General features: G+C 43.6%; 1 protein-coding gene and 1 pseudogene across 1 annotated transcript; both read left to right on the forward strand.

The window, feature by feature from the left end:
• The first annotated feature begins 54937 nt into the window (after positions 1 to 54937).
• LOC149976503 (uncharacterized) lies at positions 54938 to 61517 on the forward strand (annotated as a pseudogene).
• Positions 61518 to 71481: 9964 nt separating this feature from the next.
• On the forward strand, positions 71482 to 107557 carry LOC110493305 (amphoterin-induced protein 3). Its single transcript, XM_036950953.2, has 2 exons — positions 71482 to 75048; positions 106531 to 107557. Exons 1-2 carry the CDS (start codon positions 73096 to 73098, stop codon positions 106606 to 106608), a joined length of 2031 nt encoding a protein of 676 aa, XP_036806848.2. The 5' UTR covers positions 71482 to 73095; the 3' UTR covers positions 106609 to 107557.
• Positions 107558 to 144179: the final 36622 nt, after the last annotated feature.

Below are 144179 nucleotides of genomic sequence, written 5' to 3' on the forward strand. Positions count from 1 at the left end.
TAGCTACTTTTACACAAATGATTGTTTTCCTATGGTTGAGAAGCATATTTTGAAAATCTGAGATGACAGTGTTGTTTACAAAAGGCTAAGCTTGAGAGATGGCATATTTATTTCATTTCATTTGCGATTTTCATGAATAGTTAACGTTGCGTTATGGTAATGAGCTTGAGTCTGTATTCACGATACCGGATCCGGGATGGGGAGATCAGAGAGGTTAAAAACATCCAAATATTGATTCTATACTTAGTTTGACGAGTTTCTGTAACGGAACTTTTTGAACTTTTCGTCCGATGTTCGGCTGGTACTGAACGCGCATTTAGATTTGTTTACCAAACGCCCTAACAAAATAAGCTATTTTGACATAAATGATGGACATTATCGAACAAATCAAACATTTATTGTGGACCTTGGATTCCTGGGAGTGCATTCTGATGAAGATCATCAAAGGTAAGTGAATATTTATAATGCTATTTCTGACTAATGTTGACTCCACAATATGGCGGATATCGTTTTGGTTTCTTTGTTGTCTGAACGCTGTACTCAGATTATTGCATAGTTTTCTTTTTCCGTAAAGTTTTTTTGAAATCTGACACAGCAGTTGCATTAAAGAGACCATTAAAGTTCCATGTACAGTGCCTTGCGAAAGTATTCGGCCCCCTTAAACTTTGCGACCTTTTGCCACATTTCAGGCTTCAAACATAAAGATATAAAACTGTATTTCTTTGTGAAGAATCAACAACAAGTGGGACACAATCATGAAGTGGAACGACATTTATTGGATATTTCAAACTTTTTTAACAAATCAAAAACAGAAAAATTGGGCGTGCAAAATTATTCAGCCCCTTTACTTTCAGTGCAGCAAACTCTCTCCAGAAGTTCAGTGAGGATCTCTGAATGACCTACATGACTAATGACTAATGATGATAAATACAATCCACCTGTGTGTAATCAAGTCTCCGTATAAATGCACCTGCACTGTGATAGTCTCAGAGGTCCGTTAAAAGCGCAGAGAGCATCATGAAGAACAAGGAACACACCAGGCAGGTCCGAGATACTGTTGTGAAGAAGTTTAAAGCCGGATTTGGATACAAAAAGATTTCCCAAGCTTTAAACATCCCAAGGAGCACTGTGCAAGCGATAATATTGAAATGGAAGGAGCATCAGACCACTGCAAATCTACCAAGACCTGGCCATCCCTCTAAACTTTCAGCTCATACAAGGAGAAGACTGATCAGAGATGCAGCCAAGAGGCCCATGATCATAGGACAACAATCAGTCGTATATTGCACAAATCTGGCCTTGATGGAAGAGTGGCAAGAAGAAAGCCATTTCTTAAAGATATCCATAAAAAGTGTTGTTTAAAGTTTGCCACAAGCCACCAGGGAGACACACCAAACATGTGGAAAAAGGTGCTCTGGTCAGATGAAACCAAAATTGAACTTTTTGGCAACAATGCAAAACGTTATGTTTGGCGTAAAAGCAACACAGCTGAACACACCATCCCCACTGTCAAACATGGTGGTGGCAGCATCATGGTTTGGGCCTGCTTTTCTTCAGCAGGGACAGGGAAGATGGTTAAAATTGATGGGAAGATGGATGGAGCCAAATACAGGACCATTCTGGAAGAAAACCTGATGGAGTCTGCAAAAGACCTGAGACTGGGACGGAGATTTGTCTTCCAACAAGACAATGATCCAAAACATAAAGCAAAATCTACAATGGAATGGTTCAAAAATAAACATATCCACGTGTTAGAATGGCCAAGTCAAAGTCCAGACCTGAATCCAATCAAGAATCTGTGGAAAGAACTGAAAACTGCTGTTCACAAATGCTCTCCATCCAACCTCACTGAGCTCGAGCTGTTTTGCAAGGAGGAATGGGAAAAAATGTCAGTCTCTCGATGTGCAAAACTGATAGAGACATACCCCAAGCGACTTACAGCTTTAATCGCAGCAAAAGGTGGCGCTACAAAGTATTAACTTAAGGAGGCTGAATAATTTTGCACGCCCAATTTTTCAGTTTTTGATTTGTTAAGAAAGTTTGAAATATCCAATAAATGTCGTTCCACTTTATGATTGTGTCCCACTTGTTGTTGATTCTTCACAAAAAAATACAGTTTTATATCTTTATGTTTGAAGCCTGAAATGTGGCAAAAGGTCGCAAAGTTCAAGGGGGCCGAATACTTTCGCAAGGCACTGTATAATAGTCGTATCTTTATCAATGTTTATTATGAGTATTTCTGTAATTTGATGTGGCTCTAAGCTAAATCACCTCATGTTGTAGATCTACTGAACGTAACATCTGATGAAGATCATAAAAGGTTTAGTTAGGCAGAATACTGCCCCCTTTGGAGGAATTGCGTGCCCATAGTAAACTGAAAAAAAATATCTCCAAAATTGCTAATGTATGCATATAATAATTATTATTGGATAGAAAACACTCTACAGCTTCTAAAACCGTTGGAATTATGTCTGTAAGTATAGCAGAACTCACAGGGCAATCATTCTTCCAAACTAGTTTTGGGACCATGAAAGTTGGGGCAACTTTGATGTGACCGCCCCACCCTTCCCAACCAGCTATGGATCTGGGGACACTTTCTATGTCTTCCACTAGATGTCCTCATTCAGTAGAGCGTTTAATCGTTCAAATCCCGCGAGTTTTGGCCCTATGGGAGTGAATAGAGTGCGTGTCGCGAGAAAATACCTGTGCGTTAGGGCGCGAATTGGTTACATTCATTCCTTTGTTCCAGCACTCCGGAGGAGAACTAACAATGACCGGTTGAATTGAAATTTGTTTTGTACGTTTGGAACATCCTAAAGCTTGATTCTACACTTAGTTTGACCTGTTTAGTCGAGATATAATATTATAATTTTGAAGTTTTGATGCGCAACTTTTCGGGACCAGAGGACATTTTGGGTGCATTTCAGCTGATATTGTTAGCAGATGCTAATACAAAGACACAAGACTTGAAACCAAACAATGTTTTGGGTAAGTATGAACCCTTCCAGTAAATTCTGAACGAAGACCATCAAAGGTAAGGGAATATTTATGCTGAAATTGTGTGTTTCTGTTGACTCCAAAATAGCGGAGAAATATTGCTTATGTCTGAGCGCCGTCTCAGAATATTGAATAGTGACCGATTTCTGTAACGTTAAAAAGAAATGTAACAAAGCGATTGTATTAAGAAGCAGTGTATCTTTCTAACTATATGTAGAACATGTATATTTAGACAAAGTTTATGATCAAATAAAATCACATTTTATTTGTCACATTCACATGGTTAGCAGATGTTAATGCGAGTGTAGCGAAATGCTTGTGCTTCTAGTTCCGACAATGCAGTAATAACAAGTAATCTAACTAACAATTCCAAAACTACTGTCTTGTACACAGTGTAAGGGGATAAAGAATATGTACATAAGGATATATGAATGAGTGATGGTACAGAGCAGCATAGGCAAGATACAGTAGATGGTATCGAGTACAGTATGTACAAATGAGATGAGTATGTAAACAAAGTGGCATAGTTTAAAGTGGCTAGTGATACATGTATTACATAAGGATACAGTCGATGATATAGAGTACAGTATATACGTATGCATATGAGATTAACTTCTTGAATCTACTTGAGACGCATATGTCTCAAGTAGGCACCTGGAAATGCAAATGCGCTACGCTAAATGCTAAATGTACTCGTTAAAACTCAAACCTTGATCAAAATTCACAAGCAGGGTATTGAATTAAAGCTACACTCGTTGTGAACCTAGCCAGCAAGTCAGATTTTTAAAATGCTTTTCGGCGAAAGCATCAGAAGCTATTATCTGATAGCATGCACCCCCCAAAATGCCAGCTCGACACGTAAACAACAGATTTTGCGATAGCCGGCGCTACCCAAAACGCAGAAATAAAATATAAAACATTCATTACCTTAGACGAGCTTCTTTCTTGGCACTCCTATATGCCCCATAAACATCACTATTGGGTCTTTTTTTCGTTTAAATCGGTCCATATATACCCAAAATAGCTTTGTATAGAAGTTGTGTCATTCAGAAAAAATCATCGTTTTTAAACGCTGCGTAATTTTTTAAAATTAAAAAAGTCGACGATAAACTTTCACAAAACACTTCGAAATCCTTTTGTAATCCAACTTTAGGTATTAGTAAACGTTTATAATCTATCAAAATGATTACAGGGCGATGTCTCTTCAATAGGTCCTCACTTCAAAAACAATGCAATCTGATCTCTCCCTAAACTGCATCCGGGTGAAGACTGGAAAACTGGAGGTCAGACAGATGTATTTTCCAACAATTAATTCGATTGAAAATTAGTACAATGGCGCCATCATGCGGAATTTGTATGAGGTGCAGGCAAATTCCCATTAAATTCTGTTTTCTTTTAACAACTGGTGGAAGTGACTTATGGAAATTATTTTTTGCTTTCAGAGAGCAGTTTTTCTTGCGTTTTTCAATGAAACACACGCTCTGTTATAGTCACAGCCGTGATTTAACCAGTTTTATAAACTTCAGAGTGTTTTCTATCCACACATACTAATCATATGCATATACTATATTCCTGGCATGAGTAGCAGGACGCTGAAAAGTTGCGCGATTTTTAACAGAATTTTCAAAAAAGGTGGGGGTAGAAGTATTAATAATGTAGGGTAAGTAACATTATATAAGGTAGCATTGTTTAAAGTGGCTAGTGATATATTTAGATCATTTCCCATCAATTCCCATTATTAAAGTGGCTGGAGTTGAGTCAGTGTCAGTGTGTTGGCAGCAGCCACTCAGTGTTAGTGGTGGCTGTTTAACAGTCTGATGGCCTTGAGATAGAAGCTGTTTTTCAGTCTCTCGGTCCCAGCTTTGATGCACCTGTACTGACCTCGCCTTCTGGATGATAGCGGGGTGAACAGGCCTTGATGATCTTTATGGCCTTCCTGTGACATCGGGTGGTGTAGGTGTCCTGGAGGGCAGGTAGTTTGCCCCCGGTGATGCGTTGTGCAGACCTCACTACCCTCTGGAGAGCCTTACGGTTGAGGGCGGTGCAGTTGCCATACCAGGCGGTGATACAGCCCGCCAGGATGCTCTCGATTGTGCATCTGTAGAAGTTTGTGAGTGCTTTTGGTGACAAGCCGAATTTCTTCAGCCTCCTGAGGTTGAAGAGGCGCTGCTGCGCCTTCTTCACGATGCTGTCTTTGTGAGTGGACCAATTCAGTTTGTCTGTGATGTGTATGCCGAGGAACTTAAAACTTGCTACCCTCTCCACTACTGTTCCATCGATGTGGATAGGGGGGTGTTCCCTCTGCTGTTTCCCTCTGCTGTCCACAATCATCTCCTTAGTTTTGTTGACGTTGAGTGTGAGGTTATTTTCCTGACACCACACTCCGAGGGCCCTCACCTCCTCCCTGTAGGCCGTCTCGTCGTTGTTGGTAATCATGCCTACCACTGTTGTGTCGTCCGCAAACTTGATGATTGAGTTGGAGGCGTGCGTGGCCACGCAGTCGTGGGTGAACAGGGAGTACAGGAGAGGGCTCAGAACGCACCCTTGTTGGGCCCCAGTGTTGAGGATCAGCGGGGAGGAGATGTTGTTGCCTACCCTCACCACCTGGGGGCGGCCCGTCAGGAAGTCCAGTACCCAGTTGCACAGGGCGGGGCGGTGTTGAATGCCTAGCTGTAGTCGATGAACAGCATTCTCACATAGGTATTCCTCTTGTCCAGATGGGTTAGGGCAGTGTGCAGTGTGGTTGAGATTGCATCGTCTGTGGACCTATTTGGGCGGTAAGCAAATTGGAGTGGGTCTAGGGTGTCAGGTAGGGTGGAGGTGATATGGTCCTTGACTAGTCTCTCAAAGCACTTCATGATGACGGAAGTGAGTGCTACGGGGCGGTAGTCGTTTAGCTCAGTTACCTTAGCTTTCTTGGGAACAGGAACAATGGTGGCCCTCTTGAAGCATGTGGGAACAGCAGACTGGTATAGGGATTGATTGAATATGTCCGTAAACACACCGGCCAGCTGGTCTGCGCATGCTCTGAGGGCGCGGCTGGGGATGCCGTCTGGGCCTGCAGCCTTGCGAGGGTTAACACGTTTAAATGTCTTACTCACCTCGGCTGCAGTGAAGGAGAGACCGCATGTTTTCGTTGCAGGCCGTGTCAGTGGCACTGTATTGTCCTCAAAGCAGGCAAAAAAGTTATTTAGTCTGCCTGGGAGCAAGACATCCTGGTCCGTGACTGGGCTGGATTTCTTCCTGTAGTCCGTGATTGACTGTAGACCCTGCCACATGCCTCTTGTGTCTGAGCCGTTGAATTGAGATTCTACTTTGTCTCTGTACTGGCGCTTAGCTTGTTTGATAGCCTTGCGGAGGGAATAGCTGCACTGTTTGTACTCGGTCATGTTACCAGACACCTTGCCCTGATTAAAAGCAGTGGTTCGCGCTTTCAGTTTCACACGAATGCTGCCATCAATCCACGGTTTCTGGTTAGGGAATGTTTTAATCGTTGCTATGGGAACGACATCTTCAACGCACGTTCTAATGAACTCGCACACCGAATCAGCGTATTCGTCAATGTCGTTATCTGACGCAATACGAAACATCTCCCAGTCCAGGTGATGGAAGCAGTCTTGGAGTGTGGAGTCAGCTTGGTCGGACCAGCGTTGGACAGACCTCAGCGTGGGAGCCTCTTGTTTTAGTTTCTTTCTGTAGGCAGGGATCAACAAAATGGAGTCGTGGTCAGCTTTTCCGAAAAGGGGGCGGGGCAGGGCCTTATATGCGTCGCGGAAGTTAGAGTAACAATGATCCAAGGTCTTTCCACCCCTGGTTGCGCAATCGATATGCTGATACAATTTAGGGAGTCTTGTTTTCAGATTAGCCTTGTTAAAATCCCCAGCTACAATGAATGCAGCCTCCGGATGAATCGTTTCCAGTTTGCAGAGAGTTAAATAAAGTTTGTTCAGAGCCATCGATGTGTCTGCTTGGGGGGGGATATATACGGCTGTGATTATAATCGAAGAGAATTCTCTTGGTAGATAATGCGTTCTACATTTGATTGTGAGGAATTCTAAATCAGGTGAACAGAAGGATTTGAGTTCCTGTATGTTTCTTTCATCACACCATGTCACGTTGGCCATGAGGCATACGCTCCGCCCCTCTTCTTACCAGAAAGATGTTTGTTTCTGTCAGCGCGATGCGTGGAGAAACCCGTTGGCTGCACCGCTTCGGATAGAGTCTCTCCAGTGAGCCATGTTTCAGTGAAGCAAAGGACGTTACAGTCTCTGATGTCCCTCTGGAATGCTACCCTTGCTCGGATTTCATCAACCTTGTTGTCAAGAGACTGGACATTGGCAAGAAGAATGCTAGGGAGTGGTGCACGGTGTGCCCGTCTCCGGAGTCTGACCAGAAGACCGCCTCGTTTCCCTCTCTTTCGGAGTCGTTTTTTTGGGTCGCTGCATGGAATCCACTCCGTTGTCCTGTTTGTAAGGCAGAACACAGGATCCGCGTCGCGAAAAACATATTCTTGGTCGTACTGATGGTGAGTTGACGCTGATCTTATATTCAGTAGTTCTTCTCGACTGTATGTAATGAAACCTAAGATGACCTGGGGTACTAATGTAAGAAATAACACGTAAAAAAACAAAAAACTGCATAGTTTCCTAGGAACGCGAAGCGAGGCGGCCATCTCTGTATTTACGTTATCTTGCGGCGCTATCTATATTTTCTGCAGACATTTTTCAGTATTTTCTGAACATGAATTCAATGTAAATGGACATTTATGGATATAAATGGCATATTATTGAAAAAAAAAATGTACTGTGTAACATGTCCTATTACTGTCATCTGATGAAGATTTTCAAAAGGTTAGTGAATGATTTATTATTTAATCCTGCTTTTATAATTTTATATTTTCTGGGACAAAATGGCTGCCTCTTGTCTTCGTTTCGGTGGTGGTCTAATATAAATATGTGGTGTGTTTTCGCCGTAAAACATTTACAAAATCTGACATGCTGGGTAGATGAACAAGGTGTTTATCTTTCATTTGAGGTATTGGACTTGTTAATGTGTGGAGGTTAAATATTTCTAAGAATATTTTTGCGTTCCATGCGCCACGTTCCAGCTGAACGTGGGAGGGGTCGTTCCCAAAAGGGAACCCTCACCCGTCATCAGTTTTTAATTATATCTCTATTTGTGTTTTTTGTGACTCCTCTCTTTGGCTCGAAAAATGGCTGTGTTTTTTCTGTGGCTTGGTGGTGACCTAACATAATCGTTTGTGGAGCTTTCGCTGTAAAGCATTTTTGAAATCAGACACTGTGGCTGGATTAACGAGAATTTTATCTTTAAAATTGTGTAAGATACTTGTATGCTTGAGGAATTTTAATTATGAGATTTTTGTTATTTTGAATTTGGCACCATGCACTTTCACTGGCTGTTGGCGAGGTGGCAAGGCTAGCGTCCCACATATCTCAGAGAGGTTATAGAGAGAATTAGAGAGTTAGAGGGAATTCAAAATTTAGAAAGAGAGAATTAGAGAGTTAGAAAGTTAGAGTGAGGAGCCTTCCTTTCTTTCTGACCTCGAACAACTCTGCAGAACAACTCTGAAGAACCATCTGTTTGAGCAGTCAGCAGTTAGTTCATACACCAAGTAGGCTTCTAGGAAGACAGGCAGCACTTAAAGTAGAAGGCCTTAGCCAGCAAAAAGTAGTACTAGACAACAGAGTATCACTCCTGGAGCAATCAGGAGTCCTCTCCTTCATGGAGCAATCAGGAGTCCTCCCCCTCCTGGAGCGATCTGGAGTCCCCTACCTGCTGGAGAGATCAGGAGTCCTCTCCTTCCTGGAGCGATCAGGAGTCCTCTACCTGCTGGACAGATCAGGAGTCCTCTCCTTCCTGGAGCAATCAGGAGTCCTCTCCTTCCAGGAGCAATCAGGAGTCCTCTCCTTCCTGGAGCGATCAGGAGTCCTCCCCCTCCTGGAGCGATCAGGAGTGCTCTACCTGCTGGAGCGATCATGTGTCCTCTCTCTCCTGGAGCGATCAGGAGTCCTCTACCTGCTGGAGCGATCAGGAGTCCTTCCCCTCCTGGAGCGATCAGGAGTCCTCACCCTCCCTCCGATCAGGAGTCCTCTACCTGCTGGAGCGATCAGGAGTCCTCTTCCTCCTGGAGAAATCAGGAGTCCTCTACCTGCTGGAGCGATCAGGAGTCCTCCCCCTCCTGGAGCGATCAGGAGTCCTCTCTCTCCTTGAGCGATCAGGAGTCCTCTAGCTATAGAAGGAAGCTATGTGCAGACTAAAGAACAACATTCCTATTGGTTTGAGTCATATTGACATAGGGTAACTGTAATTGTAACTGCAACGACTGGAGGCCTGCGATAATAAAACAAGATGAAAGTCTCAACATAACAGACACCTCTCTCTCTCCCCCTCATACACGCACACACACACACACACACACACACACACACACACACACACACACACACACACACACACACACACACACACACACACACAAACCATAACAGAGACCTCTCTCTCACAACACACTCTCTCTCCCCCTCTTTTCGAAATATTTCCTATATATAGTATACTTACTTTATTTTGTATATTTCCTATATATAGTATACTTTGTTGTGTATTTCATATTTCTCATTCTTATTTCTCATGTTTTTTTTTTTAGTACTACATTTGTTTTTGATTATTGCTTTGTTGGGTGTTCAGTTTGCAAGACAGGCATTTCACTGTACTTGTGTACGTGACATAAAAACTTCCAACTTCACACAAACACACTGCCAATAAGCTTGGGAAGCCCTCGCCCTCCTCCACCCCTCAGTAAAAACCACCATGTCACATAGCGACAGGTAGCTGACCTTTTCTGAGGCGGCAGCAAATTGACAGTGGCATGGTGGTATTTGACCCACAAGAGTAATCCCTGTCTAAACCGGTTTAGGGGGAAGCTATATGGAATTGTTTTAAGAATGTCATACCAATGATAATTTTGCCATTTGATTTTAAATGTTAAAACCGTTTGAAGTGTCCCCAATCAGCCCATACAAACACATGGAATAACAGATTTACTACATGGAACAACAGTCCCAAAATAAAATCTTAAATGAAGTGTCTGTCCTATATCTGAGAAATATAAGAGAGATCAAGAAACATATATATCTATTTTTGTTTTTTACATGTATTTAACCCTTTATTTTTTGGCACTAAACAGTCTACATACCATGATGTTTTTCAACTGATTTTTTCTTCAAACTCCAGACGAGTCTTGTGAGGCCTGAGGGTGTCCTAGAGCCAAACAACCGACATGTTCCTGAGTGTCTCACCTTTACACATATTAGTGTGTAGCCCAAACTATTCGGACGCTACAGACAGAAGTTGGCAGATGGGAGGTACCGACTTCAGAGGAGTCTCCAGACACTTGTGGAGGTGGGCGGTACCGACTTCAGACGAGTCTCCAGACACTTGTGGAGGTGGGCGGTACCGACTTCAGACGAGTCTCCAGACACTTGTGGAGGTCGTGGAACAAAACAACAGAGAACACCATCATGTTTGTGACAGTCTCATCTTACCATAGAGAGGGTTTTAGACGCTACAGACAATTTTATGACGATTTTTCTGTCTCATTTTTCTGACAAACCTGTCACCGCAGACGTGGAAGTTTTACGAAGTCGGATGTGGTGAAGTGGCATCCAATGTAAAAAAAAGAAATAAAAAAAAAACGATATCTCTAGCTTAATTATGATGCGGGGGAGTGGACATTGACCTTAGAGGGGTCCTTTTTGGAATCCGAGACCTGATCGAAAGTGGCATGGTGGTATTTAACAGAACAGGGGGAGGTGTCAGGGACGACCTTCTAGATATCATACACAGACAGACACACAAACACACACACTTACAAACACAAGCGCACACACACACAAACACACACACACGTTATATAACATGTTATAAGCCTAATATCACTGTGTTTGTGGGGAATTTGCTTTTCCTAATTACAACATATTTCAACTTTAATCCATTTTAAGCAGGATTAAGTTGGTAATGAAGTTAATGATTGCTAAAGGTTTTAATTAAAAGGTTTTAATTAAAGGTTTAATTAAAGATATCCACCTAATGATCGTAGATCTACATGCGTGTGTGCTCTTAGGTTGTAGTCTGATTGATTTGAGCAACGTGCAGCTTTTGTAGCATGACTCCCTCGCCGGGAAAGAGTAGGTGTCCTTAATGTTTTGTGCACTCATTGTACAGGGCCAGGCTAGGCTAGTTAATATAACAGTATATATGGTCTAGGACCAGGCTAGCTAGTATAACAGTATATATAGTCTAGGACCAGGCTATGTAATATAACAGTATATATGGTCTAAGACCAGGCTAGGTAGTATAAAGATCTTTGTGGGCTATACTCGGCCTTGTCTCAGGATGGTAAGTTGGTGGTTGAAGATATCCCTCTAGTGGTGTGGGGGCTGTGCTTTGGCAAAGTGGGTGGGGTTATATCCTTCCGGTTTGGCCCTGTCCGGACCGGTCCTCGGATGGGGCCACAGTGTCTCCTGACCCCTCCTGTCTCAGCCACCATGTATTTATGCTGCAGTAGTTTATGTGTCGGGGGGCTAGGGTCAGTTTGTTATATCTGGAGTACTTCTCCTGTCCTATTCGGTGTTCTGAGTGAATTTAAGTGTGCTCTCTCTAATTCTCTCTTTCTCTCTTTCTTTCTCTCTCTCGAAGGACCTGAGCCCTAGGACCATGCCTCAGGACTACCTGACATGATGACTCCTTGCTGTCCCCAGTCCACCTTTTTCCTAGCCACCGTGCTTCTACACCTGCAATGCTTGCTGTTTGGGGTTTTAGGCTGGGTTTCTGTACAGCACTTTGAGATATCAGCTGATGTACGAAGGGCTATATAAATACATTTGATTTGATTTATAACAGTATATATGGCCTAGGACCAGGTTAGATGATATAACAGTATATATAGTCTAGGACCAGGCTAGGTAATATAACAGTATATGGTCTAGGACCAGGCTAGGTAATATAACAGTATATATAGTCTAGGACCAGGCTAGGTAATATAACAGTATATATAGTCTAGGACCAGGCTAGGTAATATAACAGTATATGGTCTAGGACCAGGCTAGGCTAGGTAATATAACAGTATATATAGTCTAGGACCAGGCTAGGTAATATAACAGTATATATAGTCTAGGACCAGGCTAGGTAATATAACAGTATATATAGTCTAGGACCAGGCTAGGCTAGGTAATATAACAGTATATATAGTCTAGGACCAGGCTAGGTAGTATAACAGTATATATAGTCTAGGACCAGGCTAGGCTAGGTAATATAACAGTATATATAGTCTAGGACCAGGCTAGGTAATATAACAGTATATATAGTCTAGGACCAGGCTAGGCTAGGTAATATAACAGTAAATATAGTCTAGGACCAGGCTAGGTAATATAACAGTATATATAGTCTAGGACCAGGCTAGGTAATATAACAGTATATGGTCTAGGACCAGGCTAGGCTAGGTAATATAACAGTATATATAGTCTAGGACCAGGCTAGGTAATATAACAGTATATATAGTCTAGGACCAGGCTAGGTAATATAACAGTACATATAGTCTAGGACCAGGCTAGGTAATATAACAGTATATATAGTCTAGGACCAGGCTAGGTAATATAACAGTATATATAGTCTAGGACCAGGCTAGGTAATATAACAGTATATATAGTCTAGGACCAGGCTAGGTAATATAACAGTATATGGTCTAGGACCAGGCTAGGCTAGGTAATATAACAGTATATATAGTCTAGGACCAGGCTAGGTAATATAACAGTATATATAGTCTAGGACCAGGCTAGGCTAGGTAATATAACAGTAAATATAGTCTAGGACCAGGCTAGGTAATATAACAGTATATATAGTCTAGGACCAGGCTAGGCTAGGTAATATAACAGTATATATAGTCTAGGACCAGGCTAGGTAATATAACAGTATATATAGTCTAGGACCAGGCTAGGTAATATAACATTATACATAGTCTAGGACCAGGCTAGGTAATATAACAGTATATATAGTCTAGGACCAGGCTAGGTAATATAACAGTATATATAGTCTAGGACCAGGCTAGGCTAGGTAATATAACAGTATATATAGTCTAGGACCAGGCTAGGTAATATAACAGTATATATAGTCTAGGACCAGGCTAGGTAATATAACAGTATATATAGTCTAGGACCAGGCTAGGCTAGGTAATATAACAGTATATATAGTCTAGGACCAGGCTAGGTAATATAACAGTATATATAGTCTAGGACCAGGCTAGGCTAGGTAATATAACAGTATATATAGTCTAGGACCAGGCTAGGTAATATAACAGTATATATAGTCTAGGACCAGGCTAGGCTAGGTAATATAACAGTATATATAGTCTAGGACCAGGCTAGGTAATATAACATTATATATAGTCTAGGACCAGGCTAGGTAATATAACAGTATATATAGTCTAGGACCAGGCTAGGTAATATAACAGTATATATAGTCTAGGACCAGGTTAGGTAATATAACAGTATATATAGTCTAGGACCAGGTTAGGTAATATAACAGTATATATAGTCTAGGACCAGGCTAGGTAATATAACAGTATATATAGTCTAGGACCAGGCTAGGTAATATAACAGTATATATAGTCTAGGACCAGGCTAGGTAATATAACAGTATATATAGTCTAGGACCAGGCTTGGTAATATAACAGTATATATAGTCTAGGACCAGGCTAGGCTAGGTAATATAACAGTATATATAGTCTAGGACCAGGCTAGGTAATATAACAGTATATATAGTCTAGGACCAGGCTAGGTAATATAACAGTATATATAGTCTAGGACCAGGCTAGGTAATATAACAGTATATATAGTCTAGGACCAGGCTAGGCTAGGTAATATAACAGTATATATAGTCTAGGACCAGGTTAGGTAATATAACAGTATATATAGTCTAGGACCAGGCTAGGTAATATAACAGTATATATAGTCTAGGACCAGGCTAGGTAATATAACAGTATATATAGTCTAGGACCAGGCTAGGTAATATAACAGTATATATAGTCTAGGACCAGGCTAGGTAATATAACATTATATATAGTCTAGGACCAGGCTAGGCTAGGTAATATAACAGTATATATAGTCTAGGACCAGGCTAGGCTAGGTAATATAACAGCATATATAGTCTAGGACCAGGCTAGGTAATATAACAGTATATATAGTCTAGGACCAGGCTAGGTAATATAACAGTATATATAGTCTAGGACCAGGCTAGTCTAGGTAATATAACAGTATATATAGTCTAGGACCAGGCTAGGTAATATAACATTATATATAGTCTAGGACCAGGCTAGGTAATATAACAGTATATATAGTCTAGGACCAGGCTAGGTAATATAACAGTATATATAGTCTAGGACCAGGCTAGGTAATATAACAGTATATATAGTCTAGGACCAGGCTAGGCTAGGTAATATAACAGTATATATAGTCTAGGACAAGGCTAGGTAATATAACAGTATATATAGTCTAGGACCAGGCTAGGTAATATAACAGTATATAGTCTAGGACCAGGCTAGGCTAGGTAATATAACAGTATATATAGTCTAGGACCAGGCTAGGTAATATAACAGTATATATAGTCTAGGACCAGGCTAGGTAATATAACAGTATATATAGTCTAGGACAAGGCTAGGTAATATAACAGTATATAGTCTAGGACCAGGCTAGGCTAGGTAATATAACAGTATATATAGTCTAGGACCAGGCTAGGTAATATAACAGTATATAGTCTAGGACCAGGCTAGGCTAGGTAATATAACAGTATATATGGTCTAGGACCAGGCTAGGTAATATAACAGTATATATAGTCTAGGACCAGGCTAGGTAATATAACAGTATATATAGTCTAGGACCAGGCTAGGTAATATAACAGTATATATAGTCTAGGACCAGGCTAGGTAATATAACAGTATATATAGTCTAGGACCAGGCTAGGTAATATAACAGTGTATATGGTCTAGGACCAGGCTAGGCTAGGTAATATAACAGTATATATAGTCTAGGACCAGGCTAGGTAATATAACAGTATATATAGTCTAGGACCAGGCTAGGTAATATAACAGTATATATAGTCTAGGACCAGGCTAGGTAATATAACAGTATATATAGTCTAGGACCAGGCTAGGTAATATAACAGTATATATAGTCTAGGACCAGGCTAGGTAATATAACAGTATATATAGTCTAGGACCAGGCTAGATAATAGAACAGTATATATAGTCTAGGACCAGGCTAGGTAATATAACAGTATATATAGTCTAGGACAAGGCTAGGCTAGGTAATATAACATTATATATAGTCTAGGACCAGGCTAGGTAATATAACAGTATATAGTCTAGGACCAGGCTAGGTAATATAACAGTATATGGTCTAGGACCAGGCTAGGTAATATAACAGTATATATAGTCTAGCAACAGGCTAGGTAATATAACAGTATATGGTCTAGGACCAGGCTAGGCTAGGTAATATAACAGTATATATAGTCTAGGACCAGGCTAGGTAATATAACAGTATATATAGTCTAGGACCAGGCTAGGCTAGGTAATATAACAGTATATATAGTCTAGGACCAGGCTAGGTAATATAACAGTATATATAGTCTAGGACCAGGCTAGGCTAGGTAATATAACAGTATATATAGTCTAGGACCAGGCTAGGTAATATAACAGTATATATAGTCTAGGACCAGGCTAGGCTAGGTAATATAACAGTATATATAGTCTAGGACCAGGCTAGGTAATATAACAGTATATATAGTCTAGGACCAGGCTAGGTAATATAACATTATATATAGTCTAGGACCAGGCTAGGTAATATAACAGTATATATAGTCTAGGACCAGGCTAGGTAATATAACAGTATATATAGTCTAGGACCAGGCTAGGCTAGGTAATATAACAGTATATATAGTCTAGGACCAGGCTAGGTAATATAACAGTATATATAGTCTAGGACCAGGCTAGGTAATATAACAGTATATATAGTCTAGGACCAGGCTAGGCTAGGTAATATAACAGTATATATAGTCTAGGACCAGGCTAGGTAATATAACAGTATATATAGTCTAGGACCAGGCTAGGTAATATAACAGTATATATAGTCTAGGACCAGGCTAGGTAATATAACAGTATATATAGTCTAGGACCAGGCTAGGTAATATAACAGTATATATAGTCTAGGACCAGGCAGGGCTAGATAACAGAACAGTGTATTTTGTTCTCTAACAGAATGGTTATCCTCAGTATAACAGTTACTGGTAATCTTACACCTTAAAGCCTCTCTCTGTCTCTGTATCTCTCTGTCTCTCTGTCTTTCTCTCCCTGTCTGTCTGTCTTTCTCTCTCTGTCTCTCTCTCTGTCTGTCTGTGTCTCTCTCTCTGTCTCTCTGTCAATTCAATTCAATTCAAGGGCTTTATTGGCATGGGAAACATGTGTTAACATTGCCAAAGCAAGTGAGGTAGATAATATATAAAGTGAGTATATCAAGTGAAATAAACAATAAAAATGAACAGTAAACATTACACATAGAGAAGTTTCAAAACAATAAAGACATTACAAATGTCATATTATATATATACAGTGTTTTAACAATGTACAACTGGTTAAAGGACACAAGATAAAATAAATAAGCATAAATATGGGTTGTATTTACAATGGTGTGTTTTCTTCACTGGTTGCTCTCTGTCTCTTTCTGTCTGTCTGTCTCTCCCTGTCTTTCTGTCTTTCTGTCTGTCTGTCTTTCTCTCTCTGTCTCTCTCTCTCTCTCTCTGTCTCTCTCTGTCTGTCTCTCTCTGTCTCTGTCTTTCTCTGTCTGTCTCTCTATGTCTCTGTTTTTCTCTGCCTGTCTCTGTCTTTCTCTGTCTGTCTGCCTCTCTCTCTGTCTCTGTCTGTCTCTCTCTGTCTCTGTCTCTCTGTCTGTCTGTCTTTCTCTCTCTGTCTCTCTCTCTTTCTGTCTGTCTCTCTCTCTCTCTCTGTCTCTCTCTGTCTCTGTCTCTCTCTGTCTCTGTCTGCCTCTGCCTGTCTCTGTATGTCTCTCTGTCTGTCTCTCTCTCTCTCTGTCTCTGTATATCTCTCTCTCTCTCTCTGTCTCTCTCTGTCTCTCTCTGTCTCTATCTGTCTCTCTGTCTGTCTCTCTCTCCATCCACTTTTCTCTCTATCTCTCCTCAGTCCCTCCTCCCCTCTCTCGTATGTCCACACAGTATTCCCCCTCTCCCATTTAGAATACATTATCATGCAGAAAGCAGTGCTCTTGGTTGCCTTGACACCAAAAGCTGTTGTTTTTGGCAAACTCAGATCAACACATGAAGAATAGTGTGGAAAGAAAGAGATCAAGAGAGAATGTAGAGAGCGAGAGAGATGGAGAGTGAGAGAGCGAGAGAGAGATGAAGCTAACATGCTGTTCTTGGCAAACACAAATGTTAAACAAACGGAGAGGAGTGTTGGAAAAAAAACACAGAGTGCAAGAGAGGCAAGATCTTACAGGGATGGATGGCTGGAGCTTTACAAAGACACTAATGATTTAATAAACTGGTTAGCGCGTCGTTGGGCAATCTGACAGCTTTTCAAACACACTAATGATTTAATAAACTGGTTAGAGAGTCGTTGGGCGGCCATGTACCATCTCACATTATACACTCTCTAAGTCCCAAATGTCACCCTATTAAATTGATAGTGCACTACTTTTGACCAGAGTAGTGCACTATATAGGGAATAGGGTGCCAGCTGGGATAGATCCTCAGTAGATACTTTGGCTGCTCTCCTAGCCTGGGAAACAGCATGGCCATTAGCTACAATACCTCTGTTCTCCTAGCCTGGAAACAGCAGGGCCATTAGCTACAATACCTCTGGTCTCCTAGCCTGGAAACAGCATGGCCATTAGCTACAATACCTCTGGTCTCCTAGCCTGGAAACAGCATGGCCATTAGCTTCAATACCTTCTCCCCAGCCTGGAAACAGCAGGGCCATTAGCTACAATACCTCTGGTCTCCTAGCCTGGAAACAGCATGGCCATTAGCTACAATACCTGCTCTCCTAGCCTGGAAACAGCATGGCCATTAGCTTCAATACCTTCTCCCCTAGCCTGGAAACAGCAGGGCCATTAGCTACAATACCTGCTCTCCTAGGCTGGGAAAAAGCAGGACCATTAGCTACAATACCTCTGGTCTCCTAGCCTGGGAAACAACATGGCCATTAGCTACAATACCTGCTCTCCTAGCCTGGAAACAGCAGGACTATTAGCTATAATACCTGCTCTCCTAGCCTGGAAACAGCAGGGCCCTTAGCTACAATACCTGCTCTCCTAGTCTGGAAACAGCATGGCCATTAGCTACAATACCTGCTCTCCTAGCCTGGAAACAGCATGGCCATTAGCTACAATACCTGCTCTCCTAGCCTGGAAACAGCATGGCCATTAGCTATAATACCTTCTCTCCTAGCCTGGAAACAGTAGGGCCATTAGCTACAATACATGGTCTCCTAGCCTGGAAACAGCATGGCCATTAGCTACAATACCTGCTCTCCTAGCCTGGAAACAGCAGGGCCATTAGCTACAATACCTTCTCTCCTAGCCTGGAAACCTAAGGGCCGTTAGCTACAATACCTCTAGTCTAGTCTGAGAGGCTCGACAGAGGACTGTCTCTCAGTTGTGACTTGTATTTCTATGTACTTGATTTCAACAAGTATCTATAGAAACAGGTTATTATATAGATATAACAAGTACATAGCTTAACAATAGGAATATATAGATACCTCTGTCTGGTCTTTATCTGAGAAGTTTGAACAGTTGTGACTGATATTTGATGTTGTTACCTCATCTGAATAAGCACCATACATAAGCTTTCGGTCTACTCTGGTCTGAAAGGCTGAAAGAGGACTGTGTCTCACAGTTAGGATCAGTATTTTATCTGTTATTCATCTATTAGAACAATAAACGCAAAAGTGACACTTGATGCTATATACAGTGGGGCAAAAAAGTATTTAGTCAGCCACCAATTGTGCAAGTTCTCCCACTTAAAAAGATAAGAGAGGCCTGTAATTTTCATCATAGGTACACTTCAACAATGGCAGACAAAATGAGAAAAAAAATCCAGAAAATCACGTTGTAGGATTTTTTTATGAATTTATTTGCAAATTATGGTGGTAAATAAGTATTTGGTTACCTACAAACAAGCAAGCTAAACATTATAGCTATAGCTAAAATAATTCTATACTTTAGAGCAGGTAATCCCAAACTGGGGTTCGCGTACACCCATGGGGGGGGGGGGGGGGTACGCCAAGTAAAAATGTGATTGACATTTAAATAATTATTATAATTTTTCACATTTTCTAACAGTCCATTTATGTTGACCAACAGGGCTATACTTTTTGGGTGAGGGTTTTTTCCTCTCCTGAGTAGCCTCGTTTCATTATTATAATGGAACACGGTCAGTTTAATAATGGAACACTGGTCAGTTTAATAATGGAACACTGGTCAGTTTAATAATGGAGCAATGGTCAGGTTAATAATGGAACACTGGTCACTATAATAATGGAACACTGGTCACTTTAATAATGGAACACTGGTCATTTTAATAAAGGAACACTGGTCAGTTTAATAATGGAACACTGGACAGTTTAATAATGGAACACTGGTCACTTTAATAATGGAACACTGGTCAGTATAATAATGGAACACTGGTCAGTATAAAAATGGAACACTGGTCACTATAATAATGTAACACTGGTCACTATAATAATGGAACACTGGTCACTATAATAATGGAACACTGGTCACTATAATAATGTAACACTGGTCACTATAATAATGGAACACTGGTCACTATAATAATGGAACACTGGTCACTATAATAACGGAACACTGGTCAGATTAATAATGGAACACTGGTCACTATAATAATGGAACACTGGTCACTATAATAATGGAACACTGGTCAGTTTAATAATGGAACACTGGTCAGATTAATAATGGAACACTGGTCAGTATAATAATGGAACACTGGTCAGTATAATAATGGAACACTGGTCAGTTTAATAATGGAACACTGGTCAGGTTAGTAAAATGTTCACATACTGTTTTCCCCATTTCATATCTATATACTGTATTCTGGTCTAAACCTGTCCTATTCATCTAATGCTCTATTTACACCATGTAAATGTAGGCCAGTCTGTAGTTTAATCTCTAAACAGATCATCAGACTTCATCAGCAGGAACACTGAGCCAGGAAATATCTACAACTGATTACAATTAAAGAATTATCAGCTTCCTTCAGAGACATCACAAGGTTGAGAAATAACATTACAAGAGATATAATCACACATTTATTAAAAGTAAGATTGCATGGCTTTAGGCTACTGTCTCTTGTGACAAAGTGTTAACGCAGAGATTTTGCATCCGAGTCCCGAGATTACTCAGGCTGTGATCTAACCACATGTTCAAATTGCGTTGTGTGATTGACTCACAGCGAGTTCAACTGTCAGACAGTTCTACGATTGAGTTTGATTCGATGAGATGATTCAAGTGTCAAAAACACTAAACTAATCGCAGTTTAATTAAATGCTACGATGCATTTACTCCAATTAAATCATCACTTAATCTGATTGGCTGTGTCAAATGGGATGCGACAACACAAAAGCTAATCAAGGTTTCCTTTCCTCTCCTAATCGGGAGTAAAGTGGGACTGACAACATACATTTGATTTCAAAAAGAGAAAGATGTTAGAGAATTCATGCCTTTCAACCAAAACTCATTAGAATTGCACTTCTATAGTGTCCTACATCAGTGCCACTTTACATGATATTGGAGAATGAATCGTGTGAATATGACTTTGGACTTAAAACTAAGCTATAACGGAATTATCCCTCAAACCGACTGAGTCAAAGCTATAAAGAAATTCTCCCTCAAACCGACTGAGTCTAAGCTATAAAGAAATTCTCCCTCAAACCGACTGAGTCAAAGCTATAAAGAAATTCTCCCTCAAACCGACTGAGTCAAAGCTATGAAGAACCTCTCCCTCAAACCAACTGAGTCAAAGCTATGAAGAACCTCTCCCTCAAACCGACTGAGTCAAAGCTACGAAGAACCTCTCCCTCAAACAGGCCCAAGCTCCCAACCTCTAGTCCACCAACCATCCAAGACCCCCCACGGTTCCCGAGAGCTGACCCTCAACCATCCAAAACCTCTCCCTCCATAAGCCCCCCCATCCCCCAACGCACCAACAACCAACAAAATGAACAAAAGAGAAAAACAAAGTAAAACAGAAAGCAACAAACAACAACACAAAAGAAACAAAAGACATCAAGGAAAACTGAATACTTTTCAGTGTGTATGTGAATGTCCTTGTACGTCCACTAGTGCGTTTGAATGTGAGTGTGTGTTTATATATGTGTACATGAGTACAAACACCTGTGCGGCATCATTCTCAGGCAAACAGGCATTGGATGTAACAGAGTTGCCCCTTAGTGTCTTTCAAACATATTTTGGGGTGGGTTTATTTTTGACTTTTATCTTTGACTTTCACCCAGAAACTCCACTTCCACTTGTCTCCGGTTCCACATCCCCGGTTGGTTAACTCTTGAGGTTCCTTGGGCCTCCACCGCACTAGGTAAATCGTCTTTTAGTTTTAAATTCTTGTTAATCTAACTGTACTGTCTAATTTACAGTAGCTATTACAGTGAAATAATGCCACGCTATTGTTTGAGGAGAGTGCACAGTTCTGAACTTGAAAATGTATTAATAAACCAATTAGGCACATTTGGGCAGTCTTGATACAACATTATGAAGAGAAATGCAGTGATTCATTGGATCAGTCTAAAACTTTGCACATACACATTTTAATTGCACCTAACCTGGATTAGTACATTATGGCCTTTCGATTGCATTCCAAAGATGATGGTACAAAACAAATGCATGTTTTTTCTTTGTATTATCTTTTACCAGATCTAATGTGTTATATTCTCCTACATTCCTTTCACATTTCCATCAACTTCAAAGTGTTTCCTAATAAATGGTTCCAATAATATGCATATCCTGGCTTCAGGTCCTGAGCTACAGACAGTTAGATTCGGGTATATCCTTTTAAGCGAAAATTGGAGGAAAAAAAAGTGACTGATCCTTAAGAGGTTTTAAAGCACCTCGTTGCTGGAACCAACTACACAATACATTACAACTGGATGTTCTGGTGCTACTCCATAAAAAATGTTTGTTGGGGACATTTTTATTGAGGAATGTAATTGTTTTTCATTAATATTTGTGTTGTGCTAGTATTTTACTGGTTTTTACATATCGTATTTGATTAGCAATTTCGCTAGTTTTGTCTCATGAAATTGTGTCTGAACGACTCCCCCTTATGAAAAAGAATCCTGGTCTCAGTTGATTGGTGATGATGACATGAACATGTGTTGAGGTTGACATCCATACAAACATTACACTCAGATTTTTTTTTACCTCAACATAAGTGTGAAATAAACATACAAACAATAGCCTAAATATAGGCACGTTTTGCCTGGGGGGCCAATGGGGAGATTCAGGATCTTTCCCCACGGGATCTTTCCCCCGACACGTTTGCATGGCATTTTCCTTGTTTTGGTTGAGTTCGATTGACCTCTATAACACATGTATAGAATTGCACTTCTATGTCATCCTACATCAGACTTTAGTCCCACTTTACATCTGTTCTATATCTGTTCTCTCTCTCTCTTCTCTCTCTCTCTCTCTGTTCTAAATCTGTTCTCTCTCTGTTCTCTCTCTATGTTCTATATCTGTTCTCTATCTGTTCTCTCTCTATGTTCTATATCTGTTCTCTCGCTCTGTTCTCTCTCTCTCTGTTCTAAATCTGTTCTCTCTCTGTTCTCTCTCTATGTTCTATATCTGTTCTCTCTGTTCTCTCTCTCTATGTTCTATATCTGTTCTCTCTCTGTTCTCTCTCTCTATGTTCTCTCTCTGTTCTCTCTCTCTATGTTCTATATCCGTTCTCTCTCTGTTCTCTCTCTCTATGTTCTATATCTGCTCTCTCTCTCTGTTCTCGCTCTCTGTTCTAAATCTGTTCTCTCTCTGTTCTCTCTCTCTATGTTCTCTCTCTGTTCTCTCTCTCTATGTTATATATCTGTTCTCTCTCTGTTCTCTCTCTATGTTCTATATCTGTTCTCTATCTGTTCTCTCTCTATGTTCTATATCTGTTCTCTCTCTCTGTTCTCTCTCTCTATGTTCTATATCTGTTCTCTCTCTGTTCTCTCTCTATGTTCTCTCTCTGTTCTCTCTCTCTATGTTCTATATCTGTTCTCTCTATGTTCTCTCTCTCTATGTTCTATATCTGTTCTCTCTCTGTTCTCTCTCTCTATGTTCTATATCTGTTCTCGCTCTCTGTTCTCTCTCTTTATGTTCTAAATCTGTTCTCTCTCTCTGTTCTCTCTCTCTTTATGTTCTATATCTGTTATCTCTCTCTGTTCTCTCTCTCTCTGTTCTAAATCTGTTCTCTCTCTGTTCTCTCTCTCTATGTTCTCTCTCTGTTCTCTCTCTCTATGTTATATATCTGTTCTCTCTCTGTTCTCTCTCTCTATGTTCTATATCTGTTCTCTCTCTCTGTTCTCTCTCTTTATGTTCTAAATCTGTTCTCTCTCTCTGTTCTCTCTCTATGTTCTATATATTTTCTCTCTATGTTCTATATCTGTTCTCTCTCTATGTTCTCTCTCTCTCTGTTCTAAATCTGTTCTCTCTCTCTGTTCTCTCTCTGTTCTAAATCTGTTCTCTCTCTGTTCTCTCTCTGTTCTCTCTCTCTGTTCTCTCTCTCTCTGTTCTCTCTCTGTTCTCTCTCTCTGTTATCTCTCTCTCTGTTCTATATCTGTTCTATCTCTCTGTTCTCTCTCTCTGTATGTTCTATATCTGTTCTCTCTCTCTGTTCTCTCTCTCTCTGTTCTAAATATGCTCTCTCTCTGTTGTCTCTCTCTCTATGTTCTATATCTGTTCTCTCTCTCTGTTCTCTCTCTCTGTTCTCTCTATCTGTTCTCCCTCTCTTTATGTTCTATATCTGTTCTCTCTCTCTGCTCTCTCTCTCTCTCTGTTCTAAATCTGTTCTCTCTCTCTGTTCTCTCTCTCTATGTTCTATATCTGTTCTCTCTCTGTTCTCTCTCTCTCTCTGTTCTCTCTCTCTGTTCTCTCTCTCTATGTTCTATATCTGTTCTCTCTCTGTTCTCTCTCTCTATGTTTTATATCTGTTCTCTCTCTGTTCTCTCTCTCTCTATGTTCTATATCTGTTCTCTCTCTGTTCTCTCTCTCTATGTTCTATATATGTTCTCTCTCTCTGTTCTCTCTCTTTATGTTCTAAATCTGTTCTCTCTCTCTGTTCTCTCTCTCTATGTTCTATATCTGTTCTCTCTCTCTGTTCTCTCTCTTTATGTTATATATCTGTTATCTCTCTCTGTTCTCTCTCTTTGTGTTCTATATCTGTTCTCTCTCTCTGTTCTCTCTCTTTATGTTCTAAATCTGTTCTCTCTCTCTGTTCTCTCTCTCTGTTCTCTCTCTGTTCTCTCTCTCTCTATGTTCTATATCTGTTCTCTCTCTCTGTTCTCTCTCTCTGTTCTCTCTCCCTTCGAAACATAATGTCACACAGAGATTCAGAGGAAGGGAAACATGCCCATGCCTTCTCCTGAGATGTCAAACTGTGTACTGTCCTGGTGTAAATGCATCCTAATGTCAGCCTGCTATTCTACACTATCCTATAGTAATATACTATACTACACTGTACCACCCTATACTATGGTACACTATACTGTAGTACCATACTATACTATAATATAGTACTATACTATACCACACTATACTATAATACACTATAATATAGCACTATAGTACTATTCCGCACTATACTACACTATACTATGCTACACAAAATCATTGTACTATACTATACACCACTACCATATGCTATGATACACTATACTACAATGCACTATACTATAGTACTATGTATCCTAATGGCAGCCTACTATACTACACTATACTGTAGTACTATACTACACTGCACTGCACTACCGTATACAACAGTGCTATGATACACCATACTCCGCCACACTATACTGTAGTACTATACTACACTGTACTACACTACTATAGTACTATGATACCCTATGCTATACCACACTTTACTGTAGTACTATACTACACTACTATATACTGCAGTACTATGATACCCTATACTATACCACACTTTACTGTAGTACTATGATACACTACTATACACTAGAGTGCTATGATACACCATACTACGCTACACTATACTATAGTACTATACTACACTATACTACACTGCTATATACAACAGTGCTATGATACACTATGCTACAGTGTATCCTAATAGCAACCTACTATGCTACACTATACTGTAGTAGTATACTACACTATAAAATAGTAGTATACTACACTATACCATACAGCGCTATACTACACTATACTACACTATACTATGCTACACTATTCTATAGTACTATGCTACATTGTACTACACTACTATGTACTACAGTGCTATGATACACTATACTATGCTACATTATACTATAGTACTATGTGCCCTGATGTCAGCCTACTATGCCACACTATACTATAGTATTATACTATACTAAGCTACACTATACTATAGTATTATACTATACTAAGCTACACTATACTACAGTACTATGTATCCTAATGTGGTAGATAGGTCAAAAACAAGGCAGATATTGAATACCCCTTTGAGCACGGTGAAGTTATTAATTACACTTTGGATGGTGTATCAATACACCCAGTCACAACAAAAATGCAGGTGTCCTTCCTAACTCAGTTGCTGGAGAGGAAGGCAACCACTCAGGGATTTCACCAGGAGGCCATGTCAAAACTATTAACGAAAGAATGGTCAAAATAGCATAATTGAATCATGTGACTAATCAAGTTACCAAGCATTTCATGTTCTGTTTATACCTCTTACTGTATACACCTCTTACTGTAAACACATCTTACTGTTGACACCTCTTACTGTTGACACCTCTTACTGTAAACACCTCTTACTGTATACACCTCTTACTGTATACACCTCTTACTGTAAACACCTCTTACTGTATACACCTCTTACTGTAAACACCTCTTACTGTATACACCTCTTACTGTAAACACCTCTTACTGTTGACACCTCTTACTGTTGACACCTCTTACTGTAAACACCTCTTACTGTATACACCTCTTACTGTATACACCTCTTACTGTAAACACCTCTTACTGTATACACCTCTTACTGTAAACACCTCTTACTGTTGACACCTCTTACTGTTGACACCTCTTACTGTAAACACCTCTTACTGTTGACACCTCTTACTGTATACACCTCTTACTGTAAACACCTCTTACTGTTGACACCTCTTACTGTTGACACCTCTTACTGTTGACACCTCTTACTGTTGATACCTCTTACTGTAAACACCTCTTACTGTAAACACCTCTTACTGTTGACACCTCTTACTGTAAACACCTCTTACTGTATACACCTCTTACTGTTGATACATATTGCACAAATAAGAGAGAGAGAGAGAGAGAGAGACTATGACATCACCCTCTCTCATTCCCAGCAGTTTCTAGTCTGAGAACTAATAAATTAGTCCTGACATTGGCAGTCACTGCTATATCAGTTAGTGTCAGGTAGGTCATCACAGAAACATCAGGCAGAGTGTCAGGTGGGTCATCACAGCCACATCAGGCAGAGTGTCAGGTAGGTCATCACAGCCACATCAGGCAGAGTGTCAGGTAGGTCATCACAGCCACATCAGGTAGAGTGTCAGGTAGGTCATCACAGCCACATCAGGCAGAGTGTAAGGCAGGTCATCACAGCCACTTCAGGCAGAGTGTCAGGTAGGTAATCACTGCTACATCAGGCAGAGTGTGAGGCAGGTCATCACCATTTATCTGACAAGACCAATAACACACACAGTAAATGACTATTCATGGTGATGTGTCACCGGCCTCTCAAGTGGAGTTCCTAACATACACACACATAATACACACACCAGGGTTTACAATATTTGCCGGCTTTTAGGCCGATAAAATAAACGAAAAGCCAATAAACAAAATTGTAGGGCTGCCAAATTGTCAAGGGGCTGCCCTGCTGCTGAGGAGAGAGTAGACTATAAGAAAAGCCTGCAAGGCAGGCCAGACTGGCACCATTGGAGTCACATTTTCAGACCCTTTGACTTGGCTGTGAGAGTAAAAACATTAATTGGTCACATCTGTGCGAGCTGAACATTCCTTCGCCTCACCCAAAATGTCCTATTTTTTTAGAAGGCTAAAACTATGATTGGTCAAACAGTACATTATCCTCATGATTCCTGTAATTAAAGTGTCTGCCTGACTGCTCTGTTTCTCTAGGGTCTGCTTCTGGGGCTTGCCCCTGCTATTGTACCTGTTTCTCTAGGGTCTGCTGCTGGGGCCTGCCTCTGCTCCTGTACCTGTTTCTCTAGGGTCTGCTTCTGTGTCCAGTCACTCTCTCTTTCCTTTCATGGGGGAACAAATTCTCCGGGAGAAAGAAAGGTGTACTGATTGTGCAAAATTTTGAAATCCAATTGCTGGGAAAACAAAGCAATCCTGCTGTTGCAGATGGATGTTCTCAGTTTTCTGTAGGGATACTTTCATTTTTAAATGTTATCAATTATGAGCTTAATAGCAACTATTTAGGAAAGATATTTGATGTGGCATTGAGAAACGGAGCACGAATTGGCCATTGAGATACGGAGCACGAATTGAGAGAGCAATAGCCTCATTTTAATTTGTTTTCTATTTATCCTTTATTTTACCAGGTAAATTGACTGAGAAGACGTTCTCATTTACAGCAACGTCCTGGGGAATAGTTACAGGGGAGAGGAGGGGGATGAATGAGCCAATTGTAAATTGGGGATTATTAGGTGACCGTGATGGTTTGAGGGCCAGATTGGGAATTTACCCAGGACACCGGGGTTAATACCCCTACTCTTACGTTAAGTGTCATGGGATCTTAAATTAACTCAGGGAGTCAGGACACCCGTTTAACGTCCCATCCGAAAGACAGCACCCTACACAGGGCAGTGTCCCCAATCGCTGCCCTGGGGCATTGGGATATTTTTTTAGACCCGAGGAAATAGTGCCTCCTACTGGCCCTCCAACACCACTTCCAACACAATCTGGTGTCCCATCCACGGACTGACCAGGATCAACCCTACTTAGCTTCAGAAGCAAGCCAGCAGTGGGATGCAGGGTGGTATGCCGCTGGCAACTCATTCATGTCATTGGCTACAATATTAAATGTACTGTTAGATTAGTATATGGCTACTATGAGTGGGTACTTTAGAGTTAGTGATCTAGCTAATAGGTTTTGAGTTTCCACTTCCTCAGGTGGTGAATTATCCTGAATATAGGGTATTCAGAAAGTATTCAGACACCTTGACTTTGACACAGTGTCCTCCATCATTCTTAAAGGGATTTAGTTTGGAACCACCAAGAGTGTTCCTAGAGCTGGCCGCCCGGCCAACCTGAGCAATCAGGGCAGAAGGGCCTCGGTCAGGGAGGTGACCAAGAACCTGATGGTAACTCTGACAAAGCTCCAGAGATCCTATGTGGAGATGGGAGAACCTTCCAGCATTACACCAATCAGGCCTTATGGTGGAGTGGCCAGACGGAAGCCACTCCCCAGTAAAAAGGCACATGACAGACCACTTGGAGTTCGCCAAAAGGCACCTAAAAGACTCAGACCATGAGAAACAAGATTCTCTGGTCTGATGAAACCAAGATTGAACTCTTTGGCCTAAATGCCACGCATTACGTCTGGAGGAAACCTGGCACAATAACTGCGGTGAAGCATGGTGGTGGCAGCACCATGCTGTGGAATGTTTTTCAGCAGCAGGGACTGGGAGACTATTCAGGATTGAGTGAAAGATGAACTGAGCAATGAACAGAGAGATCCTTGATGAAAAGCTGCCCCAGAGTGCTCAGGACCTCAGATTGGGGCAAAGGTTCACCTTCCAACAGGACAACAACCCTAACCACACAGCCAAGACAACGCAGGAGTGGCTTCAGGACAAGTCTGTGAATATCCCCGAGTGGCCCAGCCAGAGCCTGGACTTCATCCCGATTTAGCATCTCTGGAGAGACCTGAAAAAGCTGTGCAGTGAAGCTCCCCATCCAACCTGACAGAGCTTGAGGATCTGCAGAGAAGAATGGGAGTAACTCCCCGAATACAGGTATGCCAAGCTTGTAGAGTCATACCTACGAAGACTCGAGGCTGTAATCTCTGAGTAAAAGGCTGTAAAGTACTGAGTAAAATTCTTGCTTCGTCATAATGGTGTATTGTGTGTAGATTGATTTAAAAAAGTAATAATACATTTTAGAATAAGGCTGTAAAGTACTGAGTAAAATTCTTGCTTCGTCATAATGGTGTATTGTGTGTAGATTGATTTAAAAAAGTAATAATACATTTTAGAATAAGGCTGTTTATTTTATTTATTTTATTTTACCTTTATTTAACCAGGTAGGCAAGTTGAGAACAAGTTCTCATTTACAATTGCGACCTGGCCAAGATAAAGCAAAGCAGTTCGACAGATACAACAACACAGAGTTACACATGGAGTAAAACAAACATACAGTCAATAATAAAGTATAAACAAGTCTATATACAATGTGAGCAAATGAGGTGAGAAGGGAGGTAAAGGCAAAAAAAGGCCTTGGTGTCAAGGTAAATACAATATAGCAAGTAAAACACTGGAATGGTAGTTTTGCAATGGAAGAATGTGCAAAGTAGAAATAAAAATAATGGGGTGCAAAGGAGCAAAATAAATAAATAAATTAAATACAGTTGGGAAAGAGGTAGTTGATAGGGCTAAATTATAGGTGGGCTATGTACAGGTGCAGTAATCTGTGAGCTGCTCTGACAGTTGGTGCTTAAAGCTAGTGAGGGAGATAAGTGTTTCCAGTTTCAGAGATTTTTGTAGTTCGTTCCAGTCATTGGCAGCAGAGAACTGGAAAGAGAGACGGCCAAAGAAAGAATTGGTTTTGGGGGTGACCAGAGAGATATACCTGCTGGAGCGTGTGCTACAGGTGGGAGATGCTATGGTGACCAGCGAGCTGAGATAAGGGGGGACTTTACCTAGCAGGGTCTTGTAGATGACATGGAGCCAGTGGGTTTGGCGACGAGTATGAAGCGAGGGCCAGCCAACGAGAGCGTACAGGTCGCAATGGTGGGTAGTATATGGGGCTTTGGTGACAAAACGGATTGCACTGTGATAGACTGCATCCAATTTGTTGAGTAGGGTATTGGCTGTAAAGTAACCACATTTGTAAAAAGTCAAGGGATCTGAATAATTTCAGAATGCACTGTAAATCAGCCAATGAAATTAGAGCACATCAAAATGGAGGCAAAAAGCAGAATATTCTCGACAACAGTAGCGTAATATTCTACCCAGAGTGCATGACAATCGCTGGGTTATGTTGCACATTTAAAAATATTAAAAATAACGGCATCACAACACGATGAAACAAATTATTTCTTCAATACTATCTCAGTCATGGACTGGAGTCACCGACTGAATAACTTAGTGGCACCAGTTCTACCAGCGAAAAGACTGGAGGCCTTGCTACAATGTAAATATATGACTGGGGCCCTGCTACAATGTAAATATATGACTGGGGCCCTGCTACAATGTAAATGTATGACTGGAGGCCTGCTACAATGTAAATGTATGACTGGAGGCCTGCTACAATGTAAATGTATGACTGGGGCCCTGCTACAATGTAAATGTATGACTGGAGGCCTGCTACAATGTAAATGTATGACTGGGGCCCTGCTACAATGTAAATGTATGACTGGAGGCCTGCTACAATGTAAATGTATGACTGGGGCCCTGCTACAATGTAAATGTATGACTGGGGCCCTGCTACAATGCAAATATATGACTGGAGGCCCTGCTACAATGTAAATGTATGACTGGAGGCCTGCTACAACGTAAATATATGACTGGAGGCCCTGCTACAACGTAAATATATGACTGGAGGCCCTGCTACAATTTAAATGTATGACTTGGGCCCTGCTACAATGTAAATGTATGACTGGGGCCCTGCTACAATGTAAATGTATGACTGGAGGCCCTGCTACAATGTAAATATATGACTGGGGCCCTGCTACAATGTAAATGTATGACTGGAGGCCTGCTACAATGTAAATGTATGACTGGAGGCCTGCTACAATGTAAATGTATGACTGGAGGCCCTGCTACAATGTAAATGTATGACTGGAGGCCTGCTACTATGTAAATGTATGACTGGATGCCTTGCTACAATGTAAATATATGACTGGGGCCCTGCTACAATGTAGATGTATGACTGGGGCCCTGCTACAATGTAAATATATGACTGGAGGCCCTGCTACAATGTAAATATATGACTGGGGCCCTGCTACAATGTAGATGTATGACTGGGGCCCTGCTACAATGTAAATGTATGACTGGGGCCCTGCTACAATGCAAATATATGACTGGAGGCCCTGCTACAATGTAAATGTATGACTGGAGGCCTGCTACAACGTAAATATATGACTGGAGGCCCTGCTACAACGTAAATATATGACTGGAGGCCCTGCTACAATTTAAATGTATGACTTGGGCCCTGCTACAATGTAAATATATGACTGGGGCCCTGCTACAATGTAAATGTATGACTGGAGGCCCTGCTACAATGTAAATATATGACTGGGGCCCTGCTACAATGTAGATGTATGACTGGGGCCCTGCTACAATGTAAATGTATGACTGGGGCCCTGCTACAATGCAAATATATGACTGGAGGCCCTGCTACAATGTAAATGTATGACTGGAGGCCTGCTACAACGTAAATATATGACTGGAGGCCCTGCTACAACGTAAATATATGACTGGAGGCCCTGCTACAATGTAAATGTATGACTTGGGCCCTGCTACAATGTAAATATATGACTGGGGCCCTGCTACAATGTAAATGTATGACTGGAGGCCCTGCTACAATGTAAATGTATGACTGGGGGCCCTGCTACAATGTAAATATATGACTGGAGACCTGCTACTATGTAAATATATGACTGGAGGCCCTGCTACAATGTAAATGTATGACTGGAGGCCTGCTACAATGTAAATATATGACTGGAGGCCCTGCTACAATGTAAATATATGACTGGAGGCCCTGCTACAATGTAAATGTATGACAGGAGGCCCTGCTACAATGTAAATGTATGACTGGAAGCCCTGCTACAATGTAAATGTATGACTGGAGGCCCTGCTACAATGTAAATGTATGACTGGAGGCCCTGCTACAATGTAAATGTATGACTGGAGGCCTTGCTACAATGTAAATATATGACTGGGGCCCTGCTACAATGTAGATGTATGACTGGGGCCCTGCTACAATGTAAATATATGACTGGAGGCCCTGCTACAATGTAAATATATGACTGGAGGCCCTGCTACAATGTAAATGTATGACTGGAAGCCCTGCTACAATGTAAATGTATGACTGGAGGCCCTGCTACAATGTAAATGTATGACTGGAGGCCTGCTACAATGTAAATATATGACTGGAGGCCCTGCTACAATGTAAATGTATGACTGGGGCCCTGCTACAATGTAAATATATGACTGGAAGCCCTGCTACAATGTAAATATATGACTGGAGGCCCTGCTACAATGTAAATGTATGACTGGGGCCCTGCTACTATGTAAATGTATGACTGGATGCCCTGCTACAATGTAAATATATGACTGGGGCCCTGCTACAATGTAAATGTATGACTGGAGGCCCTGCTACAATGTAAATATATGACTGGGGCCCTGCTACTATGTAAATATATGACTGGAGGCACAGCTACAATGTAAATATATGACTGGGGCCCTGCTACTATGTAAATATATGACTGGAGGCCCTGCTACAATGTAAATATATGACTGGATGCCCTGCTACAATGTAAATATATGACTGGGGCCCTGCTACTATGTAAATATATGACTGGAGGCCCTGCTACAATGTAAATGTATGACTGGAGGCCTGCTACAATGTAAATATATGACTGGGGCCCTGCTACAATGTAAATGTATGACTGGAGGCCTGCTACAACGTAAATATATGACTGGAGGCCCTGCTACAATTTAAATGTATGACTTGGGCCCTGCTACAATGTAAATATATGACTGGAAGCCCTGCTACAATGTAAATGTATGACTGGAGGCCCTGCTACAATGTAAATGTATGACTGGAGGCCTGCTACAACGTAAATATATGACTGGAGGCCCTGCTACAATGTAAATATATGACTGGAGGCCCTGCTACAATGTAAATGTATGACTGGAGGCCCTGCTACAATGTAAATGTATGACTGGGGCCCTGCTACAATGTAAATGTATGACTGGAGGCCCTGCTACAATGTAAATGTATGACTGGAGGCCCTGCTACAATGTAAATATATGACTGGAGGCCCTGCTACAATGTAAATGTGTGACTTGGGCCCTGCTACAATGTAAATATCCTCCTAATGGACATATTTATACACTGCTCAAAAAAATAAAGGGAACACATAAACAACACTGTCATGTATTGTCATGTTGTGTCTTTCTGTCCTTTCCTTTCACCCTGTCTCCCTCTGCTGGTCGTATTAGGTTACCTTTTCTCCCCCGCTTTCCCCCAGCTGTTCCTTGTCTCCTCCTAACTACCTCGTCACCCCTTTTCCCACCTGTTCCCTTTTTCCCTCTGATTAGTCCTCTATATCTCTCTCTGTTTTTGTTCCTGTCCTTGTCGGATTCTTGTTTGTGTGTCTCATGCCTGAACCAGACTATCATCGTGTTTGCTGCAACCTTGTCCTGTCCTGTCGGAATCTACCTGTCCATCTGAGCCCACGTGTGTTTATCATTAAAGAAACTCTGTTTGTTAATTCGCTTTTGGGTCCTCATTCACGCACCTGACAGAAGAATCCGACCACGAATGGACCCAGCGACTTCGGATCCTCTCCACTCAGCCGTCGAGATCCAGGGAGCGATGCTAGGCAGACACGAGCAGGAATTGTCTGCTGCTCGACATGCCGTTGAGACCCTGGCCACCCAAGTCTCCAACCTCACAGAACAGGTTCACCATCTCCGCCTCGATCCACCGGCCACTTCCAGGGCTTTCGAATCTCCGGAGCCCAGAATCAATAACCCGCCGTGTTACTCTGGGGAGCCCACTGAATGCCGCTCGTTCCTCACCCAGTGTGATATTGTGTTTTCTCTCCAGCCCAACACTTACGCCAGGAGCACTGCTCGTGTCGCCTACGTCATATCTCTCCTTACTGGACGGGCTCGTGAGTGGGGCACGGCAATCTGGGAGGCAAGGGCTGAGTGTACTAACCAGTATCAGGACTTTAAGGAGGAGATGATACGGGTTTTTGATCGATCTGTTTTTGGGGAGGAGGCTTCCAGGGCCCTGTCTTCCCTATGTCAAGGCAATCGATCCATAACAGACTACTCTATTGAGTTTCGCACTCTTGCTGCCTCCAGTGGCTGGAACGAGCCGGCTTTGCTCGCTCGTCTTCTGGAGGGTCTCCGCGCAGAGGTAAAGGATGAGATTCTCTCCCGGGAGGTTCCTTCCAGCGTGGATTCCTTGATTGAACTCGCTATTCGCATTGAGCGACGGGTTGATCTTCGTCACCGAGCTCGTGGAAAGGAGCTCGCGCTCTCCGTTGCCCCCCTCTCCGCATCACTACCATCTTCCTCTGCCGGCTCGGGAGCTGAGCCTATGCAGCTGGGAGGTATCCGCATCTCGACTAAGGAGAGGGAACGGAGAATCACCAACCGCCTCTGTCTCTATTGCGGTTCTGCTGGTCATTTTGTCACTTCATGTCCAGTAAAAGCCAGAGCTCATCAGTAAGCGGAGGGCTACTGGTGAGCGCTACTACTCCTGTCTCTCCTTCAAGATCCTGCACTACCTTGTCGGTCCATCTACGCTGGACCGGTTCGTCAGCTTCCTGCAGTGCCTTAATAGACTCTGGGGCGGAGGGCTGTTTTATGGACGAGACCTGGGCTCGGGAACATGACATTCCTCTCAGACAGTTAAGGGAGTCCACGGCCTTGTTCGCCCTGGATGGTAGTCCTCCCCCCAGGATTCAGCGTGAGACGCTACCTTTAACCCTCACTGTTTCTGGTAATCATAGCGAAACCATTTCTTTTTAAATTTTTCGTTGACCTTTTACACCTGTTGTTTTGGGCCATCCCTGGCTAGTTTGTCATAATCCTTCCATTAATTGGTCTAGTAATTCTATCCTCTCCTGGAACGTCTCTTGTCATGTGAAATGTTTAATGTCTGCTATCCCTCCTGTTTCCTCTGTCTCTTCTTCACAGGAGGAGCCTGGTGATTTGACAGGGGTGCCGGAGGAATATCACGATCTGCGCACGGTGTTCAGTCGGTCCAGGGCCACCTCTCTTCCTCCACACCGGTCGTATGATTGTAGTATTGATCTCCTTCCGGGAACCACTCCCCCCCGGGGTAGACTATACTCTCTGTCGGCTCCCGAACGTAAGGCTCTCGAGGATTATTTGTCTGTAGCTCTTGACGCCGGTACCATAGTCCCCTCCTCCTCTCCCGCCGGAGCGGGGTTTTTTTTTGTCAAGAAGAAGGACGGGTCTCTGCGCCCCTGCATAGATTATCGAGGGCTGAATGACATAACAGTGAAGAATCGTTATCCGCTTCCTCTTATGTCTTCAGCCTTCGAGATCCTGCAGGGAGCCAGGTTTTTCACTAAGTTGGACCTTCGTAACGCTTACCATCTCGTGCGCATCAGGGAGGGGGACGAGTGGAAGACGGCGTTTAACACTCCGTTAGGGCACTTTGAATACCGGGTTCTTCCTTTCGGCCTCGCTAACGCTCCAGCTGTCTTTCAGGCATTAGTCAATGATGTCCTGAGAGACATGCTGAACATCTTTGTTTTCGTTTACCTTGACGATATCCTGATTTTTTCACCGTCACTCCAGATTCATGTTCAGCACGTTCGACGTGTCCTCCAGCGCCTTTTAGAGAATTGTCTTTTTGTGAAGGCTGAGAAGTGCACTTTTCATGCCTCCTCCGTCACATTTCTCGGTTCTGTTATTTCCGCTGAAGGCATTAAGATGGATCCCGCTAAGGTCCAAGCTGTCATTGATTGGCCCGCCCCTAAGTCACGCATCGAGCTGCAGCGCTTTCTCGGCTTCGCGAACTTCTATCGTCGTTTCATTCGTAATTTCGGTCAGGTGGCAGCTCCTCTCACAGCCCTTACTTCTGTCAAGACGTGCTTTAAGTGGTCCGTTTCCGCCCAGGGAGCTTTTGATCTCCTCAAGAATCGTTTTACATCCGCTCCTATCCTTGTTACACCTGACGTCTCTAGACAGTTCGTTGTCGAGGTTGACGCGTCAGAGGTGGGCGTGGGAGCCATTCTTTCTCAGCGCTTCCTCTCTGACGACAAGGTCCACCCATGCGCGTATTTTTCTCATCGCCTGTCGCCGTCGGAACGTAACTATGATGTGGGAAACTGCGAACTGCTCGCCATCCGGTTAGCCCTAGGCGAATGGCGACAGTGGTTGGAGGGGGCGACCGTTCCTTTTGTCGTTTGGACTGACCATAGGAACCTTGAGTACATCCGTTCTGCCAAACGACTTAATGCGCGTCAGGCGCGTTGGGCGCTGTTTTTCGCTCGTTTCGAGTTTGTGATTTCTTATCGTCCGGGCTCTAAGAACACCAAGCCTGATGCTTTATCTCGTCTCTTCAGTTCTTCAGTAGCCTCCACTGACCCCGAGGGGATTCTCCCTGAGGGGCGTGTTGTCGGGTTGACTGTCTGGGGAATTGAGAGGCAGGTAAAGCAAGCGCTCACTCACACTCCGTCGCCGCGCGCTTGTCCTAGGAACCTTCTTTTCGTTCCCGTTCCTACTCGTCTGGCCGTTCTTCAGTGGGCTCACTCTGCCAAGTTAGCCGGCCACCCTGGCGTTCGGGGTACGCTTGCTTCCATTCGCCAGCGTTTTTGGTGGCCCACCCGGGAGCATGACACGCGTCGTTTCGTGGCTGCTTGTTCGGTCTGCGCGCAGACTAAGTCCGGTAACTCTCCTCCTGCCGGCCGTCTCAGGCCGCTTCCCATTCCCTCTCGACCGTGGTCTCACATCGCCTTAGATTTTGTCACCGGACTGCCTTCGTCAGCGGGGAAGACTGTTATTCTTACGGTTGTCGATAGGTTCTCTAAGGCGGCTCATTTCATTACCCTTGCTAAGCTTCCTTCTGCTAAAGAGACGGCACAAATCATCATCGAGAATGTTTTCAGAATTCATGGCCTTCCGTCAGACGTCGTTTCGGACAGAGGTCCGCAATTCACGTCTCAATTTTGGAGGGAGTTTTGCCGTTTGATTGGGGCTTCCGTCAGTCTCTCTTCCGGCTTTCACCCCCAGTCTAACGGTCAAGCAGAACGGGCCAATCAGACTATTGGTCGCATCTTACGCAGTCTTTCTTTTCGCAACCCTGCGTCTTGGTCAGAACAGCTCCCCTGGGCAGAATACGCCCACAACTCGCTTCCTTCGTCTGCGACTGGGCTATCTCCTTTTCAGAGTAGCCTCGGGTACCAGCCTCCGCTGTTCTCATCTCAGTTCGCCGAGTCCAGCGTCCCCTCCGCTCAGGCTTTTGTCCAACGTTGCGAGCGCACCTGGAAGAGGGTCAGGTCTGCACTTTGCCGTTATAGGACGCAGACTGTGAGGGCTGCTAATAAGCGTAGAACTAAGAGTCCTAGATATTGTCGCGGTCAGAGAGTTTGGCTCTCCACTCAGAACCTTCCCCTTAAGACGGCTTCTCGCAAGTTGACCCCGCGGTTCATTGGTCCGTTCCGTATTTCTCGGGTCATTAATCCTGTCGCAGTTCGACTTCTTCTTCCGCGATACCTTCGTCGCGTCCACCCGGTCTTCCATGTCTCCTGTATCAAGCCCGTTCTTCGCACCCCCGCTCGTCTTCCCCCCCCCCCCCCCCCCATCCTTGTCGAGGGCGCACCCATCTACAGGGTCCGCAGGATTTTGGACATGCGTCCTCGGGGCCGTGGTCACCAGTACCTCGTAGATTGGGAGGGGTACGGTCCTGAGGAGAGGAGTTGGGTTCCCTCTCGGGACGTGCTGGACCGTGCGCTGATCGAGGATTTCCTCCGTTGCCGCCAGGTTTCCTCCTCGAGTGCGCCAGGAGGCGCTCGGTGAGTGGGGGGGTACTGTCATGTATTGTCATGTTGTGTCTTTCTGTCCTTTCCTTTCACCCTGTCTCCCTCTGCTGGTCGTATTAGGTTACCTTTTCTCCCCCGCTTTCCCCCAGCTGTTCCTTGTCTCCTCCTAACTACCTCGTCACCCCTTTTCCCACCTGTTCCCTTTTTCCCTCTGATTAGTCCTCTATATCTCTCTCTGTTTTTGTTCCTGTCCTTGTCGGATTCTTGTTTGTGTGTCTCATGCCTGAACCAGACTATCATCGTGTTTGCTGCAACCTGTCGGAATCTACCTGTCCATCTGAGCCCACGTGTGTTTATCATTAAAGAAACTCTGTTTGTTAATTCGCTTTTGGGTCCTCATTCACGCACCTGACAAACACAATGTAACTCCAATCAATCACACTTCTGTGAAATCAAACTGTCCACTTAGGAGGCAACACTGATTGACAATAAAGGACCGCTATCTCCGCATTTGTGCAAGGAGGAGCAGGAGGAGCACTGCCAGAGCCCTGCAAAATGACCTCCAGCAGGCCACAAATGTGCATGTGTCTGATCAAATGGTCAGAAACAGACTCCATGAGGGATGTATGAGGGCACGGCGTCCACAGGTGGGGGTTATGCTTACAGCCCAACACAGTGCAGGACGTTTGGCATTTGCCAGAGAACACCAAGATTGGCAAATTCGCCACTGGCGCCCTGTGCTCTTCACAGATGAAAGCAGGTTCACACTGAGCACATGTGACAGACGTGACAGTCTGGAGACACCGTGGAGAACGTTCTGCTGCCTGCAACATCCTCCAGCATGAACGGTTTGGCGGTGGGTCAGTCATGGTGTGGGGTGGCATTTCTTTGGGGGGCCGTACAGCCCTCCAATTTTTGAGTGTCACTCCAAATCCAGACCTCCATGGGTTGATAAATTTGATTTCCATTGATAATTTGTGTGTGATTTTGTTGTCAGCACATTCAACTATGTAAAGAAAAAAGTATTTCATAAGAATATTTCCTTCATTCAGATCTAGGATGTGTTATTTTAGTGTTCCCTTTATTTTTTTGAGCAGTGTATATTGTAGTGGACAAACATGGAATGAATGTTGGACCAATTGCAGGCTAGAATGCAAATCACTATTCAGGTAGAATGCACTTTTGAAACTTCTATCTATTTATTTATTTATTTTGTATTTATAATCATTTGTTTTATCATTATTGTTATTGTAAAAAAAAAATATATTTTTTTATTTATGAATCCAAACCAGTTCTTTAAATATGCTAAACGTGTTTTCTTTCAATCTTTTGGGACATTTTTGTTGGCTAAATTAAGTTTGTTCTCTCTTTTTAATTGCTCCATATTTAGTTTAATCCTCATGTGTGGTCCGGTCGAATTGGACCGATTTTAACTTTTCTCTCTGAAAAATATAGTTACTTTAATCTGATTGGCTTAAGGTTCCATGACTTTGTCCACACAGGGCACCGTAACACACAACATACATTTAGATGATTTTCATTACATTTTGGGTGTTTTATTTCACTTTTGTACACATGTGGTGTTCTCGGTCAAAAATAACCGGTCATTAGAAAGTAATGGATGAGACTACAATCAGTGTATAAAATTGAATTCAGGCACATGCCCATTCATCAGGTGGACACACTACCTCTCCCAGACCCCCACATGCATGTGTGTTTGACCACACACACACCTCACTCGCCTTTTTTGGCTTCCATGGAAACCCCCGCGGGAACCTGTCCCCAATAGAATTTTTCCCCCACAGGAACCCCACCTGTTGGCATTCTCACAAACAATCTAAAAAAAATTGCAACATTGTTTCAATAATATCTAGAACTTTTCTCACAGCTCTGGTATATAAAGCTTCTTTGAGGCCTTGCTCACAATTTGTTCTGTGGCAGCACAAATTATGTATTTTTTATTTCACCTTTATTTAACCAGGTAGGCCAGTTGAGAACACCTTTATTTAACCAGGTAGGCTAGTTGAGAACACCTTTATTTAACCAGGTAGGCTAGTTGAGAACACCTTTATTTAACCAGGTAGGCTAGTTGAGAACACCTTTATTTAACCAGGTAGGCCAGTTGAGAACACCTTTATTTAACCAGGTAGGCCAGTTGAGAACACCTTTATTTAACCAGGTAGGCCAGTTGAGAACAAGTTCTCATTTACAACTGCGACCTGCCCAAGATAAAGCATAGCAATTCGACACACACAACAGCACAGAGTCACACATGGAATAAACAAAACATACAGTCAATAATACAGTAGAAAAAAATAAGGTAGATAGATGGGCTATTTACAGATGGGCTATGTACAGGTGCAGTGATCTGTGAGCTGCTCTGACAGCTGGTGCTTAAAGCTAGGGAGGGAGATATGAGTCTCCAGCCTCAGTGTTTCTTTGCAGTTTGTTCTAGTCATTGCTAGCAGAGAACTGGAAGCAAAGGCGACCAAAGGACGAATTGGCTTTGGGGGTGACCAGTGAGATATACCTGCTTGAGCGCGTGCTACGGGTGGGTGTTGCTATGGTGACCAGTGAGCTGAAATAAGGCGGGGCTTTACCTAGCAGAGACTTGTAGATAACCTGTAGCCAGTGGGTTTGGCGACGAGTATGTGGGCGTACAGGTCTCCAACAAGAGCATACAGGTCTCAGTGGTGTGTTGTGTATGGGGCTTTTGTGACAAAACGAATGGCACTGTGATAGACTGCATGCAATTTGTTGGGTAGAGTGTTAGAGGCAATTTTATAGATGACATCGCCAAAGTTGAGGATCGGTAGGATGGTCAGTTTTAAGAGGGTATGTTTGGCAGCATGAGTGAAGGATGCTTTGTTGCGATATAGGAAGCCGATTCTAGATTTAATTTGGATTGGAGATGCTTAATGTGAGTCTGGAAGGAGAGTTTACAATCTAACCAGACACCTAGGTATTTGTAGTTGTCCCCGTATTCTAAGTCAGAGCCGTCCAGAGTAGTGATGCTGGACGGGCAGGCAGGTGTGGGCAGTGATCGATCGAATAGCATGCATTTAGTTTTACTTGCATTTAAGAACAGTTGGAGGCCACGGAAGGAGAGTTGTATGGCATTGAAGCTCGCCTAGAGGTTATTTAGAGGGGCTAGAGGGGCCAGAAGTATACAGAATGGCGTCGTCTGTGTAGAGGTGGATCAGAGAATCACCAGCAGCAAGAGCGACCTCATTGATGTATCCAGAGAAAAGAGTCGGCCCGAGAATTGAACCCTGTGGCACCCCCATAGAGACTGCCAGAGGTCCGGATAACAGGCCCTCCGATTTGACACACTGAACTCTGTATGTGAGGCCCTTGATCATATCTTTGATCATGACACTTGTGAGGAGGAGAGAGTCCTTGTTAAACTTTGACACAAAGTAGCCTGTGATAAATAGCACAATATGTTTCATATGAGTATATGTTATAGTCAAAATAATCCCTACGTTATGCTTTTTTTACTCAAAAACGAAGTTGTATGAGCTTAGGTCAATGAGGCCTACAGGTCATAAATAGCAAATAGAAGTTCAAAACGTGTAATGTTCACAAGAACTTAAGTTGATAAAAAGATCTAACACAACATTAGGTGATAATATATTTATTACTATGGATATATAATCGGGAGGTCATTTCTGACCGGGAACATAGAATTAATTAACATGTTACGAACACAACAGCAGTGTTAAGATTATAAGTAGGCCGGTTGTAAAGTAAATATCATTAGCATATTTGTCACGCCCTGGCCATAGAGAGGCTTTTATTCTATACTTAGTTTAGGCCAGGGTGTGACTAGGGTGGGCATTCTATGTTCCCTTTTCTATGTTTTTGTATTTCTTTGTTTTTGGCCGGGTATGGTTCTCAATCAGGGACAGCTGTCTATTGTTGTCTCGGATTGAGAACAATACTTAGGTAGCTCTTGCCCACATGGGTTTTGTGGGTAGTTGCTTTCTGTTTTGTGTTTTGTACCTGACGGAGCTGTTTCCGTTGTTCTTTTTTGATATTTTGTATTTAGTGTTCAGTTCTATTTAATAAATGATGCTGCACTTTGGTCCTCACCTTCTTCCACCGTGACAATATTGCTGTTATTTCTTGGGAACGGGAGGCACTAACCTTTCTTGGTAATTGCTGCAATACAGGCTGTTCAAAACTTTTGTGAAAAACTTTCTTTTTGTAAAAAAACAGTTCTCAAGTGTTTTGTTTAATGCTTTTGTGCCATTTTGTTCAGCCAAATGAAGTTACAACTGTAATGTTGTGTTTGCAGCAATATATTATCCTGCTCGTTAGGCTTGGGCGATTTACCGTATACTCGGGTATTTGTAAATAGCCAAAGGATGATTTTTCAAGAGCGTCTGTAGACATTTTAATAGTTGTAGTTATTTTTGTAAGTAAATCAGATCACGTTATTTATTTTATCATTATTTTACATTATGAAGCTTACCGTAGTTCCCCAGAACAGTTGAGAACAGTCACGTATTTGTAAAGAGCACAATGGGAGAAAGCAGGACCAGGTGAGTCCCGCTGTGTATTGACAAGTGTCACGTTTTTATATTGAAAGTCAAGTGTTTTATTGCTACAATAGATTGATCAGGGACTTGCAAATATAGTTTTCATTCATAGAAAATACATTAGTGCAACACATTCCGCAAGAAAACAGCTTAATTTTCATGAACATAAGTGGAATGCTATTTGGCTGGCAGCCACACGACTTAATGAGCTTACAATGAAAAAGCAAGGTCCTTTTCTTTTGTTCATATCTCTAATGTTTATCATAGGAAGAATGTTGCCGGCTACATTTATTCACATTTTGCTTAAAGTTAATATGTGTGTGAGTTTAATAAAAGTGCTACTAAAGTACAAAACGTGGCATGTATCAAATCAATTCACATTACATTGGTCACGTACACATGGTTAGCAGATGTTAATGCGAGACGCTTGTGCCTCTAATTCCGACCGTGCATTAATATCTAACAAGTAATCTCACAATTTCACAACTACCTTGTACACACACAAGTGTAAAGGGATGAATTAGAATATGTACATATAAATATATGGATGAGCAATGGCGTGCGGCATAGGCAAGATGCAGTAGATGGTATAGAGTACAGTATATACATATGAGATGAGTAATGCAGGGTATGCAAACATTATTCATGTGGTGATATTTAAAGTGACTAGTGATACGTTTATTACTGGTACTGTACTGTTCAACAGTAGATATACTAAGAATGGTACAGTACTGTTCAGCAGTAGATATACTAAGAATGGTACTGTACTGTTCAACAGTAGATATACTAAGAATGGTACAGTACTGTTCAACAGTAGATATACTAAGAATGGTACAGTACTGTTCAACAGTAGATATACTAAGAATGGTACAGTACTGTTCAACAGTAGATATACTAAGACTGGTACAGTACTGTTCAACAGTAGATATACTAAGACTGGTACAGTACTGTTCAGCAGTAGATATACTAAGAATGGTACAGTACTGTTCAACAGTAGATATACTAAGACTGGTACAGTACTGTTCAACAGTAGATATACTAAGAATGGTACTGTACTGTTCAGCAGTAGATATACTAAGAATGGTACTGTACTGTTCAGCAGTAGATATACTAAGAATGGTACTGTACTGTTCAGCAGTAGATATACTAAGAATGGTACAGTACTGTTCAGCAGTAGATATACTAAGAATGGTACTGTACTGTTCAGCAGTAGATATACTAAGAATGGTACTGTACTGTTCAGCAGTAGATATACTAAGAATGGTACTGTACTGTTCAGCAGTAGATATACTAAGAATGGTACTGTACTGTTCAGCAGTAGATATACTAAGAATGGTACAGTACTGTTCAGCAGTAGATATACTAAGAATGGTACTGTACTGTTCAGCAGTAGATATACTAAGAATGGTACTGTACTGTTCAGCAGTAGATATACTAAGAATGGTACAGTACTGTTCAGCAGTAGATATACTAAGAATGGTACAGTACTGTTCAGCAGTAGATATACTAAGAATGGTACAGTACTGTTCAGCAGTAGATATACTAAGAATGGTACTGTACTGTTCAGCAGTAGATATACTAAGAATGGTACTGTACTGTTCAGCAGTAGATATACTAAGAATGGTACTGTACTGTTCAGCAGTAGATATACTAAGAATGGCACTGTACTGTTCAGCAGTAGATATACTAAGAATGGTACTGTACTGTTCAGCAGTAGATATACTAAGAATGGTACTGTACTGTTCAGCAGTAGATATACTAAGAATGGTACAGTACTGTTCAGCAGTAGATATACTAAGAATGGCACTGTACACCAGGAGATATATCACTGAGCTATGTCAAGAATCCAGTATATAAATAAATACTGTATATGGTGTGTATAAACAGAGCAACTAAATACAATGTACATCAGTAGAAATGTTAGAATGGAAGAAATTACAACAAGAAGCATTATAGATCTCCGTTTTACAAAACACAGCAAGATATTTATTTAGATATTTAGATATTTATTTATGCATTTCATAATTTTTTTCTGCGTGAGAGAGATTAGTTATTTGTACAGCTGCCACGGTTATCTTGATTTTCTCCCCCTCCCCCTCTCCGTTCTCGGCTGGTCTTCTCCTCCCCCCTCTTCTCTGAGCAGAGCAGCCAGGCCCGTTGCCCTAGCGACTTCAGACTCCACACAGAAGCAGCATGTAGACAGCATGCTGCTAGTGAGCCAGTATTGTTCTTCCTTCAGACAAGCATCAAAACTGTGTTCATTTTCACTATGTTTCTTGGCTTGTAAATGTCCAAACTCCCCAGAACAGCAATCCGGTAGCTCCTTCTATTATATGCATGCTTTTATGACCTGGATTGTCTTTGCAATTCGTTTATTTTCGTTTCCGCTCGTTAGCGTATTTAGCTAGCAGCCTCCATTGAAATTTGCTAATTGTGCTATTGTGCTAATGTTGTTAGCATTCTGGTAATAGGGCTTTTGGTTGGGGGTGTGTGTGGGGGAGGGTGCCCCCTTGTGTACTAAACCAGTAATACTGTAAATCCTGGGGTGTGGAAGGGAAAGGTAGACCGTATGAACGTCTGGATACAGTCGAACCATGTTGCTCATATTTTCCCTAGAAGCAATGGCTTGACTTACTTCTGATATTACCCTAAATAAGGTTTGGTGTGGTATGGCTATTAGCCTGTTATACTGCAGGCCTATGGTATGAAGACAGCATGCACCGGTGCTCCAAACGGACTATTACAACACACTACACACACTACACACACTATACACGCTATACACGCTATACACGCTATACACACAGCATCCCTCAGCCTCTCTTTCTCTCCCTAAGTCTCTGAAGCAAAGGGGACAGTCAGGCGTAGACGGATCCGCTTTCATTGCAGGGTGTTGCCTTTGCTCGGGGTAGGGCTGCTGCGTTGGCTCATAGCCACGAGACTCCAGAGCTGAACGATTACATAGATAGATCTAAGCGGACGCCAGCCAGGCTAAGCACCAGACTGGGTGGGATAATACACTGATTCCTTTTGGTATGTGTCCTAAATGGCACCCTATTCCTTTTATAGTGCACTACTTTTGACCAGAGCCCTATGGGGGTGCACTATAAAGTAGGGCACTAGGAAGGGAATAGGGTGTCATTAAGGAAAACAGCCCTTACCGAGAAGCACTGAGTACTCTCCTGTCCATATTCTACATACATTACAAGTCATTTACAGCCAATCCCCAGATGTAATATAAAGCACTGATTCGTCAGGCTGGTCTGGTCTGCAGGTAAAGGTTATCCGGTGCCCGAGGCTCAGATCCACTAAGGGTGTGTGTGTGTGTGTGTGTGTGTGTGTGTGTGTGCGCGCGTGTGTGTGTGTGTGTGTGTGTGTGTGTGTGTGTGTGTGTGTGTGTGTGTGTGTGTGTGTGTGTGTGTGTGTGTGTGTGTGTGTGTGTGTGTGTGTGAACCATTCACCTTCTCCACCGCTGTTTGTGCTGAGGTCCGACAACAAGGATAACACATCTGCTGGTATTACCCTAACCAGATGTTGTTTGTGCTGAGGTCCGACAACAAGGACAACACATCTGCTGGTATTACCCTAACCAGATGTTGTTTGTGCTGAGGTACAACAACAAGGAGAACACATCTGCTGGCATTACCCTAACCAGATGTTGTTTCTGCTGAGGTCCCGACAACAAGGAGAACACATCTGCTGGTATTACCCTAACCAGATGTTGTTTCTGCTGAGGTCCCGACAACAAGGAGAACACATCTGCTGGTATTACCCTAACCAGATGTTGTTTCTGCTGAGGTCCCGACAACAAGGAGAACACATCTGCTGGTATTACCCTAACCAGATGTTGTTTCTGCTGAGGTCCCGACAACAAGGAGAACACATCTGCTGGTATTACCCTAACCAGATGTTGTTTCTGCTGAGGTCCCGACAACAAGGAGAACACATCTGCTGGTATTACCCTAACCAGATGTTGTTTCTGCTGAGGTCCCGACAACAAGGAGAACACATCTGCTGGTATCACCCTAACCAGATGTTGTTTCTGCTGAGGTCCCGACAACAAGGAGAACACATCTGCTGGTATCACCCTAACCAGATGTTGTTTCTGCTGAGGTCCCGACAACAAGGAGAACACATCTGCTGGTATTACCCTAACCAGATGTTGTTTCTGCTGAGGTCCCGACAACAAGGAGAACACATCTGCTGGTATCACCCTAACCAGATGTTGTTTCTGCTGAGGTCCCGACAACAAGGAGAACACATCTGCTGGTATTACCCTAACCAGATGTTGTTTGTGCTGAGGTCCCGACAACAAGGAGAACACATCTGCTGGTATTACCCTAACCAGATGTTGTTTGTGCTGAGGTCCCGACAACAAGGAGAACACATCTGCTGGTATTACCCTAACCAGATGTTGTTTGTGCTGACGTCCGACAACAAGGAGAACACATCTGCTGGTATTACCCTAACCAGATGTTGTTTCTGCTGAGGTACAACAACAAGGAGAACACATCTGCTGGTATTACCCTAACCAGATGTTGTTTGTGCTGAGGTCCCGACAACAAGGAGAACACATCTGCTGGTATCACCCTAACCAGATGTTGTTTCTGCTGAGGTCCCGACAACAAGGAGAACACATCTGCTGGTATTACCCTAACCAGATGTTGTTTCTGCTGAGGTCCCGACAACAAGGAGAACACATCTGCTGGTATTACCCTAACCAGATGTTGTTTCTGCTGAGGTCCCGACAACAAGGAGAACACATCTGCTGGTATCACCCTAACCAGATGTTGTTTCTGCTGAGGTCCCGACAACAAGGAGAAGACATCTGCTGGTATTACCCTAACCAGATGTTGTTTCTGCTGAGGTCCCGACAACAAGGAGAACACATCTGCTGGTATTACCCTAACCAGATGTTGTTTCTGCTGAGGTCCCGACAACAAGGAGAACACATCTGCTGGTATTACCCTAACCAGATGTTGTTTCTGCTGAGGTCCCGACAACAAGGAGAACACATCTGCTGGTATCACCCTAACCAGATGTTGTTTCTGCTGAGGTCCCGACAACAAGGAGAACACATCTGCTGGTATCACCCTAACCAGATGGACTGGCTTCTCACCTCAACACTTTAGTATGCATCGATATTTCTAATGCATATTCATGGTCACTGACTCAAAAGGTCGCAAGAAGAAATGTGTTATCGGCTGTGCACTAAATGCTACCCTCTTCCCACTACCTTTTTTTTAAGTCTCTGGTCAAAAGTAGTGTACTATATAGGGAATAGGGTGTCGGTTCGGGACGCAGGAGTCATTTTTCTGGCAGTGAATTAGTCATAAAAATACAATTTGGAGACAAATGCTTCAAGTACATAGAGTAGCTTTCAGAGTGTGATGTTCTGAACAACACATTGTTATTGGAACAGAAAGGTTTACAGATGGTTTACAGATGGAGAGTTAGGGGGTTCCTACAGCAAGGCTTACAAATGGATTAGTTAGGGGGTTCCTACGGGAAAGATTTACAGATGGAGAGTTAGGGGGTTCCTACGGAAAGGTTTACAGATGGACAGTTAGGGGGTTCCTACAGAAAGGTTTACAAATGGATTAGTTAGGGGGTTCCTACAGAAAGGTTTACAAATGGATTAGTTAGGGGGTTCCTACAGAAAGGTTTACAAATGGATTAGTTAGGGGGTTCCTACAGAAAGGTTTACAGATGGATTAGTTAGGGGGTTCCTACAGAAATGTTTACAGATGGTTTAGTTAGGGGGTTCCTACGGAGAGGTTTACAGATGGTTTAGTTAGGGGGTTCCTACGGAGAGGTTTACAAATGGATTAGTTAGGGGGTTCCTATGGAAATGTTTACAGATGGATTAGTTAAGGGGTTCCTACAGAAAGGTTTACAGATGAAGGGTTATGGGGTTCCTACGGAAAGGTTTACAGATGGTTTACAGATGGTTTAGTTAGGGGGTTCCTACAGAAAGGTTTACAGATGGAGAGTCAGGGGGTTCCTACAGAAAGGATTACAGATGGAGAGTTAGGGGGTTCCTACGGAAAGGTTTACAGATGGTTTAGTTAGGGGGTTCCTATAGTGCCCTACTTTTTTACAGATGGAGAGTTAGGGGGTTCCTACAGCAAGGTTTACAGATGGATTAGTTAGGGGGTTCCTACAGAAAGGTTTACAGATGGATTAGTTAGGGGGTTCCTACAGAAAGGTTTACAGATGGTACCAGAATGCTTTACCGTAGGGATGGTGCCAGGTTTCCTCCAAACATGACGCTTGACATTCAGGCCAAAGAGTTCATTCAGAATCTTGTTTAGGTGCCTTTTGGAGAACTCCAAGCGGGCTGTCATGTGCCTTTTACTTTCGGAGTGGCTTCCATCTGGTCACTCTACCAGAAAGTGCTGCAGAGATGGTTGTCTTTCTGGAAGGTTCTCCCATCTCCACAGACGTCTTGACTGTGTGCTTAGAGTTGTTGTCCTGTTGGAAGGTGAACCTTTGCCCCAGTCTTAGGTCCTGAGCACTCTGGAGCAGCTTTTCATCAATGATCTCTCTGTTTTTTGCTCAGTTCATCTTTCACTCGATCCTGACTAGTCTCCCAGTCCCTGCCACCGAAAAACATCCCCACAGAATGATGCTGCCACCACCACGCTTCACCATAGGTATTGTGCCTGGTTTCCTCTAGACGTAATGCTTGGCATTCAGGCCAAATAATTCAATCTTGGTTTCATCAGACCAGAGAATCTTTTTTCTCATGGTCTGAGTACTTTAGGTGCCTTTTGGAGAACGCCAAGTGGGCTGTCATGTGGCTTCCATCTGGCCACTCTACCATAAGGCCTGATTGGTGGAATGCTGGAAGGTTCTCCCATCTCCACAGAGAATCTCTGGAGGTTTGTCAGAGTTACCATTGGGTTCCTGGTCACCTCCCTGACCCTTCTCCCCCCATTGCTCAATTTAGCCGTGTGGCCAGCTCTAGGAAGAGTCTTGGTGGTTTCAAACTTCTTCCATTTAAGAATGATGGAGGTCACTGTGTTCTTGTCTGCTAGCTAGATACTTTCCGGCTAGCTAGCATTTGCTGTAAAGTCACCGAATTAATGTGATATAAAGTATGTAATACAACTCAACTGTAAACTAATTTAAATGACAATAAAAGGTTAATTAAGTTACTTGTTTTCCGCTGTCCAGTGGAACCACAAGTGGTCAGTTGATTCGCGAACTCATCACATGATCAGCATCTCATCCGCAACACACAAAAAAATGACTTCCGGGTCATAGAATTTCTAAAATTGTCAAAATAAAAGTCCACCCCCACGTAATAGTAGAAAAGCGTCAATAAAATGTTGATTGATGAAATATGAAAAATAGTTGTCTAAACATTATCAAAGATTCACATCTGTGTTAAATGTGAGTTTTAAAACATGTTCCAAGGTCATATTAATGCCCACAATGCAAATCACTGTTTACGGAATTTAAGTTCAAATTGCTCTCCTGTGAAGTAGTGACCAGCGACATACACCTAGTATTCTGAAACAAGTCACATATTTGGTTGTTTTTCTATAAAAAACGGGGAAAACCAGCAACATTTGGAAAATCCAAAACCTGGAAAAACAAAACCAAATTTGTTTGGAAGAAAAAAACATCAGAAAAATGTATTTTAAAAAGGCCGTACCAATGTTTTTTGTTTTGTTTGACCGCACGTTAGAGTGTGTCCTCCTGCAGCACAGCATTGTGGGGGACGGTTGAGGTCAGGTCCAATATTGACTATACACACAGAAGGGAAAGAGTAATATATAATAATATATACCATTTAGACATTTAGACTCCTATCCAAAGCAACTTAGTCATGCGTGAATACATTTTTATTTATGGGTGATCCCGGGAATCAAACCCACTATCCTTGCATTGCAATGCTCTACCAAGATGCATGACAGGGTTGTAAATGGGTTATAAACTCTCAATTTAAAATGATTTACAAGGCCTTTATTAAGCACAGGTTTATGTCACATTTGACATCGATGGTTATGTCACACCGTTACGCCACATTTATGAACCCTTTATAAAGCGTGACATACAGTTATAGATGATTTGTAACACGTTCACGGGGTGTTTACGAAGGCTTTATAAGCTGTACTTAATTTAAAGCAGGACAGAAAGTGAGTCATAGGAAGATACGTAGAGCCGGGTTCCCAGACACAGATTCATCTTAGTGGCTAGACTGTAATGAATGCCTAATGGAGATTCTCAATTGAAATTGCTGGCAACTGCTTAGTGCAGGACTAGGCTAATTCAGAGTCCGAGAAGCAGCCCTAAAAGCATTATTCTAATACATTTACAAACTAAATAAATGAATTAATTTATGTTTCCCTATAACACCAGCGGATCGTTAGGTCCTAGTATAGCATATAGATATAGAATGGTTTATATTTAATGGTTTTCCTCCCCTCCTCACACAGTACATGTATCCCACTACACACCTCCAACCACCTTCTGCTCTCTTCAGTCTTGCTGTCTATAGGGGTCAGAGTGTTTCTCTTCAGTCTTGTTGTCTATAGGGGTCAGAGTGTTTCTCGTTAGTCTTGTTGTCTATAGGGGTCAGAGTGTTTCTCTTCAGTCTTGCTGTCTATAGGGGTCAGAGTGTTTCTCGTTAGTCTTGTTGTCTATAGGGGTCAGAGTGTTTTTCGTTAGTCTTGTTGTCTATAGGGGTCAGAGTGTTTCTCTTCAGTCTTGTTGTCTATAGGGGTCAGAGTGTTTCTCTTAAGTCTCGCTGTCTATAGGGGTCAGAGTTTTTCTCGTTAGTCTTGTTGTCTATAGGGGTCAGACTGTTTCTCTTCAGTCTTGTTGTCTATAGGGGTCAGAGTGTATCTCTTCAGTCTTGTTGTCTATAGGGTTCAGATTGTTTCTCTTCAGTCTTGTTGTCTATAGGGGTCAGAGTGTTTCTCTTCAGTCTTGTTGTCTATAGGGGTCAGAGTGTTTCTCTTCAGTCTTGTTGTCTATAGGGGTCAGTGTTTCTCACCACATAGAGTATACATTACATACATGCATACATTAACAGCAATATCTACTGCCTCTTATACAGGTCTCCCATCCTCTCCTCCACTCCCTTCTCCCCTTCCTCTCCCCTCCTCTCCCTCCTCCTCTCCCCTCCTTCTCTCCCTCTCATTATTCATGTTCTCTGCTCCCTCCCTCCCTCCCTCCCTCCCTCCCTCCCTCTCTCTCTCAGCTTGAGCTCTGGTTGAACGACAAGAGCCTAACGAAATAAGCATCGAATCTCAATTTGAAGGTGACGACCTACACGCCGAAGGATGAATTTTGACTATACCAGCCAGAATATAGCATGAGCTTAAAGTATGGCTACTTGGTATGAACATTGAACTCTTATTCACTAAAGAACTGTTACCCCCTCCACCCGCTAAACGTGGGCTGGGAGAGGACGGACAGAATATCCATTCTACCACGCTCCAGTTCACCACTAGACAGTCTTCAGCAGACCAGAGATCCTTGCTGGACCACTCCGCCTTCTATCTACCACCAACCTATTGAAGCGCAGCTCAGAGTAAGTATTAATTGCATTTTCCTTTTTCAATTGGGCGGTTATTTAGAATGAATAAGATACTGTATTTACGATAGCATAGCTTATCCCTTTGTTCCTCAGTCTTCCCGCTCTTTCACTCAAAACCCAACCCCCTTTCTTTGTGTAACCAGCTGTCATATCTGTTCCGTCCGCTAGGGATGTTTTCCTTTATGACATCATTTGTAATCAATGTATGATCCATTCTGTGTAGATGTAATTCTGTGTGATTATTTAGGTATTTAGTAAATAAATCATTTAACCAAATGTTGTATTGCTGATTCAACTTGTTAGCCAGGGTTCGTGAAGATAAGCAAGAATTTACAACTTTCCGATGAGACTAAACAAGGTGACGATTAAATATTGACTGCTCTTGATGCAAAGGATTACCAGGTCTTTAAGAGTTTTTTCGTAACATAACAGCTCTATAAATATTATTTTGTGGTGCCCCGACTCTCTAGTTAATTACATTTACATGATTAGCTTAATCACGTAACATTATTTACAGGGAAATGATTTTATAGAATAGCATGTAATATGACTTAATCCGGCATAGCCAAAGACACGACACTGTGTTAGACAGGCTACGAGAGGTCTCGTTGTCTGTCACTGTGTTGGACAGGCTACGAGAGGTCTCCCTGTCTGTCACTGTGTTGGACAGGCTACGAGAGGTCTCGCTGTCTGTCACTGTGTTGGACAGGCTACGAGAGGTCTCCCTGTCTGTCACTGTGTTGGACAGGCTACGAAAGGTCTCCCTATCGGTCACTGTGTTGGACAGGCTACGAGAGGTCTCCCTATCGGTCACTGTGTTGGACAGGCTACGAGAGGTCTCCCTGTCGGTCACTGTGTTGGACAGGCTACGAGAGGTCTCCCTGTCGGTCACTGTGTTGGACAGGCTACGAGAGGTCTCCCTATTGGTCACTGTGTTGGACAGGCTACGAGAGGTCTCCCTATCGGTCACTGTGTTGGACAGGCTACGAGAGGTCTCCCTGTCGGTCACTGTGTTGGACAGGCTACGAGAGGTCTCCCTGTCGGTCACTGTGTTGGACAGGCTACGAGAGGTCTCCCTGTCTGTCACTGTGTTAGACAGGCTACGAGAGGTCTCCCTTTCTGTCACTGTGTTGGACAGGCTACGAGAGGTCTCCCTGTCTGTCACTGTGTTGGACAGGCTACGAGAGGTCTCCCTGTCTGTCACTGTGTTGGACAGGCTACGAGAGGTCTCCCTGTCTGTCACAGTGTTGGACAGGCTACGAGAGGTCTCCCTGTCTGTCACTGTGTTGGACAGGCTGCGAGAGGTCTCCCTGTTGGTCACTGTGTTGGACAGGCTACGAGAGGTCTCCCTGTCGGTCACTGTGTTGGACAGGCTACGAGAGGTCTCTCTTACATATTTAAAGAATGACTGTCAGGAATGCATTTGCATATTTCGTGTATATTCTTCTAAATACTGGACGCGACTGTGGATTGTTAACGATATGTACAAGATGGCAGTACTGATATAAAAACAACTAAATAGCAATTAGAATGTGAACAGTCCGTCTGTTGGTTATTCAATATTCAGGACATATGTTATTATCCTGATTCTGTATCTGTCCAGCTGTGATCTGCCAACGATGCCTCTCTACCCGACAAATTAAGTAAATTTTATGCACACTTCGACAATAATAACATCATGCTGTGCGTGAGGGCCACCCCCCCACCGAACCAGTGATCTCGCGCTCCGAGGCTGACATCAGTAAGGTCTTTAATCAGGTCAACACTCACAAGGCCACTCAGAACAGCAGGCAGGGCATATTCACAATCATTTTTTTAACCTCTCCTTATTAATTGGCCCAGTCTGTAATCCCCACGTCTTAAATTGACCACCATTCATTCCTGTTCCCATGAACTCTAAGGCTTAATGCCACAATAATTACCGCCCTGTATCACTCACATCTGTAATCATGAAGTGATTTGAGAGGCTGGTAATGGCACACATCAACTCCATCATCCCAGACACCCTAGACCCACTCCAATTTGCATACCGCACCAACAGATCCACAGATGCCGCAATGTCAATTGCTCTCCACACTGCCCTCATCCAAGAGGAATACCTACAGTAGCTCTGAATCCACGATATGACAGAGGTTGAAAAGCCATAGCACTTAAGTGTTTTTTCCAACAACAGGTTATAGTCAACAATATCAACAATATCAAAGGCTGCACTGAAATCTAGCAGTACATCTCCCAAAATCTTCTTATTATCAATTTCTTTCAACCAATCATCAGTCATTTGTGTCAGTGCAGTACATGTTGAGTGCCCTTCTCTATAAGCATGCTGAAAGTCTACTGTTAATTTGTTTGGTCAAACAGTTTTCTAAGAGCTGGCAGCAAGCTGATTGGTCTGCTGTTAGAACCAGTAAAGGCCGCTTTACCACTCGTGGGTAGCGGAATGACTTTGGCTTCCCTCCAGGCCCGAGGACAATGACTTTCCTCTAGGCTCAGATTAAAATTATGACAGATAGGAGTGGCTATAGAGTCAGTTACCATCCTCAGTAGCTTTCCATCTTGGTTGTCAATGTCAGGAGGTTTGTCATTATTGATCGATAACCATTTTTCCACCTCTCCCACACTAACTTTACAAAATTCAAACTTGCACTGCTTTTATTTCATTTTTTCATTTTTTTTTATGCATGAATACACTCACGCTCACTGTTTTTGTCGTGGGCATTTCCTGCCTACGTTTGCTCACTTTGCCAATGAAACAATCGTTAAAATAATTGACAGCATCAAATGGTTTTGTGATGAATGAGCCATCTGATTCGATGACAGATGGAGTTGAATTTGTCTTTCTGCCCATAATTTCATTTGAAGTACTCCAAAGTGTTTTTCCACCTTGATATCATTGATCTTGGCTTCACAATACAGTTTCTTCTCATAGTTGAGTTTAGTCACATCATTACTCAATTTGCAGTAAGTCAGTCAGTCAGATGTGCAGCCAGACTTATTAGCCACTTCCTGTTGCCCCCATCTCTTTCAACCATACAGTTCTTCAATTCCTCATCAATCCATGGAGCCTTAACAGTTCTAACAGTCAGTTACTTTACAGGTTAATGTTTATCAATAATTGGAAGAAGCAATTTCATAAAGTCATCAAGTGCAGCGTCTGGATGCTCCTCATTAATCACATCAGATCAAACAAATATGTTTAACATCGTCCACATAAGAGTCACAGCAAAATCTTTTGTATGATCTCTTATACACTATTTTAGGCCCTGCTGTTGGGACTTTGGCTTTCCTGGATATAGCCACTATATTGTGATGCATTGCATCCAATGGGTCAGATACAGCTTTAGAACTAAGTTCTACAGTATTAGTAAACATGTGATCGATACATGTGGATGATCTTGTTGCTGTAGTGTTTGTAAACACCCTGGTAGGTTGATTAATAACCTGAACCAGATTGCAGACACTGGTTACAGTGAGAAGTTTCCTCTTGAGCAGTTAGCTTGATGAAAACCAGTCAATTATCAGGTCCACAAGAAAGTAGACCTCTGTTTACATCACACACACTATCAAGCATTTCACACGTATTATTTAGATACAGACGGTTAGCACTTGGTGGTCTATAGCAACACCCCAAAAGAAAAGGCTTTAGATGTGCCAAGGGAACCTGCAACCACAACACTTCAATAACACTTGACATAAGATCTTATCTAAGCATTACAGGGATATGGCTCTGAATATATACAGCAACACCTCCCCCAATAGCATTTCTGTCTCTTCTACACAGTAAAAACTGGAGAGTGTTTTTTCTGGAGTTAAAATTATTTTCCTCTCAAGTAGTGAAATGAAATCAATAACAAGTTATATTTATACTTATAAGTTATAAGTAATAGTAATTACAGTGTCTTGCGAAAGTATTCGGCCCCCTTGAACTTTGCGACCTTTTGCCACATTTCAGGCTTCAAACATAAAGATATAAAACTGTATTTTTTGGTGAAGAATCAACAACAAGTGGGACACAATCATGAAGTGGAACGACATTTATTGGATATTTCAAACTTTTTTAACAAATCAAAAACTGAAAAATTGTGCGTGATTGATTGATCTGGTGTATTGCTATAATACTCAGACTGTTGTTATAATAATTCAGTACGTGGCTGTAGTTGACAGGCTGTAGACTGCCTATAATTGGAATTGACGTGGAAAGGAGCACTAAGTCAGTTTTGGGGTTACGATGTTCACGTAAAGATGACCTCTTGATTTCTGTCTTCTGTTCTGGTTTTTCTCCCCCCAAAAAAATACACAACACATTTAACCAATAAGGTTGTGCAAACTTATTTTGTCTTCACAGTTGCCAACAAATTTGACATTCCAACCTTGGACTTAAAAGTCTATGATGAATCAAAGACTGAAGTTGTTTGAGTTTTTTCTAAAGAAACAATACCTTGGTGTGCTGGAGATTCGTTTTCCCCAAGAACCAAATCCTGATGGTGAGTTGCTTATTAGCTTAGAACGTGACATTCATCCATACAGTCCTGGCTAGCCATGTTGTTCTGAATTTAAGTGAGACAAGCAGATATATCTGCTGATTTCTTTTTCTCGTTTTGATATTTTAAAATGATCTTTGTTTTTGCGCTCACCTCTCTCACCCCTTTTAGAACGGTAGTGGGGTCTAATCAATTCAAAATGTTACATTTTTGCATTCCGCTTGTCATTAACAAAAGTCCTCTAATCATAATAATGGATGTTTACACCTAAATGTGTTATAATTGCAGTGTTAATCACACCAGTTAACATGATTGCTAGATACGTTGAGCTCCTCTGCAAACAGCTCCTTGTCAAAATGCAGTGGAGACAAGGAGGGGGACTTCGATGGCACCATTATCTTGCAGCAGAGTTCTGCTACAAGAAAGACAGCTGAGGATAATTGTCTCTCATGTAAGTACTGCACATTTCCAGTTTAAACAAATGCCAAACTTGAAGATACAGTGATAAATTACATAAATAAATGACATCAACTATTTCATTGCTGTTTTAAAAGTGTTAGTGTGTTCCTTTTTTAAATTACTCCAACTTAGATGATTGAAGACTTTCTGCAGAACAAACCTGGAGGAGAGAGGAGAGAGGATCATCAATGAGTATGTTCGGACAAAAAGCCTAACAGACAGCAGAAGACGCGATATGGTCAAGATATTGGTTGCACAAATGACAAGTGAACATTGGTATATGTCATATACTCATTACATACCTTACCACCTAACACAATTTTTAGCATCAATACTTTTGTTTGGATCTCAGGTGCTTTCCACCTGGCTACTCCGACCACGGTCAACAGCCCTGCACCCCTCACTGCAACTTGCAAAACCCTCCTCCATTTCTCCTTCAGCTAAATCCAAATAGCTGATGTTCTAAAAGAGGTGCAAAATCTGGACTCCTACAAATCAGCAGGGCTATACAATCTGGACCCTCTCTTCCTAAAATGACACGCCAATATTGTTGCAACCCCTAAGACTAGCTTGGTGAACATCGCTTTCGTATCGTCTGAGATCCCCAAAGATTGGAAAGCTGCCACAGTCATCCCCCTCTTCAAAGGGGGAAACACTCTAAGCATCTCCAATCCAAAATTAAATCTAGAACTGGCTTCCTATTTCACAACAAAGCATCCTTCACTCATGCTGCCAAACATACCCTAAAACTGACAATCCTACTGATCCTTGACTTTGGCGACGTCATCTACAAAATAGCCTCCAACACTCTACTCAGCAGATTGCATCCAATCTATCACAGTGCCATTCATTTTGTCATCCAAGCCCCTTATACTACCCAAAACTGCGACCTATATGCTCTCGCTGGCTGGCCCTCGCTTCATACTCGTCGCCAAACCCACTGGCTACAGGTCAACTATAAGTCGTTGCTAGGTAAAGCCCCACCTTATCTCAGCTCACTGGTCACCATAGCACCACCCACTTGCAACACGCGCTCCAGTAGGTATATTTCACTGTTCACCCCCAAAGCCAATTCCTCCTTTGGCCACCTTTCCTTCCAATTCTCTGCTGCCAATGACAGGAATGAACTGCAAAAATCACTGAAGCTGGACACTCCTCTCCATCACTAGCTTTAAGCAGCAGCTGTCAGAGCAGTTCACATATCACAGCAGCTGTACATAGCCCATGTGACTATATGTTTGTTTATTCCATGTGTAACTCTGTGTTGTTGTTTGTGTCACACTGCTTTGCTTTATCTTGGCCAGGTCGCAATTGTAAATGAGAACTTGTTCTCAACTGGCCTACCTGGTTAAATAAAGGTGAAATAAATGAAAACAGTAAAGTATGTGTGTGTTTCAAGGACAAGTCCTTCAAGGCGTGGTAAAGAGGACTATGCCTCATTGCCTTGTTCCCATGCCTGGCCATTCCTAGGAGCAAGTTTGGTTATGTATGTAAGTACATTAAAAACCTTTTTAACTCTCTCTGTGTCACGCCCTGACCTTAGAGAGCTTTTTATGTCTCTATTTTGATTTGGTCAGGATGTGATATGGGTGGGCATTCTATGTTCATTTTTCTATGTTTTTTTTTTTAGGGCCGGGTATAGTTCTCAATCAGGAACAGCTGTCTATTGTTGTCTCTGATTGGGAACCACACTTAGGTAGCCTTTTAAATCACATTTGATTTGTGACATACACATGGTTATCAGATGTTAATGGTCACATACACATGGTTAGCAGATGTTAATGCGAGTGTAGCGAAATGCTTGTGCTTCTAGTTCCGACAATGCAGTAATAACCAACAATTAATCTAGCTAACAATTCCAAAACTACTACCTTATAGACACAAGTGTAAGGGGATAATGAATAAAGAATATGTACATAAAGATATGTGAATGAGTGATGGTACAGAGCGGCATAGGCAAGATGCAGTAGATGGAATTGAGTACAGTATATACATAAGAGATGAGTATGTAAACAAAGTGGCATAGTTAAAGTGGCTAGTGATACATGTATTACATAAAGATGCAGTAGATGATATAGAGTACAGCATATACGTATACATATGAGATGAATAATGTAGGGTATATAAACATTATATTAGGTAGCATTGTTTAAAGTGGCTAGTGATATACTTTACATCATTTCCCATCAATTCCCATTATTAAAGTGGCTGGAGTTGAGTCAGTGTGTTGGCAGAAGCCACTCAATGTTAGTGGTGGCTGTTTAACAGTCTGATGGCCTTGAGATAGAAGCTGTTTTTCAGTCTCTCGGTCCCAGCTTTGATGCACCTGTACTGACCTCGCCTGGATGATAGCGGGGTGAACAGGCAGTGGCTCGGGTGGTTGATGTCCTTGATGATCTTTATGGCCTCCCTGTGACATCGGGTGGTGTAGGTGTCCTGGAGGGCAGGTAGTTTGCCACCGGTGATGCGTTGTGCAGACCTCACTACCCTCTGGAGAGCCTTACGGTTGTGGGCGGAGCAGTTGCCGTACCAGGCGGTGATACAGCCCGACAGGATGCTCTCGATTGTGCATCTGTAGAAGTTTGTGAGTGCTTTTGGTGACAAGCCAAATTTCTTCAGCCTCCTGAGGTTGAAGAGGCGCTGCTGCGCCTTCTTCACGATGCTGTCTGTGTGGGTGGACCAATTCAGTTTGTCTGTGATGTGTACGCCGAGGTGTTCTGCACCTGACAGGACTGTGTCGGTTTCGTTTCTCGCTTTATTATTTTTTGTTCTAGTGTTCAGTTTTAAATAAAATCATCAACACTTACCACGCTGCGCTTTCCTTCTTCATGCAACGATGACACTTGGACTCTTACACCTTACAATTTTTTCCAGAATGTCAATATTTAAATTGTTGTTTTACTGTTGGGTGATGTTTTTATCGTTTGCTTTAGGAGCATTATTACGATACAGAATATGTATATTTAACATGGACACTGAAATGTGTTCAAAGGGAAGCATCGGAGGGACAACATGCGTCAGTCATTGAAGTGTAAGTGATTTTCATTGTGGTTAGTCTTTCATGACACATGACCAGACCAGAGAATAATTGTATGTGAACATCTGTATAAGCAAGTGTTTCTTAGTCTCTTACCCGTTTAGTATTTCTTAGTATTAATTCTGTTTCTGAGTCAAATAAATCCTACTTTTCATCTGACATATCTGCATGCCATCCTTGCAGAGTTTCCGAGTCTTTATTTTTTATATCTTATGACAATATTAATATGCTTGTATAGAGCAGACAAACCCTGTCACGACCGTCGTCATCATGGAAATGACCGGACCAAGGTGCAGCATGGTGAGCGTTCATTTCAACAAAACAAAGCATGAGGAGACGACCGTGACGCTGACTTTCGGCTATACAGGCCACTAACAAAGACAACTACCCACGACTCAGGTGGCAAAACAGGCTAGCTAAGTATGATTCCCAATCAGAGACAACGATACAGCTGTCCCTGATTGAGAACCATACCCGGCCAAAACATAGAAACAGAAAACATAGAATGCCCACCCCACATCACACCCTGACCTAACCAAATAGAGAAATAAAACGGCTCTAAGGCCAGGGCGTGACACACCCAGTAATCTGTAAAAGTTTCACCGTGTTACAGGTGGTCCAAAAGCTGATAGAGAGGAAAACTGTCCAACAACAGAAAGCCTGTGTTGTGAGGCCATTGCCCTGTTGAAGCATACAGCTGATGAAGAAATTGTAAAGGAGAAGATGAAGAAGACATTTCTCCTATCGCCAAAAAAGATGGTTCATGACCGAGTGAAGTCCTCTGACGTATTCACAGCGTTTGCAGGTTTCCTAGACATAGCAGGAATGGTATGTGGATCTATCACTGCCTTGCCTTGAAACTGTAAGGACAATTGTTTTTTTGTTCTACAACAGTCTGATTAGGACTGTGATATACTACATGACCATAATGCCACACCATGTTTACTGTTCTGTCTTGACTTATTCCATCTTGTCTGCAGATTGAGCAAGATTTTAGTGATACAACCTCTGCAAAGCTCCTGGAGAAGTGGCCTACTCTCTACAAGCAGAAAGTCATTGACCAAAGCCTTGGCCTCAAACAGACAGGCGACCTGCAAAACCTGGTTCAAAATGCTGAATCCACAACAGAAGTGGAAAATGGTTATGCTGGAATAAAAGTATTGTACTAAAGGAGCATTGTTTTTTGAAAGCAAAAGTGAAAATGCGTACTTTCAGGATGGGACAGTGACATGTCCTCCATTTTGGTCCTTTTATCAAGGTGAGGTTACAGTTGCCTGTTCTGTTCCTAATCCTAATTTTTTATTTTTTTTACCCCGTTTTCTCCCCAATTTCATGGTATCCAATTGTTTAGTTGCTACTATGTTGTTTCATCGCTACAACTCCCGTACGGGCTGGGGAGAAAGTCCTCCGAAACACAACCCAACCAGGCCGCACTGCTTCTTGACACAGTGCGCATCCAACCCGGTAGCCAGCTGCACCAATGTGTAGCTGGCACCCAGCTCGCGCAACTGGCACCCACCACCGCGCAACTGGCACCCAGCTCGCCACAGGAGTTGCTGGTGCGCAATGAGACAAGGATATCCCTACTAGCCAACCCCTCCCTAACCCGGACAACGCTAGGGCAATTGTGCGTCGCCCCACAGACCTCCTGGTCGCGGCCGGTTACGACAGAGCCTGGGCGCGAACCCAGAGTCTCTGGTGGCACAGCTGGCGCTGCAGTACAGCGCCCTTAACCACTGCACCACCCGGGAGGCATCTAATAACTACTTTTAATAAGTTGGACAAATCATGGAAAGATCACGTGTAGCTGTAATTTACATTTTCACAAACTGTTTATGAACCGTGATTCATTTTAACACTAATTAAGTTTCTGTGTCGGACTGAGACCAGTATCCAGGGGCATCTGGAGAGCGTCACGGAAAGCCTAAAACCCTGTCTGCTTGCTGTGGGGTCCCAGAGAGAGTGGGATTCACAAGTACTTCATTGTGATTGACAAACATGCAATACCTTGTAAGTCACCAGACTCTCTTGCCTGTTTTGATCAGCTTTTCAAAGGTCGAAGGTCTTTGGTACCTCGTACAACCAGGATCTGGTAAGTGTGTCCAACTTCTTGCAAACCACAACTCATGAATGTTGATGTTGATACCACTAAGGTTAATCCTAGGATTGCGAGAAAAAAACATTTTTAAGTTGCAAGGGTTAAAACACTGCATATGACAACTTTTTCATATCATTCATCTATAATGTTGTGTTTTGCTTGCGAAAACACCCAGGGAAATGCTAATTCCTTGACAAAACATTTGACGCTCGTCCACTGATTTTTGTCCAGGAAAGACACTTGGTCTTAATGCGGTCAGGCTGGTTGTTCACAAGTTTGTCACTTTTTCTGGGTTCATCTTTTGCATCTTTATAAAGCACATTAACTGTGTTCTGATCATGGTGAAGGCTCCTCTACAGCTGAATATGTAGCAGGAAGTCATTTTGATGACTTGCCATCAACAAGTACCCCTTCTGACGCAGTCCTTGTCAATAAGATTATTGTAGACCGCTGCGCTGCAACCACAGCTGAACTTAAAGTGGCAGGTGTAGATTAAACCACCATTAACTCTGGTCATTTCCATGGAAGAGATAGTTGATGATATTCATATTCAAGCTAAAGAAGCTGTGAAGAAGTGTCTGTCTATACAGGAGCCTATTAAAAGTGACATTGAGTGTAAAATGTGTTTTGAAAAAAATGTAAAATCCTTTTGGTGTATTAAATTCTGAAAGTAAGTTAATGCACTGTGGTTTTTGAAGTTTCACTGTAATATGTGGAACTCTACTCAAGCTGCGCCTTGGTCCACTTATTTATTCAACGATCGTGACACCCAGTTGAATACGTGTCTTGGAACAAAATTTGATACACAACGCAATCGGACTACTGGAGACTATGATCAAATTGTTGTTACTGATAAATTTGTTTATATCCCAATTTTGAAAACATTAGTTAATTTACAAACACCCTAATATGATTTGGGTGGGCATTCTATGTTCATTTTTCTATGTTTAGGAGGAGATGATGTAGACGGATTCCAGTTGAAGAAAATGTTATGACTGACGTGATGGAGATCTGTTCATGAGCCACGCTCTATTTTCAAAACAGAAGCCGTTCAGATACAGCGTTTCTATGATGATTGGATCAAAACGGGGCGTTTCTATGATGATTTTGAAACTGCAAATTCTCTTGGATCAAAACAGGGACTACATAAATCAGTAGCAATCTATTTCACCTTACGGAATTTCTCAAGTTCAGCTAATTTCTGCTTAATATTCATTTGTTTGCTTTATTTCAAGATGTTAAAACATATGGCTTTCAAACTATTTGAACTATTTTTACAGGATATTAAAGTACTTGAGCGGTATGGAATTATGGTCCCCTTGTATGATCAACCAATGTATGGAACTATTGTCCCAAGTTAGAGGTGACAACCTTGGTCTCCATTGTTTATTTGGTTTTGTTGAACCATTCAGTGCCAGATATTGTTGCTGCTTTTGTCTGAGATTATGGTCCCCTTGTGTGATCAACCAGTGTATGGAACTATTGTGACAACCTTGGTCTCCACTGTTTATTTTGATTTGTTGAACCATTCAGTGCCAGTTATTGTTGTCTTGCTGAGAAAGAGGACTTTCAGACTGAATTTGATGAAGATTCACCCAAGATAGTTATGCACTTCATGCAGAACACCAAAGAAAAGGAGATAAATCCCCGTCTTCCCTATGTGATGACGTTCTAAATTCCTTGCAGTACTTCAATACATGTGAAAACTTCTCTGTCGCCATTATTATCTTGGAGGGAGTGGCACAATATAACATGACACCGCTAATACTGCACTTGATAGACAAGTACACAACATCAACTGAAAAATACAGGAGAATAAAGAACTTTAACTATGAGCAAAACAACAAACCTCCTGCTGTGAAGTTAGGAGAGGGCTCTAATGACTTGGGGTTAAATGCTATCCAGTCCTGGTGTTTACTTCGCAATCTACCACTTATCTTTGGAGACTTAGCTTGTCCAAATAATGATCTACACTGGTATTTACTCTTGCTGTTGCTTCAGATAGTAAACATTGTTTTTTTCTCCAATGATATCAAAGGGTATTACAATTGTTTTTGTTATTCAAGGTTATTCAAGCAATTGTTTCCAAAAAAAAGAGGCTGCTACCGAAGCATCATTTTGTAGTGCATTACCCCATATTAAAATTGGACCAGTTTTACATAGCTGGTGCATGCGCTATGAAGAAAACATAATGTCTTTAATATACAATTTAAACGTTTCAAAAATGTAACTAAAGCTTTGGTAAAAAAAAAAAACACAAGTCAAATAGCAAATAGCATACAGTTGGCAGACATTTGACACCAACAGAGTCATTGATAGTAAAATGTTTTGTTCTTGAAATGTGGTAGACTGGGATGGCTGAGACTCTTCAGGTACCAATTGACACCACGGTTTTAAATGTTAAATACGCCAAACACCATGGAAATATGTATCGTTCAGGTTTCGTTGTTTGTCTTAAAAGTCCGTTGTGAGATGCTAGTTTTTCAGAAAATCCTAAATGTTGTTGTTAAAGATGAGGTTACTGTTGGTTACTTTTGCCCTACAAACAATATGTCTTGACGAGCATTTTAATGCATACAGAGTAGGGTGAACAACAGAGGGACCCTACGTAGTTGATGTTAAAGAGCTTTTCCGTCACATTTGATATATAGATGTCTTACAGTTGTGATGATTCAAGTTTGTTTATTGTCCCATACTGTTTCCTATTTCCTGTTTCCTGCACAGCTCTTTAGAACCAAGATATATTGGGTTTTTGGAGGTGAGTTTTTTAAAACTTTTAATAAAGCGGGTACAGATGCCAAAATGTCATTTTAGAGACCACTGTTTTATCGTCAGTGTTTTTGATATGTGAGATACCAGTTTCACAAAATCCTAAATGTCATTGTTAGATGGATTGAATTGCAATATTGAACTTATTTATGCACATTCGTGGCCAAAAGTTTGAGAATGACACAAATATTATTTCACAGTCTGCTGCTTCAGTGTCTTTAGATATTTTTGTCAGATGTTACTATGGAATACTGAAGTATAATTTCAAGCATTTCATACGTGTCAAAGGATTTTATTGACAAGTACATGAAGTTGATGCAAAGAGACAATATTTGCAGTGTTGACCCTTCTTTTTCAAGACCTCTGCAATCCGCCCTGGCATGCTGTCAATTAACTTCTGGGCCACATCCTGACTGATGGCAGCCCATTCTTGCATAATCAATGCTTGGAGTTTGTCAGAATTTGTGGGTTTTTGTTTGTCCACCCGCCTCTTGAGGATTGACCACAAGTTCTCAATGGGATTAAGGTCTGGGGGGTTTCATGGCCATGGAACCAAAACATCGATATTTTGTTCCTCGAGCCACTTAGTTATCACTTTCGCCTTATGGCAAGGTGCTCCATCATGCTGGAAAAGGCATTGTTCGTCACTAAACTGTTCCTGGATGGTTGGGAGAAGTTGCTCTCAGAGGATGTGCTGGTACCATTCTTTATTCATGGCTGTGTTCTTAGGCAAAATTGTGAGTGAGCCCACTCCCTTGGCTGAGAAGCAACCCCACACATGAATGGTCTCAGGATGCTTTACTGTTGGCATGACACAGGACTGATGATAGCGCTCACCTTGTCTTCTCCTGACAAACTTTTTTCCAGATGCCCCAAACAATCAGAAAGAGGATTCATCAGAGAGAATGACTTAACCCCAGTCCTCAGCAGTCCAATCCCTGTGCCTTTTGCAGAATATCAGTCTGTTCCTGATGTTTTTCCTGGAGAGAAGTGGCTTCTTTGCTGCCCTTCTTGACACCAGGCCATCCTCCAAAAGTCTTCGCCTCGCTGCGTACAGATGCACTCACACCTGCCTGCTGCCATTCCTGAGCAAGCTCTGTACTGGTGGTTCCCTGATCCCGCAGCTAAATCAACTTTAGGAGACAGTCCTGGAGCTTGCTGGACTTTCTTGGGTGCCCTTCTTCACAACAGTTGAACCGCCCTCCTTGAAATTCTTGATATGTGCAATCTTACTGGCAGAAATATCCTTGCCTGTGAAGCCCTTTTTGTGCAAAGCAATGATGACGGCACGTGTTTCCTTGCACGTAACCATGATTGACAGAGGAAGAACAATGTGTTTCCTGTCTCTCTGAGCCAGTTCCTATTTTTTTCCCCATTAGACCCCAGTGTATTTATCCCTGTGTTTCCTGTCTTTCTGTGCCAGTGTATTTATCCCTGTGTTTCCTGTCTCTCTGAGCCAGTTCCTCTTGTTTTCCCCATTAATACCCGGTGTATTTTTCCCTGTGTTTCCTGTCTCTCTGTGCCAGTGTATTTATCCCTGTGTTTCCTGTCTCTCCTGTGCCAGTGTATTTCTCCCTGTGTTTCCTGTCTCTCTGAGCCAGTTCCTCTTGTTTTCCCCATTAGTCCCCGGTGTATTTATCCCGGTGTTTCCTGTCTCTCTGTGCCAGTGTATTTATCCCTGTGTTTCCTGTCTCTCTGTGCCAGTGTATTTATCCCTGTGTTTCCTGTCTCTCTGTCCCAGTGTATTTATCCCTGTGTTTCCTGTCTCTCTGTCCCAGTGTATTTATCCCTGTGTTTCCTGTCTCTCTGTGCTAGTGTATTTATCCCTGTGTTTCCTGTCTCTCTGTGCTAGTGTATTTATCCCTGTGTTTCCTGTCTCTCTGTGCCAGTGTATTTATCCCTGTGTTTCCTGTCTCTCTGTGCTAGTGTATTTATCCCGGTGTTTCCTGTCTCTCTGTGCCAGTGTATTTATTCCTGTGTTTCCTGTCTCTCTGTGCTAGTGTATTTATCCCTGTGTTTCCTGTCTCTCTGTGCTAGTGTATTTATCCCTGTGTTTCCTGTCTCTCTGTACCCGTGTATTTATCCCTGTGTTTCCTATCTCTCTGTGTTAGTGTATTTATCCCTGTGTTTCCTGTCTCTCTGTGGTAGTGTATTTATCCCTGTGTTTCCTGTCTCTCTGTGCCAGTGTATTTATCCCTGTGTTTCCTGTCTCTCTGTGCCAGTGTATTTATCCCTGTGTTTCCTGTCTCTCTGTACTAGTGTATTTATCCCTGTGTTTCCTGTCTCTCTGTGCTAGTGTATTTATCCCTGTGTTTCCTGTCTCTCTGTGCTAGTGTATTTATCCCTGTGTTTCCTGTCTCTCTGTGCCAGTGTATTTATCCCTGTGTTTCCTGTCTCTCTGTACCAGTGTATGTATCCCTGTGTTTCCTGTCTCTCTGTGCTAATGTATTTATCCCTGTGTTTCCTGTCGCTCTGTGCTAGTGTATTTATCCCTGTGTTTCCTGTCTCTCTGTGCCAGTTTGTCTTGTCTTGCCAAGTCAACCAGCGTTTCTCCTAGCTCCTATTTTTCCCAGTCTCTGTTTTTTCCTAGCCCTCCTGGTTTTGACCCTTGCCTGTCCTAACGCAGAATCCAGCTGCCTGAACACTCTGCCTGTCCTGACCTCGAGCCTGCCTATCCCCTTGTACTGTTTGGACTCAGTACTGATCACTGAACCCTTGCCTGTTCTTACCTCGAGCCTGCCTATCCCCTGGTACTGTTTGGACTCAGTACTGATCACTGAACCCTTGCCTGTCCTGACCTCGAGCCTGCCTATCGCCTGGTACTGTTTAGACTCTGACCTGGTTTATGAACTCTAGCCTGTCCCTGACCTGACACTCCACTCTTCTGGGAAGGCTTTCTACTAGATATTGGAACATTGCTGCTATAACAGCCTCCACTCTTCTGGGAAGGCTTTCCACTAGATGTTGGAACATTGCTGCTATAACAGCCTCCACTCTTCTGGGAAGAATTTCTACTAGATGTTGGAACATTGCTGCTATAACAGCCTCCACTCTTCTGGGAAGAATTTCTACTAGATGTTGGAACACTGCTGCTATAACAGCCTCCACTCTTCTGGGAAGGCTTTCTACTAGATGTTGGAACATTGCTGCTATAACAGCCTCCACTCTTCTGGGAAGAATTTCTACTAGATGTTGGAACATTGCTGCTATAACAGCCTCCACTCTTCTGGGAAGAATTTCTACTAGATGTTGGAACACTGCTGCTATAACAGCCTCCACTCTTCTGGGAAGGCTTTCTACTAGATGTTGGAACATTGCTGCTGGGACTTGCTTCCATTAAGCCACAAGAGCATTAGTGAGGTTGGGCACTGATGTTGGACGAGTAGGCATGGCTCAGTTGTTCAAATTCATCCCAAAGGTGTGATAGGGTTGAGATCAGGGCTCTGTGCAGGCCAGTCAACTTCTTCCACACTGATCTAGACAAACCATTTCTGTATGAACCTCGCTTTATGCACAGGGGCATTGTCATGCTGAAACAGGAAAGGGCCTTTCCCAAACTGTTGCCACAAAGTTGGAAGCACAGAATTGTCTAGAATGTCATTGTATGCTGTAACGGTAAGATTTACCTTCAATGGAACAAAGGGGCCTAGCCGGGACCATGAAGAATAGCCCCGGACCATTATTCATCCTCCACCAAACTTTACAGTTGGCATTATGCATTGGAGTAGGTAGTGTTCTCCTGGCATCCTCCAAACCCAGATTTGTCTGTCAACTGGGGCGGTAGGTAGCCTAGTGGTTAGAGCGTTGGACTTGTAACCTAAAGGTTGCAAGATTGAATCTCTGAGCTGACAAGGTAAAAATCTGTCGTTCTGCCCCTGAACAAGGCAGTTAACCCACTGTTCCTAGGCCGTCATTGTAAATAAGAATGTGTTCTTAACTGACTTGCCTAGTTAAATAAAGGTAAAAAAAAAAAATTATTTAATGGTGAAGTGTAATTCATTACACCAGAGAATGTGTTTTCACTGCTCCAGAGTCCAATAAAGGCGAGCTTTACACCACTCTTGCCGACGCACTGCTCATGGGGATCTTAGGCTTGTGTGCCTTGGAAACCCATTTCATGAAGCTCCCAATGAACAGTTATTGTGCTGACGTTGCTTCCTGAGGCAGTTTGGAACTCTGTTGTGAGTGTTTCAACCGAGGACAGACGATTTGTACGTGTTACGTACTCTGGCACTCGCCGGTCCCGTTCTGTGAGCTTGTGTGGCTGACCATTTTGCGGCTGAGCTGCTGTTGTTCCTAGACGTTTCCACTTCGCAATAAAATCACTTACTGTTGACTGGGGCAGCTCTAGCAGGGCAGCAAGTTGACTAACTGACTTGTTGGAAAGGCGGCATCCTATGATGGTGGGCCATGTTGAAAGTCACCGAGCTCTTCAGGAAAGCCATTATACTGCCATTGTTTGTCTATGGAGATTGCATGGCTGTGTTCTCAATTTTATACACCTGTCAGAAACAAGCGTGGCTGAAATAGCCACATCCACTAATTTGAAGGGGTGTCCACATACTTTTGTATATATATAGTTTGAAAATCAAACCAGCCAATAGGGGACCATAAAGCTCTCCCATAAGATTGGCTGGTGAGTAAAACCAGCCAATAGGGGACCATGAAGCTCTGCCAGAAGCTTGGCTGGTGAGTAAACCCAGCCAATAGGGGACCATAAAGCTCTCCCAGAAGCTTGGCTGGTGAGTAAAACCAGCCAATAGGGGACCATGACGCTCTGCCAGAAGCTTGGCTGGTGAGTAAACCCAGCCAATAGGGGACCATAAAGCTCTCCCAGAAGCTTGGCTGGTGAGTAAAACCAGCCAATAGGGGACCATAAAGCTCTCCCAGAAGCTTGGCTGGTGAGCAAACCAGCCAATAGGGGACCAGCACATCAGACTAACAAAAGGTACACTCGAAAAAAGACGTTGCAGAAAGCTTACTTCATTTTTCTTTTCTTTGTAATTATTTTCAATGCATCATACAGATCTATTGGCTTTGCAGCGTTCTTCAGTGACTGACCCAAAATTAAGAACAGTCTTTGACTTATGTACAGCCTCAGTGAGCATAGCCTTGCTATAGGCAGACCTGGCTCTCAAGAGAAGACAGGATATATGCCCACTGTCTAGAAAATGAGGTAGAAACTGAGCTGCACTTCCTAACCTCCCAAATTTTATGACCACATTAGAGGCACATATTTCCCACAGATCACACAGATCCACAAAGCATTTGAAATCAAATCAAACATTGATTAACTCCATTATCTATTAGGTGAAATACCACAGTGTGACATCACAGCAGCACGATTTGTGACCTGCTGCCACAAGAAAAGAGCAACCAGTGAAGAACAAACACCTTTGTAAATACAACCCATATTTATGTTAATTTATTTTTTAATATTTGCACATTGTTACAACACTGTACATGTCCATAATATAACATTTGAAATGTCTCTATTACCTTGGAACTTATGTCAGTGTAATGTTTACTATTAATTTATACTATTAATTTCTGATTGTTTATTTCACTTTTGTTTATTATTTATTTCCCTTGCTTTGGAAATGTAAACATGTTTCCCATGCCAATAAAGCCCTTTGAATTTAATTGAGAGAGAGAAAAGAGGGAGAGAAAGAGAGAGAGTGAGAGAAAGAGCAAGAGAGATAGTGAGAGAGAGAGAGAGAGAGAGAGGGAGGGCGAGAGAGCAGCGAAAGCGCGCGAGAGAGAGTGAGCGGGTGATAGGGAAGGAGGCGCCATATGAGGCTGAGGGAGAGAGCAGTCAAACTTCACAGGGAATGGGGTGGAAAGCGGGAGGGACGGACTCAAACGCAGGAAGGATTAAATGAGAGAGCGAGAGATAGTGAGAGAGAGCAAGAGAGAGAGAGAGAGTGAAAGACGGCAAGAGAGACAGCGTGAGAGAAAGAGCGAGAGAGAGAGAGCTAGAGAGAGAGAGAGAGAGAGCTAGAGAGAGAGAGAGAGAGAGATAGTGAGAGAGCTAGAGAGAGAGAGTCAGATGCGTAGTGTAGCGTTGGGATAGGACCAGAAGAAGCTCCACACGCGACTCAACGCAGAGCAGCCACACAGAGACGAAGTCACAACCCTCCATCACACTCTTCTCACTGGATACTACAGCAACCTGTCCTATCATAGATGTCTCACTGGATACTACAGCAACCTGTCCTATCATAGATGTCTCACTGGATACTACAGCAACCTGTCCTATCATAGATGCTTCACTGCATACTACAGCATATCATCATCCTAAACTGTAGCATACTACAGACAACCTGAGCAGAGGAAAATACTCAACTAGTTTTACAACTTTTCTTTTGGACACCGGTGTCTCAGATGAAATCCCCTGACGATGGAGTCGATTATTAATTAAGTTTATTCCCACAGAGTGTGCCGCTTATATTTTCTAAAGACTCCTCCCTGTGTGATCGGAGGAGAAGACGGGAGGACGGAAGATTCTTGAGGTTTTGGTTTGTAGGTTACCAGCCTACTATCAAGGAGAATGAGTATTTTTTCTATAATGGATACTGGGCTCCCGAGGAGGGTGTTTCTATAAATAATTATTGGGCTTCGTTTCGATAAATCATCCGTCAGCTCAAGGAGAGAGAAGATTGTTTTGTATTGACCGAGAGAGAGAGAGAGAGAGGGGTGAGTGAAACCTGAACTGCCTGTCTGTGCAGCTGGCTATATGAATGTGTTAAGTGGGCTGGACAGAATGCTGACTTTTTTTTTTCCAAACCCATCCCTCGTTCTCTCTGTGCCCGTACTATCAGTCGCAGGCAGCTGGGTTAGTGACTTGTCTGACTGGATAAAAGGACATTAGATTATAACGTAAAGAAAAAGGAGAGGAGACGGCAGTGGACTACGGCTTCCCCAGACATGGTGGTGACATCAACAAGCTAAGAAGAGAACTACAACTGTCCATTTCCGTGGACCGTAAAGATGATAAATGGACAATAAAGTATTCTTCTTCTAAACGGAGAAAGAACTACAACGGAATTGCTTGTCTATAAAGCTTATCGAGGACCATTAAGAGAGAGGACTCCAGTAGGACTCTAGCAGCCACGTGTTTTTATTATAGCTCTGAAGACAGAGGAAGTCGTCAGACCAGCGTACAGTTTAAACAGGGTGTCTGATGAGTACTGCCACAGCAACAGTTCCAGGAGTGGATTTAATGAGACACTGACATGATATTTATGGACTTTGAGTAGGTGAGGAGTATAAACTTAATCCACTTTCAGCTACTGAGCTGTGATGCAGAAGTACATTAACCCTAATCCACTTTCAGCTATCACTGAGCTGTGATGCAGATGTACAGTACATCCCCAGAGCCAAATAATGATCATGGGCATTTCGTCAGGGATCAAACCCAACCAGGGCAGGGACTGAGTGACTTTTGAGGCCCAAACCCAACCAGGGCAGGGACTGAGTGACCTTTGAGGCCCAAACCCAACCAGGGCAGGGACTGAGTGACCTTTGGGGCTATTGAACTAGTTATTTTCTCCTCTCTGCTTTTCCGGCCAAGTGGAAAGGCAGGCTGTTCTGGCAGTTGTCAATCTACGGCTGTAGCTGCTATAATCCCCAACCAATCCAAGCTCCTGTTGAGACAGAAACAGTACAACAACTCCCAACTCCACTCCCATTTGGAAACAGAGAGGAAGACAGAGAGAGACAGAGAGAGAGAGAGAAAGCACTAACCAAACTCCTATTGAGACATAGAGAGACTTTACACTCACCAAAACAGAGACCGTGCACCAAACCAAGCCCCACGGACGGACGTACAGATTCCACGCCTGGTGACACTCTGGCTACTCTCCCGTCCCATCGGCGCCATGTTCTGGTCTCAGGGTGTAGCTGCCCCTCTGGTGCTGGTGTTGAACCCTCTCCTCCTAGTGTTGCTGCTGCAACAGCAGGTAACTGAGGCTGAGGTCTGGGCTGAGGATGAGGTCTGGGCTGAGGCCGAGATAGGGGCTGATGCTGGGGTCGGAGCAGAGGCCGGGGTTGGGGTTGGGGTCTGGGTTGATGCCGGAGTTGGGGCTGAGGCCAATGTTGGGGATGAGGCTGGGGTCAGGGGTGAGGCTGGGGTCAGGGGTAAGGCTGGGGTCAGGGGTAAGGCTGAGGTCGGGGCTGAGGTTGTGACTGAGGATGGGGTCGGGGCTGATTCTGGGGTTGGTGCTTGGGTCAGGGCTAAGGCTGAGGTTGGGGCTGTGGCTGTGACTGAGGCTGGGGTCAGGGCTAAGGCTAAGGTCAGGGCTGAGACTGTGACTGAGGCTGGGGTTGGGACTGAGGTCGGGGCTGATTCTGGGGTCGGTGCTTGGGTCAGGGCTAAGGCTGAGGTCAGGGCTGGGGTTGGGGCTGGGGTTGAGACTGTGACTGAGGTCGGGGTTGAGGCCGGACCTGGGGCTGAGGCTGGACCTGGGGCTGAGACCGGACCTGGGGCTGAGGTCAGTTTCGGAGCTTGTTTGGCTGGGGTCGGGACTAGTGAGGCTGAGGATGGGGCTGAGGTCGGGGCTAGTGAGGCTGAGGCTGAGGTCAGCAGCTGTCCCAAGGGATGCCTGTGTTGCTCTGACATCCTCAGCTGCGCCGACCAGGGTCTGAAGGCGCTGCCCTCTGAGCTGCATGCGTACATCACCACCCTAGACCTCAACCACAACCACCTGACTGAGTTGAAGGAGGGAAGCTTTGCCGCGCTGCCCCGTCTGGAGTCCCTCCGCCTGGCTCACAACCGGCTGAAATGCCTTGAGGCCGGAACCTTCCGGAACAGCAGATCGCTACGGCAACTGGACCTTTCGTCCAATCAGCTAGACAAAGTGGAGGTGCACTACTTTCTGGAGCTGACAGGATTGGAGGAGCTGCTGCTCTTCAACAACCGCATCGTTCGGGTGGAGAGCAAGGCCCTTGCGGCACTCGGTAACCTGCGCAAGGCCTACGTCAGCCACAACCACCTCACGGACTTCCCATTCTTCTCCATCCAGGAGGACAGCCACCCCTTCCTGGCCACCATGGACCTGTCCTCCAACAGCATGTCCAAACTCCCCCTGGTGGACATCGAGACCCTGCCGGCGGCCTTGCAGAGCGGACTCTTCCTCCACAACAACACCCTGATCTGCGAGTGCGAAATGTACAATATGTTCCGGCGCTGGGAACAGAAGGGATTCACCTCCGTCAGGGATTTTCGTGAGGAATACACCTGCCTGGTGTACGGGGAACGCAAGGCCTCCGTTAAGTTTTTCCAGCACAGACGCTTCTTTGAACTGAACTTAAACTGCAGTTCGGCGGTGGCTGGAGCTGTCAGGGAGCCTGAGGGCAGCCTGCTGGTGTACGAAGGAGATGGCGTGGTTCTGGACTGTCACACCACGCTCAGAGGACAGCACCTGACCTACCTGTGGGTCTCACCTCACCATGGAGCCGGTGCTCCGCCGGAGAACAACGGCACTCTCCGCATGCACGCCAACGGCAGCCTGGAGATCTTATCAGCGCAGGCTGAGGACTCCGGCGTGTACTGGTGCAAGGTCTTCGACGCAGTCAAGAAGAACGAGTCATGGGAGGTCAACGTGACGGTGTTGATGCGGCACGACGAGGCCGAGCCCTTCAACACGGGGTTTACAACCCTCATAGGGTGCGTGACGACCCTCGTCCTGGTCCTCATGTACCTCTACCTGACCCCCTGCCGCTGCTGGTGCTGCAAGCACCCCCTGCCGCCGGGTACCCCCAGCCCCGCCAACGATCAGTCCTCGATCCTGACCTCCCCCCCACCCAGCACCACAGAGGGCCCAGGCCGCAAGGTCAGTAACAACAAGCATGTGGTGTTTCTGGAGCCCATCAAAGAGGTGTAGCACGGCTGGCTAAGGGCGGTTTTTAGTTTCGAGGCACCCCATCACCTCAGTCTTCTGACTCACCCATTGTGCCATAACACCAGACAGACAGCCATCTTCTACTGTACCTTCCCTCTACCCAACACCTTCCTCCTCTACTCCACCCCACTCCCAGAGAAGGTTTGTTTGGCTACCTACCAGGCAGGGAGTTAGACACTGCCTCTCATTGTAGCGGTAAGGCAGCAGAGATAAAGAGAGGGAGTAGGGAGAAAGGCAGAGAGACAGAAATAGAGACAGGAAGAGAGGCAGGGAGACAGAAAGCAAGACAGCGAAAGAGAGCAGAGAAATGAAAACCCAGCATAAACTCAACTGGCCCAGACAGGTTTGACTGGACTGCCTTTTCAGAAGAGTAAAGCTGCATGGAGCCTGCATACTGAGTGAGAAACAGAGACACTAGGTTAGGGTGTCTTTCCCAAAGTGCCGTGGTTTTTCAGAAATCCAGATTTGAAGATTCCTGGAATTACGAGGGGGAATACGCAGGAAATCAGGGAATTCTCCAACCAGGATTTCTGGAAAAAAAATCAGGGAATTCATGGAATGTTACCCGAATTTTGTAACCCAACACAGAGGGAATATCTATAACAAAACAAAACAGGATAGAGCTGTCCCTCTTAGCACGGCTTGTACCCTTTAATAAAGCACATCTACTGTTATGGATGCTTTGTCTAGAAACATAAAATCAATCAGTCATACTTGTACATCTTGATTTTTATTTATTTTTTTATAGCAAGTCAGATTATTATCAGAATCAGATCTATAAAGTTTACACTTTATAGAAGAAAGTAGGATAGAGAAAATGTCATTTGAAACCCCCACTGTAACCCTAACCCTAACCCTAACCCTAACCCTAACCCTAACCCTAACCCTAACCCTAACCCTGACCCTAACCCTAACCCTAACCCTAACCCTAACCCTAACCCTAACCCTAACCCTGACCCTAACCCTAACCCTAACCCTAACCCTAACCCTAACCCTAACCCTAACCCTAACCCTGTAACCCTGTTGAACATCTTCGCTGTTGATTTACAAAGAAAAGTATAAACAGAAAACACAGTACGTGTGCAGAACGGTTGAACAGCAGACCTGCTGTGATTACGATGAGAGGAGATCGAGGGGATTGTTGCTGTTGAACATGTTTCTTATTGACGTTCAGCCACGTTGGTTGCTACACAACATCTGAAAAATACAGAATATTGAGCGACAAAGTGCCAACTAACTAAAGTTGTGGAAAATGTGTCGCTAGATTGAAAAGGACTTTCCAAAACAGACAGCTTGTTGTTTTCCAACTGGAATTATTTACTTCCTCTATCACCACGTACCCCAACACCCTTCTCCCCCTCCCTACTTCCTCTCTCTCCCTACTTCCTCTCTCTCCCTACTTCCTCTCTCTCCCTACTTCCTCTCTCTCCCTACTTCCTCTCTCTCCCTACTTTCTCTCTCTCTCTCTTACTCGCATCCTTTCTTTTTCAATCAGTTAATAAATCTTACTTAATAAATTCATATTAGTTAATAAAGCTTCTTGGACCGCAGAGGTAAATGTCTTCTGCCTTGTTATTGTAATGTGTCTGTGGCCAAAGATTAGGGGTGAGTGTGTGTGTTGTCTTGTGTGTATACTCAAGTCTTTACGAGATATAATATGATATGCTAGCGAAGACGGAAACAGAGAAGGGTCAGCTGGTTGTCTTTTTTGAGATGCGATACGGACTGTATGATTTCTACTGCTGATAACAGGGTAATTTACATTTGATTTCAATCCCTTTTTGACCACACCCATTTTTGATTTGAACAAAACTTTCCATACATATTTGCCAAGTAGTCAGTGACTTTTTGGACCTGAATGCCAAAATATTCAGGAGATAAGAGGTTCTCAAAGTTGACCCATTTTGCACACCCCACCATACCATGAGACATCCATGTCTTCATCACTGGAAAATATAAACGGTTGAGTTTGATATCATTTCATAACCTACAATCACCCAGGTCAATATACTGCCACACAAGATAATGACCACCCATGGCCTGCCCGGGTGGCACAGTGGTTAAGGGCGCTGTACTGCCATCAGAGACTCTGGGTTCTCTGTCGTAACCGGCCGCGACCGGGAGGTCCATGGGGCGACGCACAATTGGCCTATCGTCGTCCGGGTTAGGGAGGGCTTGGTCGGTAGGGATGTCCTTGTCTCATCGCGCACCAGCGACTCCTGTGGCGGACCGGGCGCAGTGCGCGCTAACCAAGGTTGCCAGGTGCACAGTGTTTCCTCCGACACATTGGTGCGGCTGGCTTCCGGGTTGGATGCGCGCTGTGTTAAGAAGCAGTGCGGCTTGGTTGGGTTGTGTATCGGAGGACGCATGACTTTCAACCTTCGTCTCTCCCGAGCCCTTACGGGAGTTGTAGCGATGAGATAAGATAGTAGCTACTACAACAATTGGATACCACGAAATTGGGGAGAAAAAGGGGTAAAACAAAAAAAACACCCAGGTCAATATACTGCCACACAAGATAATGACCACCCAGGTCAATATACTGTCACACAAGATAATGACCACCCAGGTCAATATACTGCCACACAAGATAATGACCACCCAGGTCAATATACTGCCACACAAGATAATGACCACCCAAGTCAATATACTGCCACACAAGATAATGACCACCCAGGTCAATATACTGTCTCACAAGATAATGACCACCCAGGTCAATATACTGTCACACAAGATAATGACCACCCAGGTCAATATACTGTCACACAAGATAATGACCACCCAGGTCAATATACTGTCACACAAGATAATGACCACCCAGGTCAATATACTGTCACACAAGATAATGACCACCCACGTCAATATACTGCCACACAAGATAATGACCACCCAGGTCAATATACTGCCACACAAGATAATGACCACCCAGGTCAATATACTGTCACACAAGATAATGACCACCCAGGTCAATATACTGTCACACAAGATAATGACCACCCAGGTCAATACACTGTCACACAAGATAATGACCACCCACGTCAATATACTGCCACACAAGATAATGACCACCCAGGTCAATATACTGTCACACAAGATAATGACCACCCAGGTCAATATTCTGTCACACAAGATAATGACCACCCAGGTCAATATACTGTCACACAAGATAATGACCACCCACGTCAATATACTGCCACACAAGATAATGACCACCCAGGTCAATACACTGCCACACAAGATATCAATATACTGTCACACAAGATAACGACCACCCAGGTCAATATACTGTCCCACAATGACTCCCAACACACACATACATGCAATTATGCCGCACACACATCTACTTAAGTGCATATACACACACAAAACACACACACACACACACACGTTACTCTGGATAAGAATGAGAGGCGATGGGAGTGCTGGGGATTGGCTAAAAGGAAGAATAGCCTAACTAACTGTTTCTGTCTCATGCTGTCGCCATACTTGAAGCAGAGGTTATGATGCTCCATACTGTGTGTGTGTGTGTGTGTTTCAGTGTCTGGGTGAGAACAGGAAAGAAGGAAAGTACAAGTAGTGTAGCATTTACTAAACCCATATTTACTAAACCCACATTTACTAAACCCACATTTACCAAACCCACATTTACTACACCCACATTTACTAAACCCACATTTACTAAACCCACATTTACTACACCCACATTCACTAAACCCATATTTACTAAACCAACATTTACTAAACCCACATTTACTAAACCCACATTTACTAAACCCATATTTACTAAACCCATATTTACTAAACCCATATTTACTAAACCAACATTTACTAAACCCACATTTACTAAACCCACATTTACTAAACCCATATTTACTAAACCCATATTTACTAAACCAACATTTACTAAACCCACATTTACTAAACCCACATTTACTAAACCCACATTTACTAAACCCACATTTACTAAACCCACATTTACTAAACCCATATTTACTAAACCCATATTTACTAAACCCATATTTACTAAACCAACATTTACTAAACCCACATTTACTAAACCCACATTTACTAAACCCACATTTACCAAACCCACATTTACTAGACCCACATTTACTAAACCCACATTTACTACACCCACATTTACTACACCCACATTTACAAGACCCACATTTACTAAACCCACATTTACTAAACCCACATTTACTAGACCCACATTTACTAAACCCACATGTACTAAACCCACACATTATTGGATGCTTTACAGTAGTGCCTGGCCTGCTCTGGCCTCCTCTCAAACAAACAGAGGTAAAGACATGAACACAACACACGTCCCACTAAAAAGTAGATTGTTGTGTGCTACTTCTAAAAGAGAGAGACACAATCGAGATCACACATTTGTCAACCCAGTGAGATGGTTCCATGGCTGGCTGAACAGTCTCAGCGGGACTTGAATTTGAGCCACAGTTTGTGTGTGAGGAGATCTGGATTATTGACCATTTGAGCTGTGTTGAGTGAGAGAGAGACTCCCCTCCCGTCCTTTCAGGTTTGGAGCTAAGTGCCTCAGTCATCTCAGTCTCCTTCTCTCTATTTTTCTTACTCTCCCCTCTCCTCTCTTTTCCTCTCCTCTCCTCTCCTCTCCTCCTCTCCTCTCCCTCTTGTCTCCTCTCCCTCTCTCCTCTCCTGTCCCTCTTTCCTCTTCTGTCTCCTCCCTCTATCCTCTCCTCTCCCTCCTGTCTCCTCCCCTTTTATTCTCCTCTCCCTCTCTCCTCTCCCTCCTTTCTCCTCTCTCTCTCTCCTTTCCTCCCCCTCCTGTCTCCCCCCTCTCTCCTCTCCTCCCCCTCCTGACTCCTCACTTTTTCTTCTCCTCTTCCTCTCCTGTCCCTCTCTCCTCTCCCACTTGTCTCCTCTCCTCTCCATCTTTCCTCTTCTGTCTCCTCTCCTCTCCGTCCTGTCTCCTCTCTCCTCTCCGGTCCCTCTTTCCTCTTCTGTCTCCTCCCTCTTTCCACTCCTCTCCCTCTCTCCTCTCCATCTCCTATTCTCTGGTCTCCAGTAGAAAACCTCTTTAGCTCAGTGGCCTGGTAAAGATAAAGACTACAGCCATGAATCCAGATGGAGTATATATACTGTATATGTGTATTCTATTGCCTCTTTAAGTAGATACATTCTGTGCTGGATTCATTTTCAACACTGATATTTTCAATTAACGCTTAATTTTTCACATCTCTGTTATTCCTAAAGAAACATTCTTGTTTTCCTGATCCAACTAGTGTATATAATCGTGTGTGACGTCGCCAGAGCCAGGGCCTGGACGGTAAAGGGCTGTGTTAGAGATGGATGCTGAAGGTTGTGTTCCTGGCTGACTGGCTCCGCGTGATTGGGTATGAAAAATGAAATACTCCGGCTAGCATCACAGTGATTGGAGGAAATTAAGAAATTGCACAACCGATTAACTCAATGTATCTACGACCGACGAGGACTAAACGAAAAGAGGGAATACTTAGGAGGAAAGAATTAAAATTTTAAAAGGGAATAGGCTACTTAAAAATGCAAAACAAGAATAAAAGAACTCTGCGTTGGCACATCGTCACATTAAACAGCATTAACAATGAGAGTAAATATAGGTAGATTGGGTCTATTTATCAATGAGAGTAAATATAGGTAGAATGGCTCTATTTATATTGTTATCAATGAGAGTAAATATAGGTAGAATGGCTCTATTTACATTGTTGTCAATTAGAGTAGATATAGGTAGAATGGGTCTATTTATATTTTTATCAATGAGAGTAAATAGACAGTATCTCTAATTACAACCTCCCAGTAGCCAGCCAGCCCCCTGCACCTCCTCCTCCTCCCCACAGACAGTATCCCTCAATACAACCTCCCAGCAGCCAGCCAGCCCCCTGCACCTCCTCCTCCTCCCCACAGACAGTATCCCTCAATACAACCTCCCAGCAGCCAGCCAGCCCCCTGCACCTCCTCCTCCTCCCCACAGACAGTATCCCTCAATACAACCTCCCAGCAGCCAGCCAGCCCCATGCACCTCCTCCTCCTCCCCACAGACAGTATCCCTCAATACAACCTCCCAGCAGCCAGCCAGCCCCCTGCACCTCCTCCTCCCCACAGACAGTATCCCTCAATACAACCTCCCAGCAGCCAGCCCCCTGCACCTCCTCCTCCTCCCCACAGACAGTATCCCTCAATACAACCTCCCAGCAGCCAGCCAGCCCCCTGCACCTCCTCCTCCTCCCCACAGACAGTATCCCTCAATACAACCTCCCAGCAGCCAGCCAGGGCCCTGCACCTCCTCCTCCCCACAGACAGTGTCCCTCATTACAACCTCCCAGCAGCCAGCCAGGGCCCTGCACCTCCTCCTCCCCACAGACAGTGTCCCTCATTACAACCTCCCAGCAGCCAGCCAGCCCCCTGCACCTCCTCCTCCCCACAGACAGTGTCCCTCATTACAACCTCCCAGCAGCCAGCCCCCTGCACCTCCTCCTCCCCACAGACAGTATCCCTCAATACAACCTCCCAGCAGCCAGCCCCCTGCACCTCCTCTTCCCCACAGACAGTGTCCCTCATTACAACCTCCCAGCAGCCAGCCAGGGCCCTGCACCTCCTCCTCCCCACAGACAGGGTCCCTCATTACAACCTCCCAGCAGCCAGCCAGCCCCCTGCACCTCCTCTTCCCCACAGACAGTGTCCCTCATTACAACCTCCCAGCAGCCAGCCAGCCCCCTGCACCTCCTCCTCCTCCCCACAGACAGTATCCCTCAATACAACCTCCCAGCAGCCAGCCAGCCCCCTGCACCTCCTCCTCCACCCCACAGACAGTATCTCTAATTACAACCTCCCAGCAGCCAGCCAGCCACCTGCACCTCCTCCTCCTCCCCACAAACAGTATCTCTAATTACAACCTCCCAGCAGCCAGCCAGCCCCCTGCACCTCCTCCTCCTCCCCACAGACAGTATCCCTCAATACAACCTCCCAGCAGCCAGCCAGCTCCCTGCACCTCCTCCCTCTCCTCCCCACAGACAGTATCCCTCAATTACAACCCCCCAGCAGCCAGCCAGCCCCCTGCACCTCCTCCTCACTAACATTGCTAACAATGTAAATAGAGCCATTCTACCTATATTTACTCTCATTGTTAACAATGTAAATAGAGCCATTCTACCTATATTTACTCTCATTGATAAATAGAGCCATTCTACCTATATTTACTCTCATTGATAACAATGTAAATAGACCCATTCTACCTATATTTACTCTCATTGATAACAATGTAAATAGACCCATTCTATCTATATTTACTCTCATTGATAACAATGTAAATAGAGCCATTCTATCTATATTTACTCTCATTGATAACAATGTAAATAGACCCATTCTACCTATATTTACTCTCATTGATAAATAGAGCCATTCTACCTATATTTACTCCCATTGATAAATAGACCCAGTAGTCTGGTCTCTGCACTCCATCCATTACCAATGGGCAATTCAGACAGAAAGTATGAACGCCATCGTAGCAGAACAACAGAGGATAAATCAACTTCTATCTCCACCAGGCTGCCATTTTAATGTCCTCCCTCCTTCCTGTGCTATGTTATTCATAGACATCCATGTTATCCTCAGCGTTAGCCCAGAATGTGTGTGTCAGGGTTTCCGTTAGCGGCTTTTGTCAGGTTGTTGTTGTTGTTGTTGTTGTTGTTGTGGTTGTTGTTGTTGTTGTTGTTGTTGAAAAGCTGATAAGTAAAATTGCCGCTGGCCAATTGTCCCGGGAGAAGAAGAAAAAAATCCCATTGCTAAATATTGCCTTTGTGCCTATCAGAGAGCATCGGGCCTCCCTTGACCCAAAAAATTAAATAAAAAAATGTGCCAATCAGCGTCGAGCTAAACTGAGCGAGCTCAACTGTGAATGGTCCTGGCGCACCAAAACAAAGTGTCAAGGGGAAACCAGCTTGGATTTGACGTCACTCCTATCAAATCCCATTGAGAGCCAACGTCATGGACGTCAACAAAAACTTGAATTGTTGCATCTCGTTGTGCTGTCGTTCCCCGGTGGCCAGCTAGCCAGCCTTTCCCTAAATTAGCCATGGATGGAGATAGGGATTTGGACTTGTGTTTTTACTTAATTCTCCATACTGGTCAATGATTATAATGGCAAGATTGTACAATTCCTACATTGTTGTGTCCCTGGTCTGAGAGGATGGAAGTTCAATATGTAGCTAGATGTAGAAGGCTAATGTTAACTAGCTAACGTTGCCCATGAGTGGAAGATAGACTGTTTCGTCAACATGAGAGGAGGATGGCATTGGCGTTTCTCTACAAGTAGGGTGAGTCAACATGTTCTGCACGAACCCAGCTTACGTTGATTGGACTAAATTGTTTTTGGTATCTTTTAGTTGTCACTGTATTAAACTAACTAGAAGTGATTTGATGATGTTGAAATGTTGAAGTTGAAATAGTGCTGGAACAGTGGAGGCAGCTCCTGTTTTATTTGTGACTTGCGGTTAACTCTCTGTGGTTCTAAATCAATAGTGGTGATAAGTGGTCCGAAGATATGGGGGAACATTAACGTGCTTGACCGTGCTGTAGGTTACTGTACATTCAATATGATTTGTGGACTTCACTGGACAGAGGTTGCTATCCAGTTGCTATCCAATTTTGTGATAAAACAAAAGGTGTGGTTGAATTTATTCTGCCACTGTGTCTTCTAATTGTCTCAGCCTTTAGGTCTTACAGTATAGCACGGTGTCAAGGCATATGAACTAACAGGTTATAGATTAAACAACGCAATTATCACAATAATAATTAAACAATTAATACACTGCAACATGTCAGCTAAAGCGTTTGAATTCACAAATGTATTTGACTGTTTTAATATTATTTAATATATATATATATATTTTAATATTTTAATATTTCTTGGACTCCTCCTTGGTCTCGTTCTTGGACTCCTTCTGGGACTCGTACTTGGACTTCTCCATGTTCTCCTTCTTGGACTCCTCCTTTGTTCTCCTACTTGATCTCTTTCTTGGACTCCTCCTTGATCTCCGACTTGATCTCCTTCTTGTTCCACTTCTTGGACTTCTCCTTGATTTCCTCGGTCTCCTTCATGGTCTCCTCCTTTGATCTCCTTCTTGGACTTCTTCTTGGACTCCTCCTCGGACTCTTCGATCTCCGACTTGGACTTCTCATTGATCTCCTCGATCTCCTCCTCGATCTCCTTCTTGTTCTCCTTCTTGATTTCCTCCTTGGACTCCTTCTTGGACTCCTACTTGATCTCCTTCTTGGACTCCTACTTGATCTCCTTCTTGGACTCCTTCTTGGACTCCTCCTTGGACTCCTCAGACTCCTTCTTGGACTCCTACTTGATCTCCTTCTTGGACTCCTTCTTGTTCTCCTCCTTGGACTCCTTGATCTCCTTCTTGATCTTCTCCTTGGACTTTGCATCCAGTAGAAATTTGCATCCTGAAGTACTAACTGCAAAAAAATTCTGGGACTCTGTAAAGTCCATGGAGAATAAGAGCACCTCCTCCCAGCTGCCCACTGCTCTGAGGCTAGGAAACATTGTCACCACTGATAAATCCGCTATAATTGAGAATTTCAATAAGCATTTCTCTACGGCTTTCCACATCGCTACCCCTACCCCGGTCAACTGCCCGGCACCCTCCACAGCAACCCGCCAAAGCCCACACTATTTCTCCTTTACCCAAATCCAGATAGCCGATATTCCGAAAGAGCTGCAAAACCTGGACCCTACAAATCAGCCGGGCTAGACAATCTGGACCCTCTCTTTCTAAAAGTATCTGCTGAAATTGTTGCAACCCCTATTACTAGCCTGTTCAACCTCTCTTTCGTATCATCTGAGATTCCCAAAGATTGGAAAGCTGCCGCGGTCATCCCCCTCTTCAAAGAGTGTGACTCTCTAGACCCAAACTGCTACAGACCTATATCTATCTAACCCCGTCTTTCTAAGGTCTTCGAAAGCCAAGTTAACAAACAGATTACTGAACTTTTCGAATCCCACCATACCTTCTCCGCTATGCAATCTGGTTTGTGAGCTGGTCATGGGTGCACCTCAGCCACGCTCAAGGTTCTAAACGACATCATAACCGCCATCGATAAGAGACATTACTGTGCAGCCATATTCATCGACCTGGCCAAGGCTTTCGACTCTGTCAATCACAACATTCTTATTGGCAGACTCGACAGCCTTGGTTTCTCAAATGATTGCCTCGCCTGGTTTACCAACTACTTCTCTGATAGAGTTCAGTGTGTCAAATCGGAGGGCCTGTTGTCTGGACCTCTGACAGTCTCTATAGGGGGTGCCACAGGGTTCAATTCTCGGGCCGACTCTCTTTTTTGTATACATCAATGATGTTGCTCTTGCTGCTGGTGATTCTCTGATCCACCTCTACGCAGACGACACCATTCTGTATACTTCTGGCCCCTCCTTGGACACTATGTTAACTAACCTCCAGACGAGCTTCAATGCCATACAACTCTCCTTCCGTGGCCTCCAACTGCTCTTAAACACAAGTAGAACTAAATGCTTGCTTTTCAATCGATCGCTGCCCGCATCACTACTCTGGACGGTTCTGACTTAGAATACGTGGACAACTACAAATACCTGGGTGTCTGGTTAGACTGTAAACTCTCCTTCCAGACTCACATTAAGCATCTCCAATCCAAATCAAATCTAGAATCGGCTTCCTATATCGTAACAAAGCATCCCTCACTCATGCTGCCAAACATACCCTCGTAAAACTGACCATCCTACTGATCCTCGACTTCGGTGATGTCATCTCTAAAATAGCCTCCAACACTCTACTCAACAAACTGGATGCAGTCTATCACAGTGCCATCCGTTTTGTCACCAAAGCCACATACACTACCCACCACTGCGACCTGTATGCTCTCGTTGGTTGGCCCTCGCTTCATACTCGTCGCCAAACCCACTGGCTACAGGATATCTACAAGTCTCTGCTAGGTAAAGCCCCGCCTTATCTCAGCTCACTGGTCACCATAGCAGCACCCACTCGTAGCACGCGCTCCAGCAGGTATATCTCACTGGTCACCCCCAAAGCCAATTCCTCCTTTGGCCGCCTTTCCTTCCAGTTCTCTGCTGCCCGTGACTGGAACGAATTGCAAAAATCTCTGAAGCTGGAGACTCATATCTCCCTCACTAGCTTTAAGCACCAGCTGTCAGAGCAGCTCACAGATCACTGCACCTGTACTTAGCCTATCTGTAAACAGCCCATCTATCTACCTACCTCATCCCCATACTGGTATTCATTTATTTATTTTGCTCCTTTGCACCCCACCTGCATATTCATCTTCTGCCGATCTACCATTTCAGTGTTTAATTGCTATTATTGTAATTACTTCGCCACCATGACCTATTTATTTCCTTAACTTACCTCATTTGCACTCACTGTATATAGACTTTTTGTTTTATTTTGGTCTACTGTATTATTGACTGTATGTTTTGTTTATTCCATGTGTAACTCTGTTGTTGTATGTGTTGAATTGTTACGCTTTATCTTGGCCAGGTCGCAGTTGTAAATGAGAACTTGTTCTCAACTAGCCTACCTGGTTAAATAAAGGTGTTCTCAACTAGCCTACCTGGTTAAATAAAGGTGAAATAAAAAATGTAAAAAACTCCTCCTCGGACTCCTTCATAGTCTCCTTTTTGGACTCTTCCATGATCTCCTTCTTGGACTCCTCCTTGATCTCCTTCTTGGACTCCTTCTCTGACTCCTCCTTGATCTCCTCCTTGATCTCTTTCTTGATCTCCTTCTTGGACTCCTCCTTGAACTTCTACTTGATCTCCTTCTTGTATTCCATCTTTGATTCCTCCTTGATCGTTCTACTTGATTTCCTTCTTGGACTCCTTCTTGGACTCCTTCTTGATCTCCTCCTGGACTCCTCCTTGATCTCCTACTTGGCGAAAGTATATTATTCTGCTAATAGCCCATCATGGCGCATGGCTTCTTTTGTATTCCAATGTATTGAATGAATGTATTAATTACAGTCATTTACCATTCTCTTTCTCAGAGTGGAAACGTTGTTTGCAGAGTTCACATCCTAACTACACTTGTCATAAACAAGTGTTTGTAAACATGTTTTCAAAATGCCTCCAGCTGTCCATCACTACAGTAAACCGAGAACTGTATTCTAAAAATTAAAACACATCATCATCCGTTGTACAAATATATTACTGTATTCGATAACAAATATATACTGTTTAAACATGTATATGTGTATTAGGCTACTGTGCAGTATGAAAAAAAGCATCAGGACAATGAGATGTTTACTGTAGTCTATATAGTAAACATAGTAAAGTGCCTAATTCCTTACATAAGGGAGAGCAGGCCATGTCCAGACTTTATCGGTAAACTCAAGTACTCATTAACTCTGTTTTTAATGTTTTTTCGGGTAGCATCACTCATGGACAGAAACTTCTGAGACACAGTATTAATGATGAACACCCAGAAGTTCACTGGTAAGAGACACAGTATTCATGATGAACACACAGAGGTTCACTGGTAAGAGACAGAGTATTAACGATGAACACCCAGAGGTTCACTGGTAAGAGACACAGTATTCATGATGAACACACAGAGGTTCACTGGTAAGAGACAGAGTATTAACGATGAACACCCAGAGGTTCACTGGTAAGAGACACAGTATTAATGATGAACACCCAGAGGTTCACTGGTAAGAGACACAGTATTCATGATGAACACACAGAGGTTCACTGGTAAGAGACAGAGTATTAACGATGAACACCCAGAGGTTCACTGGTAAGAGACACAGTATTAATGATGAACACCCAGAGGTTCACTGGTAAGAGACACAGTATTAATGATGAACACCCAGAGGTTCACTGGTAAGAGACACAGTATTAATGATGAACACCCAGAGGTTCACTGGTAAGAGACACAGTATTAATGATGAACACCCAGAGGTTCACTGGTAAGAGACACAGTATTAATGATGAACACCCAGAGGTTCACTGATAAGAGACACAGTATTAATGATGAACACCCAGAGGTTCACTGGTAAGAGACACAGTATTAATGATGAACACCCAGAGGTTCACTGGTAAGAGACACAGTATTAATGATGAACACCCAGAGGTTCACTGGTAAGAGACACAGTATTAATGATGAACACCCAGAGGTTCACTGGTAAGAGACACAGTATTAGTGCATTATTGGTGCATGACATCTCTTTCCTGCACATCAATTTGAAGACTGTTTTTGAAGTTATTGTTTTAATATATGTATTTGTTTGTCTAATATTAGGTTTTTTAAAGTGATTTGAGTTGTTAAAGTGCCCGCATTGTGAATAATTTTTTTAAATTAATGTTGTGGTTTCTTTTTTATCCAAATGTTGAATAGACATGCAGACTAATTCCTTAACGCAGGAAGGGAAAGAGGAATAATAGGCTACCGTCTGTAGTCATCAAAACAATTAGGCTAAATACATTTATATTGTTTTGTTGGGTAACGGATCGGCTCTCGGAACTCATTAAAAAGGCAGCTTCTATCTTCAACATAATCATTCATTCAGAAGGTTAAACCCATAGGTCTTAGGCTTGCAGTAAATTAAACTACCAGATTCATTTGTCATTAGATTATAATAATCCATGCCTTCTGGGAATGTTAAAAAGCCCAAAAGTTATAGGTGGAGTTAGAAATTTGGCTGACAGAAGTATTTTTTTTAAATCAACCAAAGTCCACCTTAAAATACTTTATTTTCAAAATGTTGAAAGAATGTGGGGGCGACGGGGAGAAAGAAAATGGTGGAGTTTGAGGCCATGTGGCGGGGAGTGATGCACTGGAGATGGGGGTGTGGTGGAGAGTGATGCGGGTGCTGGAGATGGGGGTGTGGCGGAGAGTGATGCTGGAGATGGGGGTGTGGCGGAGTGTGATGCCTGAGCTGGAGATGGGGGTGTGGCGGAGAGTGATGCCTGCACTGGAGATGGGGGTGTGGCGGAGAGTGATGCTGGAGATGGGGGTGTGGCGGAGAGTGATGCCTGCACTGGAGATGGGGGTGTGGCGGAGAGTGATGCACTGGCGATGGGGGTGTGGAGGAGAGTGATGCACTGGAGATGGGGGTGTGGCGCAGAGTGATGCCTGAGCTGGAGATGGGGGTGTGGCGGAGAGTGATGCCTGAGCTGGAGATGGGGGTGTGGCGGAGAGTGATGCCTGAGCTGGAGATGGGGGTGTGGCGGAGAGTGATGCCTGAGCTGGAGATGGGGGTGTGGCGGAGAGTGATGCCTGAGCTGGAGATGGGGGTGTGGCGGAGAGTGATGCAGCCGCTGGAGATGGGGGTGTGGCGGAGAGTGATGCCTGAGCTGGAGATGGGGGTGTGGCGGAGAGTGATGCCTGAGCTGGAGATGGGGGTGTGGCGGAGAGTGATGCCTGAGCTGGAGATGGGGGTGTGGCGGAGAGTGATGCCTGAGCTGGAGATGGGGGTGTGGCGGAGAGTGATGCCTGAGCTGGAGATGGGGGTGTGGCGGAGAGTGATGCAGCCGCTGGAGATGGGGGTGTGGCGGAGAGTGATGCAGCCGCTGGAGATGGGGGTGTGGCGGAGAGTGATGCCTGAGCTGGAGATGGGGGTGTGGCGGAGAGTGATGCACTGGAGATGGGGGTGTGGCGGAGAGTGATGCCTGAGCTGGAGATGGGGGTGTGGCGGAGAGTGATACCTGAGCTGGAGATGGGGGTGTGGCGGAGAGTGATGCACTGGAGATGGGGGTGTGGCAGTGAGTGATGCGGGCACTTGAGATGGGGGTGTGGCGGAGAGTGATGCACTGGAGATGAGGGTGTGGCAGTGAGTGATGCGGGCACTTGAGATGGGGGTGTGGCGGAGAGTGATGCGATGCGCTGGAGATGGGGGTGTGGCGGAGAGTGATGCGGGCGCTGGAAATGGGGGTGTGGTGGAGAGTGATGCGCTGGAAATGGGGGTGTGGCGGAGAGTGATGCTGGAGATGGGGGTGTGGCAGAGAGTGATGCACTGGAGATGGGGGTGTGGCAGAGAGTGATGCACTGGAGATGGGGGTGTGGCAGAGAGTGATGCAGGCACTGGAAATGGGGGTGTGGTGGAGAGTGATGCGCTGGAAATGGGGGTGTGGCGGAGAGTGATGCTGGAGATGGGGGTGTGGCAGAGAGTGATGCACTGGAGATGGGGGTGTGGCAGAGAGTGATGCACTGGAGATGGGGGTGTGGCAGAGAGTGATGCGGGCACTGGAAATGGGGGTGTGGTGGAGAGTGATGCGCTGGAAATGGGGGTGTGGCGGAGAGTGATGCTGGAGATGGGGGTGTGGCGGAGAGTGATACGCTGGAGATGGGGGTGTGAGCAGGTGCGTCTGGACAGGGGTGATGTAGTTGTCGTTCGTATGTGTATGTTACATAAGCCTCTTGGCGGAGGGAACTCAACACCCTGCTACAACTCAACTCCCCGTGGAGTGAAAAAGGTATGTGATCGTAGGTGCGGGGGGAGGACGACAGAGCCAGAGAAAATTACCATTTACAGGGGATTTATTATTCCTAACACGGTATTGTGGGGAAATGGGGCTGGACAGAACCAAGGCAAAGAAAGTAAAAGTTCAAGAGTCCCATCTCCTACCTTAACTACCAACTATTATCTAATCTTTTAGCACCTCCTGGCGCCAACTACTTACCTAATCTTTTAGCACCTCCTGGCGTGTTAACCAAAATACAGGGGGTGCTCCCCCAGGTCTTACCTAGTGACAGAGAACATACTACGGGTCTATGTATGCCTACAGGCCTCTTGCCTAAACACTCCTAAGGTGTGTTCCCCTTCCCCCGCTGGGAACAAATGAAACAGAATAATTACTAAGTTAAAGTGAACCATTTCAATCATCAAAAGCACTAAGTCCTATTGGCTCACACACACCTCAGAAGTAGCAGCTACAAAATACTTCCAACAAAAATGTTCACGGACTAACAACCAACACAGGACATTAAACGTTCTCTCTCCTGACAAAGGAACACTGGTTTTTATCCAGCTGGAGGAGGAGTTGGTTGATTGAAGACAGTTGTTTCCCCCGACGAGTGGGAGGGTTCAGAGCTCCAATCAGATGGGGCCGACCAATCAGCTGTTTGAAGAATCCAGAATTCCATTTACTGAAATACACACACACACATACAAGCCCACAACAACACAGAAACTGGGGAACTTAACAGTGTATGTTTTTATTCTAAAATAAAATCGTACAAAAAAAAAGCTTGCAACACGTATTCTGATGATTTATTATTGATTATTCATTATGTATTGTATTGGATTTATTTAGTTTAAATTCTTAATTGTAAACCACCATTTCACAAATAATTTAACAGACACACAACATAAGCAGATTAACTTGGTCAAAACACTTCTTTATTAAAAACCAAATGTTGGTACTTCTTTATTTTGATCCAAAGCCACAAATGAGTGAGTCAGTCAGCTTTACGCAGACAATTATAGATTTATGCTGCAAAATAGCCTACTAAATAGGCCAAGCCTAAATTAATATATTAAATTGTAATGCTGAGTAAAAGACACATTCATTCTGATTGTCTTTAGCAATTACTATTTGGATTATAATACATTTGTATATTTGTATTTAGTTGTTGCATTTTTCGTAAAACTTTAGAGCACTTAAGCCTCGAATACTTTGTAAGTGAATCCCCGTTTTCTCCTTTAGGCTTTACAATAGGACTCAACTCTGAAGCATTTCACAAGCATTTTGCTACACTCACAATAACATCTGCTAACCATGTGTATGTGACCAATAAAGTTGGATTTGATTTGATTCTGAATTTTGACTGACATCAGCATCTATCGGTCGCCTAAACTGTGGCACAAATTGGGGGATTTTTCACACCTAGCCGAGCTATTAGACTATCCGTTTGTAAATTAATGGTGGTGTGAATGTACATTTCATATATAAATGAAGTAGCTCAGGTCTTCAAAATATAGGCGACCTTTTTCCACTCCCTCTCCTGGCTGGACTCTCTTTCATTCAGTTTCTTCTTCACATCAGCAAAGAAGTAGAGAGTTTCAGAAACTCACTTTATATAGAGGGACTCACTCTCACACTGTGGTACATGAAGACAGTTTTTGTTATTTAGAATGATTTCGTTCTGTTTTTACAGGGAGAGAAAACAAAGGCACACCGTTCCTGTTTTTTTGAAAATCATCAGTCCACATGTCAAGTGTAATTGCGCCATTGTATTTACAAGTTTTCTCAACTCCAGGACCACCCACCAGCAAATTTGTTTTGCCTGATTCAGGACTCTAGTTACATAGAAGAGGGACTCATGGACTAAAACATTCACACCTTCATTCAATTTACAAAAAGATAGATTAACGCTCTAACTCCCAATTGTGGTGCAATGACAGAATGACGCAATTTACCACAATCTGCCACCATTTACCACAATCTGCCACCATCTGCCACAAATGCGGCATAAGGAAGCTCGTCTATACCCAGAAGCTGACCAATAGAATAGGTAGTATAAAAATGTTCTACTGTAGTAGATTGACATAGACTAGTGATTTTTGCTGTCCGTTACTCGTCTTGTTGGCTGAGGAAAAAGTAACATGTTCAAATTACACATCAGAATTTATTTAAGAGCCACACATTGTTGCCTTCTCGACATCCATGTTCTGTTAATACGAATGATCATTTGTCATTCTGAGGACCGTGCGTGGATGCCCTAATCAGGTTAAGCGCCCAATGCATATGGGTCAGGTACATTTGTCAGATGTCTGGTAAATTAAAATGCTGACTGTCAAATGCTACATTTCCCTGATGGAAACCCTGCTGTGTGTGTGTGTGTGTGTGTGTGTGTGTGTGTGTGTGTGTGTGTGTGTGTGTGTGTGTGTGTGTGTGTGTGTGTGTGTGTGTGTGTGTGTGTGTGTGTGTGTTTGTGTGTGTGTGTCAGTGTGTTTGTGTGTGTGTTTGTGTGTTTGTGTGTGTGTCAGTGTGTTTGTGTGTGTGTTAGCCTGTGTGTGTGTGTTAGTGTCTTAGTTTGTGTGTCAGTATGTTGGTGTGTGTGTTGGCGTGTGTGTTGGTGTGTGTGTCAGTGTGTTAGTGTGTGTGTCAGTGTGATTGTGTGTGTGTTAGTGTGTGTGTTAGCCTGTGTGTTAGTGTGTGTGTTAGCCTGTGTGTGTGTGTTAGTGTGTATGTCAGTGTGTTTGTGTATGTGTTAGCCTGTGTGTGTGGGTGTGTTAATGTCTTAGTTTGTGTGTCAGTATGTTGGTGTGCGTGTTGGCGTGCGTGTTGGTGTGTGTCAGTAAAAGGGGGAAGGAGACATTAAGTTTATTGTTTTGATGTAAATGTTCCTGAAATTTAAAAAAAGACACACACACACACACACACACACACACACACACACACACACACACACACACACACACACACACACACACACACACACACACACACACACAGGGAGTTATTGGTGACAGACCACTGTAATCAGTCCACTGAGTAGGCGACCAATTAAGTAGACGGGGAATCTAAAGGCTATTTCCTTATTAGTACCGCAATCAAATATACCCCCATAAATCTAGCTGTGTTAAAACACTGTTAGAGCTGGTTAGGCCTAAACACTAAACACACAGGCAGTGAGAAGTGGCAGCGGAGTGTGTGTGTTTGTGTGTGTGTGTGTGTGTGTATGTGTGTGTGTCTCTGTGTGTGTGTGTGTGTGTGTGTGTGTGTGTGTGTGTGTGTGTGTGTGTGTGTGTGTGTGTGTGTGTGTGTGTGTGTGTGTGTGTGTGTCTCTGTGTGTGTGTGTGTGTCTCTGTGTGTGTGTGTGTGTGTGTGTGTGTGTGTGTGTGTGTGTGTCTCTCTGTGTGTGTGTGTGTGTGTGTGTGTGTGTGTGTGTGTGTGTGTGTGTGTGTGTGTGTGTGTGTGTGTGTGTGTGTGTGTGTGTGTGTGTGTGTGTGTGTGTGTGTGTGTGTGTGTGTGTCTTTTTTTAAATTTCAGGAACATTTACATCAAAACAATAAACTTAATGTCTAATGAGGACCATGGCTGAACCAGTTATTTAAATCCACCAATCAACTGTTCAAAAGAAGGATCCAAACATTTCATTTCCTTTCCATTCTGCATGGAACTAAAGGGAACAGGAAGCACCTCCTTCTCCAAACAATTAGGCTGCCCACGACAGATGAAACAGAGCAGTACCTGGCCAATTGCTTTGCTATAGATTTTGTCAGAACACAAAGTGGAGGCCATGCTCTTCAAGCCTGTGTACGTGGCCGAGACTGCCGAATATCAGAGCCACCAGCTTGCACCTCCACCCGAGGCTGTTCCAGCCAGTCCGCACCTCTACCCGAGGCTGTTCCAGCCTGCTTGCACCTCCACCCGAGGCTGTTCCAAACAGCTTGCACCTCCACCCGAGGCTGTTCCAGCCAGCTTGCACCTCCACCCGAGGCTGTCCAAGCGTGACACGAGGGGCTGGTATTTAAGCAGCTTCTCTGCAAAGGCCTGATCAATGCAGCTGTCAAATGAGCAACCCCCTCACAACAGCATCAGCACCTCCCCCTGGCCAACCCCCACAACAACATGAGCACCTCCCGCTGTCCTCCCCCCACAACAACATGAGCACCTCCCCCTGGCCAACCCTCACAACAACATGAGCACCTCCCCCTGGCCAACCCCCACAACAACATAAGCACCTTCCCCTGGCCAACCCCCACAACAACATAAGCACCTCCCCCTGGCCAACCCCCACAACAACAATATCTGGCTTATTTGGCAAACAGGAAAACACATAATATTTCTGTTTACACAACACTGTTTCTGCATGTGTGCTGTTGGTGAGACCACTTGTCTCACCTTGCTGGCTTTCAGGTCAACATGCAGCCATTCACAACATGGGCAATGACCCCCATTACATTTGACTCATGTAGAATACAAAATGGGTCACGATTTTAAGGTTAAAAGAGTACCTGATTATATTTTGTTGGTAGAACTAGCAACCTCGCTTTAACGGTAAAGGTGAGAACGTCCTCACCAATGGGAGCATTCTGGTACATGGAATGGGAGACAGAGTCATCAGCACAGTCCAGAGCAGTGAGTTTCCCCTGCAGCCTCCAGTGTTACAGTAGCTGCATCTCTCTAACACCAAGGAGTGTTGTCCTGGATGTAAGATGAGGTGTTCAATAATGCCTCCATAAGAACACTGCGATCTGCCACAACTGCATCAGAGAAAAGTCACTGGCTCAGTTTGCATATCAGTCAGTGTCCACCTTAGCCCCAGTCCTGTTGCACAGGTCATTGAGGTCCAGCCAGTCTGACTGGACTCCAAAGCCCACAGCAAAACTGTCCAATTGTCCATTGGCCTTCCTCTTGAAGTCCAGGAAGTTGTTCTGGCCACTTCTGGCCACTGGAACTTTCCTTCCCTTGTAGGTCCAGAAGGAGGGAGGCTCTGGTTAGTTCCCTAACTGTCACATCATCACTGTTGAGCATGTCCTGTAGCAGGTTACATCTACTTAATATTCAGGACACCTAAACAGGCATCTATTTGACTCATGAAGAACAACATCCTGTGTGGTGTGAGTGCTTTTAAGCATAGCCACTTTTTCACCACTTAAATGGACTTTTGTTAGAACTTTCTGTGGGATATTCATGTTTGCAAGAAGATGCTGAATATTTTCTAGGGCCACCTCTCTCACAGCTTCTAGCTTCATTTTGACATGCAGAGGGGAAATGTTAATCATATCAAGCATTGTTGAATACTCACAGAGAACCTAATTAACTTGTCCTCCCCCCCACACTCGCCAGCAACATTAAACGTAAACTCAGCAAAAAAAGAAATGTCCCTTTTTTCAGGACCCGGTCTTTCAAAGATAATTCGTACAAATCCAAATAACTTCACAGATCTTCATTGTTAAGGGTTTAAACACTGTTTCCCATGCTTGTTCAATGAACCATAAACAATTAATGAACATATACCTGTGGAAAGTTAGTTGAAACACTAACAGCTTACAGACGGTAGGCAATTAAGGTCACAGTTATGAAAACTTAGGACACTAAAGTGGCCTTTATACTTACTCTGAAAACACCAAAAGAAAGATGCCCAGGGTCCCTACTCATCTGCGTGAACGTGCCTTTGGCATGCTGCAAGGAGGCATGAGGACTGAAGATGTGGCCATGGCAATAAATTGCAATGTCCGTACTGTGAGACACTTAAGACAGTGGTACAGGGAGACAGGACGGACAGCTGATCATCCTCGCAGTGGCAGACCACGTGTAACAACACCTGCACAGGATCGGTACATCCGAACATCACACCTTCGAGACAGGTACAGGATGGCAACAACAACTGCCCGAATTACACCAGAAATGCACAATCCCTCCATCAGTGCTCACACTGTCCGTAATAAGCTGTTAGAGGCTTTACTGAAGGCTTGTAGGCCTGTTGTAAGGCAGGTCCTCACCAGACATCACCGCCAACAACGTCGCCTATGGGCACAAACCCACCATCGCTGGACCAGACAGGACTGGCAAAAAGTGCTCTTCCTTGACGTGTCACAGTTTTGTCTCACAATGGGTGATGGTCGGATTCGCATTTATTGTCGAAGGAATGAGCGTTACACCGAGGCCTGTACTCTGGAGCGGGATCGATTTGGAGGTGGAGGGTTCTTCATGGTCTGGGGCGGTGTGTCACAGCATCATCGGACTGAGCTTGTTGTCATTGCAGGCAATCTCAACGTTGTGCTTTACAGGGAAGACATCCTCCTCCCTCATGTGGTACCCTTCCTGCAGGCTCATCCTGACATGACCCTCCCTCATGTGGTACCCTTCCTGCAGACTCATCCTGACATGACCCTCCAGCATGACAATGCCACCAGCCATACTGCTCGTTCCGTGCGCGATTTCCTGCAAGACAGGAATGTCAGTGTTCTGCCATGGCCAGTGAAGAGCCCGGATCTCAATACTATTGAGCACGTCTGGGACGTGCCTTGTTGGAAGAGTGGGGTGGGGTAGCATCTCGCAGCTGAACTGGCAAATCCGGTGCAGTCCATGAGGAGGAGATGCAGCTGATGGCCACACCAGATACTGACTGTTACTTTTGATTTTGTGGAACTTGTTCAGTTTATGTCTCAGTTGATGAATCTTGTTATGTTCATACAAATATTTACACATGTTAAGTTTGCTGAAAAGTAAACGTAGTTGACAGTGAGAGGACTTCATCTTTTTTTTTTTTGCTGAGTTTATGTGCCGAGATAACTACATGTTTCGTGATGAGAGTAATCTCCGATTGGTTTGTTCATTAGTGTAACTGCTGGGGGTTTATTAATTTTAGACTTGTACCAGCGTTTACCTCCACTGTGTCTTTCATAGAACACTGCACTTTAGTGTCTCGTAGATGACACCATCTGTAACAATTGCCTTTTTTTTGTTTTGTTAGGGAACGTGATCTACCTCTTCAAGGGTGAAATGTAATGTGTCTGGGAAATAGTCTGGTTGTACCGTGTTAATAATTTTACACTAAGGGGCTGTGGTCAGCGGTACACTATCAGACGGGGACATTTGTCATGTACCTTAGCATCATTACTAGTACTGGGCGAGGGACTGGGATAGGCACTATTGTTCATAAAAATGTCAATCACTTTTTAGAGTTTTCCACTTTCTACCTGTATACCTTTCTATGTCCTCTTTCGCGTTGAGTCCCACTGTCACAGAGTGATGGCTGAATGGTCCCACTGTCACCGAGTGATGGCTGAACAGTCCCACTGTCACAGAGTGATAGCTGAATGGTCCCACTGTCACCGAGTGATGGCTGAATGGTCCCACTGTCACCGAGTGATGGCTGAATGGTCCCACTGTCACAGAGTGATGGCTGAATGGTCCCACTGCCGCCGAGTGATGGCTGAACGGTATTTTACTAGATCACGAAGTGGAACACTATTGCCGCTATTTATGGTACACACACACACACACACACACACACACACACACACACACACACACTAGAATGTCGAAGTAAAAATCTGTGCTTGCTAAAATGTTTGATCAAAGCCAGACCATTGCTCTCATTTGTCTATACACACACACACACACACACACACACACACACACTCCGCTGCCACTTCTCACTGCCTGTGTGTTTAGTGTTTAGGCCTAACCAGCTCTAACAGTGTTTTAACACAGCTAGATTTATGGGGGTATATTTGATAGCGGTACTAATAAGGAAATAGCCTTTAGATTCTCTGTCTACTTAATTGGTTGCCTACTCAGTGGACTGATTACAGTGGTCTGTCACCACTAACTCCCTGTGTGTGTGTGTGTGTGTGTGTGTGTGTGTGTGTGTGTGTGTGTGTGTGTGTGTGTGTGTGTGTGTGTGTGTTTTGACCAATGCCATATACAGAAAGTATATCTGGAAAGTAGTTGTCTTGTGGAGCTTTGATCAAACAGTTTAAAACATGCAGAAACATTTTCACATTTTAGTAATTTAGTAGACGCTGTTATCCAGAGGTCTGGTGTTAGCTAGTTACTGGCTAGCTATGTCTTCCTCTGTGTCTGGTGTTAGCTAGTTACTGGCTAGCTAGGTCTTCATCTGTGTCTGGTGTTAGCTAATTCCTGGCTAGCTAGGTCTTCATCTGTGTCTGGTGTTAGCTAGTTACTAGCTAGCTAGGTCTTCATTTGTGTTAGCTAGTTACTGGCTAGCTAGCTATGTCTTCATCTGTGTCTGGTGTTAGCTAGTTACTGGCTAGTTAGGTCTTCAGCCAGCATTGAACAAAGGAAAGTGTGGTTCAAAACTCTCTGAAGAGAAGTAGGAGAGAGGAAAGCACTAGGCAAAGAGGAAATAAATCAGGGCCTTTACCACATTCTATAACCTTAGTAGCCATCCTCAGAGCTTCTTATTACCTTTGTAACCACATATGAAGGTCATCATCTTCATCGTCCTAGCTGTGAGATTATGCACGAGGACCATCCTCATCGAGATTATATACTGGGGTCATCATTCTCATTGAGATGATGTAATGGTGTCATCATCCTCATTGAGATTATATACTGGGGTCATCATCCTCATTGAGAATATATACTGGGGTCATCATCCTCATTGAAATTATATACTGGGGTCATCATCCTCATTGAGATTATATACTGGTGTCATCATTCTCATTGAGATTATATACTGGGGTCATCATCCTCATTGAGATTATATACTGGTGTCATCATCCTCATTGAGAATATATACTGGGGTCATCATCCTCATTGAAATTATATACTGGGGTCATCATCCTCATTGAGATTATGTACTGGGGTCATCATCCTCATTGAGATTATATACTGGGGTCATCATCCTCATTGAGATTATATACTGGGGTCATCATCCTCATTGAGATTATATACTGGGGTCATCATCCTCATTGAGATTATATACTGGGGTCATCATCCTCATCGCTGTGATATTACATAGGAAGGTTGTCTGTCTAACAGTGAGGTTTGGAAAACAGTATTAACCTACTACTCTGAAAACAACAGTCACATTATGTCTGTCTGTCTGTATTGTGTTATTTTGTCTGTCTGTCTGTCTGTATTGTGTTATTCTGTCTGTCTGTGTTGTGTACTATTGTGTTTTTCTGTCTGTCTGTATTGTGTTACTCTGTCAGTCTGTGTTGTGTACTATTGTGTTATTCTGTCTGTCTGTATTGTGTTTTTCTGTCTGTCTGTATTGTGTTATTCTGTCTGTCTGTATTGTGTACTATTGTGTTTTTCTGTCGGTCTGTCTTGTGTTATTCTGTCTGTCTGTCTGTGTTGTGTACTATTGTGTTATTCTGTCTGTCTGTAGTGTGTTATTCTGTCTGTCTGTAATGTGTTATTCTCTATGTCTGTATTGTGTTATTCTGTCTGTCTGTAGTGTGTTATTCTGTCTGTCTGTCTGTATTGTGTTATTTTGTCTGTCTGTATGTGTATTAGTGAGTTATTCTGTATGTCTGTGTTGTGTACTATTGTTTTATTCTGTCTGTCTGTAGTGTGTTATTCTGTCTGTCTGTAGTGTGTTATTCTGTCTGTCTGTGTACTATTGTGTTATCCTGTCTGTCTGTCTGTCTGTCTGTCTGTCTGTCTGTCTGTCTGTCTGTCTGTCTGTCTGTCTGTCTGTCTGTGTTGTGTAGCATTGTGTTATTTTATCTATCTGCAGACTAGAGGTCGACCGATTCATCGGAATGGCTGATAATTTGGGCCGATTTCAATTTTTCTTAACGATCGGAAATCGGTATTTTTTGGGCAGCGATTTGCCAATTTTGTTTATTAATTTTTTTATACCTTTATTTAACTAGGCAAGTTAGTTAAAAACACATTTTTATTTACCATGACGGCCTAGGAACAGTGGGTTAACTGCCTCGTTCAGGGGCAGAACGACAGATTTTCACCTTGTCATCTCGGGGATCCAATCTTGCAACCTTACAGTTAACTAGTCCAACGCAATAACGACCTGCCTCTCTCTTGTTGCACTCCACAAGGAGACTGCCTGTTACGCGAATGCAGTTAGCCAAGGTAAGTTGCTAGCTAGCATTAAACTTATCTTATAAAAAACAATCAATCATAATCACTAGTTAACTACACATGGTTGATGATATTACTAGATATTATCTAGCGTGTCCTGCATTGCATTTAATCTGACTGAGCATACAAGCATACAAATATCTGACTGAGCGGTGGTAGGCAGAAGCAGGCGCGTAAACATTCATTCAAACAGCACTTTCGTGCGTTTTGCCAGCAGCTCTTCGTTGTGCGTCAAGCATTGCGCTGTTTATGACTTCAAGCCTATCAACTCCCGAGATGAGGCTGGTATAACCGAAGTGAAATGGCTAGCTAGTTAGCGCGCTAATATCGTTTCAAACGTCACTCGCTCTGAGCCTTGGGGTGGTTGTTCCCCTTGCTCTTCATGGATAACGCTGTTTCGATGGTGGCTGTTGTCGTTGTGTTGCTGGTTCGAGCCCAGGGAGGAGCGAGTAGAGGGACGGAAGCTATACTGTTACACTGGCAATACTAAAGTGCCTATAAGTACATCCAATAGTCAAAGGTTAATGAAATACAAATGGTATAGAAGGAAAAAGTCCTATAATAACTACAACCTAAAACTTCTTACCTGGGAATATTGAAGACTCATGGAAGGAACCACCAGCTTTCATATGTTCTCATGTTCTGTGCAAGGAACTGAAACGTTAGCTTTCTTACATGGCACATATTACACTTTTACTTTCTTCTCCAACACTTTGTTTTTGCATTATTTGAACCAAATTGAACATGTTTCATTATTTACTTGAGGCTAAATTGATTTTATTGATGTATTATATTAAGTTAAAATGAGTGTTCATTCAGTATTGTTGTAATTGTCATTATTACAAATAAATAAATAAAAATCTTCCGATTAATCGATAAAGGCTTTTTTTGGTTCTCCAATAATCGGTATCGGCATTGAAAAATCATAATCGGTCGACCTCTACTGCAGACAGTCATGTTAGATCACAGGCACAGTTAGCTCCTCTTCTCCACCCCAATACTAACACTAATGTAACTCCATCCAAAAGGAAGATGTTCTCTCCTCTCTCTGCCATCTAAAGTGTTTTCCATTAAAGATTCATGAAAGACTACAGTAAATAAAAGCTTCTTCTTCTTACGCAACTAGAACAGATAGATCAACGTCAAAGACACAGCACACTACCCCAGCCTGCCTGGGACATAAACACAAAACCAATGTCAAAGACAGCACACTACGCCAGCCTGCCTGGGACATAAACACAAAACCAATGTCAAAGACACTTCACGCTACGCCAGCCTGCCTGGGACATAAACACTAAACCAATGTTAAAGACACAGCACACTACGCCAGCCTGCCTGGGACACTAAACCAATGTCAAAGACACAGCACACTACGCCAGCCTGCCTGGGACACTAAACCAATGTCAAAGACACAGCACACTACGCCAGCCTGCCTGGGACACTAAACCAATGTCAAAGACACAGCACACTACGCCAGCCTGCCTGGTACTTAAACACTAAACCAATGTCAAAGACACAGCACACTACGCCAGTCTGCCTGGGACATAAACACTAAACCAACTCCAGGTACCCAGTCAGTCAGTCAGTCAGTCAGTGAAATAGGCTAAACATGAAACAAAGGCCAGCCAGTCAGTCAGTCAACCAGTCACTCAGCAAGTCATTCAGTCCGGTACCCAGAGTGTCAGCCAGGCATTAAGTAACTCTGTCTGCAAGCCAGCCAGTCAGTTAGTCAACCGGTCAGTCAGCAAGTAATTCAGTCAGGTACCCAGAGTGTCAGCCAGGCATTAAGTAACTCATTCAGCAAGCCAGCCAGTCAGTTAGTCAACCGGTCACTCAGCAAGTCATTCAGTCAGGTACCCAGAGTGTCAGCCAGGCATTAAGTAACTCAGTCTGTAAGCCTTACCTGGCACCTGGAACCTCATTCAGCAAGCAAGCCAGTCAGACAGTAATTTTGTCAGGTACCCAGAGATTCAGCCAGGTAGTCATCCAGGCAGTCAGATAGGCATTCAGTCAGCCAGGAAGCCAGCCAGTCTGTCATTCCATCAGTCAGTCAGCCAGTCAACCAGCCAGCCAGTAAGCCTGTGAGGGGGAACCGGCTGATTGTGGCTGGACATAGAGTCAGCCAGTCAGTAAGCCTGTGATGGGGGACCGGCTGATAGTGGCTGGACATAGAGCCAGCCAGTCAGTAAGCCTGTGAGGGGGAACCGGCTGATAGTGGCTGGACATAGATCCAGCCAGCCAGTAAGCCTGTGAGGGGGAACCGGCTGATAGTGGCTGGACATACATCCAGCCAGCCAGTAAGCCTGTGAGGGGGAACCGGCTGATAGTGGCTGAACATAGATCCAGCCAGCCAGTAAGCCTGTGAGGGGGAACCGGCTGATAGTGGCTGAAGATAGATCCAGCCAGCCAGTAAGCCTGTGAGGGGGAACCGACTGATAGTGGCTGAACATAGATCCAGCCAGCCAGTAAGCCTGTGAGGGGGAACCGGCTGATAGTGGCTGTACATAGAAGTAGAATGACTAGAACGGACGTTCTTACTCAAGTCAAAGTTACCGACTGCCGTATTGAGTGTAACCATGGATACAAGCAGGAAATAAAAGCAAAAAATGTTTAGCATTAAATTTGTGCTTTTTGTCACTATTTCTATGTGGCTGGCACGTTGCTGGGTAGCTAAGAATTTGTTCTTAACTGACTTAGATAAATAAAGGTTCTGTGGAAAATGTTACAATCAGCACACTTCTCTAAGTTATCACATGAAGAATCACACAGGAGACATCTTGTAACTGTCATTATTGTGGCAAAATATTTTCGTCATTAAAGGTCATCTGACAACGCATATGAGTCTAAGAGTCAGAAGGTCTGATTTCCATGTAGCAGGCCGCTGAGGAAGCACACAGACCAACATCCAATCTGTTACAGAGTTAGAGAACACAAAAAGGACCCATGACAACTGTTGACTTAATAATGACGACGTGGCAGAGGAGACGTCCCTGTAGCTGGCCTGGGCTATAATTACACTTTGTGTGTTCTCTCCCCACGGGAATCCCAAACAACACACACTGCCTGGCACCTTTTACATGGCACCTGGCACCTTGCAGCTGGCACCTTGCACCTGGCATCTGGGGGGTCTAGAAACATGATGTTCAGTTCATACAAACAGCATGTACTGTACCTTCATACATCCATGATCTAACAGACTGATTATCATTTTATTCATTCTGACCGTTATCAAAACAAGACACATCTGGCGGTCTGCGATAGATTGTCCTCTAAATCCTATAAACAAGATACATTGTGTACACCTAGAGAATGCTAACCATTCAAACTCATACGTCCATCACACTGATTACTTCCTTTTGCCATCATTGGGTACACACGGGGTCCGTTAGCAGAACGTCCAGAGCAACAAGTAACGTCTAAAAGACGGATTTGTTCAATTCACCCATCGTGACGCCAACAGTCACACGACTTACCTGTCAATTCATCTAGAACCCGCTAACAGGTTTCTGGGACTAGTACGTACAAGCCTACATGTGCCACTGCGCAATAGACCCATACTTATGAGTGGATTATGATTCAGGTCTACGATACTCATCCTGATGCAAATTAGAATATATTTATATTCAATTTAGCAGTTAGACGCTCATCATGAAGAGATGCTTTCAGAAAAAAAGAAAAAAAACATCATTGATATTTGTAATTGCAATTGTTGAGAGCATTTCACTGTACCATTTTTACAGCTCCTGTATCCTGTGATAAATACATTTAGATTTTTAAACAAATAAAATATCAAAATATCAAAAGAGTGGCAAAACCATAGCCATCAAGAATTACGAGTAGGAGGGTGGTTTGTGTTGGTCATTATGTCTAATGGACAGTCTGCCTGCACTGTGCTCTTCTCTTGTAACCCGACTACACACCCACATCCTCCTACACAAATCATGAATCACCTCATTGGTTTTTGAAAGTCTGATTGGTTAGAGTCGATCCAAGAGTTTCTTTGAACGACGCCCCTCATTTTGACATCAGCACAAACGACATGTAGGATAATCAGTTTGAAGCTGAATTAAAACAGTTTAGAAACGTAATTCGTAGTGAGTCGTCAGGCAACTCCACTAATTAAATATCCAGGCAAAGGCCTATAGCCTAACTCACAATGTGAGCAGAAGAGAAATATTTATCCACATTTACAGTTGCTTGCGAAAGTATTCACCCCCTTTGGCATTTCTCCGATTTTGCAGCTCCTACAGGGTTATCTTTGGTCTCTTTGTTGCCTCTCTGATTAATGCCCTCCTTGCCTGGTCTGTGAGTTTTGGTGGGTGGCCCTCTCTTTGCAGGTTTGTTGTGGTGCCATATTCTTTCCATTTTTTAATAATGGATTTAAATCTCAATTCCGCGAGATGTTCAAAGTTTCGGATATTTTTTTTGTAAGCCAACACTGATCTGCGCTTCTCCTCAACTTTGTCCCTGACCTGTTTGGAGAGCTCCTTGGTTTTCATAGTGCTGCTTGCTTGGTGGTACCCCTTGCTTAGTGGTGTTGCAAACTCTGGGGTCTTTCAGAACAAGTGTTTGTGTATATATACTGAGATCATGTGACAGATCATGTGACACTTAGATTGCACACAGGTGGACTTAATTTAACTAATTGTGTGACTTCTGAAGGTAATTGGTTGCACCAGATCTTATTTAGGGGCTTCACAGCAAAGGGGGTGAATACATATGCACTCACCACTTTTCTGTTAAGTATTTTTTTTTCATTTCATTTCACCAATTTGGACTATTTTGTGTATGTCCATTACATGAAATCCAAATAAAAATAAATGTATATTACAAGTTGTGATGTAACAAAATAGGAAAAACGCCAAGGGGGTGAATCATTTTGCAAGGCACTGTAGGCACTAGCCCATGTCAGCTAATGATTTTAGCTCGTTTTTCTTTTAAAGCACATTTATTTTGTCGTGATATTTAGGTCTCTCAGATAGCACATGAACACATAAGACGTGGCAAAAAAAAATTGAGAAATAGCAGGAAATTAACTTTAAAACGGCAACATGTTCTCTACATCTCATGGCAAAGGGTACACAATTTGCAGAACATAAGCTTTAAAGCTGCAAACTGAGCGCTCTCTCAGATGGGTGGTCAACAGATGAGCAGCAGGTGGTTCTATTCAGGGTTGACACATCAGTGATGTGTATTTTCTGCTCTACCTGTATACAAATTAGTCACAAAGAAAAACAGAATTATAGGGTATGGGAGCGGGCACGAAGGGCAACTCAAATCAATCGCCCCAGGTGTCCGCTCACCTAAATGCATCGTATCAATTCACAAAGGACATCAGGCAAAGCCGTTCATAAATATTTGGGACCAGATCGAGATGTCAACAGTAACACGGTAAATAAGAACTACCCATCTGTGTTGGCCGGGCGTCGTCCGGGTTTGGCCGGGGGGGTAGGCCTTCATTGTAAATGAGAATTTGTTCATAATTGACTTGCCTAGTTAAATAAAAGTTAAACCAATGTGGGCAGAATGGTTTGAAGGAGCAAATGCTTTCCAAACATTCTCTGCATCCCAAATGGCACCCCATTCCCTATATAGTGCACTACTTTAGACCAGAGCCCTGTGGGACCCTATTCCCTATAGAGTGCACTACTTTAGACCAGAGCCCTATCCCCTATATCGTTCACTACTTTAGACCAGAGCCCTATCCCCTATATAGTTCCCTACTTTAGACCAGGGCTAATAGGGAGCCATGTGGAACACAACCCTTTACTGACAAGTGTCTGCTAAGCCAAAAACATCATTCATTTCTCACCCAAGTATGACCTCTCTCTCTCTCTCTCTCTCTCTCTCTCTCTCTCTCTCTCCAGATGTGTGAATCTACCTTTACTATCACCGATCAAACTCCTCGTCTGGGAGCATGGAACAATCTTCCATCATCACGGTAACATCAGACGGCAGGGCAACCGACAGAGGCAGACTCCGGATGATGTCACAAAAACCACAACAACAACCAATTTCCTGAAAAAAGAGAGAAGACTAAAGTCTTTAAAGTAGGACTGAATAGTCTTCTATAACCAGCTTCAACAAAGACCACTGTCTCCTGTATAGGCACAGAGCGGTTTCTCCGTACACCACAAATAAGAGCCAACTAACTACCTATGCACATCTCACTCAATCACTGTGAATTGTAATGCTTTTAACGGAGCCACGAGGCCAAATATATCAGTATTGTTAGGCTATAGCACGGCGATGAAGAGGACAATGTTAGCAATCATTTGAAACATTATTATGTAGATAGTGAAAGTAGTCTAGAGTAACACAATATAGAATGGCTGACCTATAGTAGTGCAGAATTATTTGTAGATTATTTAGTGTAGATTATTTGTAGATTATTTAGTGCAGATTATTTGTAGATTATTTGGTGCAGATTATTTGTAGATTATTTAGTGCAGATTAATTGTAGATGATTTAGTGTAGATTAATTGTAGATTATTTAGTGTAGATTATTTGCAGATTATTAGTGTAAATTAATTGTAGATTATTTAGTGTAGATTATTTGTAGATTATTTAGTGCAGATTATTTGTAGATTATTGAGTGCAGATTGTTTATAAATTATTTAGTGTAGATTCATTGTAGATAATTTAGTGTAGATTAATTGTAGATTATTTAGTGTAAATTATTTGTAGATTATTTAGTGTAGATTATTTAGTGTAGATTATTTTCAGATAATTTAGTGTAGATTATTTGCAGATTTTTTGGTGTAGAATCTTTGTAGATTCTGTAGATAATTGGGACAAGATGGGGTTGGGTGAGCAGGGGATGGGCAATAAATAAATGGGATGAAATGGAGAAATTGCTTGAATATATCAGATAAATAAAATATATTTAACATCTACATATTCCTTTTTTTCTGACTATGAATGATGATCATGTGCTCTTTGCATTAAGTGGTAGAAAACATACAATTTACTGTCACAACTGGGGCTGTGGCGGTCATGAAAGTTTGTCAGACGGTGACCTCAAAAGCAAATAACTCTGTAATTGACCCGAGATTAACATAAACACATTTAGCATCTCCTGCCTTCCACGCATAGCCTACAAGCCACTGATGCAGACCTTTGGAACGTCTACATAAATACATGTAATATACACCATTACAATAAATCCATTGTTTATTTTAGACGGGTCTATTTCAGAAGAACAGAAGAGCATAGTCTGAGTTGTCCTTATGTTAGGCCCTGTTCTGGCTATACCATGTGGCTGTGGGCTAGTTCATTTAGCAGACAAGATTAGCTTAGAATTCCATGGCATTATTGTATATTATTTTATAGTATGAAGAGTACAATTGAACACAGCTGAATAAAATAGAAAGGACATTTTCTCCAAACTATTGCGCACGTGCCTCTTCTGTGTTGAGCAGTTAACAAAGAATGCTTCATTTAGAGTTATCTATGCAACTTCAGTTGTGATACAAATATTGGGCTGTATGTTTTGATTTTTAATACATTGTAAGGCTGCAAGATGAGACTAATGATGATTTGAAAAAAGTTGTATGTATAACGGCATGAGCTCTGCTGTGTTTTTTTGCGCAGACTGTACACACTTCATCAGTCTCTCATTCACAATTTGACAAGCACTTCATAATGCCTCGAATTTCCGAGTGGCATCACCTTTGTGTGGGTGTAATAATCCCTAACCCCTAAAAAAATCCACACCCATCTCTCTCTCAATTCAATTCAATTCAATTCGAGGGCTTTATTGGCATGGGAAACATGTGTTAACATTGCCAAAGCAAGTGAGGTAGACAACATACAAAGTGAAAATATAAAGTGAAAAACAACAAAAATTAACAGTAAACATTACACATACAGAGGTTTCAAAACAGTAAAGACATTACAAATGTCATATTATATATATATACAGTGTTTTAACAATGTACAAATGGTTAAAGGACATATCTCTCTCTCTCTCTCTCTCTCTTTTCTGAACCCGATCACTCTCTCCCTGTCTGTCTATCTGTCTCTCTCTCTTTTCTGAACCACCATCTGATAATGAATTGACCCACCTGGTGTCCTAGTTCTAAATCCATCCCTGATTAGAGGGGAAGAATGGGGGGAAAAAAGCAGTGGAACTGGCTTCTAGGTCCAGATTTGAATTTGAGGGATCGAAACACAGCACATTGCAGGTATTTCTAGCCCCAATAAAAATGTATCAAAAAAGTAGAGGACAGAGTTCTTCTTTTCAGTAGGCAAAACCTGTCCACTGAGACGATAGAATGACTGACTGACTATACTCTCACCATCATGTCCTTGTGTCTACCTGCTGAAGCTGTCAACTTATCATATTCTTCTCACACAACTGAGCAAAAGAAGATTTATAGATAGGCACATGGAGAAAAACAACAATATAAACTAAGGTGAGTGTTTTGTGTGTGTGTGTTTTGTGTGTGTGTGTGTATACTGAGATTATGTGACACTTAGGTTGTACACAGGTGGACTTTAATTAACTAATTATGTGACTTCTGAAGGTCATTGGTTGCACCAGATCTTATTTAGGGGCTTCATAGCAAAGGGGGGTGAAAACATATGCACACACCACTTTCCTCTTTTCTGTTGTTTTTTTTTAAACAAGGGCTCTGGTCTAAAGTAGTGCACTACCCATAGGGCTCTGGTCTAAAGTAGTGTACCACCCATAAGGCTCTGGTCTAATGTAGTGTACCACCCATAAGGCTCTGGTCTAATGTAGTGTACCACCCATAAGGCTCTGGTCTAATGTAGTGTACCACCCATAAGGCTCTGGTCTAATGTAGTGTACCACCCATAAGGCTCTGGTCTAATGTAGTGTACCACCCATAAGGCTCTGGTCTAATGTAGTGTACCACCCATAAGGCTCTGGTCTAATGTAGTGTACCACCCATAAGGCTCTGGTCTAATGTAGTGTACCACCCATAAGGCTCTGGTCTAATGTAGTGTACCACCCATAAGGCTCTGGTCTAATGTAGTGTACCACCCATAAGGCTCTGGTCTAAAGTAGTGCACTACCCATAAGGCTCTGGTCTAAAGTAGTGCACTACCCATAGGGCTCTGGTCTAAAGTAGTGTACCACCCATAAGTCTCTGGTCTAATGTAGTGTACCACCCATAAGGCTCTGGTCTAATGTAGTGTACCACCCATAAGGCTCTGGTCTAATGTAGTGTACCACCCATAAGGCTCTGGTCTAATGTAGTGTACCACCCATAAGGCTCTGGTCTAAAGTAGTGCACTACCCATAAGGCTCTGGTCTAAAGTAGTGCACTACCCATAGGGCTCTGGTCTAAAGTAGTGCACTACCCATAGGGCTCTGGTCTAAAGTAGTGCACTACACATAGGGCTCTGGTCTAAAGTTGTGCACTACCCATAGGGCTCTGGTCTAAAGTAGTGCACTACCCATAAGGCTCTGGTCTAAAGTAGTGCACTACCCATAAGGCTCTGGTCTAAAGTAGTGCACAATTTAGAGTACTGGGTGCCATTTGTGACGCAGACTTCTGCTAGCAGTTACCATACACTTCCAGTCATTGCGCTAACGCTAGTTGCTAACACTAATTAACGCTAGTTAGCAACTTCCTTCAAATTAAACGCAGAAACATAAGATCATCTTTCTCTGGGGAAGTAGAAGTAGTACAAGGACTCCATTGCCAAAAAACCTGAAGTGTCCCTTTGACAGAGTGTAGTTTCCTAGGTTTGTATGTGCTGCGTATCCTGACTGCCGATCTCAGGAGTCAGTGTCCATCTAACTTACCAAAGCCAATAACAAATGAAAAATGTATCACCCAGCATGTTCTATTTCTGAGAAGATTGTAATTCAATCATTCACGACAACACAGGTGCCGCTGTAAGTAAGTCGAGTCAAGGATGACGTTGGTGTTAGAATGCGTTCCTTCACGTTCTCTCTCAGTGGTGTTGTTGATTAGTACAGGCCTGATCCTCTCCACTGGGAGTCTCCACTTAGCCTCCACTGGGAGTCTGGGCTGCATCATGATAACTCTCCACTGGGAGTCTGGGCTGCACCATGTTACTGTAACTCAACCATAGTCTGTTGTATATAAAATTCCATTCTTAGACATTCAGACATTTGGGTGGAGTGTTCCTTTAAGTAAACTTCTGTGTTATGTAACCATGCCAAACGTAGAAAAGAATACGCCCCTTTTTTCAATTTGCACTTAAAATTACATACTCAAATCTAACTGCCTGTAGCTCAGGACCTGAAGCAAGGATATGCATATTCTTGATACCATTTGAATGGAAACACTTTAAAGTTTGAGGAAATGTGAAATTAATGTAGGAGAATATAAGACAATAGATCTGGTAAAAGATAATACAAAGAAAAAACTTTTTTTTTTGTATTTTCTTTGTACCATCATCTTTGAAATGCAAGAGAAAGGCCGTGATGTATTATTTCAGCTCAAGCGCAATTTAGATTTTACCCACTAAATGGCAGCAGTGTATGTGCAAAGTTTTAGACTTTTCCAATGAACCATTGCATTCCTGTTCAGAATTTTGTATCAAGACTGCCCAAATGGGCCTTGTTGGTTTATTAATACATTTTCAAGTTAATAACTGTGCACTCTCCTCAAACAATAGCATGGTATCCTTTCACTCTAATAGCAACTGTAAATTGGACAGTGCAGTTAGATTAACAAGAATTTAAGAATTGTGCCAATATCAGATATGTCTATGTCCTGGGAAATGTTCTTGTTACTTACAACCTCATGCTCATCACATTAGCCTATGTTAGCTCAACCGTCCCACAGGAGACCCACCGATATTGTAGAAGTAGAGTATCATACTAATTTGAGTGTTCCAGATGTTACGTATGACACCAAGATGGTTGCACAGGGAGGAGTTCAGACCCAGGGTGCTGAGCTTAGTGAAAAGCTGGAAGTGCACTATGGTGTTGAAGGCTGAGCTTTAGTCCATGAAGGGCAGTGTGCAGTGAAATGGTGATTGCCTCAACTGTGGACATGTTGGGGCGGTTTGCGAATCGTAGTGGGTCTAGGTTGCTGGGTGGAGGCTGATATGGTCCTTAAAGCCTCTCAAAGCACTTCATGATGACAGAAGTTAGTGCTACGGGCCGATAGTCATTTAGTTCAGTTACCTTCACTTTCATGGTTCACAAACAATGGTGGACATCTTGTAGGATGTGGGGACAGCATACTTGGATATTGAGAGATTTAATATGTCCATAAATACTCCAGCCAGCTGGTCTGGACATGCTCTGAGGACGCATTTTAGGATGCCGTCTGGACCGGCAGCCTTGCAAGGGTTAACACGCTTAAATGACTTAATCACATTGGTCACGGAGAACGAGAGCACACAGTTCTCATGAGTGGAGGGGGCCCGTGTCGGTGACTCAATGTTGTTTTCCTCGAAGAGGGCAAAGAAGGTTTTTAGTTTATCTATGAGCAAGGAGTCTGCGGCGTGGCTGGTTTTCCCTTTATTGTCTGTGATTGTCTGGAGTCCCTGCCACATACAGTTGAAGTCAGAAGTTTACATACACCTCAGCCAAATACATTTAAACTCAGTTTTTCACAATTCCTGACATTTAATCCTAGTAAAAATTCCCTGTTTCAGGTCAGTTAGGATCACCACTTTTTTTTAAGAATATGAAATGTCAGAATAATAGTAGAGAGAATGATTTATTTCAGCTTTTATTTTTTACATCACATTCCAGTGGGTCAGAAGTTTACATACACTCAATTTGTGTTTACTAGAGTTGCCTTTAAATTGTTTAACTTGGGTCAAACATTTCAGATAGCCTTTCACAAGCTTCCCACAATAAGTTGGGTGAATTCTGTCCCATTCCTCCTTACAGAGCTGGTGTAACTGAGTCAGGTTTACAGGCCTCCTTGCCTACACACGCTTTTTCAGTTTTTCAGTTCTGACCACAAATGTTCTATAGTGTTGAGGTCAGGGCTTTGTGATGGCCACTCCAATAACTTGACTTTGTTGTCCTTAAGCCATTTTGCCTCAACTGTGGAAGTATGCTTGGGGTCATTGTCCATTTGGAAGACCCATTTGTGACCAAGCTTTAACTTCCTGACTGATGTCTTAAGATGTTGCTTCAATATATCCATATAATTTTCCCACCTCATGAAGCCATCTATTTTGTTAAGTGCACCAGTCCCTCCTGCAGCAATGCACCCCCACAACATGATGATGCCACCCCTGCGCTTTACGGTTGGGATGGTGTTCTTCAGCTTGCAAGCCTCCCCCTTTTTCCTCCAAACATAACAACGGTCATTATGGCCAAACAGTTCTATTTTTGTTTCATCAGACCAGAGGACATTTCTCCAAAAAGTATGATCTTTGTCCCCATGTCCAGTTGCAAACCGTAGTCTGGCTTTTTTATGGCAGTTTTGGAGCAGTGGCTTCTTCCTTGCTGAGCAGCCTTTCAGATTATGTCGAAATAGGACTTTTTTTACTGTGGATATAGATCATTTTGTACCTGTTTCCTCCAGCATCTTCACAAGGTCCTTTGCTGTTGTTCTGGGATTGATTTGCACTTTTCGCACCAAAGTATGTTCATCTCAGAACGCGTCTCCTTCCTGAGCGGTATGACGGCTGCGTGGTCCCATGGTGTTTATACTTGCTTAGTATTGTTTGTACAGATGAACGTGGTACATTCAGGCAATTAGAAATTGCTCCCAAGGATGAACCAGACTTGTGGAGGTCTAGAATTATTTTCCTGAGGTCTTGACTGATTTCTTTTGATTTTCCCATGTCAAGCAAAGAGGCACTGAGTTTGAAGGTAGGCCTTGAAATACATCCACAGGTACACATCCAATTGACTCAAATTATGTCAATTAGCCTATCAGAAGCTTCTAAAGCCATGTCATAATTTTCTGGAATTTTCCAATCTGTTTAAGGGCACAGTCAACTTAATGAATGTAAACTTATGACCCACTGGAATTGTGATACAGTGAATTATAAGTGAAATAATCTGTCTGTAAACAATTGTTTTAAAAAATAGCTTGTGTCATGCACAAAGTAGATGTCCTAACCGAGTAGATGTCCTAACCAAAACTGTAGTTTGTTAACAAGAAATTTGTGGAGTGTTTGAAAAACAAGTTTTAATGACTCCAACCTAAGTGTATGTAAACTTCCAACTTCAACTGTACGTGTTTGAGCCATTTAATTGCGACTCCACTTTGTCCACTTTGTCCCCTTTATGATTGCCTTGCAGAGGGCATAGGTGGTCTGTTTGTACACGTCCATGTTCCCAGTCACCTGGTCACATGGTTAAATGCAATGTTTTGCACAGTTTTGCGCAAATGCTGCAATCTATCCATGGTTTTTAGTTTGGATAAGTTATAATTGTCACAGTGGGAACAACATCCTCTATGCACGTATTGATAAACCCAGTCACAGAGTCAGTCAGTGGAGGCTCCTCAGAGGAGGAAGGGGAGGACCATCCTCCTCATTGAATTTCATAAAAATAGTTAACCTTTCGATTAAAACTATACAAAATATGTTCAGGTCACCAAATAATTGTTAAAACACATTGTTTTGCAATGAATGTCTACAGTAGCCTCAACAACACTCTGTAGGGTAGCACCATGGTATAACCACGGTGTACCCGGCGGACAGCTAGCTTCCATCCTCCTCTGGGTACATTGACCTCAATACGAAACCTAGGAGGCTCGTGGTTCTCACCCCCTTCTGTAGACTTACACAGTAACTATGACAACTTTCGGTGGACTTCCTCCAACCTATCAGTGCTCTTGCAGCATGAACTGACATGTTGTCCACCCAATCAAAGGATCAGAATTAATCTAGTACTGAAAGCGTAAGCTAAAGCTAGCTAGCACTGCAGTGCATAAAATGTGGTGAGTAGTTGACTCAGAGAGAGAAAGACAATAGCAGTTTTTAGCAACTTAATTTCTTTAAAAATGAAGGAGAAGTGAGAGATAGAGAGAGCTAGCTAGCCATATTTTGTCATATATTTTTTTCACTTTCTCATTCACTTACTTAACTAGCTAGTTTAGCCTACTCAAACACCTGGCTCAACAGAGAGGGATGCTACATTAGCTAGCTGTCAAAGGCTATCCAAAACTGGAACTCTTCCAAGTCAAGGTAAGCTTTTGGTTTTGTTAATTTATTGCCACCGGGGCCCATCAGTGTAACTGTTAAATTGCTTGCTGCTGACGGCACACTGTAGCGGGTTTACTAATGCATGAGTTCTTGTAGCTATGTTGATTATGACAAAAAAAAATCTCATCAAATCAAATGTATTTATATAGCCCTTTGTACATCAGCTGATATCTCAAAGTGCTGTACAGAAACCCAGCCTAAAACCCCAAACAGCAACCAATGCAGGTGTAGAAGCACGGTGGCTAGGAAAAACTCCCTAGAAAGGCCAAAACCTAGGAAGAAATCTAGAGAGGAACCAGGCTATGTGGGCTGGCCAGTCCTCTTCTGGCTGTGCCGGGTGGAGATTATAACAGAACATGGCCAAGATGTTCAAATGTTCATAAATGACCAGCATGGTGCAATAATAATAAGGCAGAACAGTTGAAACTGGAGCAGCAGGACGGCCAGGTGGACTGGGGACAGCAAGGAGTCATCATGTCAGCTACTCCTGAGGCATGGTCCTAGGGCTCAGGTCCTCCGAGAGAGAGAAAGAAAGAAAGAGAGAAAGAGAGAATTAGAGAGAGCACACTTAAATTCAAACAGGACACCGAATAGGACAGGAGAAGTACTCCAGTTATAACAAACTGACCCTAGCCTCCCGACACATAAACTACTGCAGCATAAATACTGGAGGCTGAGACAGGAGGGGTCAGGAGACACTGTGGCCCCATCCGAGGACACCCCCGGACAGGGCCAAACAGGAAGGATAGAACCCCACCCACTTTGCCAAAGCACAGCCCCCACACCACTAGAGAGATATCTTCAACCACCAACTTACCATCCTTAGACAAGGCCGAGTATAGCCCACAAAGTTCTCCGCCACGGCACAACCGAAGGGAGGTGCGCCAACCCAGATATGAAGGTTTGGCTTGGAAAGATTTTAACGCCTGGTCACAGACCGCTAATGTGTTCTGCACTGAAGTCCACAAGCAAAGGGAAAGGGTGAGAGGAAGGAGGAGAGCGCGTAGATGAGAGAAGGAATTATACAATGATCATGCTGTTTGTATGTGGCTGCTATGAAAGTGAACTGTGTTTGTGTGTGATCAGGAGTGTATTCATTCTGCCGATTCTGTTGAAAAAAGTTTTGATGACAAAGGTGCCCAAGGTAAACTGCCTGCTACTCAAGTCTAGAAGCTAGGATATGCATATAATTGGTAGATTTGGATAGAGAACACTCTAAAGTTTCCAGAACTGTTAAAATAATGTCTGTGAGTATAACATAACTGATATTGCAGGCGAAAACCTAAGGAAAATCCATCCAGGAAGTGCTATTATTTTGAAATGCCTGTTTTTCCATTGAAAGCCTATCCACCATGCAAACATTTATGACGCAGTTCACAATCCCTATGGCTTCAACTACATGTTGCCAGTCTTTAGGCATTGTTTCAGGCTATTACTCTGAAAAATGAGAGAGAAACACCACTTTCAATGAGAGGCCAGTGGAAATTTCCAGAGATGTGTCCTGCGCGATCCCAAGAGAGAGCGCCTTTCTTGTTTTTCCTTTTCTATTGACGAAGCTATTGTCCGGCTGAAATATGATTGATTATTTATGACAAAAACAACCTGAGGATTGATCATAAACATCGTTTGACATGTTTCTACAAACCTTTATGGTACTTTTTAGATTTTTCATCTGACCGCGCTTTGTGCCAATGGATTACTGAACGAAACGCACCAACAAAACTGAAGTTTTTGGACATAAATGGGAGTCTTGTGAGTGCAACCATACGAAGATCATCAAAGGTAAGTGATCAATTCTATCACTATTTCTGACTTTCGTTACTCCTCTGCTTGGCTGGTTACTGTTTGTAATGATTTGTCTGCTGGGCGCTGTTCTCAGATAATCGCATGGTTTTCATTCGCTGTAAAGCCTTTTTGAAATCTGACACAGCGGTTAGATTAACAAGAAGTTTTCTTTAATTAAGCTGATGTATAACACTTGTATGTTTTAAGAATTTTTATTATGAGTATTTCAGTTTTTGAATTTGGCGCTCTGCAATTTCACTGGCTGTTGTCGAGGTGGGACGCAACCATCCCACCTATCCAAAAGAAGTTAAATGAAAACAAAAATAACAAAATGGGCATAAACATACCTGAACTTATCCAATATAGACTCTCGTTTGCCAATGATTACACCCTAGATCAGCTACACGCAAGCAAGATTGTGCAAGGCGGTATTGAATCTGTCACTGTCTGTCACCTCTAATGTTTCTCTTGAATTGTGTGCACCTACGTTGTAAACTGTTATTCATAGGTTGCTGTAGCAACCTCATGATGGGTATAGGGAAAATATGTGTGTCATGTAGAAGCCAAAACCTATCGATGTTACATTTAACTGGGTTGAAGGATCGGGAGACAGGCACAGCAATGAGTAATATGGGTTTTTATTTCACCCAAATTACGGCGTGCCATATAAGGACAAGGGGACGAAGACCAAACAAACACGTAACAAAAACACAGGGTTGAAACCCAAACAAAAGTGCGAGGAGTACCTCGAATAAATTCCCAATCCACATTTGCACGAAAGCCCAAAAACACACAGCACAGGTACTCACACGCACCAACGGACATTGTAACAATAATCGATGGCACAATGGAAACCAAAGGGCACACATATACAAATACAATTAGTGGGAATAGGGGCCCGGAGGGATCCGTGAAATGGGAGAATGGAATATGAATGACAGTCATCCAATATGCCGTAATAGAAATAAGGCCATGATCATTAAAACAAATTATCGCCCTCCCTCTTCTTGAGCGGCACCAACCGCCACTGGAGTCAGTGTCTACGTTGATACTCAGAAGAAACCCAAAACATTTTCCACAACATAATGCTATAGCACAACATATGCTGCCCATATTTTCCTTGCCCTTGTGGTCTACTGACTGGCCGTGTACAGTAGCCCACATTATGTCCTGTGTCCCACTGTTCAACAGCCTGACTGGCTGGACTTCTATCGCGTTCCGTGCAGCTTCTATGAATGGCAGTATTTCATGACAGGTGAAAATGCTCTGAGGCCTTCCTTCCTTCCTTCCTTCCTTCCTTCCTTCCAGAGAGAGAGAGAGAGAGAGAGAGAGAGAGAGAGAGAGAGAGAGAGAGAGAGAGAGAGAGAGAGAGAGAGAGAGAGAGAGAGAGAGAGAGAGAGAGAGAGAACTGCTATCTATGTATTACTGAGTGGTAACACATAACCAATGGTCACATCAATATGAATGGCATCTAATCCAATTCTCTTCTGCTGCTGCGAGGAGTGAAGGTCATCTAATTTTTGAGTTATCTATTACACACCGATACTGTACCAGCTAATGGACGTGGGTTCAAATAGTATTTTACTTTTTTTTTAAATACTTTTGAGCTTGCTCTAGCCTTCACGGATTGCTTTGCACCAGGCTCAATCAAACACATCACAGCTAATACTGTTAATAACAGTGTCAGACCCAGGTCTCCCAGATAATAATATCATTAATAACAGTGTCAGACCCAGGTCTCCCAGATAATAATATCATTAATAACAGTGTCAGACCCAGGTCGCCCAGATAATAATACCATTAATAACAGTGTCAGACCCAGGTCTCCCAGATAATAATATCATTAATAACAGTGTCAGACCCAGGTCGCCCAGATAATAATAGCATTAATAACAGTGTCAGACCCAGGTCGCCCAGATAATAATACCATTAATAACAGTGTCAGACCCAGGTCGCCCAGATAATAATACCATTAATAACAGTGTCAGACCCAGGTCTCCCAGATAATAATATCATTAATAACAGTGTCAGACCCAGGTCGCCCAGATAATAATACCATTAATAACGGTGTCAGACCCAGGTCGCCCAGATAATAATACCATTAATAACAGTGTCAGACCCAGGTCGCCCAGATAATAATACTATTAATAACAGTGTCAGACCCAGGTCGCCCAGATAATAATACCATTAATAACGGTGTCAGACCCAGGTCGCCCAGATAATAATACCATTAATAACAGTGTCAGACCCAGGTCGCCCAGATAATAATACCATTAATAACGGTGTCAGTGTCTAACTAGCATCTGTGGTGACCTCCCATCAAACCATTACTGAGCCTCTACTGATGATAGGGCAGCAGGCTCATAGCCATTAGAGAGAGAGAGAGAGACACACACACACACACACTTTGCCATTAGAGAGGGTTGATGACAGGGTGAAGAGCAGGATTATTACAGTGGGGTGATGGTTGATGCGACTCCGGTGAAATGAAGACCGATAAGAGGGCTAATTTCAGATGATCAGTGACGATGCCGTTGGATTGGAGTTACAGTCAGTGTCATTCAAAGCCTCTCTGATGTCTTTGTAACCGCTAGTAGAGAAGAGAAGAGGGCTTGTCATCGACGTCAGGAATAACAAGGTCTGTGTATCAAATGTTCACTACTGCCCTGGTCAAATGGAACCCTGTTCACTACTGCTCTGGTCAAATGGAACCCTGTTCCCTACTGCTCTGGTCAAATGGAACCCTGTTCACTACTGCTCTGGTCAAATGGAACCCTGTTCACTACTGCTCTGGTCAAATGGAACCCTGTTCACTACTGCTCTGGTCAAATGGAACCCTGTTCACTACTGCTCTGGAAAAATGGTACCCTGTTCACTACTGCCCTGGTCAAATAGAACCCTGTTCACTACTGCTCTGGTCAAATGGAACCCTGTTCACTAGCACACTAGCACACAGCATATATAATAGGGTAACATTTGGGATGCAGCAATTTGTCATGTGACGGACCATAATTACTTCCAGAGGTTTCAAAGAAATGGGATTGTGTAAGGAGAGCAGAAAGTTGAGAGAACCTAAAATGTAGCCTACTGCCATGTGCGCATATAATCTGAAGAAATAAGAGTTGATCAATATTTTAAGCTAAATGTTCAGATTTGTTGCTTTTTATGTAGCCTAGACCTACTGGATGTATGAATTTGGGATCTATCGTCCCACAACTGTCCTACAATGTCACGGCCTGGCCATAGAGAGGCTTTTATTCTCTATTTTGGTTAGGCCAGGGTGTGACTAGGGTGGGCATTCTATGTTCATTTTCTATGTTTTGGATTTCTTTGTTGTTTGGCCGGTGTGGTTCTCAATCAGAGGCAGCTGTCTATCGTTGTCTCTGATTGAGAAGCATACTTAGGTAGCCTTTTCCCACCTGGGTTTTGTGGGTTGTTGTTTTGTGTTGAGTGTTTGTATCGCCTGTCGAAACTGTTTCGGTTATTCCTTTTGTTATTTTGTATTTAGTGTTCAGTTTCAAATAAATAATATGAACACGTACCACGCTGCACCTTGGTCCTCACCTTCTTTCTATGAATGCCGTTACATACAATCAGTTTGGAATAGGCCATTTCTTTCTCGACAAGCTGACCAATAGAATAGGAAGCCTAAACCTTTCTACTGTAGTAGATTAATATAGGTTAGTGATTTTTGCTGTTCGTTACTCGTCTTGTTGGCTGAGGAAAAGTAAATGTGGACAGTTATTCTAACATGTTCAAATTACACATCAGAATCTGTTTAAGAGCCACACATTGTTGCATCCTCGACATCGTTGCCTCCAGCCAGCCTCCTTGCCCGTCCAACATGTCCTCATCTCCCACCCCTTCAAATGAGACTAGCCCCGATGCTCCTCCCTCTTTTTCCTTTGCCCCGCTACAAAGTTTCTCACTGCAGGCGGTCACTGAGTCCAAGGTGCTAAAGGAGCTCTTTAAAATTGACCCTAAAAAACGCCCCTATCAACGCCAAGCCTATCTCTGACCTTTTTAGCCTGTCTCTCCTCTCTGGGGAGGTTTCCATTGCTTGGAAGGCAGCCACAGTGCATACTTTATTTAGGCCTATTTCTATTTTGCCCTGTTTATCAAAAGTGCTGGAAAAACATGTAAACAATGAACTGACTGGCTTTCTTGATGTCTATTGTATTCTCTCGTGTATGCAATCTTGTTTCTGCTCAGGTTATGGATGTGTCGCTGCAACCTTAAAGGTCTAAAATTTTGTCACCATTGCCCTTGATTCTAAGCAATGTTGTGCTGCTATTTTTATTGACTTGGCCAAAGCTTTTGATACGGTAGACCATTACATTCTTGTGGGCCGGCTAAGGAGTAATGGTGTCTCTGAGGGGTCTTTGGTCTGGTTTGCTAACTACCTCTCTCAAAGAGTGCAGTGTATAAAGTCAGAACATCTGCTGTCTCAGCCACTGCCTGTCACCAAGGGAGTACCCCAAGGCTTGATCCTAGTCCCCACGCTCTTCTCAATTTACATCATCAACATAGCTCAGGCAGTAAGAAGCTCTCACAACCATTTATATGCAGATAATATAGTCTAATACTCAGCTGCCCGGATTTTGTGTTAAATGCTCTACAACAAAACTTTCTTAGTGTCCAACAAGCTATCAATTCAATTCAATTCAATTCAATTTCAATTCAATTCAATTCAAGGGCTTTATTGGCGTGGGAAACATGTGTTAACATTGCCAAAGCAAGTGAGGTAGACAACATACAAAGTGAATATATAAAGTGAAAAACAACAAAAATTAACAGTAAACATTACACATACAGAGGTTTCAAAACAGTAAAGACATTACAAATGTCATAGTATATATATCTGCCCTTAATCTTGTTCTGAACACCTCCAAAATAAAGGTAATTTGGTTTGGTAGGAAGAATGCCCACTGGTGTGATTACTACCTCTGAGGGTTTAGCGCTTGAGGTAGTCACCTCATACAAGTACTTGGGAGTATGGCTAGACGGTACACTGTCCTTCTCTCAGCACATATCAAAGCTGCAGGCTAAGGTTAAATCTAGACTTGGTTTCCTCTATAGTAATAGCTCTTCTTTCACCCCAGCTGCCAAACTAACCCTGATTCAGATGACCATCCTACCCATGATAGATTACAGAGACGTAATTTATAGATCGGCAGGTAAGGGTGATCTCAAGCGGCTAGATGTTCTTTACCATTCGGCCATCAGATTTGCCACCAATGCTCCTTATAGGACACATCACTGCACTCTATACTCCTCTGTAAACTGGTCATCTCTGCATACCAGTCCCAAGACCCAATGGTTGATGCTTATTTATAAAACCCTCTTAGGTCTCACTCCCTACTATCTGAGACATCTACTGCAGCTCATATCCTTCACATACAACACTGTTCTGCCAGTCACATTCTGTTGAAGGTTCCCAAAGCACACACATCCCTGAGTCACTCCTCTTCTCAGTTCGCTGCAGCTAGCGACTGGAACAAGCTACAAAAAACACTCAAACTGGACCGTTTTATCTCAATCTCTTCATTCAAAGACTCAATCATGGACTCACTTACTGAAAGTTGTGGCTGCTTTGTATGATGTATTGTTGTCTCTACCTTCTTGCCCTTCGTGCTGTTGTCTGTGCCCAATAATGTTTGTACCATGTTTTGTGCTGCTTCCATGTTGTGTTGCTGCCATGTTGTGTTACTACCATGTTGTTGTCATGTTGTGTTGCTACCATGTTGTTGTCATGTTGTGTTGCTACCATGTTGTTGTCAGTCAGTGTTGCTACCATGTTGTTGTCATGTTGTGTTGCCACCATGTTGTTGTCATGTTGTGTTGCTACCATGTTGTTGTCAGTCAGTGTTGCTACCATGTTGTTGTCATGTTTTGTTGCTACCAGGTTGTTGTCAGTCAGTGTTGCTACCATGTTGTTGTCATGTTGTGTTGCTGCCATGCTATGTTGTCGTCTTAGGTCTCTCTTTACGTAGTGTTGTGGTGTCTCTCTTGTTGTGATGTGTGTGTTTATTTTTAATCCCAGTCCCCGTCCCCGCAGGAGGCCTTTTGCCTTTTGGTCGGCCGTCGTTATAAATAAGAATTTGTTCTTATCTGACTTGCCTAGTTAAATAAAATGTAAAAAAAAAAGTGCATGTTCTGTTAATATGAATCATCATATTCTAAATGTGATTTGTCATTCTGAGGACCGTTAGGTAGACGCCCTAATCAGGTTAAACCTCACCACCATGTCCTCTCTGATGCCAGGACTAATGTCCACAGTGTTAAGCACCCAATGCATATGGGTCTGGTACATTTCTCAAATGTCTGATAAATTAAAATGTTGCAGGTCAAATGTCCAGACATTTTATTAATGGAAACCCTGCTCTAAAGGTCAAGTGAAGTGTGGTGACACCGATGAAAGGCGTTTCTTGATGTGTTTGATGTTGAGTACTGAAGACGGTAAGGCTATAGGCACTAGAGGCCAGTAGGCCAGTAGGTCAGTAGCCAAGACGGGTACTTTCCTGGACAGGTTTTTGTGTCGTTATCTCTAGGAGACAATAGTGTGCCGTGTTGGGAGACAATAGTGTGCCGTGTTGGGAGACAATAGTATGCCGTGTTGGGAGACAATAGTGTGCCGTGTTGGGAGACAATAGTGTGCCGTGTTGGGAGACAATAGTGTGCCGTGTTGGGAGACAATAGTGTGCCGTGTTGGGAGACAATAGTGTGCCGTGTTGGGAGACAATAGTATGCCGTGTTGGGAGACAATAGCATGCCGTGTTGGGAGGCAATAGTGTGTCGTGTTGGGAGACAATAGTGTGCCGTGTTGGGAGGCAATAGTGTGTCGTGTTGGGAGACAATAGTGTGCCGTGTTGCACATGAATTACTGCAATTGTTAGGCCAATACAGGAACTGTTGACTGCCCACAAGTGTAGGTTTATATAGGAGGGATCCCCTCTTCTTTCAGTGGGATATCCTACTGTGGAATAGCCTACTGTGTGATAGCCTACTGTGTGATAGCCTACTGTGGGATAGCCTACTGGGATAGCCTACTGTGGGATAGTCTACTGTGGGATAGCCTACTGGGATAGCCTACTGGGATAGCCTACTGGGATAGCCTACTGGGATAGCCTACTGTGGGATAGTCTACTGGGATAGCACACTGGGATAGCCTACTGGGATAGCCTACTGTGTGATAACCTACTGCGTGATAGTCTACTGTGGGATAGCATAATGTACGTGCGTTGTCCCCCAACTAACCCCAGCGATCCTCACTAAACGCATGATGCTGCGGAACAATCTGATTAGCTTAGCACTAAGCATTAGCTGCATCTAAAGCCTTTTAGGCAGCAATAACGGAGCACAATTATCTCCATTGATTTTCTCCCGTACACTAGAGGATATGAGGGGTGGGAGCTTGAAGAGCGTTAGTGGTAGGGATGGGGAGTTTTTATTTTTATTTCACCTTTATTTAACCAGGTAAGTTAGTTGAGAACAAGTTATCATTTACAACTGCGACCTGGCCAAGATAAATCAAAGCAGTGTGACACAAACAACAACAACAACAGAGTTACACATAAACAAACGTACAGTCAATAACACAATAGAAAAATCTATGACAGTGAAGGTGAAGAAGAGGATGTTGGTGGGGGGGGGGGGGTCCATTTTTCACACAGCCTTGTCCCTGTCTTATTGTGTAGCTGTTGAGTTGAGAGGAGAAAGGGGAGAGGTTGGAGGTTTCATTTAGACTACTCAGTAGTGAAGTAGTAGTGACTCGGATATTATCTCAACTCTTTTTTTTTATACTGACTTGTTCAATCAGAATAACAAATCTTTCGACTTTTACGTGTTATTTCTTACACAGGCATTTCGCTACACACACATTAACATCTGCTAACCATGTGTATGTGACAAATAACATTTTATTTGATTACGGCTCATTTCGTTCGTTTGAGAAAGTAATACCCACAGCACGCAGAACCCACTACTGGTGAACGATGAACTGAAAACCCTGTATATATAGTAGTGATTCGTTCACATGAGGGGAACTGGGAAGACGTACATTTGTTTATTGCTAGGTCATGCAAATAAGATTCTTTATTGGTACATTTGAAACTAGGTCTAGGTGTGGCCGCAACTGGACTAGATTGTGTACGACTCTTGGCGGAGTCCATTTGAAACTAGGTCTAGTTGTGGCCTCAACCGGACTAGATTGTGTACAACTCTTGGCGGAGTCCATTTGAAACTAGGTCTAGTTGTGGCCGCAACCGGACTAGATTGTGTACGACTCTTGGCGGAGTCCATTTGAAACTAGGTCTAGTTGTGGCCGCAACTGGACTAGATTGTGTACGACTCTTGGCGGAGTCCATTTGAAACTAGGTCTAGTTGTGGCCGCAACCGGACTAGATTGTGTACGACTCTTGGCGGAGTCCATTTGCTTGACTGCTGTCAAAACTTCTGAACTTAATATTGTTCGCTAACTGCAGCACGACACCCCAAACGATTTGTTTCTACTAGGATTAAATGTCAGTGATTGTGAAAAACTGAGTTTAAATGTATTGGGCTGAGGTGTATGTAAAGGTTGAAGTAAAAGATGACGGGTCATTGGCTCAGAACTGGATGGCTCGAGGACAGGCTTTTGTACACACACACACACACACACACACACACACACACACACACTGTCTTAACAGCCCGGCTGTACTGAGAGTTAGTCTAGGCTGTAAATCACCAGTAGAAATCTCCTTCATCCGTGTTAATATAAATCCTTTATAATGTATTGTAATGATATATTCATCACATCACTGGTTTTGCTGCCGACTGTACGGTAGCACAGATGCCTGAGGGGAGGAAGAGAAGTTATTTTTTCATGAAAATCTATTCAAGACTGTTCCCTACTAGTCTCTATGCACCCTGCCTGAGTAACTTGTGGTATTGTAGTGTTGATATGTCCCATACACACTGACACAATAATAATGCACACAATAGCTAAGATATGGACATTTCAAATACTTAATAAGTGCTTGATTCAACTTGTCTGGCTTAATGGACCAATAGAATAGTCCCCAAAGTGCAAACCCCGACCCATCTGGCATTCCAGGCGGGCTAAAGCGAAACACAAAAAATATTTGAAAGAATTCAGTTAGTATTTGAACCCTGGTCCGCATAACAGGGCCAATCCAGTTTCATTACCCATAAACCTCTTAGTCACCCTAATGAAGGTACAGAAAAATGATGGCTATTGAACCATATTCAGACCAGACAGCAGGCTGCTACATCACGCTCTTGAACTGTTCTTTGGAAACACAGATTGTTTTCTTCTGAATTCAGCTTTGGGTTGATTAAATCAATAGACATTTGAGGACCTCATTTCAGTCAGAGTGCCTTCAAAAGAAACTGATGGATAAGATGATTCAAAATAAGAAATGTAAAAAACGTGTTATTATTCAGCAGTAAAGGGCAAATAAAAAGCTAACCAATACCAATGGGATGAATCATAACTATCTGTTCTATTACAAATTAGCTAGCTGTAAAACACAATGAAATAGAAAAACAACTTGACACATTACTGTTGTGTAAGAGGGCGGGAAATAGATGGAAGGAGGAAGAGAAAAGGCAAGAGATTTCATTGTACTATCAAATCAACTCTACCCTTTCATGGTACAGTCGTGGTTAAAAGTTTTGAGAATGACACAAATATTCATTTCCACAAAGATTGCTGCTTCGGTGTCTTTAGATATTTTTGTCAGATGTTACTATGGAATACTGAAGTATAATTACAAGCATTTCATAAGTGTCAAAGGCTTTTATTGACAATTACATGAAGTTGATGCAAAGAGCCAATATTTGCAGTGTTGACCCTTCTTTTTCAAAACCTCTGCAATTCGCCCTGGCATGCTGTCAATTAACTTCTGGGCCACATCCTGACTGATGGCAGCCAATTCTTGCATAATCAATGCTTGGAATTTGTCAGAATTTGTGGGGTTTTGTTTGTCCACCCATCTCTTGAGGATTGACCACAAGTTCTCAATGGGATTAAGGTCTGGGGAGTTTCCTGGTCATGGACCCAAAATATCAATGTTTTGTTCCCCGAGCCACTTAGTTATCACTTTGCCTTATGGTAAGGTGCTCCATCATGCTGGAAAAGGCATTGTTCATCACCAAACTGTTCCTGGATGGTTGGGAGAAGTTGCTCTCAGAGGATGTGTTGGTACCATTCTTTATTCATGGCTGTGTTCTTAGGCAAAATTGTGAGTGAGCCCACTCCCTTGGCTGAGAAGCAACCCCACACATGAATGGTCTCAGGATGCTTTACTGTTGACATAACACAGGACTGATGGTAGCGCTCACCTTGTCTTTTCTGGAAAAAACTTTTTTCCAGATGCTCCAAACAATCGGAAAGGGGATTCATCAGAGAAAATGACTTTACCCCAGTCCCCAGCAGTTCAATCCCTGTACCTTTTGCAGAATATCAGTCTGTCCCTGATGTTTTTCCTGGATAGAAGTGTCTTCTTTGCTGCCCTTCTTGACACCAGGCCATCCTCCAAAGGTCTTCGCATCACTGTGCGTGCAGATGCACTCACACCTGCCAGCTGCCATTCCTGAGCAAGCTCTGTACTGGTGGTGCCCCGATTCCAGAGCTGAATCAACTGTAGGAGATGGTGCTGGCGCTTGCTGGACTTTCTTGGCCGCCCTAAAGCCTTCTTCACAACAATTGAACCTCTCTCCTTGGAGTTCTTGATGATCCGATAAATGGTTGATTTAGGTGCAATCTTCCTGGCAGCAATATCCTTGCCTGTGAAGCCCTGTTTGTGCAAAGCAATGATGACGGCACGTCTTCCCTTGCAGGTAACTATGGTTGACAGAGGAAGAACAATGATTCCAAGCACCACCCTCCTTTTGAAGCTTCCAGTCTGTTATTCGAACTCAATCAGTATGACAGAGTGATCTCCAGCCTTGTCCTCGTCAACACTCACACATGTGTTAATGAGAGACATGATGTCAGCTGGTCCTTTTGTGGCAGGGCTGAAATGCAGTGGAAATGTTTTTTGGGGGATTCAATTCATTTGCATGGCAAAGAGGGACTTTGCAATTAATTGCAATTCATCTGATCACTTTTCATAACATTCTGGGGTATATGCAAATTTCCATCATACAAACTGAGGCAGCAGACTTTGTGAAAATGTATATTTGTGATATTCTTATCTTTTGGGCAAGACTATCAAATCAGCTATACCCTAAAGCAGAATGAAAACAATATCACCGTATAATTCCCTGTCTCATTCACTGGCAGGTTCTACACTTCTTAAAATAGTGAAATGTACAAAGCTATTATGTATACATACTGTACATAGCAAGTAGGACATCCTAATAATATAATGTACATGACCATTGCAAAAAGACTGGCAACATGACCTACCGTTGATTTACTGCATATCACCTAGGGGCATACAACAGTTCACACTTGAGCTTTGAGAGAATATCACACTCCCAACTTCACACAGGAACAGCAGGTTGGCTGGGAAAGAGCCGGAAAGAGGTGTCTCTCCCCCATCTCTCCATTCAGTGTTCCGGGAAATTAATTAGCTGCTGAGACAGATGAACTCTCCCTCACTCACACTAGTCTGAAAAGAGGAACAGATGAACTCTCCCTCACTCTCACTAGTCTGAAAAGAGGAACAGATGAACTCTCACTCACTCTCACTAGTCTGAAAAGAGGAACAGATGAACCCTCACTCACTCACACTAGTCTGAAAAGAGGAACAGATTAACTCTCACTCACTCACACTAGTCTGAAAAGAGGAATAGATGAACTCTCACTCACTCACTCACACTAGTCTGAAAAGAGGAACAGAGGTGTCCATCCGGATATATGGGATATCCACTTTGTTCTCCCTATGAAAACATTATTTAAATGGCTGTAATACCAATTTTTTACCAAATTATTGGGTACACTGTAGCCTCGTTTTTTAGTTTTTTCCAATGTAGAATTTTATATAATTAAAGTGTTACATAAGCTTCCGAGTGGCCCAGCGGTCTAAGGCACTGCATCTCAGTGCTAGAGGCATCACTGCAGTCCCTGGTTCGAATCCAGGCTGTATCACATCCGGCCGTGTTTGGGAGTCCCATAGGGCGGCACACAATTGGCCCGGGTTTAGCAGGAGTAGGTCGCCATTGTAAGTAAGATTTTGTTCTTAACTGATTTGACCAGTTAAATAAAGGTTAAACAAAAAATTGAGACCGATTTTATAACACCTCGCTTCCCTGGACATCCCATATATCCGGAGACTTCAACCTTCCCTGGATATCCCATATATCCGGAGACTTCAACCTTCCCTGGACATCCCATATATCCGGAGACTTCAACCTTCCCTGGACATCCCATATATCCGGAGACTTCAACCTTCCCTGGATATCCCATATATCCGGAGACTTCAACCTTCCCTGGATATCCCATATATCCGGAGACTTCAACCTTCCCTGGATATCCCATATATCCGGAGACTTCAACCTTCCCTGGATATCCCATATATCCGGAGACTTCAACCTTCCCTGGATATCCCATATATCCGGAGACTTCAACCTTCCCTGGACATCCCATATATCCGGAGACTTCAAACTACCCACAAAAGGATGGGAAAAGTCCACAATGCCCCACACAGGCTTAAGAATCCTTCTTTAACCTGTTTCTTCCTGTTCATCTACATTGTGATTGAAATGGATTTAAGTGACAATCAATAAGGCATCACAGCTTTCACCTGGTCAGTCTATGTATTGGAAAGAGCAGGTGTTCTTAATGTTTTGTACACTCAGTGTAGTATTTATAAATAGTCAAACATCAAACTTTATTTCACCAATACACTTATGTGTGATGTCATAATGTTAATAATCACTAATAATAATCACTACTACTAATAATAATAATGTTATCCTATAACTAGAGTTGTCATGATACACACAATTTACTAATGATACAATAGCAGGCCAAGTATCACAATACCGAGGAGTATCGCGATATGATGGAGGAAAGGGAAAGGATCTGTGGCCTCATGTCCTGTTAGTCCCATTCCCCCACTCTGTTCTCATTTCCTGTTAGTCCCATCCCCCCATTCTGTTCTCCCCATCCCCCCATTCTGTTCTCCTGTCCTGCTAGTCCCATTCCCCATTCTGTTCTCCCCATCCCCCCATTCTGTTCTTCTGTCCTGTTAGACCCATTCCCCCATTCTGTTCTCCTGTCCTGTTAGTCCCATTCACCATTTTGTTCTTGTCCTGTTAGTCCCATTCCCCCATTCTGTTCTCCTTGTCCTGTTAGTCCCATTCCCCCATTCTGTTCTCCTTGTCCTGTTAGTCCCATTCCCCCATTCTGTTCTCCTGTCCTGTTAGTCCCATTTCCCATTCTGTTCTCCTGTCCTGTTAGACCCATATCCCATTCTGTTCTCCTTGTCCTGTTAGTCCCATTCTCCCATTCTGTTCTCCTTGTCCTGTTAGTCCCATTCTCCCATTCTGTTCTCCTGTCCTGTTAGACACATTCTTCCATTCTGTTCTCCTTGTCCTGTTAGTCCCATTCCCCATTCTGTTCTCCTTGTCCTGTTAGTCCCATTCTCCCATTATTCCCATTCCCCCATTCTGTTCTCCTGTCCCGTTAGTCCCATTTCCCATTCTGTTCTCCTTGTCCTGTTAGTCCAATTCCCCCATTCTGTTCTCCTTGTCCTGTTAGTCCCATTTCCCATTCTGTTTTCCTTGTCCTGTTAGTCCCATTCCCCATTCTGTTCTCCTTGTCCTGTTAGACCCATTCCCCCATTCTGTTCTCCTTGTCCTGTTAGACCCATTCCCCCATTCTGTTCTCCTTGTCCTGTTAGTCCCATTCCCCCATTCTGTTCTCCTTGTCCTGTTAGACCCATATCCCATTCTGTTCTCCTGTCCTGTTAGACCCATATACCATTCTGTTCTCCTGTCCTGTTAGTCCCATTCTCCCATTCTGTTCTCCTTGTCCTGTTAGACCCATATCCCATTCTGTTCTCCAGTCCTGTTAGACCCATTTCCCATTCTGTTCTCCTTGTCCTGTTAGTCCCATTTCCCCATTCTGTTCTCCCCATCCTGTTAGTCCCATTCCCCCATTCTGTTCTCCTGTCCTGTTAGTCCCATTCCCCCATTCTGTTCTCCTGTCCCGTTAGTCCCATTTCCCATTCTGTTCTCCTTGTCCTGTTAGTCCCATTCCCCCATTCTGTTCTCCTTGTCCTGTTAGTCCCATTTCCCATTCTGTTTTCCTTGTCCTATTAGTCCCATTCCCCCATTCTGTTCTCCTGTCCTGTTATTCCCATTCCCCCATTCTGTTCTCCTGTCCCGTTAGTCCCATTTCCCATTCTGTTCTCCTTGTCCTGTTAGTCCCATTCCCCCATTCTGTTCTCCTTGTCCTGTTACTCCCATTTCCCATTCTGTTTTCCTTGTCCTATTAGTCCCATTCCCCCATTCTGTTCTCCTGTCCTGTTATTCCCATTCCCCCATTCTGTTCTCCTGTCCCGTTAGTCCCATTTCCCATTCTGTTCTCCTTGTCCTGTTAGTCCAATTCCCCCATTCTGTTCTCCTTGTCCTGTTAGTCCCATTTCCCATTCTGTTCTCCTGTCCCGTTAGTCCCATTTCCCATTCTGTTCTCCTTGTCCTGTTAGTCCCATTCCCCCATTCTGTTCTCCTGTCCCGTTAGTCCCATTTCCCATTCTGTTCTCCTTGTCTTGTTAGTCCCATTCCCCATTCTGTTCTCCCCATCCCCCCATTCTGTTCTTCTGTCCTGTTAGACCCATTCCCCCATTCTGTTCTCCTGTCCTGTTAGTCCCATTCACCATTTTGTTCTTGTCCTGTTAGTCCCATTCCCCCATTCTGTTCTCCTTGTCCTGTTAGTCCCATTCCCCCATTCTGTTCTCCTTGTCCTGTTAGTCCCATTCCCCCATTCTGTTCTCCTGTCCTGTTAGTCCCATTTCCCATTCTGTTCTCCTGTCCTGTTAGACCCATATCCCATTCTGTTCTCCTTGTCCTGTTAGTCCCATTCTCCCATTCTGTTCTCCTTGTCCTGTTAGTCCCATTCTCCCATTCTGTTCTCCTGTCCTGTTAGACACATTCTTCCATTCTGTTCTCCTTGTCCTGTTAGTCCCATTCCCCATTCTGTTCTCCTTGTCCTGTTAGTCCCATTCTCCCATTATTCCCATTCCCCCATTCTGTTCTCCTGTCCCGTTAGTCCCATTTCCCATTCTGTTCTCCTTGTCCTGTTAGTCCAATTCCCCCATTCTGTTCTCCTTGTCCTGTTAGTCCCATTTCCCATTCTGTTTTCCTTGTCCTGTTAGTCCCATTCCCCATTCTGTTCTCCTTGTCCTGTTAGACCCATTCCCCCATTCTGTTCTCCTTGTCCTGTTAGACCCATTCCCCCATTCTGTTCTCCTTGTCCTGTTAGTCCCATTCCCCCATTCTGTTCTCCTTGTCCTGTTAGACCCATATCCCATTCTGTTCTCCTGTCCTGTTAGACCCATATACCATTCTGTTCTCCTGTCCTGTTAGTCCCATTCTCCCATTCTGTTCTCCTTGTCCTGTTAGACCCATATCCCATTCTGTTCTCCAGTCCTGTTAGACCCATTTCCCATTCTGTTCTCCTTGTCCTGTTAGTCCCATTTCCCCATTCTGTTCTCCCCATCCTGTTAGTCCCATTCCCCCATTCTGTTCTCCTGTCCTGTTAGTCCCATTCCCCCATTCTGTTCTCCTGTCCCGTTAGTCCCATTTCCCATTCTGTTCTCCTTGTCCTGTTAGTCCCATTCCCCCATTCTGTTCTCCTTGTCCTGTTAGTCCCATTTCCCATTCTGTTTTCCTTGTCCTATTAGTCCCATTCCCCCATTCTGTTCTCCTGTCCTGTTATTCCCATTCCCCCATTCTGTTCTCCTGTCCCGTTAGTCCCATTTCCCATTCTGTTCTCCTTGTCCTGTTAGTCCCATTCCCCCATTCTGTTCTCCTTGTCCTGTTACTCCCATTTCCCATTCTGTTTTCCTTGTCCTATTAGTCCCATTCCCCCATTCTGTTCTCCTGTCCTGTTATTCCCATTCCCCCATTCTGTTCTCCTGTCCCGTTAGTCCCATTTCCCATTCTGTTCTCCTTGTCCTGTTAGTCCAATTCCCCCATTCTGTTCTCCTTGTCCTGTTAGTCCCATTTCCCATTCTGTTCTCCTGTCCCGTTAGTCCCATTTCCCATTCTGTTCTCCTTGTCCTGTTAGTCCCATTCCCCCATTCTGTTCTCCTGTCCCGTTAGTCCCATTTCCCATTCTGTTCTCCTTGTCTTGTTAGTCCCATTTCCCATTCTGTTCTCCTTGTCCTGTTAGACCCATTCCCCCATTCTGTTCTCCTTGTCCTGTTAGTCCCATTCCCCCATTCTGTTCTCCTTGTCCTGTTAGTCCCATTCCCCCATTCTGTTCTCCTTGTCCTGTTAGACCCATTCCCCCATTCTGTTCTCCTTGTCCTGTTAGACCCATTCCCCCATTCTGTTCTCCTTGTCCTGTTAGTCCCATTCCCCCATTCTGTTTTCCTTGTCCTGTTAGTCCCATTCCCCCATTCTGTTCTCCTTGTCCTGTTAGTCCCATTTCCCATTCTGTTCTCCTTGTCCTGTTAGTCCCATTCCCCCATTCTGTTCTCCTTGTCCTGCTAGACCCATTCCCCCATTCTGTTCTCCTTGTCCTGTTAGTCCCATTCCCCCATTCTGTTTTCCTTGTCCTGTTACTCCCATTTCCCATTCTGTTTTCCTTGTCCTATTAGTCCCATTCCCCCATTCTGTTCTCCTGTCCTGTTATTCCCATTCCCCCATTCTGTTCTCCTGTCCCGTTAGTCCCATTTCCCATTCTGTTCTCCTTGTCCTGTTAGTCCAATTCCCCCATTCTGTTCTCCTTGTCCTGTTAGTCCCATTTCCCATTCTGTTCTCCTGTCCCGTTAGTCCCATTTCCCATTCTGTTCTCCTTGTCCTGTTAGTCCCATTCCCCCATTCTGTTCTCCTGTCCCGTTAGTCCCATTTCCCATTCTGTTCTCCTTGTCTTGTTAGTCCCATTCCCCATTCTGTTCTCCCCATCCCCCCATTCTGTTCTTCTGTCCTGTTAGACCCATTCCCCCATTCTGTTCTCCTGTCCTGTTAGTCCCATTCACCATTTTGTTCTTGTCCTGTTAGTCCCATTCCCCCATTCTGTTCTCCTTGTCCTGTTAGTCCCATTCCCCCATTCTGTTCTCCTTGTCCTGTTAGTCCCATTCCCCCATTCTGTTCTCCTGTCCTGTTAGTCCCATTTCCCATTCTGTTCTCCTGTCCTGTTAGACCCATATCCCATTCTGTTCTCCTTGTCCTGTTAGTCCCATTCTCCCATTCTGTTCTCCTTGTCCTGTTAGTCCCATTCTCCCATTCTGTTCTCCTGTCCTGTTAGACACATTCTTCCATTCTGTTCTCCTTGTCCTGTTAGTCCCATTCCCCATTCTGTTCTCCTTGTCCTGTTAGTCCCATTCTCCCATTATTCCCATTCCCCCATTCTGTTCTCCTGTCCCGTTAGTCCCATTTCCCATTCTGTTCTCCTTGTCCTGTTAGTCCAATTCCCCCATTCTGTTCTCCTTGTCCTGTTAGTCCCATTTCCCATTCTGTTTTCCTTGTCCTGTTAGTCCCATTCCCCATTCTGTTCTCCTTGTCCTGTTAGACCCATTCCCCCATTCTGTTCTCCTTGTCCTGTTAGACCCATTCCCCCATTCTGTTCTCCTTGTCCTGTTAGTCCCATTCCCCCATTCTGTTCTCCTTGTCCTGTTAGACCCATATCCCATTCTGTTCTCCTGTCCTGTTAGACCCATATACCATTCTGTTCTCCTGTCCTGTTAGTCCCATTCTCCCATTCTGTTCTCCTTGTCCTGTTAGACCCATATCCCATTCTGTTCTCCAGTCCTGTTAGACCCATTTCCCATTCTGTTCTCCTTGTCCTGTTAGTCCCATTTCCCCATTCTGTTCTCCCCATCCTGTTAGTCCCATTCCCCCATTCTGTTCTCCTGTCCTGTTAGTCCCATTCCCCCATTCTGTTCTCCTGTCCCGTTAGTCCCATTTCCCATTCTGTTCTCCTTGTCCTGTTAGTCCCATTCCCCCATTCTGTTCTCCTTGTCCTGTTAGTCCCATTTCCCATTCTGTTTTCCTTGTCCTATTAGTCCCATTCCCCCATTCTGTTCTCCTGTCCTGTTATTCCCATTCCCCCATTCTGTTCTCCTGTCCCGTTAGTCCCATTTCCCATTCTGTTCTCCTTGTCCTGTTAGTCCCATTCCCCCATTCTGTTCTCCTTGTCCTGTTACTCCCATTTCCCATTCTGTTTTCCTTGTCCTATTAGTCCCATTCCCCCATTCTGTTCTCCTGTCCTGTTATTCCCATTCCCCCATTCTGTTCTCCTGTCCCGTTAGTCCCATTTCCCATTCTGTTCTCCTTGTCCTGTTAGTCCAATTCCCCCATTCTGTTCTCCTTGTCCTGTTAGTCCCATTTCCCATTCTGTTCTCCTGTCCCGTTAGTCCCATTTCCCATTCTGTTCTCCTTGTCCTGTTAGTCCCATTCCCCCATTCTGTTCTCCTGTCCCGTTAGTCCCATTTCCCATTCTGTTCTCCTTGTCTTGTTAGTCCCATTTCCCATTCTGTTCTCCTTGTCCTGTTAGACCCATTCCCCCATTCTGTTCTCCTTGTCCTGTTAGTCCCATTCCCCCATTCTGTTCTCCTTGTCCTGTTAGTCCCATTCCCCCATTCTGTTCTCCTTGTCCTGTTAGACCCATTCCCCCATTCTGTTCTCCTTGTCCTGTTAGACCCATTCCCCCATTCTGTTCTCCTTGTCCTGTTAGTCCCATTCCCCCATTCTGTTTTCCTTGTCCTGTTAGTCCCATTCCCCCATTCTGTTCTCCTTGTCCTGTTAGTCCCATTTCCCATTCTGTTCTCCTTGTCCTGTTAGTCCCATTCCCCCATTCTGTTCTCCTTGTCCTGCTAGACCCATTCCCCCATTCTGTTCTCCTTGTCCTGTTAGTCCCATTCCCCCATTCTGTTTTCCTTGTCCTGTTAGACCCATCCCCCGGATGCTTGTTCCCGGTTTCTACACACTCTGTGCATGTGCTATCCAACAACCTGTCACTGAAATTCACACTTCTACTCAGTATAACACATTTGAATTTAACTTCACACTGTTGTTCACACAGACCTACCTGTGACTTGCCTGGAGGAATGAGAGGAAGGAATGTACATAATAATTTGCATGTCATTGTATCAGTAAGGGGACACAATGACACATGAATGAACCTACCTACCTATGACATATGAATCCTACCTATATGAATCCTACCTATATGAATCCTACCTATATGAATCCTACCTATATGAATCCTACCTATATGAATCCTACCTATATGAATCCTACCTATATGAACCCTACCTATATGAATCCTACCTATGTGAATCCTACCTATGTGAATCCTACCTATATGAATCCTACCTATATGAATCCTACCTATATGAATCCTACCTATATGAATCCTACCTATATGAATCACACCTATATGAACCCTACCTATATGAATCCTACCTATATGAATCACACCTATATGAACCCTACCTATATGAATCCTACCTATATGAATCACACCTATATGAATCACACCAAATGAATCACACCTATATGAATCACACCTATATGAATCCTACCTATATGAATCCTACCATTGAAATAGTTTAGTATTCCATGAAGGTGGTTTAAGTGTTGGGCTAGTAATCGAAAGGTTGCTAGATCGAATCCCAGAGCTGACAAGGTGTCGTTCGGCCCCTGAACAAGGCAGTTAACCAACTGTTCCTAGGCTGCTATTGTAAATAAGAATGTGTTCTTAACTGACTTGGCTAGTTAAATAAAGGTAAAAAAAATATATATGTATATATTAAAAGGCATCTCTAGTAATATAGAACCGTTTAGGAGAGAAAGACAAGACCTCTGGTAATATAGAGAAAAAGACCTCTGGTAATATAGAGAGAGAAGACCTCTGGTCATGTAGAGAGAGAAGACCTCTGGTCATATGGAACCGTTTAGGATAGAGAAACAAGACCTCTGGAATTATAGAGAGACAAGACCTCTGGTCATAAAGAGAGACAAGACCTCTGGTCATATAGAGAGACAAGACCTCTGGTCATATAGAGAGAAAAGACCACTGGTCATATGGAGAGACAAGACCTCTGGTCATATAGAGAGACAAGACCTCTGGTCATATAGAGAGAAAAGACCACTGGTCATATGGAGAGACAAGACCTCTGGTCATATAGAGAGACAAGACCTCTGGTCATATAGAGAGACAAGACCTCTGGTCATATAGAGAGACAAGACCTCTGGTCATATAGAGAGACAAGACCTCTGGTCATATAGAGAGAAAAGACCACTGGTCATTTGGAGAGACAAGACCTCTGGTCATATGGAGAGACAAGACCTCTGGTCATATAGAGAGACAAGACCTCTGGTCACATAGAGAGACAAGACCTCTGGTCATATAGAGAGACAAGACCTCTGGTCATACGGAGAGACAAGACCTCTGGTCATATAGAGAGACAATACCTCTGGTCATATAGTGAGACAAGACCTCTGGTCATATAGAGAGACAAGACCTCTGGTCATATGGAGAGACAAGACCTCTGGTCATATAGAGAGACAAGACCTCTGGTCATATAGAGAGACAAGACCTCTGGTCATATAGAGAGACAAGACCTCTGGTCATATAGAGAGACAAGACCTCTGGTCATATAGAGAGAAAAGACCACTGGTCATATGGAGAGACAAGACCTCTGGTCATATGGAGAGACAAGACCTCTGGTCATATAGAGAGACAAGACCTCTGGTCACATAGAGAGACAAGACCTCTGGTCATATAGAGAGACAATACCTCTGGTCATATAGTGAGACAAGACCTCTGGTCATATAGAGAGACAAGACCTCTGGTCATATAGAGAGACAAGACCTCTGGTCATATAGAGAGAAAATACCTCTGGTCATACGGAACCGTTTATGGGTCACATGGAATCCTTTAGGCTAGAGAGATAAGCCCTCTGTGTCACGACTTCCGCCGAAGTTGGCTCTCCTGCCTGTTCGGGCGGTGCTCGTCGGTCTTCGTCACCGTCCTACTAGCCACCACCGATCCCTTTTTTGTTTGTCTGTTGGTTTTGTCTTATTAGTTTCACCTGTGTGTATTTTAGTTTAATTGACGTCCTTATATGTAGTAGGTTGTCCCGCCCTTGTTTTGTGCGGGATTGTTTGGATTCATGTATGTTGGTTAATACGTGTGTGTTATTTTCTCCGATAATATTTTGATCCTGTGTTGGATTATTTCACCCTGTATATTGGGTTGACCGTGTTTGGTTCACCGGAGAATAAAACTATTGACTCACTGTAACCTGCTCTCTGCGCCTGATTCCACCCACCTTGATAATACGTGACACTCTGGTAATATGGGTCACATGGAATCCTTTAGGCTAGAGAGATAAGCCCTCTGGTCAGATGGAATCCTTTAGGCTAGAGAGATAAGCCCTCTGGTAATATGGGATCCTTTAGGCTAGAGAGATAAGCCCTCTGGTAATATAGGTCACATGGAATCCTTTAGGCTAGAGAGATAAGCCCTCTGGTACTATGGGATCCTTTCGGCTAGAGAGATAAGCCCTCTGGTAATATGGAATCCTTTAGGCTAGAGAGATAAGCCCTCTGTTAATATAGGTCACATGGAATCCTTTAGGCAATAGAGTTAAGCCCTCTGGTAATATGGGTCAGATGGAATCCTGTAGGCTAGAGAGATAAGCCCTCTGGTAATATAGTTCACATGGAATCCTTTAGGCTAGAGAGATAAGCCCTCTGGTAATATGTCATCCTTTAGGCTAGAGAGATAAGCCCTCTGGTAATATGGAATCCTTTAGGCTCGTGAGATAAGCCCTCTGGTAATATAGGTAACATGGAATCCTTTAGGCTAGAGAGATAAGCCCTCTGGTAATATAGGTCACATTGAATATTTTAGGCTAGAGAGATAAGCCATCTGGTAATATGGGTCAGATGGAATCCTTTAGGCTAGAGACATAAGCCCTCTGGTAATATGGGTTACATGGAATCCTCTAGGCCAGAGAGATAAGCCCTCTGTTAATATGTAATCATTTAGGCCAGAGAGATAAGCCCTCTGGTAATATGGAATCATTTAGGTCAGAGAGATAAGCCCTCTGGTAATATGGAATCCTTTAGGCTAGAGAGATAAGACCTCTGGTAATATGGAATCCTTTAGGCTAGAGAGACGAGCCCTCTGGTAATATGGAATCCTTTAGGCTAGAGATAAGCCCTCTGGTCACATGGAATCCTTTAGGCTAGAGAGATAAGCCCTCTGGTAATATGGGTCACATGGAATCCTTTAGGCTAGAGCGATAAGCCCTCTGGTCACATGGAATCCTTTAGGCCAGAGAGATAAGGCCTCTGGTGATATGGAATCCTTTAGGCTAGAGAGATAAGCACTCTGGTAATATGGAATCCTTTAGGATAGAGAGACTAGCCTTTCTCATTGCACTAAAGCTGCAAGCATGACTGTCACGAAACGGTGCTCCAGTTTTCCTCTCCGACACTCAGATGCTGCATGACAGTGATCTTGCAAAGTCTGCTTAGACTGGCCTGTGCCCACAGGCGATGCACGCTGCTTTAATATATTCATTGTACAAATGTAACATTGGAAGACTCTTCGGGGGTCTGCATCCCCGCTCGTCATCAAGGCTAAATTATTTTTCTTTTTTTAACTGATGGAGGAACAGATGTGCATGAAGAGCGGACGGAGAGAAGCAGGTGAGTGAGGGCTGGTAGGCGATGCTGAGAGAAGCAGGTGAGAGGACTGGTAAGGGATGCTGAGAGAAGCAGGTGAGTGAGGACTGGTAGGTGGATGCTGAGAGAAGCAGGTGAGTGAGGACTGGTAAGGGATGCTGAGAGAAGCAGGTGAGTGAGGACTGGTAAGGGATGCTGAGAGAAGCAGGTGAGTGAGGACTGGTAAGGGATGCTGAGAGAAGCAGGTGAGTGAGGACTGGTAAGGGATGCTGAGAGAAGCAGGTGAGTGAGGGCTGGTAGGTGGATGCTGAGAGAAGCAGGTGAGAGGACTGGTAAGGGATGCTGAGAGAAGCAGGTGAGTGATGGCTGGTAGGTGGATGCTGAGAGAAGCAGGTGAGTGAGGACGGGTAAGAGATGCTGAGAGAAGCAGGTGAGTGAGGACTGGTAAGGGATGCTGAGAGAAGCAGGTGAGTGAGGGCTGGTAGTGGGTGCTGAGAGAAGCAGGTGAGTGAGGGCTGGTAGGTGGATGCTGGGAGAAGCAGGTGAGTGATGGCTTGTAGGGGATGCTGAGAGAAGCAGGTGAATGATGGCTGGTAGGTGGATATTGAGAATCAGGTGAGTGATGACTGGTAGTGGATGCTGAGCAAAGTAGGTGAGTGAGGGCTGGTAGAAGATGCTGAGAGAAGTAGGTGAGTGAGGGCTGGTAGGGGCTGCTGAGAGAAGCAGGTGAGTGAGGGCTGGTAGTGGATGCTGAGAGAAATAGGTGAGTGAGGGCTGGTAGGTGGATGCTGAGAGATACAGGTGATTTATGGCTGGTAGGTGGATGCTGAGAGAAGCAGGTGAGTGAAGGCTGGTAGGGGATGCTGAGAGTAGCAGGTGATTGAGGGCTGGTAGGGCATGCTGAGAGAAGCAGGTGAGTGAGGGCTGGTAGTGGATGCTGAGAGAAGCAGGTGTGTGAGGGTGGGTAGGTGGATGCTGAGAGAAGCAGGTGAGCGACGGCTGGTTGAGGCTGCTGAGAGAAGCAGGTGAGTGAGGGCTGGTAGGGGCTGCTGAGAGAAGCAGGTGAGTGAGGGCTGGTAGGGGATGCTGAGAGATACAGGTGATTGATGGCTGGTAGGTGGATGCTGAGAAAAGCAGGTTAGTGAGGGCTGGTAGTTGATGCTGAGAGAAGCAGGTGAGTGAGGGTGGGTAGGTGGATGCTGAGAGAAGCAGGTGAGCGAAGGCTGGTAGAGGCTGCTGAGAGAAGCAGATGAGTGAGGGCTGGTGGGGGATGCTGAGAGAAGCAGGTGAGTGATGTCTGGTAGGTGATGCTGAGAAAAGCAGGCTAGTGAGGGCTGATAGGTGGATGCTGAGAGAAGCATGTGAATGAGGGCTTGTAGTGGATGCTGAGAGAAGCAGGTGAGTGAGGGCTGGTAGTGGATGCTGAGAGAAGCAGGTGAGTGAGGGTGGGTAGTTGGATGCTGAGAGAAGCAGGTGAGTGAGGGCTGGTAGGTGGATGCTGAGAGAAGCAGGTGAGTGAGGGTGGGTAGTTGTATGCTGAGAGAAGCAGATGAGTGAGGGTGGGTAGGTGGATATTAAGAGAAGCAGGTGAGTGAGGGCTGGTAGGTGGATGCTGAGAGAAGCAGGTGAGTGAGTGTGGGTAGGTGGAAGCTGAGAGAAGCAGGTGAGTGAGGGTGAGTAGGTGGATGCTGAGAGAAGCAGGTGAGTGAGGGCTGGTAGGTGGATATTGAGAGAAGCAGGTGAGTGAGGGCTGGTAGGTGGATGCTGAGAGAAGCAGGTGAGTGAGGGTGGGTAGGTGGATGCTGAGAGAAGCAGGTGAGTGAGGGCTGGTAGTGGATGCTGAGAGAAGCAGGTGAGTGAGGGTTGGTAGGTGGATGCTGAGAGAAGCAGGTGAGTGAGGGTGGGTAGGTGGATGCTGAGAGAAGCAGGTGAGTGAGGGCTGGTAGGTGGATGCTGAGAGAAGCAGGTGAGTGAGGTTGGGTAGGTGGATGCTGAGAGAAGCAGGTGAGTGAGGGTGGGTAGATGGATGCTGAGAGAAGCAGGTGAGTGAGGGCTGGTAGGTGGATGCTGAGAGAAGCAGGTGAGTGAGTATGGGTATGTGGAAGCTGAGAGAAGCAGGTGAGTGAGGGTGAGTAGGTGGATGCTGAGAGAAGCAGGTGAGTGAGGGCTGGTAGGTGGATATTGAGAGAAGCAGGTGAGTGAGGGCTGGTAGGTGGATGCTGAGAGAAGCAGGTGAGTGACGGTGGGTAGGTGGATGCTGAGAGAAGTAGGTGAGTGAGGGCTGGTAGTGGATGCTGAGAGAAGCAGGTGAGTGAGGGTTGGTAGGTGGATGCTGAGAGATGCAGGTGAGTGAGGGTGGGTAGGTGGATGCTGAGAGAAGCAGGTGAGTGAGGGCTGGTAGGTGGATGCTGAGAGAAGCAGGTGAGTGAGGGTGGGTAGGTGGATGCTGAGAGAAGCAGGTGAGTGAGGGTGGGTAGGTGGATGCTGAGAGAAGCAGGTGAGTGAGGGCTGGTAGGTGGATGCTGAGAGAAGCAGGTGAGTGAGGGTGGGTAGAGGATGCAGATGTCTGATTACAGCTGCCACAAGTGATATACGTATTTAAGTGAAATTAATATTATTGGACCTGCGCATACAGTTGACTAGTGGCTGTTTTATAAACAAAATGTGACTTTATAAACATTTCATAACAGGCGCCAGCAGGTTCTTTAGATCGGTAGATTCGTAGGCCTGAAGAATTCAGTAGTATTATATTATATGAAAGCTTTCGACTCTGTTAATCACCATATTCTTATCGGCAGACTCAGTAGACTCGGTCTTTCTAATGACTGCCTTGCCTGGTTCACCAACTACTTTGCAGACATAGTTCAGTGTGTCAAATCGGAGGGCATGTTGTCCGGTCCTCTGGCAGTCTCAATGGGGGTGCCACAGGGTTCAATTCTCGGGCTGACTCTTTTCTCTGTATATATCAATGATGTTGCTCTTGCTGCAGGCGATTCCCTGATCCACCTCTACACAGACGACACCATTCTGTATACTTCTGGCCCTTCCTTGGACACTGTGCTATCTAACCTCCAAACAAGCTTCAATGTCACACAACACTCCTTCCGTGGCCTCCAACTGCTCTTAAACACTAGTAAAACCAAATGCATGCAAAGCCTCCTTCACTCACGCCGCCAAACTTACCCTAGTAAAACGGACCATCCTACCGATCCTCGACTTCGGGGATGTAATTTACTTACTCCATGTGTAACTCTATGTTGTTGTCTGTTCACACTGCCATGCTTTTTCTTGGCCAGGTCGCAGTTGTAAATGAGAACTTGTTCTCAACTAGCCTACCTGGTTAAATAAAGGTGTTCTCAACTGGCCTACCTGGTTAAATAAAGTTGAAATAAAAAGTAAAAAAATAAAAAAAATATTATATGAAATGTTATTACGGCATCCTAAAATGTTGGTATCATAAGTGTCATGACGTTCTGGTACTGTGATATTACCGTGGTACCGGTATACCATGCAACACCACCGTTACCTACGAGACATTTCTCAATTTGTCTGAGGAGCAGGTGTTAAATGAAACCTCCAGCAGCATTACTCTAGTCCTATCTTGTCTGATACGTGGCTTCTGTTCTTTTATATCTCAGTAACTGAAGTTTCTTGACACTGCCTCATATCCACAGTTCAGCTTTGGCTGTAATGAGTGCTATTGTGAGGGGGAGTGTGAAGACTCAGTACAAGGGTCCTTTTACAGACGAGAGAGAGAGAGAGAGAGAGAGAGAGAGAGAGAGAGAGAGAGAGAGAGAGAGAGAGAGAAAAGGAGAGGGAAGGGTAGATAGATAGAGAACAAGAGGGAGAGAGAGAGAACAAGAGGGAGGGAGAGAGAGAACAAGAGGCAGGGAGAGAGAGAGAGAACAAGAGCGTGAGAGAGAGAGAAAGAGAGGGAGAGAGAGAGAGAACAAGAGGGAGGGAGAGAGAGAGACAGAGGGGAGGAGTGGTGAGAGTGAGAAAAATATATAAAAAGAAGCCCCCTGCCTGCCTGCCCCTGGGTGACTGTCAAGTGCCTCTGTCAGGAGATTTTGAACCTCTGTGTCTCCAATCTTCTCGTCTCTCTCCAGGTGAAAGGATAAGAGACACATTGACACGCCAAATCACCAGGCAGCCATCTTGTTTCAACAGCGACTGCAGAAGTCAGAGCTACATCACTCGTAGACTGCTACAACTGAAGAGACAAAATCTAAACTTATTTAGATGGTTTCTTTGGAGAAAGGGGAGAGAGGGACGGACAGAATGTGGGAGGAATAGAGAGGGAGAGGGAGGGAGAGGGAGGGGTGAATAAGGGGAACGATAGATAGAGAACAAGACAAGCCAGACAGAGCGAGAAAGAAGCTTGCCATTTGTAAAAGGTTTGATGAGAATGTCATCCGGTTTAAGCGAGCAAAATAATCCTCCATAGTGGACCGTAATTTGTATGTTACGAATTTACAAAACGTAAAATATGCGACAAAATTAGCTAAATGTAGTATATGTTACACATTTGCAAAAAGTATGATATGTTACGAATTCTAGCTAGGTGGCTAATGTTAGCTCGGCTAGGGGTTAGGGGAAGGGTTAGCTAAAAGGGTTAAGGTTAGGGTTAGCCAACATGCTAAGTAGTTGAAAAGTAGCTAGTTAGATTTGAACTCATAACCTTACGTCATGTCATATACCTACCCATCCACCCTACTTTCGTTTTTTTGCATTAAGTAACCATCTGTCTTATGTGCCCATACCAAACATAACACAT

Source organism: Oncorhynchus mykiss, chromosome 17, assembly GCF_057628025.1.
Source record: "Oncorhynchus mykiss isolate SJ-2025 chromosome 17, ASM5762802v1, whole genome shotgun sequence".
In the NCBI taxonomy this organism is placed as follows: Eukaryota; Metazoa; Chordata; class Actinopteri; order Salmoniformes; family Salmonidae; genus Oncorhynchus; species Oncorhynchus mykiss.

Excerpts from the sequence above, each read along its gene's own strand:
- LOC110493305 (XM_036950953.2), top strand. The coding sequence starts at position 73,096 with ATGTTCTGGTCTCAGGGTGTAGCTGCCCCTCTGGTGCTGGTGTTGAAC. Across the intron at positions 75,049-106,530 it reads CAGAGGGCCCAGGCCGCAAG|ATGTGTGAATCTACCTTTAC; the intron begins GTCAGTAACAAC and ends CTCTCTCTCCAG.